The following is a 141,897-nucleotide window of genomic DNA, read 5'->3' as shown; positions in this document are numbered from 1 at the left end:
TGGCCCCTCCACGCCCTAGAATCGTTCTTCCGCTCTCCTTTCTAATCTAACCTCGTCCCCCACTCGCAGCCCTTTCCTCCCACCCGCCTCTTTTATCCTTTCCCCACTCTCTCCAGCCCGACGCTCCCCTCCTTCCGTTCACCTGCCCCCCTTACCTGTTCCTGTCTGGATACCACAGGTCCCCTTTATTCTTCCTTCTGCTCTCCGCTCGTCGACGGCGCGGCTTGGGGGAGCTCCCCTCTCTGCTCGGCCCCTCGCCTCCACTCCTCACTCCGCCCCACTCTCACTCCCGCCTCCCTCGCCGCCTCTGCCTTTTCTCCCTCCCTCCAGCCCCCACCCCCAACCCGGGCGGACCCACGTGGGGCGTCTCGGATGACAGGTGGGCGACTCCGCCCCGCAGCCCCTTGCTGGGGGAGGACGCGGGGCCGGGGTGGGGAGATTCCTGCCGTTTCCAGGCCCCGGAGGAGGCGGCGGCCGCGGCGGATCCGCGGCAGCGGCGGATGCCCAGGATGAGCACGCCCGGCCGCGCATCCTGTGCCTGGCCTGCACCGCGCGGGCCTCCGGGCACGGGCCCGCCATCCGGTCCAGGAAATCCGAGCCCTGCCGAGCGTCCGCTTGGCTGATCGGGCCGCTCTCCCCTCCGGGGGTGCTGTCGTCCGTGGAGGCCAAGCCGGTCTGTGGGCCCGAGACACTGAAAAGGACTTGTCAGGGTGCATCTAGACCCTGAAACGCACACCCCCCTCCCCTCCATCATGACGCCTGACCCGGCATGGGGAGAAGTTACAAAGGGTGCAGACAGGCGCAAACCCTCTGTGACCACACGAGAAATCTCAACTGCCTGCAAAACCACCCATCAAGGATGATTCGGATTCGAGGGGGAGACAAGGCGGCTCCTTTACTGCTTCGGCCATTTTTCTTTTCCCCATCAGAGCGTCTGTCGGTAGAAGGAAGAAAGGGGGAGCGGGAGACAGTTTTAGACTTCTAAAGTCGCTACATGAATAAAGAAGGCCTTTGGAGGACACGTATCCTTGGGTCTGATACGTGTTGTAATCACACGGTATATATAGCCCTAGGGCTGTGGGTGCCAAACGCATACGTGGATTTAACACAAAGAAAATAGATAGAAATATCTCATTAAGAATTTTTATATTGATTCCAGGTGGACATGGGTAATATTTTGGAGACCTCAGGTTAAATATTATTACAATTAAGTTCATCTTTGTCTTTTTACTTGTGAAACGTAGCTATTAGGAAAATTTTCCTGACATATACGGCTTACATTACATTTCTGTTGGACAGCACTGCCCCCGGAGGCCATCTGCTCCCCTAAATCGGCCAGGTTATGATAAGGGTCCTGCTCGTCAGGATATTTCTGTTATTTAGTTATGGTTACTTTTGCTTTTGGAAAACCAGAGGCAGCAGAGGCACCATCAGAAGGGCAGATTAGGCCCACAGGAGGGAAAAATAGAAAGAAAGTTTCTCCTCCCGCCCACTCCCTGGCTTGTTGACCGCCAGGGATGGGTGAAATGGGGGATTAAAGACAGAGCTTGAGTCGTATAGGATTTCACCCCTGTAGGTACAAAGAAGGGCTAATACACTGAACCCGAAGCTGGCAAGCAGAAGAGGGAATTCGATAGCATCAAGCAGGCCCAGTCATGTTATGAGAAGAAAACACGGCAGTCAGATAAATCTGAGTTTGGTTTCAGGCTCTGCCATCTCCGGTAATTGACTTAATCTCCATGAGCCTCGGTTTCCTAGATCATAAAAGGATAAGCAGGGCTGTGTTAAAATGAACTAATAAAGCTAATAATGGCACACATGTTCCTGGCACGAAGAGCTTCACGCACAATAATTAACTTAACCCTCATAGTAACCCAGTGGTGTAGGTCTGGTTGCCAGTGTTACCAAAGGAAAATGAGGCAAAGCGTCCAGTGATGTGCCCAAGACCACACAGCTAGTGTGGCCCACACCCAGGCAGCGATCGAAAACCACTCACTCTCCTTTGCAGAATGTATACAAACAAAGTGCCCAGCACAGCGTGGGATACAGTGAGTTAAGTGCCAGTTGACTTCGTACCTCTTCCTCTTCCTGAAGAGCCACCCAAACTACAAGGTTAAGACTGGGTTATAGGGGCACCTGGGTGGCTCAGTGGGTTGGATGTCTGACTTTGGCTCGGGTCACGATCTCACATTCGGTGGGTTCGAGCCCCGCATCGGGCTCTGTGCTGACAGCTCAGAGTCTGGAGCCTGCTTCGGATTCTGTGTCTCCCCCCCCCTTTACCCCCCCCCCCCCCCCCCCGCACCGCTCATCTCTGTCTCTCTCTCAAAAATAAACATTTTTTTTTTAAACTGAAAAAAAGACTGAGTTGTACTGTGTCCCACCACTACCTTCCTAACACAGTCAAGACACTTAGAACAGGGAGCCGAGCAAGCCAGTGCCATGGAGCTCAGCGCTTTGAGTGACAACTGCTACTCTGCTCAGGGCCGGGTGTGTGTGTCCCCATTCAGCTACATTCAGGCGCCAGTCCAGCCGTGGACCATTTCCTGTGTCAGTGGTGCTCAACTTTGTTCTAGCTGCCAAATCCTCATATGCTGGGGCTTTAAAAGACAAAAAGGGAAGCGGGCAGTGGAGAGTTGAGCCCGGGGAGAGGTCACTGAGACAGCTGTTCTGAAAAACCAAACAGCATCCGCGGGTTCCAAATGGTGCAAATGCTCTTTCAGTGCCTCCGCGCCGCTGTGAGAGTAACAACTTGTAAATTGCATTTCGGAAGTGACACTTGTTCCGCTGTAGTTTCTGTGTGGCTGTCCCTTCTCCAGAGGCCTTCTGCCCTTGATTCCAAGGTCTGCCAGCCTTGCCTTTGGCCCGTGTCCCTGAAAAACTCAAAATCAGTTTCTAGGGCAGTGAAGGTATAGGTAAATTTTTCTCTTTTTTTATTTTTATTTTTGTTTTTAATTTTTCTTCATCTTTATTTATTTTTGAGAGAGAGAGAGAGAGACATTGTGCGAGCAGGGGAGGAACAGAGAGAGGGGGAGACACAGAATCCAAAGCAGGCTCCAGGCTCCGAGCCATCAGCACAGTGCCCGACGCGGGGCTTGAACTCACGAACCGTGAGATCGTGACCTGAGCCCAAGTCGGATGCTCCACCGACTGAGCAAACCAGGTGCCCCTTTGTTTTTTTATTTTAGTGAGAGACAGAGAGAGACAGAGAGAGAGCACACATGAGGGGAGAGGGGCAGAGGAAGAGAATCTTAAGCAGGCTCCACACTCAATGCAGAGCCCAATGCAGGGCTCAATCCCACAACCCTGGGGTCATGACCCGAACTGCCATCAAGAATTAGATGCTCAACCAACTGAGCCACCCAGGCACCTAGAATTTTTCTCTTAAAAAAAAAAAATCCCTTAATTGCTATCACAGTGTTTCTGAAATGATAGCAAACGACTTAAAAGCAAAATAAATAACAGTGGGCAGGGGCGCCTGGGTGGCTCAGTTGGTTAAGCGTCTGACTTTGGCTCAGGTCATGATCTCACGGTTCGTGAGTCTGAGCCCCAGGTTGGGCTCTGTGCTGGCAGCTCGGAGCCTGGGGCCTGCTTTAGATTCTGTGTCTCCCTCTCTCTCTGCCCCTCCCCACTGCTCACGCTCTGTCTCTCTCTCTCTCTCAAAAATAAATAAAACATAAAAAAAAAAACATAACAGTAGTGCATTTACTAAGCAGAAGTAGGATAAAGAGAGCCCATACATGAAAGGAAGAAATGTTTTGGTGGCCCATTTCTTCCTGTTTCTTATGCTTACATAAGCGTAAGGGTGTGTGTGTCCCCATTCAGTTTCCCTTGGCTAAGGATGGATCCACATAGTCCAGATTTCCAAGAACTTTCCAGACTATCACCACCCATTTGTAGGGCACAAGAGTGCTGAGTATTTATGCTTCCTGTGGAACCCCAGGTTGTGATTTCAAACATAACCCAGATCCACCAAGCATTCAAATGCTAAAACCCTTCCTACTTTTCTCACCAGCAAATGCTTATCTAAACCGAGAAGGGGTGTTTATCTTGAGCGTTAATTGAAAATATTAACCACAAAACCAGAAATCCTGGGTCTAATCCTCAAGAGCTTTCCAAGTGAAAACTTCTTCATCAAAAACATGTCTTCATCCAAAAGAGTATATTTCAACCCACAACGTTCGACAGGAGAGATGGAGAATTGTCTCAGGTATAGAGAGAGATTTATGTTAAGGATTTGGCTCAGGTAATTGTGGGGGACTGGCAAATCCAATGTGTCCAGGGTATGCCAGCAGGATAGAAACCCAGGGAAAGGTTGATGTTTCAGCCTTGAGCGGGAAGGCAGCCTGGAGGCTGAACTCCTTCCTCAGGGACCTCAATCTTTTCATGTAATGCCTTCAACTGAAGGCATTATAGAAGGTAATCTGATTTCCTCAAAGTCTGCTGATTTAAAGGTTAATCACATCTAAAAATGACCTCCTCCACAGAATCCAGACTTGCATGTGACCAAAAGCTGGGTACTGGGGACTAACCAAGTTAACATGCAAAATTAATCATCATAAGCATGAATCAAATCAAGAGCAGATATCTGTATGAATCTTTTCTAAATATTCCTCCTCTGGACATCGATCTCCTATGCCTATGCTATTTTTTTTTTAACTAATGCTAACTTTATATCAATAGGTCATGGACATGAGGCTTTAAAAAAATAGCAGTGATGGGGCGCCTGGGTGGCTCAGTCGGTTGAGCGCCCGACTTCGGCTCAGGTCATGATCTCACAGCTCGTGAGTTCGAGCCCCGCATCGGGCTCTGTGCTGACAGCTCAGAGCCTGCAGCCTGCTCAGATTCTGTGTCTCCCTCTCTCTGCCCCTAACCCACTTGCATTCTGTCTCTGTCTCTCTCAAAAATAAACATTAAAAAAAAATTTTTTTTAAATAGCAGTGATGGGGCACTTCATGGCTCAGTCAGTTGAACATCCAATTCCTGGTTTCGGCTCAGGTCATGATCTCGTGGCTCAAGAGATCGAGCCCACTATGGCCTCTGTGCGGACAGTGCAGCCCCTGCTTGGGATTCTCTCTCTCCCTCTTTCTCTGCCTCTCTCTCACTTTCTTTCTCAAAATAAATAAAGAAACTTAAAAACAAAAACAATACTGCAGTAGGCCTGTCACCCACAAAGACCTTCTGACTGTGTTAAGAAAAATCAGGAAGCTTCTTTGACTCTGTCCAACTAACAAAGTCAACAAATCTTGTTAATGTATCCCTATTGGTATTTTACTGACCATGTATCTATACCTCTTCCAGGAAATCTTTTTTTTCTTTTTTTAATTTTTTTTTAACGTTTTATTTATTTTTGAGACAGAGAGAGACAGAGCATGAACGGGGGAGGGGCAGAGAGAGAGGGAGACGCAGAATCGGAGGAAATCTTTTTTTTCTTAAGCTTACTTATTTATTTTGAGAGAGAGAGAGAGAGAGAGGGAGGGAGAGACAGAATCTCAAGGAGGCTCCTTGCTGTCAGCACAGACCCCGATGCAGGGCTTGAACCTACAAACTGTGAGATCAAGACCTGAGCCAAAATCAAGAGTTGGACATTCAACCAACTGAGCCACCTAGGCTCCCTGTGGAAATCCTAATTTTTCTAACTAAAAAAAAAAATTTGTTTTTGGTCATGGCCCCTTTTGAGAAGCTTATGAAGACAATGGACTTTCTGCCCAGAAAATATGCCTAAACAGGCACGCAGATGACATTTACCATCTGATTTCACAGATTCTGAAGCCCAGACATGCATGATTGCCAAGTTCAGAATTCTTTAAAAATGTTCCCTGGGCATCCACAGAGCAGGCACTGGGCGGCAGGGATGCAGAGAAGAATGAGCCACGGCCCCACCCTCCAAAACTCAGTCTCAGGGGATCAGTAAGAACATGACGCTCTACATAGAAAGGCTCAACTGTGGGAAAGAGGGGGTGAGGAGTACCAAAGGGACCCCTAATTTAGGCTTGCGAGGTCCGAAAAGGCTGCCTCCCAAAGAGGTGCTGGGACACGTGGAATTCTGCCTGAGTCCTGCCTGGTGTTTCCGGCAGAGGGAAATGACGGGCAAAAGAGAGTGTGGATTGTTAGAGAAAATACTTTTCCGGATTGCTGATGGACAAGATGGGAGGTAGCAGGGTGAGGCTGGGGATTAAAGAACAGGTGGTGCCCTGATGCAGAAGGGCGTAAACCAGGGGTCGGCACGTTCTTTCCTGGTTAGGGTGCGACAGTAACTGTTTTAGGCTTTTCCGGGTCCTCTGGTCACCACGGTAACTTCTCACCGTGGCCTTTGTAGCACAAAGACAGCCATAGATAGATAACATGCAAATGAATGGTGTGAATGTGTTCCAATGAAACTTGAGACACGCTGAAATTGATTTAATTTTTAAATCCACGGTCTTCATTTATTTATTTGTTTTTCGCAGTTTTAGGTCCACACAAAAATTGAGCAGAAAATCCAGAGAATTCCCAGACACCGCCTCACCCCCACCCACCGGACGGTTTCCCCTATTCACATTTTGCATTAATGTGGGACGTGGGCTACAACCGATGAGTCACTGTTGATGCCCTGTTGTTACTGCAGGCCATGGTTTACATCAAGGTTCACTCTTGGTGTTGTATATTCTATGGGTTTTGACAAATGTATAATGCGAGGTACCTGCTATTACAGTATCCTATAGAATATTTTCATATAGAATAGTCTCACTGCCCTAAAAGCCCACGTATTCTATTTATCCCTCCCTTCCTTCCCTGAGCTGCTGGCAAGCCCTGATTTTTTACCATCTCCAAAGCTTTGCCTTTTCCGCAATGTCATACGGTTGGAACCCTACAGCAGGTGTCCTTTTCAGACGGGCTTCTTTCACTTGATGTTATGCATTTAAGGTTCCTCAAGATCTTTTCACGACTTCCTAACTCACTTATTTTCAGCACCGAATAATATCCCATTGTCCGAATGGACCACAGTTTACTTATCCGTTCCCCTATCGAGGGACCTCTTGGTTGCTTCTAAGTTTTGGCAATGAGGACTAAAGCCGCCATAAACATTCATGGGCAGCTTTTTAGGCGGACATGTTTCAACTCATCTGGGGAGACACCAAGGAGCACGACTGCTGAATCAGATGGGAAGAGTACGTTTAGTTTTGTAAGAACCCATCGAACTGTCTTCCAAAATGGATGGACCATTGTGCACTCCCACCAGTGATGAACGAGAGTTCCTCGTTGCTCTACACCCTCACGAACATTTGGTGTTGTCAGTGTTTGGATGGTAGGCATTCTATTGGGTGTGTAGTGGTGCCTCATTGCTGGTTTTTGGTTTTGGTTTTGTTTTTTTTAATTTTTTTTTAACGTTTATTTATTTTTGGGACTGAGAGAGACAGAGCATGAACGGGGGAGGGGCAGAGAGAGAGGGAGACACAGAATCAGAAGCAGGCTCCAGGCTCTGAGCCATCAGCCCAGAGTCTGACGCGGGGCTCGAACTCACGAACCGTGAGATCGTGACCTGAGCTGAAGTCGGATGCTCAACCGACTGAGCCACCCAGGCGCCCCTTTGTTTTTGTTTTTAAGTTTATTTATGTTGAAAGAGAGGGGAGTGAGAGAGGGAGCGCAAACATGGGGGAGGGACGGAGAGAAAGACAGAGGATCCCAAGCAGGCTCTGCACTGTCAGTGCAGAGCCCAATGGGGGGGCTCAAACTCACAAACCGAGAGGTCATGATCTGAGCCACAATCAGGAGTCAGACGCTTCACTGACTGAGCCACCCCAGCGCCCCTCATTGCTGTTTTAATCTATAATTCTCTTACAGCATATGATGCTGAAAATCTTTTTATATGTTTATTTGCTATCTGTATATCTTTTTTGGTGAGGTACATCTGTTAAGATCTTTTACCTATTTTTAAATTCAATTGTTTGCTTCCTCATTGTTGAGTTTTAGGAGGGTTTTCTTGTCTATTTTGGATATGATGCACATCATTTTCACATGTCGCATTCTTCTGATTTTTCCCCAACAATTTAAAAATGTAAAAATTATTGTCAGCTTGTGAGCTGTGACCACATATGACCATGAAAGCACGTGGTGAGACTGATTCAACCCACAGGCCGTCATTTGCCCACCTCTGCCTTAGAAGTTTGGACTTTCTTCTCAGAGCCACAGGGGATTCATTGAATGTCACATGCAGTAAAGAGGTATGGCCAAGTATACACTTTATCACTCGGCCTATAATGAAGCAAGGGCAGGAGTAGGGGGTGCGAGGGAGCCTGCAGCAAGGACACCTATTAGGAGTCTGTTGCAATGATCCAGGTGACGGATGGTGATGGCTTAAATTTAAAAAGTCTTGACGCAGGTGAGGAGCGCTGGGCAGATGCCAGAGATGTTAAGGAAATAAGAGGGTTTGAAGTGGAGGGTATTGAAGAGAGGGGACCCGGGAATGATGCCTAGGTTTCTGACTCAGACAATGAAATGTTACTGCTGCCATTCAGATTCAGAGAACACTGGAGAAGCGGTGAGGTTGGGTGGGAATATCTCAAGCGTGAGGGGCCTCGGGACATCCGTGAGAGGCTAGCCAGTTGCCTGCTGGTTGGAAATCCAGGAGAGACCCCAAGGGCTTTCAAATCACCAGCTGATTCATTACAAAGCCACGGGAGTGGACGTTGGGAGAAGAAAAGGGAAGAAGGAAGGTGGCAGGAGGAAGACCAAGACTGACAAGATAAAGGGGAGAAGGGGATCTGGAAGGAACATTTAGAAAGCGGGCAGGAAACCAGAGGAGAGAGAATGGGGTCACGGAAGCCGAGGGAAGCAGGTGCTTCCGGAAGGAGACAGACGCCACAAAGGGATGGCGTGAGGAGGGAAAAGTCGGGGCAATTCACATCACAGGTGGGGTACCGGAAACCAAAAAGCCACCTCCCACCCACCATCAGGGAAGAAATATGCTTCGAGCTGTTTCTCCATGTGAATTCATTTGCGTTGACCAGCCAGCAAGAAAACGGAGGCTAAATAATCACAAAGCTGTCAGGTTGCTTAGTGTTCATTTGACACTGGAATCAAAAGGCACAGGGAAACTGTACAGAATGTCAAGGCTGCGTTGTCTTCATTAACTGCTTTTCCACTCACGTCCTGTGGAGCGAACCCTCAATTGTGTCCTTACCCGCCCACTTCTGCAGTGTGATTTTCAGTGTTATCCCCACCTGGCACATTCCCCAAACCCGGCCGTCATGCCTTTCCAGAAGTCCTGTGTTACCCAGTATCCACTCAATAAATTCCTTTCCTACTAGGTCATCCAGGGTTTGTTTCTTTGCCCAGTGGCCATGGTATGAACATATAAGAACACTGACTGATAAGAGTTTCTGGAAAACAGCCGTATAAAAAAATCTCTAGACTTCTATTGGGATAATTACAAAGCAACCTTCTAGTTCATGCGCAGTCTGTGTGTCATCCAAGAAGGGAAGACCGTGAGGGAGTGACCGGGGTCACCCGGCCAAAAGTTACAGACCGGCTGGAGAGCCCAGGGCTGGCTGGCCACACTGTGACCAACCCTGATGCAGCCACGCCTGATGCTCGGGTCAGTGGCTATCACTTATAACTCATCATTGTACAGTGCAGTGGTCATCTCCACTGTAGAGGACCAACACCAAAAGTTCTCCTCTGTAAGCTGGAGAAAAGCACAGAAGAATTTCTAGCACCTGCACTGAGAAAACCTACGTGCCTTTTCCGCTTTGAAATGCACATCCTCTACGAACTACTCTTAACGATGGGTATTGGTGAGCCTTAATAAGCAGCTCCTATGGCTGGTCCTTCTGGACTGAAACTTGGCTTGCTGTCCAAGCCCCGCCTGCATCTAGACTTGGGATTCCAGGATAGAATTCAGTGCCCCATTTCTGAGTGTTTTCTCATCAATTCTTGTCGAATGGGTCTCATCTACTTTATACCATACTTCTCCTTTTCCTCTCTCCTGCCTCCATGACATCCCGGCCCTCTGAACTGAGTCTGGCATTCTGGATTTGCAGCTGGCCTCCTGGTCATGAGCCCAGGTTCTCAGAGACCCTTCTCTTCCCATCCCCTGATGGAGTCGAACCTCCTGACTCAGTATTCCTTTGCTCTCCCCCATTTTCCTACCACCCCTCAAGGTAGACACTTGCTGTTTAGCCTCGATCTGGAGTACAAGGTGTTAGCATTCTGCGCAAAGGACAAATTCCTGAGGCACTCATTGTTGAAGACTGATCCTGAGGAAGGCTGTAGGTATTCAGGGCCACCAGCTAAAGTGGCGCCACCAAGTGGCCACGGTGTGAACAAGGGTTAGGATTCATGCCAACTTTGAAATTCTGTGGCTGGCAATTTACGTCATCCTATTTCCAACTTGCACACACTTTGGTCTATACTGTGTCTTGATTTGACCGGGGGGAGTCATCCATGCATTCCAAAACAGCTTCCTGTGTACCTACTCTGCCAGGAACTGTGATTGTCCCTCCAAGGGGGGGAGCCAAACACAGTTTTAGGCGGGGAGAGACAGAAAAATACAAGTGGGGAAAGGGGGCATCCTGGTGGTTCAGTCAGTGGACTCTTGATTTCAGCTCAGTTCATGATCTTGAGGTTTCTTGAGATCGAGCCCCACATCTGGCTCCATGCTGACAGTGCATGGAGATTCCTCCGATTCCGTCTCTCTCTCTCTCTCTCTGCCTTTCCCCTACTCATGCTTGCTCTCCTTCAAAAGAAATAAATAAATAAACTTTAAAAAAAATTAAAAAAAAAATACAAGTGGGGAGGGCGGGTGGAGAATAGGCAGGGAGGCCTTCCCGAAGGAAGTGGCATCTAAGCTAACACAAGAAGAATGAGGAAGAGTTGGCTAAGATGGGGAAAGGGACGCTTTTCAGACAGGGAAAACATGGACAAAACATCCAGAGGTACAAGGGAACATTCTGGATGGCATTTAGAAAACCACAAGTAGTGCGAGTCACAGGAACCAGAAACTGTGCGAGGGGAACTGGCAAGAGGCATCTGAAGAGCTCATGGCAACGAGGCCAGCGCGCACACACACACACACACACACACACACACACACAGTGTTTACTTGTGCCTAGAATGGTTGCCATGTTTTACACCTGCCAACTCAGCCCATCATCAGCACAAGGCAGTGCTGGTGCCATTGTCATTTCCCATCTACAGACGAGCAATCTGAGGCCCGGAGAAGCTAAGGAGCTTGCCCACATCATACGGGCAGGAAGAGGCAGAGCTGAGGTGTGAACCAGAACCCTGAGCCCCGCCAGTGCCCTTGAGATTTCGCCTGAGAGCCACTGAGGATCCGGAAAGAGGAGCCGGATCAGGCGTGCTTTATGGAGAGCACAGGATGCGTGTTCTCTGATGCCAACGGCAAGGCTGAAAGCAAGGATGTCTGGGAGTTAACACTCGAAGAAGATGCCAATGCACATTGGCCAGTCCAGGAAGCAAGGGGACAACAGCATGGGACGGGATTAAGGTCAATTGCCAGGTTTCCAAGAACGGAGGGAGGTGCTGACAGGACACCAGCCAAGGCTGTAGGAGGAAAGGGCATGGGGATTGCACTTGGCTGTGACTGCCCAGGGCCTGACACCAACTTGTCTTTTCAGACTGTCCTCTCATCTTTTCAGACTTACCTGCCTGCACTTACCCTAGATGCCCACCTGACTAGAACCTTTCTTTTTTCTTTTTCTTTTTAATTTATTTATGTTTCAGAGACAGAGAGAGACAGAAGCAGGCCCCGTGCTGTCAGCACAGAACCTGATGCGGGGCTTGAACTCACAAACCATGAGATCATGACCCGAGCCCCAGTCAGATGCTTAACAGACTGGGCCGCCCAGGCAGCCCTAGAACCTCCTTTCTTATGTAAACCCAGACACGTTCTCAAAAGGACTAAAGGAGCATTATAATAAATATATGCTTGTATAATAAAATTAGGTTAAAACATATATAAGAATAAAGAGCAAAATCAGAAATAAAAACATAAACAAGCAGAAATCAAGCTGGGGGGGGGGGCAGGAAAACGAAACACAAATATTCAAGCTGTAAGGTTTTGCTACTGTGGCTTTAGTTGAGTTCAAGTTTGATGCTAAGCTTCCCAACAAGGCGAAAAGAGAGACAAGGTCATTCACACGGTTGGTATTGATAGAAAAGAGGAAATACACCCATCTGTCAAGAAGGCTTTTGGGGCCCTGGGCTAGTGAAGCTCTGACAAGGGTTTTCAAACTGGAAGGCTCTCTGGTTCCTTACCGGCCCCTCCCCTCTCCCCCCGCCACACCTGTGTTTAGGTCATCGGCCCCTCTGGCTTCCAGGCACAGAGCTAACAGTCAAAATCTCACCCAAAGGTCAAAGCCCAACTTCGATAGTTTGTCGCCCACGGAGATGTCTCTTTCCTCCCTGGTTAGAGGTTCTTCCCTCATTCGTTTCCCTGCCTCGTTTTCACGAATTCCGTAGCACCCATCACCTTCTACCATATGCTAGAATTCAGCACGTACACGACTTCTCTCATCGAGGCGGTATTGCCTCTCGGTTGGAGGGACAAGTCTGGAGTCCACCTCCCTGGGTTCCACCTTTGCCACTCACCAGCTGCGTGACCTTCGGCAAGTCACTTAATCTCCCTGTGCCCCAGTTTTCTCATCTGTAAAATGGGAATGAGAAGGGCACTGTCCTCGTTCTCTTAGCACGGTTCTCGGCACATGGTGAAACCATTAGCATTTTCGTAATGGTCTCTCCTAGGGCTGAGTCGTCCGGTGCAATAGCCACTAGCCACAGGGGCTCTTTAAACCAGTATCAGTTATAATTAGAGGGTAAAAAAATCAGTCCTCATTTCAAGTGCCACATGTGGCTGGTGGCCCCCATTTGGGACAGCACAGATAGAGAACATTTCCCTTATCACCAAAGTTCTCCTGGACGGTGCCGGTCTACAGCAGGGATTGGCGTGTTTTTTCTGAAGAGGGCCGGACAGTAATTATTTTAGGCTTTGCAGACATATGGCCTCTGTCGCAACTACTCAACCCCATCGACATAGCACGAAAGCAGCTATAAACCGTGCATAAATGCATAAATGCATGGGCATGGCTGTGTTCCATAAAACTTTATAGGCACTTAAAATTGAATCTCAGTGATTTTCACAGTTCACAAGATACTGTTTTTTCAATCACTTAAATATGTAAAAAAAAAAAAAAGTCATTCTTAGCTTATAAACTCTACAAAAACAATAGGTGGACCATAGTTTGCCAACCCCTGCTCTTAAGTATCAGCTCCTTCTAGACAAAACCCCCATCTTATTCACAGCTCCGTATCCTGAAATACCCATTATCGAGAGCCCGTTCTGTGCAGGCTCCTGGTATACATTGGGAGAGTCACGCATAGGTCACAGTGTATTGTTAAGAGGGCACAGACTAGAGTCAGTGGAACAATGGCCCCCAAAGATGTCCCTCATGCCACTCCCCATCACCTATGATTTGTTATATTACATGGCAAAGGGTAATTAACATTGAAGATGGAATTAGGTTGCTAATCAGACGACCTTCGGAGAGGGAGATTATCCTAGATTATCTGGGTGGCCCCAATGTTATCACGAGGGGCCTTAAACCTGGAAAAGGGAAGCAGTAGAGCCAGTGTCCAAGGAATGTGATATGAGAAAAGACCTAACCAGCCACTGCTGACCGGGAAAGGGGACAGCGGCCATAAGTCAAGGAATGGGTAGCCTCGAGACAACAAAAAACGAAGGAAAGCAAATTCTTCCCTGGAGCCTCCAGAAAGGAACCCAGTCCTACCAACACCTTGATTTCAACCTAGTGAGACCCACTTGAGACTTCTGATCTCCGGAGCTCCTGTTAATGAATTTTTGTTGCTTTAAGACGCTAAGTGTGTGGGGCGCCTGGGTGGCTCAGTCGGCTAAGCGTCCGACTTCAGCTCAGGTCATGATCTCGCGGTTTGTGAGTTCGAGCCCCGCTTCGGGCTCGGTGCTGACAGCTCAGAGCCTGGAGCCTGTTTCAGATTCTGTATCTCCCTCTCTCTCTGACCCACCCTGTTCATGCTCTATCTCTCTCTGTCTCGAAAATAAATAAACGTTAAAAAATAAAAATAAAAAAAAAGACACTAAGTTTGTGGCAATTTGTTACAGGTGCAATACGAAACTAACATACACACTAACAGAACAGAGAGCGAACAAACGTGCTGGGTAGATGAACGCAAGAGAACCAGGTACAATGTACAACATTAGCACCAGCAGCCCCAGTAAACGGAATAAATGGGAAACGAGGCCCAGCGGGTAACTGGCATCATACGGTCTCTGTCCTTCTGAAATAGGCTTATTTCACTTAGCTTGTAAAAGTCCACTTAGGTGAGCTATCTAAAACGGTTAAACTCCTAGAAGCAGAGAATAGAGTGGTGGCTGCCCCAGGGCTGGAGGAGGGGGACATGAGGAGATATTGCTTGATGAGTATAAAGTTTCTATCCTGCAAAAGGGATAAGTTCTAGAGATCTGGTGTACAAACAACATCGTGCCTGGAGTCAACATGGTACTGTGCCCTTTAAGATGTATTCAGAGGGTAGATAGAGAGTTAAGCATGCTTACCACCCACGCACATCCACGAGGACGCTTTGGCAGGTGATGGATATGTTGACTGCCTCGATTGTGGTGGTAACATCACAGGTATATGTGGATGTCCGAATCCATCAGATTGTATATATAAAGCATGTGTAGTTTTGTGGGGATTTTTGGTAGCAACTGTACTTTAATAAAACTCTTTTTTAAAAAAGGGAAAAGGAGCTCAGGCAGGGACAAAGGCGCAGAGGGTGAAGACCATGGTGGGTTGAGGAACCTACAAGAAATCTGAGATATGGGGCACCTGGGGGGGGCTCAGTCAGCTAAGCATCTGATTTGGATTCTGTGTCTCCCTCTCTCTCTGCCCCTTCCCCCCTCGAGAACAAATAAACATTAAAAGAAAAAAGAAATCTGAGATCACAGGAGAGCACAGTAGGAGGGGAAGGGTAAGAAGTGAAAGGAAAGGTAGGCGGGGCCAGATCAGGGAGGACCTTAGTCCTGCTAAGAAGCCTTTCCTTGTCTGCTACAATCCCAGGTATTACCACCTAACAAATTAACCCAACATTTAAAGCAACCATCACTGTATTTTATCTCGTGACTTTGTGGATCAGGAATTTTCAGCAGACCTCAGTTGGGTGGTTCTTCCGCTCCACGCGGTATCGACTGGGATGGTTCGGCCAGAGAATGGGCTGGTCTCAAGGGTTCATATGGTTTCCCCCACATGTCTGCTGCCATGGTGGGAAGGACTAAATGAATGGACCCCGCTGGGGCTGTTGGCTGGGGTACTTACGTCATGGAGGTCTCGAGATGCTGGGTTTCATCCGTGATGGCCCAGAGCTCCCAGAGGGTGAACTGAGACCACCACACAAAAGCTGACCAGCTTCTTGTGACCTAACCCTGAAGGCCCAAACATTATTCCTGCCACATTGTCTTGGTCAAACAAATGACTTCAACCCATCCAGATAGATACAAAGGGAAGGGCATTGAACCTGACTTCTCAGTGAAGGAGCACCAAAGTTCTTTGGCCACCTTGAATCCACCACACTAGAAACAGGGGAGCCAGTAAAGGGCTTTTGGTGGGAGGGAACTATGTGGATTTTTTTTTCCAAGAGAGAGAACAGAGCGAGCACAGGTGGAAGAGGAGCAGAAAGAAAAATCTCAAGCAGAGCCCGACGTGGGACTCGATCCCACAAACTGAGAGATCATCACCTGAGCTGAAACCATGAGTCAGACGCTTAACCTGAGCCACCCAGGTGTCCCAATAGTAAGAATACTTTAAAAATCCACATAGTTTGGGGCACCTGAGTGGCTTAGTCAGTTAAGCATCTGCCTCTTGATTTTGCCTCAGACCATGATCTCTTGGTTTGTGGAATCGAGCCCCGCATCAGGTGCTCTCTTCTCTCTCTCTCTCTCTCTCTCTCTGCCCCTCCCCGGCTCACAGGCACATGCACTCTCACTCTCTCTCAAAATAAATAAACATTTAAAAAATATTTTTAAAAAATTCTCATATGGAAAAATGCAAAACAAATTTAAAATCATCCACAACCCTACCACCAAGAAAATATCGCACAACGTTATGAAGAATTCCCCGTCGATATTTTTGATGTTCGGTCTCTTCAAACTCGCCATATATTTTTGTACTTTTCCACTGAACGACATTAAATAGGAAATGGACATCATGAATTTGCAGGTTGAAACACCACTTTGGCATCAGTGCAGAAAGTAGCCTGGCCGGGAGACCCGTGGGACAGCTAATGACATAATGGAGGCAGTGACCCCCCTCAAGGCTACTGCAAGGGTTTCTCCCCACTTAGTTTTTCTGATATGGACAATTGTGACTTTAAAAAATATTACGTAAAGTGCTTCTTCACAACTACTAGTTCAAGACCGAAACAGGCTGGAGAAGCAGCCTTGTGAACATTTCTCTCTCGCTCCCACCACACATCTCCACCAGATGGCCTGAAATTTGGTCGCCTGCTGTCTTCACACAGGGTTTTAAAAGACTCGGGTTTTAAAACGTGACCTCTTTGTAGAAGACTGTGGCAGAAGGAAATAGATGTTGGGGAAGCACATGCTGGCTCTCTAAGATTCTGCCGAGGAGGGACACCTGCCAGTCCTTCTTGCAATTCGGTCAAAGCCGATCACAGGCCAACGAGGTTACACATGGGGCCAAGAAGGGTTGCCAGGACCCACAGCCCCTGGGAGCTGGCTGCTGTCAGCCTCTGATCTGAGCCCTTCTGCCATCCTGCTTGTGCATTTCCACAGCCACACTGACGTCCTCGACTGGTGCTCCAGTAAGCCCAGTTCACCTCTGCCTCAGGGTGGTTCTTCCCTCCACTGAACAGAGTGACTTCCCAGACAGCCTAGGGGTTTGCTGTCCCACCTCCTTCAGACGTGTGCTCAAATGCCTCCTGACCCCTCATATTCTCGCTTAGTCCGTATTTATCACTATATGACATATTATATATATCTTACTAGTTTGTTTATTCTGTCTCCCTCTCTCTCTCTCTCCTCTAATACACACACATACACACACACACACACACACACACACACACACACACAGAAACGTAAGCTTCAGGGACGCCTGGCTGGTGCATTCAGTAGAGCATGCAACTCTTGATCTTGGGGTTGTGAGTTCGAGCCCCACGTGTGGTGTGGAGTTTACTTAAAAAAACAAAAAATTAAAACAAACAAACAAAAAAGGAATGTAAGCTTCATGAGCCCAGGTTTTCATTCTGATCACTGTAATGCCTCCAATACCCAGAACAGTATCTCACATATGAAAGGTGCTAAAAAATATATATTTGAATGCTTCAATGATGAATGGATGAATATTAGATTACTAGCACAAGAGAAAGTCAGAAAATGTTGACTTAAATTATAACTACATGCCTCTTACTGCATAGCATAGTGTTGGTCTAAATAAATATCGATGAACTAATTTGGTGACCTTCATGGGAAAACTCCAGAACATAGAATTGTACCTGGAGGTACAGTTTATCTCCCTGCAGTGGCATTACTGACAGTTTTTAGTTAGTTATGTTTTTGTGACTTTTATTAATAAAGCCATGTTGTGAGGTCTCACCACGTGCCTGGCACGTACTGTGTGCATGATCGTCTTATGAAAGCCACACATCAGCTCTGGAGGGTAACCAGTATTAGCATACCCGTTAACCCTTAGGTAGCTAAGGTGTATTAGATGAGTGACTTCTGCAAGGTCACAGGCAGTCAGCAGCAGAGGCAGATTTCAAACTCCAGTTGGATTCTGGAGAAAAAGTACAGCCACATTATGTTCTTACTTTCTACGGTGAGCTTAATATATTCTTCTACTAGGAAGAGAGAGGGGAAGAGCTTATTTAAAAGGAAAAGGGGAGGAGGAGGAGGGGGAGGAGAAGGAGGAGGAGGGGAAGAAAAAAGGAAGAGGAAGAAGAAGAAGAATTTCCTAATCGAGAGCTCGTGTATCCTGGCACTATAGCAGACTTCAGCCTGATGATTTTCATAGAACAGTCCCCCGGAAAGCCATTAGCTTTCAAGACTTCATAATCAGGCAGACATTTAAAAAGTCTCATGGGGTTTCTCTGCCTAGCCCAGACATCAGTCTGACTAATGCGAAATTGATTGCAAAGTGGGCTGTTTCCTGAAAGAATCTTTTCTTTCATTTTGATCAATCCAGGGTTCACTGAATCACTAAATATGTTATGGACCGAAGGGCTCGATTGTTGAGCTCAAAGTGTATATCTTTAGAATCAGTGACACGAACACAATGTTTTAAGCGATGAAAACGTAGCGCTTTTAGGCTTTGCAAGAATAATCGGAACGTTTCCTCCTTTATTCACGCAGTGTCCAAAAGCTGTGGATGCAAAATGAAGTCATTGCCTCTGTGGTACAGGCATCACCGCCATTTTTACAAACGGAGAGAGAGAAAGAGAGAGAAGTAGGGAGGTTTAGAAGGTCCCGCCTCCAGAATAAAAGATCAAAGTGTCAAAATAACAAGCGGTCGCTTTAAGGGAAATATTTCTAGAGGGCTTAACTCAGGGGAAGTAACAGGTGTCTTCTTTTAACTTTGCCTTCTCTCTTTTACAAAGCAAACCTCCTGCTGTACGAATCCAACATAATCCAAGCAGACGGAGTCACTCTGAGGTCTAAGGATAATATCCTGTTCCGTCAGGGCTGGTTCGGGAGGTCACTTGGCATGGGTTACTCTCTGTGGCAGTGGGATCAGTCATGGTCTCTGACTCTCCGACTGTGTGGAGCTTGACCTGTCTTCCTAGACATTGAAAAACTGCACACACTTCAGGTGTCCGATGTGATGTTTTAATATAAGTATACCTTATGTAATGATTGCCACAATCAAGCTAGTTTATATATCCATCACCCCACAGTGTGTGCGCATGTGTGTGTGTGTATTTTTAATAACTTCATTTTAATGTTAAAAACATTTTTTAATGTTTTATTTATTTTTGAGAGAGAGAGAGAGAGAGAAAGAATGTGAGTGGGGGAGAGGCAGAGAGAGAGGGAGACACAGAATCCGAAGCAGGCTCCAGGCTCCAAGCTGTCAGCACAGAGCCCGACGCGGGGCTCGAACCCACGAACCGTGAGATCGTGACCTGAGCCGGAGTCGGACACTTAACCAACCGAGCCACCCTGACTCTCCAAATGTTCTCTTTTTCTGCATTTAACATGCTGTCTGTACAACCAGTCTACGGGTTTGTCATTTCAATGATCCTATTTTTCATTTTTGGAAGTTAGTTGATTCTTTTAAAAATATATCAGTCTTTTAAAATTCTAGGGTCTTGGTTATTTACCCTTAGTTTTGATTTTCTCTTTAATGTCTTCCCTTATGTAAACGTATGTAAATGAAAGTCCTTTTCATACTGCTATGTCATCCAAAGTTCTTGCGTGCTAATATTCTATTGTGAGCTCATCTTCTGCGTAGAGCTATCTGTGGGAATCCTCTGTGGCCTGAGTTATAGAGTGTCCCTGCAGGGAGCTTCTCATTTCTTCTGCTGGGTACCCCGGAGATATCATTATCCTGGGACTTTTTAAAATGTCAATGTATTGGGGCACCTGGTTGGCTCAGTCAGTAGAGCATGCAACTCTTGATCTTGGGATTGTGAGTTTGAGCCCCACGTTGGGTGTAGAGATTACTTAAAAATAAACTTGTTAAAAAAATGTTAATGCATCAGTTCAAGGTTCCCAGACAACTCAGCTAATGTACATTTGAGGTCCAAACCCACTTGCAGTACAGGCTTGAAATCTCAGGGTCTCAGAGGAGATTTTCAATTTCATCCAGGACTCAAAGACAAGCTTCTCTGTTTCCCTAAGTTATTGGATGGTTCTCCATGAGATGACATAAAGATCATAATTGAATAATAATAGGAAATGTAGTCGTACAGTAGGTCTTGGTTCTTTTTATTTTTTTAAGTTTATTTATTTTTGAGAGAGAGAGAGAGAGAGAGAGAGCAGGGGAGGGGCAGAGAGAGAGGAAGAGAGAAGCCCAAGGAGGCTCCACGGCTGTCAGCACAAGAGCCTGACTCGGGGCTTAAACCCATGAACCGTGAGATCACGACCTGAGCCAAAGTCAAGAGCCGGATGCTAAGCAGCTAAGCCACCCAGGCACCCCAAGTCTCGGTCCTGATGAGAACAAAATTTACATGATCATTATGAAGCAACGTCAGAAAACACCAAAGTAAAGATGCAGCAGACAAAGGAAGAGAATTAAATGAGCAGGAAGTGGTGAATAGAAGGGTATCTAATATCCCCTGATGGTCTGTGAGATTTTATGCATGACAGGAAAAGAAATAAAGGCTTATGGTATGACCACTGGTGTCACATACAAAGCTGACTAGGGAGGATTTTAATATTCCTATATTATGGAGGAAGAGGGGATTTAAGATTCCACTCTCACCCCAAGACAAGTAAAAGCAATGTCTAAAATTTGCCAATGAATAAACAACACAGGGCATGTTACTTAGATATACTGAAGAATCCGGAATTCAGGAGCACCCAAAAGAAAAGAGACTGGAAGTAAATACACATGGTGTGTGAGCTTAAGATGAGGAGATGTGAGGTATGGGTCTGTTCCTTCTCATTATAAGTTATTTTGTAGCCTTTGATTGTTTCATCTGGATTAAAATTTTAAAAATAAGCTTAGGGGCGCTGGGGTGGCTCAGTCAGTTAAGCGTCGGACTTCGGCTCAGGTCATGATCTCATGGTCTGTGGGTTCGAGCCCCACGTTGTGCTGAAAGCTCAGAGCCTGGAGCCTGCTTCGGATTCTGGGTCTCCCTCTCTTTCTCTGCCCCTCCCCCACTTGCACTCTGTCTCTTTCTCAAAAATAAACAAACATTAAAAACATTTTAAATACATACAAAATAAGCTTTACAAAAAACACACTATAATGTCTAAAAGCATAGTTAAGAGATATAACTTCCAAATCAAAATAGGTTAAAAGGGGGTGAAGTAGGCAGTCATGAATATTAATCAATGAGAGAAACAGACGGGTAGGCAAACAAGGCAGATAAAAAGTACAAAATCAAATGACAAAAATAATCCAAAATTGGCCCAAACCATTATCAAGAAGATCCAAGATTTAAACAATGTCACTGAAAAGTTTGATTTAATCGATATTGGAGAGAGAGCTCTGCGCCCAACAATTATTACACTGACATTATTTTTAAACACTATAGAACATTTGCCAGAATTGACCAAGAGACACACACACACGCGCGCACACACACACACACACACGCACACACACACACACATGCACTAGGCGGCAAAGGTAGGGCGTCAACAAAATCAAGGGACCCAAAAATTCCACATCACATCACCATGTTCTCTGCAAAACTTGAAATCAACTTGAAGGATAGTAACAACAGCTTGACATGTTTAGAAATTTTGAAATATTCCTTAAATATAAATAAAAATACAAATATAAATATAAATATACATCACCATAGTGGAAATTAGAAAATATTTAGTCTGGGGCACCTGGGTGGTTCATCACTTAAATACCTGACTTCAGCTCAGGTCATGATCTCACGGTTCATGGGTTCAAGTCCCCTGTCAGGCTTTTCGCAGACAGCCTGCTTTAGATTCTCTGTTCTCCCTCTCTCTCTGCCTCTCTCAAAAATAAATGAACATTAGAAAAAAAAGAAATACATCTAATTTAGATGTAGGAATTTTTTGAGACCTTTTTTTAAATGTTTTGTTTACTTCTTTAAGCACAGAGGAAAACTCGGGTGTTTTGATTTTGAAGGTTGGTGTCCTTTGGTTCTTATTTGATAAGCTGGCTGAGAGGCTGGATGGGGGGCTGCAGGAGGTTGAACATTCTGCTGAACCACCTGACATCCTGCTCGGCTGAACATTCATCATGCGACCGGAGACAGCCCTGCCCGCCCGCTGGCCGTCAGCCTTCTCACTATGCGTGACATCAGGCAGCCAGGGATCAAGCAGGCCCCTGGGACCCCGCTGTCCAAGTCACCCAGCCCTCACCTCCTCCTGTACATGCACGGATGTCCAATGCAGGAAGTAACCTCTTCAATCCTGAGGAAGCACACCTCATCATTTTAAAAACAGCACCAAATGACAGCGGACTCTACCTTTCCAAAAACATAGCTGAGGAAAAAAAAGCAGCGTTCATCTGACCCAATGCTCTAAATCTAGAAATTTTCCAGGCTTTACATTTTTTCAGCTGAATTGAAGAATGCTAAACCATACCTAACTATGTATACTGTAAAATGAATATAACAGGGTGCCTGGGTGGCTCAGTCGGTTGAGCATCCGACTTCAGCTCGGGTCATGATCTCACCGTCTGTGAGTTCGAGCCCCGTGTCGGGCTCTGTGCTGAAAGCTCAGAGCCCAATGTGGATCCTCTGTCTGCCTGTCTCTCTCTCTCTCTCTCTCTCTCTCTCTGCCCCTTCTGCGTGCACACTCTCTCTCTCTCAAAAATAAACATTAAAAAATTATAAAAAAAATAAAAATAAAAAGACAAATAGTGGCAAACCATACAAATAAAGAGTAAGCTCCCCCCTACCACATTCCTCCAATTTCAAAGGCTTTGGGAGTGGGAAATCAACACTTCCAGTTCTCTCCATCTTTCCAGAAACCGACAATGCATTTCCAAGAAAGATCAGTTGATTGGTATATTGGCAGATCAGTAGCTAAATCAAGGGTTCTAGCTCTCGGTACTAATTAATTCTGTGTAAGTCTGAATTTAAATTTATTTTTTTAAGTTTATTTTTTTTTAGTAATCTCTACCCCAACATGGGGCTTGAACTCACAACCTGGAGATCAGGAGTCACCTGCTCTTACAACTGAGCCAGCCAGGCGCCCCTGAATTTAAGTTCAAATGTAAGTCTGCACCTGACATTTTGAATGTTTCCCCTGACATCTCCTGTAACTCATGGAGGTCGTACAAGAACATGAAACTTGCATCCGCAGAATAATCCTCAAAATGAAAAATCATTTACAACCTGGCATTTGCCCTGAGTGACTGACATCGCTTTCAATTTCACAATTAAAAATGAAATTGCTAACAGTATAAATTTCGGTGACCTAATAAATGAATTTGTATAAAAACGAGCCAGAAATACTGAATGATCACTCAAGACATCACATAAACAGCTTATCATTTATTGCGTTACGTAAAATTTTGGCATCGAAATGTTATTTTTTTTGCCATTTGTAAGTTTATGTTGACACGCAAGTACCTTTCTTACCCCTGTTATATTTTATAAGTAATAATATTTTTAGGACAAAGCCTTATATTTTAGTGATTTTATCAGCGTCCTTTCCCACTTTTTCGAACAAGGGACCTTGAGTCTCCATTTTGCACCGGGTCCTGCAAATCATGTAGCTGGCCCCGGTTGGAAGGTTTGTTGCCCTGTAAAGGCTCAGGCCCACCCTAGAGTTGCCTGAGCAGGGACAGCAGGAAAGTCCCTGGGAGTTTGGCTTGTGGCCCCTAGAATGAGGGAGGGAAAGATGTGAACACAGAGCCTACTGCCTGCCTCCCACAGGCAGGATTAGGGGAGAGAGGGTAGCAGTGGGGAAGTCCCTACCCCAGCTGTGGGTTACCCGAGTAACAGAAGCCGGAGGGATTATCAAGGCTGGAGCCACCTTGAAGGGCCCCACCTGCCACCTGCCAGTGTGACAGAAGAACGAGGCTGTGGATGGGCTGAGAAGAGCCACAGAGGTCTGCCAAAGAGCGCATCACCCAAGTCAGGAGCCAGGCAACGTAGAGGGTCCCACGAGAGCCCCTCATGAGGTCCCACACATGGGACCCATGAGAGAGACAGGCTTTTGGAGACATCTGAGGAGCTGCTCTGGAGCGCCTGGGGGGCTCAGTCGGTGAAGCGTCCGACTTCGGCTCAGGTCATGATCTCGCAGTTTGTGAGTTCAAGCCCCGCATTGGGCTCTGTGCTGACAGCTCAGAGCCTGGGGCCTGCTTCAGAATTTGTGTCTCCTTCTCTCTCTCTCTCTGCCCCTCCCCTGCTCACGCTCTGTCTCTCTCTCAAGAAAACAATGAATAAACATTAAAAAAAAATTTTTTTTAAGGTGCCCTAATGGGAAAGTGTTAGGCAAGAAAGAAGTCCTGGGATGTCACCGATGAAGACTTCACCCTTCTCTCACTAATCCCCTCTCCTGGCCCCCAACTCGGGAGAAAACAGGGGTGAGGCGGGGAGGAGAAGGCAGGGAAGAGGAAAAGAGAAGCTTGACGGTTTTGAACTGGCTATGAGAGGGACATCTACTCTCCGGAAGGACTTGAAAAGTCAGGGGATCTACCCATGCCACATCTGAAGGGGGTTTGATTACAGAAAAGTAAACTATCTCCTGTTCATCCCTCCATCAGGTTCACGGAAGAAACCAGCTACACGTGCACAAGACTGCACACATTTTAAAAACAGAAATAGACCAGCGCTTCCCTTATGTTTTCACGTAACAACATATCATACACTTGGAAAGGGCTGCCTCACTCTGTTTAATGACTTCATAGTATTCCGTCTATAATGTACCACAATTGATGTAACCTGTCCTCTGTTGAGGCATATTTCATTGCTCTCCAATCTTTTGCTGTAAATGTACTCCTTTCAAATCACAAAAAGGTGCATTAACTTCTTCAGCTGTACATCACTGAAAGAAAAAAACCGCAGGGGCACCCGGGTGCCTCAGTCAGTTAAGCGTCCAACTTCGGCTCAGGTCACGATCTCACTGTTCATGGGTTCGAGCCCCATGTCAGGCTCTGTGCTGTCAGCTTGGAACCTGGAACCTGTTTCAGATTCTGTTTCTGTGTCTCTCTGCCCCTCCCCCACTTGTACGCTCACTCTCTCTCTCTCTCTCTCTCAAAAATAAATAAACCTTAAAAAAATTTTTTTTAAAAACTGCATTGTTTGATTCCTTGATTCTTTTGTACAAACCTGCAAGGTGAATTTTCACCGTGAACTCCTCACTGTTGCTGGGTTTTTGCCGCCCTACTGTGTTCACCTACATTTGATGGTAAAAGAGGCTTGAATATGTCCATCTCTTCTCTGTCACTCATTAGCTTGGTGACCTTGGACAGATTGTTTAAGTTTTCTGAGCTTCCATTTCTTTATCTTTGAAATGAGGTTAATAATTCCTACCTGCAAATGTTATTATAAAAAATAGAGATAATCTTTGGAAGATAGGGAGCACAGAGTCTGTGCTCAGTAAAGGTATATGTTTTTATTATTGTTGTTCTTGTTTGCGTGTGGATGTGTCTTGAGTGTAACAAAGTATTAACTTTTGGTTTGCTTTTCCGTCACTCATCGCCCACTATGCATCTTGGCCGCCACGGCGATGATACAGTTTTGGGAAATATAAACGTTTTATTTTTTTTAAATTTTTTTAATGTTTATTGTTTTGAGAGAGAGAGAGAGAGTGTGTGTGTGTGTGTGTGTGTGTGTGAGCAGGGGAGGGGCAGAGAGAGAGGGAGACACAGAATCCGCAGCAGGTCCAGGCTCCAAGCTGTCAGCACAGATCCTGACGCGGGACTCGAACTCACCAACCGTAAGTCATGACCTGAGCCGAAGTTGGGCACTCAACCGACTGAGCCACCCAGATGTCCCGGAATATAAACATTTTCTTTTTTTTGGGGGGGGGGGGAAGCGGGGCTTTATTTCCTTTAGGCACATGTTTTTTCTTTCTTTTTTTTTTTTTTTTTTTTTTTCCGGAATATAAACATTTTAATAGTAAGCTAAGCAAAGGGAGATAACAGGGCGAATACAATGTTTAAAGGTGATGTGGTTCAAAGGTAAAGAAAAGTATTCCTCTCTGTTAATGTCAGTCATTCATTCTCAAAGGGTGCTTCGAAGACCTCTGGGGCCACCCAAGAGTCTCTTGGGGCATCTGCAAAGTCAAAACTATTTTTAAAAGAACACTAAGATACTGTTTGCCTTTTTCACTCCTATTCTCTTACAAGTGCACGTGATGTGTGATATCATCACCGATTGAATGAGGACGCAGATGTGAGAATCCAGCTGTCTTCTACTAAGCCAGACATTAAAAAGATTTTTTTTAATGTAAAACAATACTTGGGGCGCCTGGGTGGCTCAGTCGGTTAAGTGTCCGACTTCAGCTCAGTCATGATCTCGAGGTTTGTGAGTTCGAGTCCCGCGTCGGGCTCTGTGCTGACAGCCCGGAGGCTGGAGACTGCTTCGGATTCTGGGTGTCCCTCTCTCTCTGCCCCTCCCCAATGCATGCTCTGTCTCTCTCTCTCAGAAATAAAATAAACATTAAAAACTTTTTTTCTTAAGTAAAACAATGCCTCTCATGTCCCTGTTATTTTGTTTATTTGAGAAACAAAAAAAAAATATGGTATGAATGTTAACATATAATGGGTTTATTATTTTTAATGAATTAGTAGATAAATATTTTGAACTCTTCTCAGTTTTCATTTCTATCACACTAAATGATGACAGATATGACTCACATGAACACTAGCTCTTTGGGTCTTCAACAACTTTTAAGGGTGTAAAGGGGGTCCCAAATCTCAAAAGCCACTAACATAGTTAATTGGTATTTGGTCACAATGCTAGCTCCATTTGGACAATATCATTGTTCAAGAGAGACAAGAAAATGACACTTAGAAGGAGTTAATGGAAAGCTAATTTTCATATGATGTTTTAACGACTGATTCTGTAAGTCAGTCAGTTGGCAAATATTCCATGAGCACCTATTATGTGGACAAGCATTGCTCTGGATGCTGGGAGAAGACACATAAGGCCCTGCTCTCACGGCGCCTGAGTGGCTCAGTCGGTTGAGTGTCTGACTCTTGCTTTTGGCTCAGGTCAGGATCCCGGGGTCATGGGATGGAGACCTGAGAGTTGGTCTCCACACTGAGTGTGGAGCCTGCTTTAAATTCTCCTTCTCTCCCTTGCTCATGTGCACTCTCTCTCTCTCTCTCTCTCTAAAAATAAAGAAATAATTTAAAAAAGACTTTTCTTTAAAAAAAAAAAAAAGACCCTGCTCTCATGGAGTTTACTTTCCAGATAGAGGAGATAGACAGTGAATATGTAAGCAAATAAACAAGGTAATTTTAGGTTGTGATAACCGTTTTAAAGAAAATACACAGGCTAACGTAATTAGATTCTCTGAGAACAGAAGGACTTGGCCTATGTAGGCATGGGAAACTGCATTCCTGGGTCAAGGGGACCTAAGAATCTATACTATGTTCATGGATTGGGAGAAAAGAAGAGTCAATGCACACAGTGGTGCAAAATAAGTGATTCCTGTCCTTGGTATGGGATAAATCTGTTTTTAAAGACCGACTCTCCCACCATTCTCTAGAGTTGCTGAAGCAGGATTCTTTCAAGAGCTCGGGAGAAAGAGATCCTATCAGGAATGCCAGCAGAAGGTAGTGTTGATGTGCTCTGGCATGAAAGACAGAGGCAGGCAGAGCATTCCAGAGAGTGAGGTCAGACAAGGGTCATCTGTAGATAGAGGCTGACTTAAACCTCCACATATGGGAACAGATGCCTACGGAGAAAGAGGAGAAGGAGGGCCTAGGAAATCGCCACTTTAAATATTTTCAGACATGTCTCGTCCACTTGGTATCTTTCCTAAAGGCTCTGAAACAGTCTCGGGAGCCAAACTTCTATTAAAAAAAAAAAAAAAAATTAGAAGCCCACCAAAGGCTGTTTCTGACCTCAGAGAAATGATGAAAAGTCGAAGCCATACCCGGTTGAGACACGCAGCAGCGAAAACGCTCCGTCTCGTTTTTGGAATACACGCCAGCTTCCTATTCCTCGCGCATATTTGCAATCCATACGCAAAATCGCAGATCACGTACATAATAGGTAGCAAAATAAGCTGGTGGGTTCAGCGTTAGCCGGTGGGCACTTGCCAGTTCACGTTTCCATTTATAACAGAGGCTCTCACTCATCAGCAATGGGGGACGTGGAGCTGCTGAAGGTGGCTCAGCACAAGCACCAGCCTCCTTTCTGGTAGTGTTCCTAAAATTAAAGGAATACCAGGACATTCAGTCCAGTTCTTCACCAACTGACACGTTTTTCGTTACATCTTACCTCCTCTCGTGGCCTCAACTATTACCTCGCCACCAATGATCCTGGATCTCTCTCTCTCTCTCTCTCTCTCTCTCTCTCTCTCTCGATCCCTTATAACGTACCCTATGCCCAGATATCAGCTGCCCCTGAAACACCCACAGGATCTTCCCAGTTTAAAGAAGCAAAGGGCTCCGGTTCCCAAAGGACCTTATCCTTTGCGTCTTTAGTTACGTGGTTAGCACTGTTCTCACTCTAACAAGAAACCTGCAGAATGGAGATGCCCCAGCTGAACAGAAGGTGGGGTGTAATCATGTCCTGGGGTATCTGAAGACCATGTCCCAACATCAAGGGGTCTTAGCTAGGAGAATAAACGATAAGAATGGAAAGAACAGGGGCACCTTGGGTGGCTCAGTCGGTTAAGCGTCCGACTTCGGCTCGGGTCATGATCTCACGGTTTGTGGGTTCGAGCCCCGTGTCGGGCTCTGTGCTGACAGCTCGGAGCCTGGAGCCTGCTTCGGATTCAGTGTCTCCCCCTCTTTCTGCCCCTCCCCTGCTCACGCTCTGTCTGTCTCTGTCTCAAAAGTAAATAAAAACATTTAAAAAAAATTAAAAAAAGAAAGAATGGAAAGAACAAGCCAGAAAGGGCAGCCCAGGGTCTGCCTCAGATTGTTCCCCTGACTTGGCCCCACCCTGGACTCACATTTCAGCTGTATGTGTTGAAGCTGAACAAGTTTCCATACGATACAAAGCTTTGTTGCCCACCTGCCAGAGCGTGACCCGGAATGGGTGTGGGAGCCTTGAAAATACAGCACGGCCTTGGTTCATTGCGAGCACTGGGGGACCCAACACTACTCGGATGTCCCAAGAGCTTGCAACTTTGCAGACATGGCATAAAATCTCAGTGTTTTTCACACCCACGGGGATGGCTATGGTGATCGTGAAAAATAAAAACAGCAAGTAACAAATGGTGAATCGGAGCCCTCGTTCATTGCTATGGGAATGTGAAATGGCTCAGCCTCTGTGGAAAACAGTCTTGCCAGTTCTTCAAAAGTTAAATATATAGAAAAAAATATACAGGGCACCTGGGTGGCTCAGTCGGTTCAGTGTCTGACTTCAGCTCAGGTCGTGGTCTCATGGTTCGTGGGTTCGAGCCCTGCATCGGGCTCTGTGTTGATGGTGCAGAGCCTGCTTGGGATTCTCTCTCTCTCTCCCCCTCTCTCTGCCCTCTCCTGCATGCGCGCGCTCTCTCTCTCAATAACAAGTAAACTTAAAAATATATATATAATCCGGAATTCCATTCCAAGATATATTGAACACAGGTACAACGGAAAGACGATCGAAAACAGGTCCTCAAATAATCGCGCACACGCACGTGTTCATAGTAGCACTGTTCACAACAGCCAAGAGGTGGACACAACTCAAATGTCCACCCGCTGACAAATGGACAAATTAGTTGTGGTAATACATATAACGGAATATTATTCAGCCGTAAAAAGAAATGAAATACTGATACAGGCTACACCCTGGATGAGCCTTGGAAGCGTTATGCTAAGTAAAAGAAGCCAGACACCAAAGGTCACATACCGTAGAACCTCATTGCTATGAAGCATCCAGCATATTTTCAAAAAACATTTGGCAATATAGTCTCTCACCACTTTCATGGACCAGACATTGTGTTCCACTTGGTAACGCAAGACGTTTTAGCGGGGCACGGTATCTCTGCCTTAGACTCAAAGAATATGATGGTAGGAAGTCGTTATTTTGTCCGGCTCTTCTTAAACTTTGATCTACAAAATCCTAGGGGCAGATAGATAAAGCTGTAGGTCAAGATCGCCAGGTTCACCCAGTCGATGTTCATTTTCTTCACTTGGTGCAGCAAGGGAAAACGTACACCGAATGAACCACGGTGTCTGTAGGAAGGGGTTTTTTTGGTGGGGTTTTGGGTTTGTGCTAAGTGACTCTAAGGTGGGAAGGGTAGGGGATACAGGAATCGCGCCCGGATTGCCAGTGGCCGTGAAGTGCCGTGGTTTCGTAACGGAGGAATGGAGCGAATCTGCGGAAGGTACTGATAAGAAAGAATTAGTCACTCAACGGTAGCTCCTTTGCAGTTGTGGTGTGGCCTTGGGAAAATCACTGCTTTCTGTTGGCTTTGGGCTCGCGTCATTTATGACTGTCGGGAACATCACAGTCTGCTTATCAGCGCTGACTTTTGTCTCTCGGGTCCCGCAAGAAGGTAGTGGGTGTTGCGGGAAGAAAGAGATCTGTGTAAGCCTGGAAAGTCCTCGTTAAACAACGTTAAATAAATAATAAACTGGGGTTTGTGGAGTTTTTAAATGTGCTAAAGGGAACTGTGAATCTCCCAGGGCACCTTTTTGTTTAATGTTTTGTTTATTTTTGAGAGAAAGAGAGTGAACAGGGAAGGTGCAGAGAGAGGGGCGGGGACAGAGGATCTGAAACGGGCTCCGCGCTGTCAGCACAGAACCCGACGCAGGGCTCGAACTCACAAACTGTGAGATCATGATCTGAGCTGAACTCGGACGCTCAAGCGATTGAGCCGCCCAGGCGCCCCTCCCAAGACACCTTTAATTTGTTTTCAGCACAGCTGCCTAAGTGATTCTGTTCAAATATAAGTCAAATATCCAGTGGCTTCTCGTCCCTCCCCCACATGCCCAAGCATGACCATTCCGACCTCTTTTCCTATGTATCTGCCCCTCTTCTCTCTCCTCCATCCACCCTTGCCTCCTCCATGTTCCTCCTGCCAGGAATGCTTTTCCCCCTCATGTTCCCTTCTCTCCTTCAGGTCTTTGTTCAAATGGAACCTTCCAGCGACACCTTCCCTTCCTACTCTTTATCAAGCCCTCCTCTCCCCAACACCTCCCACATCCCTTCCAACTGCTTTATTTTTCTCCTTGGCACTCATGGCCATCTGAGATACTCTCCATTCTGTTTTTTCTTGTCTCTGGTCTCTGTGCCCATACAAGCAGGGATTTTTATTTAATTTTCCCCATGGCGCATCCCCAGGACCCGCAACCATGGCAGGCGCATAACAGGCACTGAATAAAAATGTGTCAAGTGAATGCATGGGCAACCCCCTTCTAAACTTCTTCTGCAAGAGAGTGGTGAGTGAGGTGTCTGTATCTTCCATGTATAGACAGGAAAGAAGTTCTGGAAGAACACAGGAGAGCCTGGAACTCCTCTTCCACGGTTTTGTCATTAGCTCTCCGTGTCTCGTGAAGCCAGTCTTTCCTACAAGGTTGCCCTACCGGGCTGGAACTAAATACAGCAGGTCGCTAGATGGCACTGTTCACCAAGAATCGTGGGATTCTTACCGATGGCCTTTGAAATCCCCTTTTCCCTAGAAGTGAAGAATTCCAAGGAATGGTTACCATTCTTCACACTCTCTCTCTAGCCAGGAGGAAACTCAGAGTCCCACAGCACCGCTTACGAACTAGCCACCCTCGCCCATGAGCACAGGTTAACTAACCCTTTACCTTGGAGCAAAAGAGGTTCTTAGATACTTCTAGTAGTACCCATGGCAAGCATAAGCAAAGCTTTGCCCCCTTGAAAAGGTGCCCTGCCTCTTACACTTGGCCCGTGGCCCTCTTGGCATAAGCCTGTCTCTTTCCCTCCACCCTTGCCTCTCTGTCTCCTTAGAGAATGGAGTTCAGGTTACACTGCCAGTTCTGTTCCCAGCTTTGAGCAGTCTGAGAGGAAGCATGGAACACGGGGTGACCTGGAAATACAGTAGAAGGGACCGAGGGCAAACTATATCTCCATCGCAAACAGCCCTAGGACCTTGAGCAACTTATCCAACATCTCTCAACCTTGGTTTACGCAGTTGTGCCATGGGGATAAAAATCCCTGGGACAGGACAGGAAATAAACATTAAATGAGAAGAGGTATGAGGTTTCAAGCCAAGCTTTCTATAAAGCTTTGCTTTCCATTTCCAGATATCACCTATATTTATACTCTAAAACTTAAGTCGGGGCAGTTGGTTGACCTGATGAACACTTCTCTGCAATCCTGGCTGGTCTTAAGATGTCCCAGTGAACAAAAACTCCATTATGAACCTCCTCTCTGCATCGTCTTGACTAATAGATGGTTAGCTCAAGTTATGTCTGCAAATGCACACACAGAAAGCTACTGTCTTCGTGAACGTCAGCCGATCAGCAAGTATTTATGGAGAACTTGTGTTTTAAGAAGATTATTCTGGAAGCAGAAATAAGAGAGCTGGGAAAGAGAATGCAGTCAAAGACACTGCAGTTCACTCTTTAATGAAGTACCCTTGTTTCTTGCTCTTGAGAGGAAATATGGAAGTCAAGGACTATTAGAATGGCTGTTGGCTTTTCAACTGATAAAACCAGAAATAATGGTTCCATTTGGGGAGCAAAAGCACATAATAGAAACTGTTCACTCATGGCAGCCGTGCTTTACCACACAGATTGTGCCTATGATTAGTAACAAAAAAGCCCAACTGTGCCTGCTGTTTAGCCATACCTCTGGCCGGACACTTCCTGTTTGCGAATCTGACGGGATCACCTGCTCTCCCAGAAATTACCCTACATTTCAACCCCTTACCTTCTACCCCAGATCGGTAGGGCTGACTCCCTGAGCCTGCGACACATCACCCTTCCCTCTCTCTACCCCCCCAAGTCTTACCTATTCTACACTGTCCCCAGAATCTCCCTCCTTTATTCTTTTCTCAAAGTACTACCATACGCTTGTCTATTCCGGTTCTACTCTTTCTCAGCTCACATTCTGAGCGCTGAGACGCATCAGAAAAGGAAAAGGAGCTATTCCCTGTGGTTTGATCTTATAAAAACAGAATGGATTTTATGAAAAGAAGAAGTGGACAGGAGTGGTATTTGCTCACCTCGTACTCACTCTAATTATAGCCAGTTGGGTGTTATGGGCAACCATATTGGGTGACATGAGGGTTGCATCAGACAGGATGTCCCATTTCCAACTTCCCCTGTTCATGCCCTATGCATTCCCTAATCAGCATTTTAAAATTACAACCTGATTGCTGAACAAATAGGAAGTCTCCCCATTAGCTGAATTGTGGCCTGCAATTTTGTATATTACCAAGAACACTTGATTCCCAAGCTCAGCTTTATTCTTCCGGATTTTGCTGACTTACTGTTTCCCCAGAAGTAATGGACATTTTGTTTGAGAAAAGATAGACATTTCGGAAATTTCAATTGGAAGAAAGGCAAAAAGCTGAAATCTTGTTTTTCCTGCGGTAAAGTGTCATATTCCCCTCTTCCTCCAGATAGCCTCGGCTCCTGTTATGTAGTGTTGAAATTTCTGTTCCAAGAATGTGGAAGGATTAGGATGCCATAAACCCAGGGTTTAAATCAGGAGTGTCCTCAGGGCGCCGGGGTGGCTCAGTCGGTTAAGCGTCCGACTCTTTTTCTGCTCTGGTCATGATCTCACGGTCTGTGAGATCGAGCCCCGAGCCCAGCTCTGTGCCGACAGTGTGCCCAGCCTGCTTAGGATTCTCTCTCCCTCTCTCTCTGTCCCTCCCTCTCTCTCTGCCCCTCTCTGGCTCACGTGCACACGTGCATGCTCTCTCTCCCCCACAAAATAAATAAACTTAAAAAAAATAAATAAATCAGGAGTTTCCTCTCCCACGGAACCTAGAACTAGGACTCAGAAAAAGAAAAATCAGCCTGATATTAAAGGAATCCAACACCTTCAAATCTATTTGCAGCCTTTTCTTTAGATGTTTATGCCAGTAAATTTCTGGGAATTATGCCTCACACAGAGGTCACACACTGGACCTCCACAAACCACATCCAGCCAGCTCGTATATTTAATTTGGCCTTCACAGTGTTTTTTTAAAAATAAGAATCGGTCATCAACCTTTTAAATTTTTACATAAAATATAGGTTTATATAAAATAAATAGTTATGTTAAATTTATTTATATAAAAATACAGATTTCTGTATCGTCTTGGGAAAAAATAAAACCAGATGAGGCAGCCCTGGAATGTTATTTCCACATGGGTAGTGGTGGATGGTGGACCATTAACTCAGTAGGAAACATACAAGGGGGATCATCACGAAGGGTGGGGCTGGAAAGATGATCAGTTTTTTCCCGGACGTACATCTCTAGGCTTGAACTGGAATTCCAATGAGCATTCAGTTCACCTCGCTCCCTAAATACCTGCCCAAATATCTGGTTTCTGAAAGCAGCACCATGAGCTTCCACTTTCCCAATGGCGATCCTAACTACGGAATCAGCGTGGACGTTTCCCTCTTCTCTGCTATACCACCCCTCCCCCATCAGCTACGATCTGTGGTTTATTCTCCCCAAACTTTACTGGGCAATAAGATAGCTACCAGCCGCATGAGCGCTTAAAAGGTGGCTAGGTTAAATTGAGATATGCTCTAAGTGAAAAAGATACATTGGATTTTAAATACCTACACTAAAAAAATAGGACTTTAAACTAGCTGATTAAAATTAATTAATTAAAACAATAAATAAACTAGCTCATTAATAGTTTCACATGGGCGACCCATTAAAATGAGATTTTTGACATCTTGTGTTAAAGATATTATTAAAATTAATTTACTTATCTCTTTTTATCTTTTTAAATGTGGCTTCTAGAAAATGTTAAATTACATATGGGGTTCACATCTGTGGTTGACATTACCTACCTTTCTTTCTTTCTTTCTTTCTTTCTTTCTTTGGTTTGTTACCTTTCTAGGGGACAGCATTGCCTCAAAATAGCTCTTCATGTGACATGTTAGTGGTGCTAATTATAGCCACAATGGCAATCATATTACAATACATGAATGTCAAATCAACATGCTATACACCTTCAGTTTACACAATGTTATATGTCAAATATATTTCAACAGAAAAAAAATTTCACTTGGGTTTGTCTTTAACTTTCTATACTTGCTGCCATGCAATAGTTCGCATCTCATATCCCTTTACTCCTAGAATTTCACATTGGCCGAGGCTTTTTCCCCTTCTAATCTGTTCTGCACACCCTGGCCAAGTTTATCTGCCTAAAACACGGCTTTTATCATGAAACGCTCCTACTCAAACACTAACACCAGCTCCCAACTCTAGCCTATAAAGTCCGAACTGTTGAGAATAACAACTTCCACTTTACAAACCGAATTTATTCTGTCCTTTATTGAATTTTCCAAACAACGGAGCACCTAGCCTACCAGATTCCTGGTTTTCTAAATGCCTGAGCTGGGGGTGGTGAGAAGCACTTCTGATCTTAGAGGTTACAAAGATGATGCACTTAAAGCATCCAAACAGAAGCTCTTTTCGCTTACGATAGTTTCTACAACACCTCACAATCGACTGAAGAGCACCCGCCGATCTATCAGCTAAACTATTTTACCATCAGTTGAGAGAAAGAATAATAGCGTGAACTGAACAAACTGTTACATTTGCATTTTGGAAAACCCAAACTGGATATGCAACTAGAAAAGCTTAAATGAAATAATGTGCTTCACTCATCCATTATAGGTCCAAGCTCCCAAAGTGTGTGTGTGTGTGTGCACGCACGCACATACACACACACGTATACATAGCTTTGTCACAAAATACATTTTAATAATGCCAATTTGAAATACTGCGGTATAACAATTAAAATGCCATCTCAACTTGAAAAGCACGAATTAAAAATTCATCAAGAATTATATAAATCCAAAGCCAGCAGAGCTACTGATTTATAAAGTGTGTTGGGTATTCTACACGGCAACGTGAATTTAGCTTGGGAAGAGAGACTTGTCAGGATTTATCTCAAATATGTGAGTTTTGAATTGTGCCATCTTCAAGACCTCATCCCTTTCATCAAACACGCCACCTTATAGACATTTTCTTCCTTTTTTTTTTTTTTTTCCAATTATAGATCAGATAGGTTTTGCCAAATTCCCTAGGAGAATTTCTTGGTGCACGAAGCTTGAGTTGAGACAAATCCACATTCTACCATTTATTCTGTTACTTCAGACAGATTACTTAATTGTTCAGTTGCTCCTTATTAAAATTGGGCAGAAAGTATATATTCTTGTTTTATAGGAATTCTAAGAGATAACATACACGGTTAGCACAGCGCTGGGCATGTAGAAAGAGTTCTCAACAGCAGGGCACCCGGGAAGGTAACGTGCGATCTGTCTGGCTTTTCTCAAAGCAGTTTGAAGTCTCTGTAAAAGGGTGGGGCTTTGGCGTCTCACGCTACTAACCTCCGTAAGTTTAATAGACGGAGAGCTACACGCGACAGGGGTTTGGGTGGGGTGGGACGGAGCGCGTCCGCCCGCCCCCTCAGCCGCAGCTCCACGGCAGATGCCAGAAGGTGGCCACCAGGTCGGGCCTCAGTTGCACTGGTTCTTCCGGACTTCCGCTTCGCAGCCTCTGGCAATGAAAACACTACCACGTGGCCTGCAGCCTTGCGTCACCCTCCTTCGCCCAATGGAGAGCCGCGTCGCTGAGCTGGGGGCGGGTCGCTACCAGGGCGGTCCAGCCCACAGCTGTCGTCAATTGGCCAAGGGGGCGCGGCGGCGTTGAGTCATAGCCAATGGCGGCCGAGGGTGGGGACCCCACCCCCTCAGCTGCCGGGTTTGGCTCGGACGCGCCGGAGGATCTGGGCCGGGCGTGGGGGCGGAGCGAAGCGGGGACGGGGCGGAGCGAAGAAGGGCCGGGCGGGGCCAGGAGCGGAGGGGGGGGGCCGCGACCCGGCCCGCGGAGCCGGCGCCAGCGGGCTGCTGAGGTGGCTGTCGCCGGCTCGGAGCTGCGGCTTCCCCGGGTCGAGCCCCCGATGGAGGCCGAGGCCGCGGATGGCCCCCCGGGCGGGGTCGAGGCGGCGCTCAGCTGCTTCTCTTTCAACCAGGACTGCACGTAAGCCGCGGCGCCTGCTCTGCGGGGAGCTGGGGGGCAGAAGTCGCGAGCAGGGGTCTTGTCCTGTCGGCCACTTGTAGCGGGAGTGGCGCGGGCCTGCGCCTCCAGAGGGCCGCGGCAGCGCGGCAGGGGCGGCTCCCGGCCCGCACGGTCTGGGTGGGCTCCCTCTCCCCCTGCGGGGGTTCGAGCGCCCCCACCCCCGCTGTGGGCTGAGGGCCAGGAGCGGCCGGCCGAGCACGAAGGGAGGGAGTTCGCGGGCGCAGTGGGGCTGAAGAAGGCTACGGATCCAGTGGGGCAGAGGCTAGTGCCCCGAGTGGGGGTCTCGGAAGGAGGGGCAGAGGCCAAAACAAAGGAGATGGGCGAGGAGGGGGAAGTTGCAAGTTGACCCTAGGCGAGGTTGTTGGGGCCCAGGAAGATGAGAGTACAGGAAAAACTTTCCCATTTGTCCTTGAGCATCTCAACGTGGCATCTGGGCAGGGCCTGGGACAAAGAGGCAGCCTATCCGTGCGGCCAGGCCAGCCCTCGTCCCAGCCCAGCTCGGGGCATCTCGCCTTTCCACCCCCTCTCACTGTGTTCACACAGCCCCCTGGGCGAGGCAGAATCCTCTTCTCCGAGTCCCCGAGCCCTTTCCCGGGCCCGGCTGCCTTCTCTGAGAAGCGCGAGCTCCACCCTGTTGCTTTTTGAGTGCACTTGTAATGTTTCACTTCGATGTGCACTTTTGGACTTTGGCCAGAGAGTTAGAGGCTGAACCGTATTTCAGACCTCTCAAAGATTCAGTCCTTTACAAGTGAACGCCTGCTTCCTTACCTCTTTGCGTGGAATTGTTAGACGCCAGTCCTGGGGACCATATGGAATAATCTCTTGGGAATGTGCACCCCGAGCATCAAGCAGGGATGACTACTTTTCCAGGTTCCTACTTCCTGCTGTACCAGTTTCTGTCGTGTTCCTTGTTTGGAATGGGCTTCAGGCTTGTGCTTTGGCCGCCTGTGACTGGGCTGTGCTAATATTGAACATTCACTGGTGTAATTAAGGCCATCCTGTACCATAAGTAACTCTGGCTTCCATTCCCTTTGTGTTTCTGTTTAAAAACACCCTATGCCAAACAATATGCCTTTGTTCGGAAAAAAAAAAAAAGTATGTGTAATAGGGTAATTGGGTAGCTGGACGGCTTGGTTAGATGGGTGACTTTTAAGCCTTTTTTGACCACAGTCCACAATAAGAAATGCATGTTACAACACCCCCCGATACCCACATACATAGACTGTCTCCCAAAGGTGATTCATTAAATAGTGTTTACTCTTTCTATATAGTGTGATACCTTCTTTTAAAGCTGTTTGTGACTCATGAGCTGTTTTTAAGATCTCCTCATGGGTTGAGACCCGCAGTTTACAGAAATGATGGTGTAGATAAAATTCTGACATTTTGTAAGAAGCATTTTGCAAGAGAGGATGGCTGTTGAAATGCCAGAGTGTTTTCCTTCCCAACCGAACACAGGACAAGGAAAGGAGTCAGTTTGCTAGTTCACAGTAAATGTTCGAAGTTCTGCTTTATAAACATCGTGTATCAGATTTTTTTTTTTTTAAGTGGGGTTAGTTTTTACTCTGGGTGAGTCCCAGCTTTCTATGGCACTTGGGTAAGAATATTATTTTCAAAGCTGTTGGGTGCTTGGAAAGTTAATTTCCTTCGTCTCTATGGTCAGTTCTGTTTTCTTGGATGAAGGCTTTGCTGGACAGCTCTGTCTCACCTATAAATAAAAGTTTTTGTCAGAGTCAGTTGCTTTGAGCCACAGAGGATATGACATTGGATTTTAAAATAAGTCAAGCCCCTTACGTATGCATTTAGGAGTATCAGTGTGTCTTTCTTTGTAAGTGCAGGCTGAGTTTGCAATCCAGTAGTGCAACTAACCTTTACGAGTCTTCTTTGATCATACTTCATGCTTGGCACTGTGCTAGGCACTGTGGGTACATTTTTTCATTTGACTGGTGGCACATATTTGTCCCAAGCTCTATTCCTGTGAGAGGTGATGAGAATTTATTTATTTTTTTTCCTGCAGGAAGCCCTTATGGATAAAATAGGATTTTAGTCTGGATTCCTTGATTCAGCCTCCTTTGTGGCCATTGCTCAACATTTAAAACATAATAGTAACCACACTGCTATTTTTTCATGTATAAAATTCTTCTGGGAGCAGGCCTTATGTTTGAATTTTTTTTAATTTTTATTTTTTAAAGACTTTATTTTTAAGCAATCTCTACACCCAACGTGGGGCTAGCAGTCACGATCCCGAGATCAAGGGTCACACGCTCTACCGACTGAGCCAGCCAGGCATCCCTGAAAATTATTTTAAATTACCAAATCTTTCGGTTAATATCACAAGACTCTCATTACATTTTTCCCTTACTTACAAGCTTTAGAAACCTCAGTTGCCGCTAAACTTGTCTATAGTTATGTGAAAAAGTCCATGTGAAGAACGTTTAAAGACAGTAATCACTACAGGGCATATCAAAAAAGTTTTTTGAATCATAGAATAAAAAGGAGGTTTTTAAAGTGCAGGTGCAGTTGACACATGCAGCATTATATTTGTTTCAAGTGTACAACCTATTGTGATTCAACATTTGTATCAAACTGTATCATTGGGAAATGATCTCCACGAGAAGCCTACTAACCCATCTGTCAACCTACACAGTTAATGCAATATTACTTACTGTATTTCCTGTGCTCCACGTTCGTCCCCATGATGTATTTATTTTATAACTGGAAGTTTGTATTTCCTGATCTCCTTCACCAATTTCATATCCCCCCCCCCCCCCCCCCCCAAAAAAAAAAACCCTGTCATCTGGCAACCACCAGTCTATTCTCTGTAACTATGAGTCTGGGTTTTGTTTTGTTTTGTCTTTCTTAGACTCCACGTATAAGTGAAATCATGTGATTTTTGTCTTTCTCTGTCTGACTCATTTCACTTAGCACAGTGCTCTCATCCACGTTGTCGCGAATGGCAAGATTTTGTTCTTTTTTATGGCTGAGAAGCGGAGTGTGTGTGCGTGTGCACACGCCCGTGTGCACGTGTGCACGCATGCCGTGTCTTCTTTATCCGTTCATCCACTGCTGGGCACTTGGGTCGCTTCCATATCTTGGCTGTTGTAAATAACGCGGCAATGAACATACGGGTGCATACATCTTTTCGAGTTAGTGTTTTCAGTTTTTCTTCTGAAAGATACCCACAAGTGGAATTGCTGGATCATAGGGTAGTTCTCTTTTTAATTTTTTGAGGAATCTTCACGCTGCTTTCTGGCGTGGCTGCCCCAGTTTGCATTCATACCCATAGTGCACGAAGATCACCTTTCCAACACATCCTCGCCGACACTTGCTACTTCTTGTCTTTTTGATAACAGCCATTCTTACAGGTGTAAGGTGGTATCTCATTGTGAATTGGATTTGCATCTCCCTGATGATTGGTGATACCGAATGTCTTTTGATGAATCTGTTGGTTATCTGCACGGCTGCTTTAGAAAACTGTCAATTCAGATTCTTTTCCATTTTTAACCAGGTTGTTTTTTTTTTGTTATTGAGTTACGTGAATTATATATTTTCTTTATACCTACAAAGTTAATGCAGTATTATCTACTGTATTATATATTTATATATTTTTATAAATAAAAATATATTTATAAAAATATATTAAAAATATTTTATATGCACTTCATATATATTTACATATTTATTTTATATATTTATATATTTGTTTTATATTTTACTTACATAAAATATATTTATATGTATTTATATTATGTATATTTATATATATTTAGTTTATATATATTTATTGTATATATATTTTACATATTTATTACATATACTTATATATATTTGTTTTACATATACTCAAAGATAATATGTATTTTCTTATTTTATATTATACCATATACAGTATATATTTTGGATACTAACCCCTTAAGGGATATATAATTTGCAAATATTTTCTCGCATTCAGTGGGTTTTTTTCATTTTGTTGATGGTTTCCTTTGCTGTGCAGAATCTTTTTAGTTTGATGTACTTCTACCTTTTTGTTTTTGCTTTTGTTTCCCTTGCCTCTGGAGTCAGAGCCAAAAAACATTGCTAAGACTCCTGTCAAGGAGCTTGCTGCCTATGTTTTCTTCTAGGAGTTTTATGGCTTCGGGTTTTCCGTTCAAGTCTTTAATCCATTTTGAGTTCATACTTGTATGCGGTATAAGACAGTAGCCCAGTTTCACTCTCTTGCTGCACGTGGCGGCCGTGTTGTGAACTTGTAAGATGCCGGGGGCGTGCCTCTCGCCTCTCCAGGTGCCGTTGGTCATCATTGACGCTGCTCCGGAACCTGTCCTGCCCCTCAGGTCAGCCCCCCAGCAGGTGGAGGACTGCGGGACCCAAGCAACTACCTCACTGATTGAGAGTTGACCGCAGCCTCCTCTCCCTGTGTCCCGGGGAACAACAAACGTTTGGGTAGAAAAAAAACAATTCCAGGGAAAACCACATGACCTCCTCTTTTTTATTTTTAGGCTGATGAAACAAGAGCCTTGGCCATCAGGCTCGCCCCAGTCAACTGCTTATATTAGTATATGCTTCCCTGTGCAGAATGGATCTCACCTTTTCAAAGACCTGCTTCAAATGAGGAAGCTGGGCTAATTTTTAGTCCACTTAGGACTATTTTAAGGTCTCTTTCGGCTCTGACATCCCATTTTCCCAGGGTGAAGGTGCTCCAGGTCGGAGCGCTTTTTCTAAGTGTGCCCTGTGTGAGATTTTGCTCATCGCTGAGGTGTTGAGGGCAAAGCGGGAGGGATCTGGAAGGGGGTCCCAGCTGCGAACAAAATGGACTCGTTTGCTTTCATCCTGTGGCCAAAGAAACTGGCCAAGGAAACGGTCTTTCTGTATCTATTGGTCGAAAGTGAAAAATTAAGAAAACAAGATTTATTTAGCCCATACCGTTCCAGATGTGTTTAGTTTTTGTTTTGTTGGTTGGTTGTGATACTAGCTTTGTGGAACGTGGTATACAACAGAGTTTTCAACCCTGGCTGCACATTAGAGTACTTGAACTAAAAAAAGAAAAAGAGAGAGAGACAAAGAGAAGGAAGGGAGGGAGGGAGGGAGGGAGGGAGGAAGGAGGGAAGGAAGGAAGGAAGGAAGGAAGGAAGGAAGGAAGGAAGGAAGGAAAAGAGAGAAGAAAAGGAAAAAAGAAAAGAATCCAATTAAATAAAAAGCTCAGTGTTGGAGGAGCCGCGATAGACAATCATCAGTATTTTTTAAAAACTTCCCAAGTGAATTTAATGTACATTTAAGGATGAGAGCTACTGGTAAAAAGCATCTGCGGTGTTTTCATGGAAAATGATGAAAGGAAGCATCCACTAAATTGTACCTACTAATGACTGTGCCTACTATGACCGTGTGTTTATTTTTTAAGCAAAAATAAATAAAAAAATTGACCTCTTGGCAAAGTACCTCTCAGACAACCAGAAGACCCCTGATCGTGTTGGGAGTAGTGCAGGATGAGTATTCTTACGTATTCCGTCTTTCCTGTTTCCTCGCTGGGAAAGCACCGTCCCTGGGAGGTTTGACTTTCCTTCGATGAGTTTCAGCTCTCTGAACCTCATTCCCACGTGGTATTATCTTCCACAGATCCCTAGCAATTGGAACCAAAGCCGGTTATAAGCTGTTTTCTTTGAGTTCTGTGGAGCAACTGGACCAAGTCCATGGAAGCAGTAAGTGTGTGTGTGAAATCCCGGGGACACCGAATCCTTCCTCTAGACTTTAATCTGCGGTGCTCCTGAGCCGTCTGCATTTTTCTCCCGTAACTGTCAAACTGAAGGAGTCAGTCATTTTCAGACTTAAATATAAATCATTGCCTCCACTTGGCTTAAAAAGTAAAACCACAAGTAAGCACTTAGATTTGGCAATAGCTTAGGTAACCTTTTCTTTTTATATTAAGAAATCCTTTGTTTGAAACCTCGTCGTTAAACTTTTTCATAGACTTTTATGCACAGTCATCAGTTTTGATCATTGTGCTATCAGCAGGTCACTTATGGGTTTGTCTTTTTTCTTTTTTTTGCTGTCATACTGGCACTGTAGAATGTTGGTAACATTCATTCGGTCATGGAAGTGTTTTCTTTGTTTTAACCAAGCAGCGCTATCCCCTTTGCATAGATCATATTGAAGATGTTGGAGTACTCTTAGTGATTATTACAACAAAAATTAGTTCTCTTAATATCTCAGGGTAAGTAATAATTTGTGTCATCATAATGGAGAAGAATATGCAGTCTTTGGATTTCCTGGAAAGAAGGTGGTTTGGTAAATGAACACGTTGGGTCGCTAATGTATTTGTAAGATGTTATTTTTATTATGCCATTTTCATGAATACTTTGCTCTGTATCTGTCCTATGTTATTCCCTGTGGGTCCTGCCTAAGCACAAGGAAGGCACGCATCCGAGAAAGAATGTTCTCAGAAAACCACTGAGGTCTCTACCTGTGGGAGCTCAGGAGGCTTACTGACTGACCTTCTTCCTGAGCACAGACCCCCTTCCCTGGTCATCACACAGATTGTCTTCAACAGGAAAGGGATTCCAGACAGGACCAGGGAGGGGAGCAAGACAGGGAGGGGCACAGATGTAATTCTGTGACTGCCCCCACCCCACCATGGCTGTCCCCATGGCACCTGCTGGCCACAAAGACCAGAATTCCAGAAGCAGGGATTCCCCAGAGTAGTCAACCCTTGGAAACCTCTCGTGGAGAAAGGGTGGGCCGAGACTGTCCACACCTCCCAATATAGTTTCCAGAGCACACACTGGTGCCCTAGAGACGATTCTGCCCCACGGAAGGCACCCGGGGAAATCTCTGGAAGACCCGACTCTGCCTTCTGGTCACTAACGTTTTCTTCGGGTCTTGGAAAGGGCTGCAGAACCGCTCCCTTGGGAAACAGGCAAAGCTTCACTGTAGGGGAAAAAACCAGTCACTGCGAATGTGTGCTAATCTACGTGCGAGACGTAGAGGCCGCTGGCTGACTGGTGTGAGCTGGGCTCGGTGCCCGGAGGCCGAAATCTGTGTCACCTCAGCCTCCTTTCCCTCCCAGACGAAATCCCGGATGTCTACATCGTGGAGCGCCTCTTCTCCAGCAGCCTGGTCGTGGTGGTCAGTCACACAAAGCCGCGGCAGATGAACGTCTATCACTTCAAGAAAGGCACGGAGATCTGTAATTACAACTATTCCAGCAACATCTTGTCCATAAGGCTGAACCGGCAGGTGAGTGGGGAGAACCGCCCGGGGCTCCGAGGCTTCTGCTAATTGGCACCAAAGGAGAAGATGAGTGTCTTTAAAGATGAGTCTTTCTAAAAACAAACATCAGATGCCCAAAGGGATTTTAATACTCAGGCCTAGTATTATGGGGACATCTCGAGCCCACTCCAGGCACCTGTTTCAGGGATGTGTCCTCCCTGGTCCTTCTGCCTCGTGTTCTTTCTCCAACGTTGGCCACTGGCAGAGCGAACCCTCTTCCGCTGGATGCGGGCTGGGCGGAAGTCCGGCTCTGACGCTGTCCCGTGAGCTAGTGCAGGGGCACTGAACCCGGAAGAACATCTCTCCCTGGTTTGGTTGGGCCCTGGACGGCCCTGGACGGTGGCATCTGTTGCAGACCGGCAGTAATGCCTCTCAGAATGAAACCCCTGAGGATGAGTGTGGCCCCCCCCCCCCCGGGCTAGCTCTGAAGGCAGTTGGAAAACTGACCCTTCTCTTTGTCTCTCCTTGGGTTTTCCCAGCTCACCCTTACAGATCATCCTTGTAGTTTTTTCTTTGTCAAAGGAAGGGTTATTCTTATCTCAGATATACCATATATTCTCTTTAAAAATCGGAGTTCTTGTTAAATAAGTATTTGGGGGTATTAGCAGAGTTTCTCTTAAGTTATTAGATTTTATGGGCGCCTGAGTGGCTCAGTCGGTTATGTGTCTGATTCTTGGTTCCGGCTCGGGTCATGATCTCACAGTTCGTGGGGCTGACAATACAGAGCCTGTTTGGGATTTGTCTCTCTCTCCCTCTCTCTCCTCTGCCCCTCCCCTGTTGACGATCTCTCTCTCTCTCTCTCTCTCTCTCTCTCTCTCTCAAAATAAATAAACTTTATTTAAAAAATTATTAGATTTTTAAATCCTATAAGGGACAGGACTGTATCCATTTTGTTCACTTCTATAGACCTGGTAGAAAAGACAGTGCCTGGTAGAAAAAAATTGCTCAACAAATACCTGTTTCCCGAGTACCTATTAATTAAATAAATAAACAGATAGATTCTTTATGTGACCGTGCAGATCTTTCTACTCAGTTCAATATCCCCAGGATGGTGGAGGCCATTGCATTCATCAAGAACACGGTTTTCTTCCTTTTACCTAAAGTATTAAAAGCTAACAGATGAAAACAAAGTGCTTTCTTCTGTTTATGAGAAGGAAGAGATTATTTCTTTGAGCGCGGGCTCTTGGCCAGGGAGGGAAAGGCAGTTGGAGAGTTTTCGACTTGAAGGCTTTTAGCCCAGCGCTTGGCCCAGGGGCTCTCCCTGGAATTGGTAGCACATGAATACAGTAATAGCCAGTATATGAAAATTAAATCTCCTTTTTTGGCCCCTGATTGTCTTTTTAAGGTTGCTTAAGCAAAAGTCCTATAGAGATCACAACCCTCCCATAGTACGTACGGTATTTATTTCTATGATTTCTCCCTTACTTGCGCCCTGACGTTGTCATTAGCAAATGAGACAAAGGATTACTCAAGTGTCCGAGTCTGCTAGCCTTTCGATGCCACCCTGTCCTCAGTAGAATGCCATGGCTAGTGAGGGCCTCCTCCCTCAGCTTCTTTGGAATGCCAGTGAACCTAGCATCACTCCACCACCAATGGCCAAGTTCCCTGGAACCTGCTTACACCTCTCTCTTCTTTAGCATTTCTTTTCCTAAGAAGATGGTTTGAAACAGGTCTGGCGGAACATGTTTGGGCTTTGCTTTTCTTAAAACAAACAGGCTTGGGCCTTAGCAACTTTTGGGTGGGCACCTGCTGCAGCACCCCACCCCACCCCCACCCCGTGCCCCGCGGGGCCATGGTTTTGTGATGCCCAGGCTCTGCCGCCCCCTGCCGGAAACGAACAGGGCGAGAGTCGCACATCCTGCCCGCCGTGGCCCTCCTTCCATCGGGTCTTCGGGGTGGTGCAGTTCCTTTCTTAAAAACAACAGGAAACCATCCTTTTTTGTGGAGGGAGTTACGGGGAGAGAAAAATCCCTATTTTCTTCTAAATATATAGAGAGGAAGAATATTTAGTAATTGTGGTATTTTCCATTGTCGGTTGGTGTTATTCCCCTTGTCCTTAATTGAGGAAATGTGTCTTGTGGAATAAAGACGACACCCCCGAGATATTTCCATCTGTAAACTGTGACAGTGCTCGGACCATCTGTTCCGAGAGGCCCTGGTTGTCCAGATGAAGATTCCCTGGATTGGAGCCTCTGAGGCTGCATCTAAATCTGTGGTGCTCAAGGGCAGACACTATAAATATATGTTTTTTAATATTTATTTATGTTGGGGAGAGCGCAAGCTGGGGAGGGGCAGAGAGAGGGGGACAGAGGATCTGAAGCGGGCTGAGCGCTGACAGCAGTGACCCCGATGGGGGCTCGAACTCACCAACTGTGAGATCGTGACCTGAGCTGGTCAGACGCTCAACTGACTAAGCCACCCAGGCGCCCCTAGAAATATTTTTGTAATCACTAAAAGGAACTGTTACTTCTAAAACCTGAAAGAGTCGATGAGAGCGAAAGTGACCAGGAAGGAGCAGGACTGAAGTCCCACCCAGGGTCCTCCTGGGACTGAACACTGGTTGCTAAAGAAAGCAGTTTCTAGGGCCACGTTCACCCCGGAAGCATGCTGGCACATGAACTTGGGATATGGTGCCTCCTTTTTCCGCCTCGCTGTTATCTCTCTGTTTCCCTCCCGTTTAATTCTTATCTGTGGCTGGCAGGGGTCACCTGAAGTTGGCCAAGTGGACCACAGAGCATCTGGTGCCGTGAGAGTTGGTGGGAAAGATGTGGACGGGTGGGATGAACTGGATGTAGAGGCTGTTCTACGTGAGGCATACGTCGCGGACCCGCTATCCTGGGCCCTGGGTGTGGGGATACAGGAGGATATCGGAAACCTAAGAACATACGCATAGAGTACTGTAGTCCAAGCCAGAGTAAGTGCTGGCAAAAGGCGAAGTGATAGGGTGAATCAGGGAATGTATATTTCACAGAGAAACGCTAATGTCTGCCAACAATTCTGAGGCCCTATTAGAATTATTTTTTTACCCCTAGGCACCCAGACCTCTGTGCGGCCACAAAGCCTTAATGAAAATCGAGGAAGGTGTTTACATTTTATTTTTCTGCCCGGTAAAGGTGACGGTCCCCATTTTTCTGAGCTGTGAGAAGTCCTACTGGGAAAACAGGGCAGGCTTTTCCCTGGAGGAGAGCCTGTCAGGGTTTATTGGGGGGGGGGGGGGGTTGTAGTATTTTTAGGTGCCTTTGTCTCCAAGTGTTGTCTTTTAGGATAAAAGGATCTGGCCTGAGAACAGTGGTTCTCAGACTTAGGTGTGCATCAGAATCACCCGGGGTACTTGCTTGAAACCTCCCAAACCAGAATTTCCAGGGATAGGCCAGGCCTTGCCCCTCAGGTGCTCGGATGCCTCCTCAGAGCCTGAGAACCACTAGCTTAGAGGAAGGCGAGTCAGATGTGTGTAGGGGTCGTGGGCAGCTGCTCAGAGTGAGGAAAGAGCTACCCCACCAAAACTTCCTTCCCAACAGCCCCTCACCGGCACCCAACGTCTGTACTGGTGCTGAGCTACGGGTTCCGTCCCTTTACGCACCCAACGTCCACCCCGTGGCCTGTTTCCACTCGGTCGAGAGCATGGCCATCGGGAGGAAACCCTACGCCTGGAAAGCCTCATTTGAAAAGAGAAGGGTCTCCCTGCACTGGAAAGGGGGGCCCAGCGGAAGGAGCCGGGCACGGGGCGGGGGGGCACCTGGGACAGGAGGTACACACGAGGGCGGAAGGGCTTTCCAATTCCCTTTACGAGGGCTGGAGAGAGTACGCAGAAGTGGGTCTGGAGGAGACTTGAGCCGAACGAAGGTAGAGCTGGCGATTCTTCGGAGGGGATGATACCTACAATCGGCAATACAGAGGGAGCAAAGAAACCCACGTCTGTACAAGAGGGAGGCTTCGTTATGAGCGCCGAAAGGGAGCCTGTTTGGTGGGAACGGGGACCAAAAAGATTACCCCCAAATTGTCCTAAATGGCAAAGGGAGTCTGATCAGGAAGTGTCCGGGAATCCCTGTGCTAAAGAGAGGGACAAGTACCCCTCCCCCAAAAGAACCTCAATCTCTAAATGAGAAATTTTAAGATCTTGTATTTTATGCTTCTGTTCAGGTGCACGCGCACGTGTGTGTGTGTGTGTGTGTGTGTGTGCGGGTGTGTGCGTGCGCGCACGTGTGTAGACGGGAACATAATCTTCACATGGATCCTCAAGATCCTGCCTCCCTTACTGGGGCTCCCGGGTGGCTTGGTTGGTTAAGTGCCCGACTCTTTGATTCAGGCTCGGGTCACGATCTCACGGTCCATGAGTTCGAGCCCCGCCATCTGTACCGGTCAGCACAGAGCCTGCTCAGGATTCTCTGTCTCCGTCTCTCTCTGCCCCTCCTCTGCTCTCTCTCTCCCGTGCACGCCAAACAATAAGTAAACAAACATTAGAAACAAATTCTGCCTCCTTTAGGAGGCTTGGCATCAAGTCAGGGCTCGCACGAAAGATGAGCGATTTCGGCTTGGTCGGCTTCTTTCCGAGGAACCGGCCCTGTGGACTGATGGGTCTGTGTGCTTACAGAGGCTGCTGGTGTGCCTGGAGGAGGCCATCTACATCCACAACATCAAAGACATGAAGCTCTTGAAGACCATCCTGGATATTCCTGCCAACCCAGCAGGTGAGTCCCAGAATCGGGGAGGGGCCCCCCCACAAATCCCATGTCCAGCGGCTCCTTTCACGGGCTGGATTCCCTCCTCAGTTGAAAACCCGAAGCAGCATTTGTGGGGTCTGAGTCCTGGTGGTGTTCACCTCGGCGCTTTGCGTTCGTGGGGCCAGGTTCCAACCATATCGGGCCCCACGTCCTCCAGCACAGTGGCGTGGCCACCACGGCAGCCTGCGAGAAACCCCTTCCGTCTGGGACCCACTCTCAGTGAACGTGTCAAGGCATTTAAAGCAGACGGGTAGGAGGCTTCATGCATCTGATGCTAAAAGGTGTTTACCCCTAATTATTTTCTGTGGTTGTTCAGGGCAGAGCAGGTGTAATGCTCAGAAGCAGGTCTTGACTTGGCGTGTCTGCACGAGTAGGAGAGAGGCTGTGAGGAATGCGTTTTATGAGGTTACGGTGAAATCTCTCTACTCGGGCGATGCGCTAGGATACTGGTTTTGAACTAAACTCTTCAGATATAATACCGTTTGGTAAGTTCCTCGTGTTAAGAATGGGAACTGATTGGTCTTGGTAGATTGAAAGAGCAGATGACTTCCCCAAGCTAGAAGTCAACAAGAGGGGCACCCGGGTGGCTCCGTCTGTCAAGCGTGCACCTTGGGCTCAGATAATAATCTCGCGGTTTGTGAGTTCGAGCCCCACGTCGGGCTCTGTGCTGTCAGTGCAGAGCCTGCTTCGGATCCTCTGTCTCCCTCTCTCTCTGCCCCTCCCCTATTCATGCTCTCTCTCTCTCTCTGTCTCAAACATAAATAAACATTAAAAAAAAAAAAAAAAAGCAAACGAGAAGGAAGTCCTTCGTTGTGCAGGAGGGTGGAGAGTCGTCACACTAGAATAATTTGTGCGCCCCGTGATTCAGGTTAACATTTGTAAATTATATTCTAGTTTCTCAGTAAGTGACCGCTTCAGTTTACAGCAGTTTCCTAATTCTTTGACTTTCTCTGAATTTCAAGATCGGTATGGCCCAACCCAAGTCACTAGGCTCTTTGGGCCTCAGTTTGTTTGTTTGTTTGTTTTTATCTGTAACATGGGATATAGTACTGCCCATCTCGCAGGATCAGCTGAGAATTACAAGAGGTTGTGTTTGTGAAAGCCACCCGCCCACAGGCTGCCATGCGGTAAAATCTCCTATGCCTCCTCTCCGTCCCCCCTTCTCAATCATACAGATGGCCCTTTGCTGCCAACTTCAGTGCTTTAAAATCTCAGCTGTGAAAAAAGAGATTTTAAAAGATCAAAGCAGGGCGCCTGGGCGGCTCAGCTGGTTGAGCATCGACTCTTGACTGGCTCAGGTCATGATTTCAGGGTTCATGAGATCGAGCCCCACATCGGGCTCTGTGCTGTCAGCACAGAGCCCCCTTGGGAATTCTGTCTCCCTTTCTCTCTGCCCCTCCCCCACTTGCTCTCTATCTCTCAAAATACATAAAAATGAACCTTAAAAAAAATAAGTGATCAGGGGCGCCTGGGTGGCTCAGTCGGTTGAGCGTCCGACTTCGGCTCAGGTCGTGATCTCGCAGCACATGAGTTCGAGCCCTGCGTTGGGCTTTGTAATGACAGCTCAGATGGAGCCTGGAGCCTGGTTTGGATTCTATCTCCCTCTCCCCACTGCCCTCTCCCCCCCCCACCGCCCCGCCCCGCTCACACTCTGTTCTGTCTCTCAAAACTGAATAAGCATTAAAAATTTTTTTTAATTTTTTATTTATTTACTTTTTTTTTACATTTATTGATTTTTGAGAGACAGAGTGAGACAAAGTGAGAGTGGGGGAGGGGCAGAGAGCGAGGGAGACACAGGATCGGAAGCAGGCTCCAGGCTTCTGAGCTGTCAGCACAGAGCCCGACGCGGGCCTCGAACCCACACACCGTGAGATCATGACCTGAGCTGAAGCTGGATGCTCAACCGACTGAGCCCCCCAGGTGCCCCAGAAAAAAAAAATTTTTTTAAATAAATAAGTGATCAAAGCCATTTTGGCCGCTCTAAATTTCTGTGAGATGATGACTTTAAGTGAAGGAGCTACGGGCCATCAGTGTTTTGTTCTAGGAACGTGAGGCTGAGCTGCTCTGGAAAACGTACGTGTTGCAGAGGCACCGTGCACCTGCTGCCACAGTAGGTGCCGCCAGGCACAGATGCACACACCCAGCAGGGACCCCAGATCTAGCCCACCGGTCCCTGGAGACCGTGTGCTGGGTGACACAGCCCAAGACGGGCTCTGGCACCTTGCGGGGCGAGGACCCAGCACGGGACCCTGCAGTGCGGACAGTTCAAAGGAGGATGTGCTCTTCCCATAGGGCAGGGGAGGTGCTGCGGAATCTGAGCAGAACACATGGCGGGGGTGGGGGGGGGGTGGGGTGGACCTGAACTTGACCTTGACAGATTGGGGGCAGAGACCACCCAGGCGGCCTGGGTTCTCCATTTCTCTGGAAAGGCCGGGGGTTCGCACAGCCAGCACCCTCGCCAGTGGAGGGGCCTGTGTGTTAGCATCGGCCAGTTTCACGTGTTTCTGCGGGGACACGCTCGGCCTGCCTGCAGGACTGGCCCCACTCCTCCCAGGAAAAGCACTTTCTCCCGATCTACTCTTAATGTTTAGCAAATGTAGCTGTTTTCCTCAGCTCAGAAAAGCCCTTGGTTGCCTCACTTTTTGCAGTTTAAACGGGGAGGAAAGAAGGTTGGAAAGGGTGGGCATTTTGTGTTTTCTGTTAGAGAGAACGGGTGTTATTTGTAAAGGAATAATTTTATCTCGAGAAAAGTTAGAAACAGTGGGAGGTGTTTTTTCTGTCCCAGATAAACGTTATGAATGGATTCAAGGGCAGAGTTAGCATTTCCTTCTGAAAGACCACGCACAGGGTGGGTCGAAAGACCAAAATATGCCTTATGACACTTTTGATGTTCTTTGGAGAGATAGCCCAAGACTTTTTTTCAAATGCTGAAATTTATAATTAGCATCTTAACTTCCACCGAGCCCCCTTTGTGCTCCAGTAAAACGGGGATGATAACATTTACTCCGCAGAGTCATTCTGGGGAAGATTAACTGAGGGCAGGGAGCGAGCGAGCGAGAGCAAAGGCACGGAGGGCTCTCCGGGTCAGGCGGGCTCACTCACTACTCCAGCCCCTGCCCGGAGGGCAGCCTGACACGGTCAAAGTTGCACTCGCAGTGACGTGCCCGGTTTCTTGCTCAAGAACAGTCAGCAGACTCTGAGCTGTCCAACCCAGGAATATAAAGTATTCAGTGACCAGGAGTCTCCTTGCTTCTCATTCCCTCATTTATTTATTCTCTAAATGAAAATATAAGACAGGAACTCCGGCTCTTGGTTTGATAACTCCTTATTGGGTACACAAAGGAGACAGAGTCCCCCGTCCAATTGGCCAGAGCGCACGGATTCTGAGTGTATTGAAAACTAGTGAGCGCCAAATAAATGACATACACAGAACTCTACCCTTGCTTCTACTCAGTATCCAGTGCAGCTGTAAATTTCCTTCCTTTTGTCTGTGTTCGTGTTGTGGCCATTCCTGTTGTGTCAAAGATTGCAGGCTGTTTCCTTTAAAGAGTTTGGCCAGTCGGGGCTCAGAGTTAATTTCCTGCTAGCACAGCAGTCTGTGTGCTGAGCAGTGAGGGTGGAGATCTCCATCCAGATTCTGCCAACTGCAGATCTTAACGACCTTCCACGAGTACTGAGGGAGCAGTCTATACCACACAGCAGTGCGTATAACAGAACAAAGTAGCGGTTTATACCCCAGCGAGTGCTCTTTCTGAGAAGGGTCACACAGATGGGGTAGATGGCTCTCCGTTTGCAGTCACCCAGAACATTTGCAAACACAGAGATTTCTGTCTATTTTTGAGAACTGGAAAACATATGCTGAGACAGTCATCAACCCAGAGGGAACCGCACTGTATAAATCACTGTTAACTTGCACTATAAATACCCAGGTGAGGATGATTTAGAATCCTAGGACTTCCTTCCAATTCCAGCCGAGGACCCTGTTGGTCCTTGCACTGATAACAGGCACTTCTTTTCCAGCCGCAGAAGAATCACAGCCCAACAATTTCAGGGAAGTTACAGCTGCCAGTGATTTATGAGAATGTGTATCCATTCTAAAATAAATACAAAAGCCACACCAACACCTAATTCCTATATAGAAAAAAGACTAGGAGAAAATATGCTCAAATATGGAGAATGGTGCAAAGCCTCTGAGTTTTAGAATAATGAGTGATTTTTTTTTTCTCGCTTTCTATTTTCTGGACTTTGCAAATATTTTTACACTATGACTTTTCTGTTATAAAATGTTATCAGAGACAAAGCTTATTTCCTTCCTCAAGAGGGCTTTATGTGACATCTGTGATGGAAACAGAAGACGGGTAGGAAGGTAATATCTAAGCCTGAAGCAAACTCTTAATGCTCTCCCTGGGGGGCTTCAGAAGAAATAAAAATGCATTCTTATAGCTGATTGGATTTGGCTGAGAACTGGACCATAGGAAACTGAAGGAACTCACAGTAAGCATTTCTGGGGACCTTCATTAAGTCCGCAAAGGTTGGTGTGCAGGGTCCCTTGGCTAAATTGAAGTGCACTGGCAGAGATGTGAGACCAGAGGCGAAGCTCTCAGATGAGTGGTTATGTGTCAGAGTATGCCCGTCCGTGGCATCATCCTTTCCCTGTTAGAATCTAGGGTCACTTCACTCTCTATTAGTACAGAAAGTTCGATGTCGGCTGAAGAAGTTGAAGCCTTTCCTCCTTTCTGGGATGTTTGCATTTTAATAACAACAACAACAACAAAAAACTCTGAAGTTCACCTCACACTGTCAGAATGGCTTTTATCAAAAAGACAGAGATACAAAGTGCTGGCAGGGTGTGGAGAAAAGAGAACCCTCGTGCACCGTTGGGGGGAATGCAAACTGGTGCAGCCACCACGGAAAGTAGTACAGAGGCTCCTCAAAAAATTGAAAATAGAACTACCTTATGACCAAGAAATTCCACTTCTGGATATTTATGCAAGAAAGAAAAGAAAAGAAAAGAAAAGAAAAGAAAAGAAAAAGGAAAAGAAAGAAAACATTAACCCAAAAAAGATCACCTATACACCCGTGTTCATTGCAGCATTATTTACAATAGCCAAGACATGGAAACAACCATGTCCATTGGGTAAATGGATAGAGAAAATGTGTGTGTGTGTGTGTGTGTGTGTGACAGAGAGAGAGAATATTTGCACATATATATGTATATATACATACCTATATATATGCATATGCATATATATATATATATGCGCAATGGAATGTTATTCAGGCATTTAAAAAAAGGAACTGTTGCCATTTGGGACAAAATGGATGGGCCGTGAGGGCATTATGGGGAGTGAGAGCTGGAGGCGGGTGAAATGGACAGAGGGGTGAAAAGGTACGAAGTCGCAGCTGTCAAGTAAGTAAGTCACGGGGATGTCACGTACAGCATGGTGGCCGCATCGCTGAAAGTTGGTAAAAGATCTTCAAAGCTGTCATCGCGAGAAAAACACTTTCATAACTGTGTGCAGTAGCAGCTGTTAACAAGACTGAGCACGGTGATCCTTTCACGATGCAGGACAAATAACAGACCATTATGTGGTGCATGTAAAACTAACATAACCTCATCTATGTCAATTACACGTCAATTAAATTAACAAAAAACAAGACACCAAAACACGAAATGGCAACTGAAAGTATCTGTCCAAGCTCTCTGCCCAAATACCTCCCGTTCTCCCCGCCACAAAGATGGGCCTTGATATCTTCAGGGAGAGGGTGTCAGTAAATGCAGACTTCGCGTCTTAGAATGTCAAAGCTGGGAAGATCGCTGTAGCCCCCTCAGGTCGCGAAACATGAGCAGGTGGCCTCCAAAGCCCTCCGATGACTCAGCCGGGGCCACACAGTAGATGGCAGGCCTGAGTCTTGACTGCCCGTCCTCAGCCTAGCCCTGCCAAACGGATATTCTCAAAACACTGGGCTTTTTTTTTTTTTTTCTTAGCAGCGAGGTTGAGCCCTAATTCACAGGCCGTGTGATCCACCCACTTTAAATGGTGCACCATTCGATAGCTTTTAGTATAACCACTACCACAATTTGAGAACATTTTTCCTCACCCCAGAAAGAAACCCCATACCTTTTAAGCCATCACCCCCTGGATCCCCAGCCCAGATAACCCTAATCTACTTCATGTCTGTCTAGATTTATCTATTCTGGCTGTTACACGTAAGTGGAATCGTAATACAATATGTGGTCTTTTGTGACCCACTTCTTTCACTTACATATTAGAGCATGTATTCAGGGGCGCCTGGGTGGCTCAGTCGGTTAGGCATCCGGCTTCGGCTCAGGTCATGATCTCACGGTCCGTGAGTTCAAGCCCCGCGTCGGGCTCTGTGCTGATGGCTCAGAGCCTGGAGCCTGTTTCAGATTCTGTGTCTCCCTCTCTCTCTGCCCCTCCCCTGTTCATGCTCTGTCTCTCTCTGTCTCAAAAATAAATAAACGTTAAAAAAAATTAAAAAAAAAAAAGAGCATGTATTCATTCTATTGTCTAATAGTATTCCATCATAAGGGTACTATTTACCGCTATTCATTAGCTGATAGACATTTACATTGTTTCCTTTTTTTTTTTTTTTTTTTTTTTTTTTTTGAGGGGGGAGAGAGAGAGAGAGAGCAGGAGCAGGGGAGGGGCTGAGGAAGAGGGAGACAATCTTAAGCAGGCTCTGTGCTCAGCACAGAGCCCCACACGGGGCTCGATCTCACAACTGTGAGATCATGACCTGAGCCCAAATCGAGTCAGATGCTTAACTGACTGAGCCACCCAGGCGCCCCCGTTTCCACTCTTGGACTCTTACGATATTGCTACGAACCTTTGTATACAGGTTTTTATGTGGCTGTACGTTTTCGTTTCTCCTGGGTACATACCTAGGAGTAGAATTGGGGGCTTATAGGATACCTCTATGTTTAACTTTTTTAAGGACTGCCAGACTGTTTTCCAAAGCCATGCCTATCTTACCTTCCCAGCAGCAGTGTAGGCGGGTTCCAATTATCTGCCTTTTTGATTATAGCCATCCTAGTGGGTGTGAGGTGATATCTCATCATGGTTTTGATTAACACTGCCTTTATATATATATATATATACACATATATATATATACATATATATATATATATATATATATATATATATAAAATTTATTGTCAAGTTAGCTAACATACTGTGTCTACAGTGTGCTCTTGGTTTTGGGGGTAGATTCCCATGATTCTTCGCTTACATACAACACCCAGTGCTCATCCCAACAAGTGCCCTCCTCAGTGCCCATCACCCATGTCCCCCTCCCCCCTCCACCCCTCAACACTGCTTTTTTTTTTTTTTTAAACATCGTGCTCAGAAACGTCCAGCACGTACCCACCACACTTGTAAGATCTTAACTCTTTGGTGGGGTCCTCAAGCCCTTCCCCTGTTGCCACATCCAGTCTCTCAACCATCCCTTCTGCTGAGCAGCCCTGTGGGAACCCACCGCGCAGGCCGCCCCAACCTCCCAATGCGCTTCCCTCCCTTTCCACGAGTTTCACAAGATCACAGTGCCTTCTGCCTGCCAGCTGCTCTCGGAATTGTGCTTGCGTGGCAAAGAGCCCGGAGGAGATGGGGCATTGTCGCCCGGGCAGAACTGGGGAGACATGAGAGTCCCTTCCTAAGGGTGGGGCTGAGAGTGATCGTGTACAGGCAGGGGTTGCAGGGTGCCGGGGCACACAGGTAAGGGCTCTGGGCCCCGTCACTTTCCTCCCACGGTTCTGTATGTCGAGGGCCAAGGGCACAGCCCTGGCTATGTCCTCAACAAAGCCAGAGAGCAGGAGGGAGGACCTGGGTTTCGCTTCTCAACGATGGATTTTTTTTTCCTCTGCTCTTCCCCCCAGCAGATTAGGTTGGGTACATTTTAGCCTAAAGTTTTTATAATGTAATTAACCCATTTCATATGCTGACTTGTCACAAAGATGTTGCAGTTTGTATTTAAAAAGATGTCTCTCTTGCCTAATCGCGAAGAGCTTATGCTGCTAATGCTTTTGGTTCTAACAATTCTTTGAATTCACTTCTGTCAACATACACTTCTACTATTAATCCAGACCATTGTTGTGAAAATCCTTTACTTAAACGCTTTTCGGACTTACCCCCCCGCCTTGAGTCTCCTCATAAACAAAAATAACTTAGGTCGGCTCAATGGTGTCATTGGCTGTTTACCCTTCCAGAATATTGTCCGGGCATCTTCAATCCAAAATGTCCTCTTTCAGGGCACTTGGGTGACTCGGTCAGCCGGTTGGGTGTCTGGTTCTTGATTTCAGCTCAGGTCATGGTCTTGTGGTTCGTGGGGTCGAGCCCCAAGTTAGGCTCCCCATGGACAAGGCTGAGCCTGCTTGGAATTCTCTCTCTCCCTCTCTCTTTGCCCCTCCCCCACTCGCACTCTTGCCCTCTCTCTCTTTCAAAATAAACATTTAAAAGAAAGGCCCTCCTCCCTCAGATGAGCTTCCACCTCTGGGGGCCCCCATCTCTCTTCTCAAGGCAGGACGTTTGGCTTAGATAGGGGGCAGTTTCTAAATGGGTCCTTCCCCCCAACCTCCGCCTCCTGTTCTCCATCTTGACATGACTGGCCAGCTGCAGGTTAATCGCCTGCAGGAAGGCTACGACATGCTGCCTTTTCATAGCAGGAAGATTTATTTCCGTGAAGAGTAACTTCTCTTACAGCCTTGGAGGGTAACGCAAGAGAAGTGGATGTGGTTTCAGAGCCTGGGGGGGTGAAATGGCAAGAAGAGCATTTTCAGTGTTCTGAGTTCGTATTGCTTCTCTGGGGAGAAGACACGGCTGGTCATGAGGTCATGAGGTCTTCCCCTGTGAACTTCAAGGGCGTAAATTAGAAGGTTTAGAAGAACCTCCTCAAAAGTCAACATCGGCTAGGCTATTCCTCCCCTCGCCAGTAGGTGGCACTGGAGTCGCGCGGTTTTCAGATGCCCTTTCCAGGCAGGGTTTCATCCGAGGTTCATTCTTTGCAGGTCTCTGTGCCCTCTCTATCAACCATTCCAATTCTTACGTGGCCTATCCTGGAAGCCTGACCACAGGCGAGATTGTGCTTTACGACGGACACTCCCTGGTGAGCTGGCAGGGGCGAGGTGTGGAGGGAGAAGCCATCCTTGGGGCGGGGGGGGGGGGGGGGTCTGTCCTGGCCACGGAGGTGGGGTGTGGAGGACAAGGCAGTAATATTGCCCTCGCTGCCATCAGTCAATGTGACCGTGAGGCAGCACGCCTGGCCCGGCGAGACATCCACAGTGTGGCAGAAACTGCTCGCCAGCTGGCGGCCCACTGTCAGACTGAAAGTGTCACGCTGTGCCATGTCACAGCCGGTGACAGTGTGCAGATGTTTCACATGCCCTGTCCCCTGCTCTCTGAGGCTTCACGGAGACGATGGCTGCAGGAAGTCACCCACAGCTGCGTGCGAGGACAGCCACGGCCGCATCGCCCGCGTGGGGCATGTGGCTGGCTGTCCGTCATCCCGAGGGCGGGACAAGGGGTAGCGACAGAAGGGCTCTGGAGGCAGAATCTAGATACACTCGGAAAGGATGAACGGCTTCTCTGGAAATGGCCAGTGGGAAGGGAGAGACAGGGCACCCAGCAAATGAGGGAGGGTGTTTGGGAAGAAAAGAGAGAGGAGAGGGATCTTCCCCAGCATCGATATCCATTTTCCCTTGTTACCAACAGAAAACTGTCTGCACGATTGCTGCCCACGAGGGGACGCTGGCCGCCATCACCTTCAATGCCTCGGGCTCCAAACTAGCGAGCGCATCTGAAAAAGTGAGTTCACTCCCTGCACCTCGTGTTCAGGGGGCTCTCAGGTCAGGGCTCCACTGGATGGCTCCCTCAGGACCAAAGATCTGAAGAGATGAGACTGGGGACAAGGACTGACTGGTCTCTGGACCCACTCGGAGTCCATATCCGAGGGGAGTCTCTGACCCACGCACGCTGCATAGACTGATACGTTTATTAATTCAACAGACCAAAGACCTGTGCTAGGCAGGATATGAGATATGTGGCACAGAAACTGGTGGTCTTATTGAGAAACGTGTGTGCGCGTTCGTTATCCCCAGATGCAGACAGATTCTGCATTTCATAAGCAGTGTCAACAAAATGTTGTGCTTTCAGAAGAAATTGATCTCTTCTGACTGGAATGGTCAGGGAAGGTGATCAAGTTGAATTTCAAATGCCACGAAGCACAAGTGGTTTTTGACAGGGACAGGCAATATTCTAGGAAGCCTGAGCATTTCGAGCAAACACACACAGAGCCTTGGGGTGCAGGGTGGGGAGGGAAAAGGGACCCAAACGTGCCAAGAATTGCTTCTCTGGCAACGTACAAACAAAACCCCCCTATGCTCAACACTTTGTGCCTCCCCCTTAGAGACAGGTGTTCCACACCAATAAAACAAGCTCCCCTCTGAAGGGACGTCTCTGTCCGAGGCCATCAATGGTACAAAATGTCCACCTGCTTGCTTTCTCAGGGCACCGTCATCCGGGTGTTCTCTGTACCTGACGGGCGAAAGCTCTACGAGTTTCGGAGAGGAATGAAAAGGTCTGTGTTCACCGTGAAGCCCGTGTTACGGGACCCACCGGAGTCCCGCCCGCAGCGCAGGGCTGGCGGCCCGCTGGGGCAAGTGCGGAGGGTGGCTCTGTGCCCCCCTCTCCCCCGGAGGAGATATAACTGTACTTCCCCGGGTAACTGCCTTCGATGCCGTGCTGGGTGCTTCGTGCACCCGACAGCATGGCTGCTGGGTTTGCTCGCTTGTTTGTTTGTTTATTCTGAGATGTGGGAGGGGCAGAGAAAGAGGGAGAGAGAGAATCCCAAGCAGGCTCCACGCTCTCAGCACAGGGCCCGACACAGGGCTCCACCCTGTGATCCCTGAGATCATGACCTGAGCCGAAATCAAGAGTCAGACGCTTAATCGACAGAGCCACCCAGGTGCCCCCTCGGCTGCCGCTTTCACACAGGATTTCGGCCGTCAGAGCCCTTTTCCCAGGTGTGCGGGGGCAGCCTGCAAAGGAGAAATGAGAGGGCGAGCAAATCACCATCCAGAAGCAGCTTGTAAAGTGAATGGGCCGGGATCCTAGCGGCTGCAGCGTTTGCAGCCCGATCGGTGCCCGAACAGCCGGAAAACTAACGAGATGCCAGAAAGGGGCGGTGCCTTGTTTCTTCCCGAGACGGGGACCCTTTACCAGTCCTCCCAATGCTAATTTCTAAGTGTGCGTGATGCAATGTCAAGGAGACGTTAGAACACCCAGACTCTCCAGGACACATTCAGTTCTCTTACCAAGCTGGTTTTTGAGCTATAAAGCGATCACCCTCATGCTCCTGGCTCAGTAGTCTGTCTATACGTCGCTGTGTTCCTAGGTACGTGACAATCAGCTCCCTAGTTTTTAGTATGGACTCGCAGTTCCTCTGCGCCTCGAGCAACACCGAGACCGTGCACATCTTCAAGCTGGAGCACCTCACCAACAGGTGAGTAACTGCCAGACGCACAACACTCGTCAGGCTGGAGAGGCCAGGCCCTGGCTCGCCTGTGCCACCGCTGTCCGCACGAGCGACTCCTTATGAGTGCCATGCGCTCGGCTTTACTTGGCCTCACGGGAGTGGTGAGTGTCTGCCGGGAGAACCTCGGTGGTGGAACGCACGGGAGCGCAGACCCCGGGGCCGCCCTCCCGAGGTCACACCCCGCCTCTGCCCCTTCACGCGCTCCGAGACCCCGGCAGGTGATTTCCGCTTTCTGTGCTTTCGTACAAAGTACTCAGCGGTGCGTCTCGGGCTTGTTGCGAGCGTTCGGCGGGTTCCTCGACCTGAAGCGTGTGGTGTAGCGCCTGGCACACAACGGGCACCAATAAGTATTCGGCAGCAGCTATCCAAACAGTAACAGACGAACCACTGCCATCGCGCCCACTTTCAGTGCCCGTGACTGTCCCCAGCCGGGTGGTAACAGAGTGAGAAATAAACCCCCGTGCTTCTGAGCTCCAGCCCGCGCTCCCGACCAAGCTCCGGGCCTGTAGACAAGGGGCCTCTCGGCAGGTGCTCCCAGGAGCACGCGGCCAGCCCGGTCCCTGAGGCGCTGCCCGGTGCGCCGAGCACGGAGGCGGGTGTGTGCCCCCACCCATTGTCACCTCCCGGCGACCGGTGCCCGCCCCCTCCGTCTGGCGGCCGCGTTGGGATGGCGTTGGAGGACCGCAGGGGGTGCACCGGGTCCCCTCGAGTTCTCCCTACCGCCGCGGCTCACCGGGGATCAGGGTGGCTACAGGGCTGTAATCACACAGCGCCCGGGGCCTCCTGCCCGGAGGTTTGCTTCCCACTCAGTCTGGCCGGGGCGGCCCTGCCGCTGAGATTGCGGCGTCCTTCCGTGGGCCCGAGCCAGGCTGGAGCTTAGTTTTCCGAGTCCACACGGCGATCTCATCTCGTGCCCTCGCCTGGCCCCCTTCTTAGGAGTCCGGAGACCAGACGAACCATCACCTGCAACTTTTTTAATGTAGGGAAGCGGTCGCGTTGGGAAGCTCTTAACAGCTTCGCAGTGGTCCTTCCGAAGGACAAACGAGCACTCGATGCCCTTTCAGAATTGCCAGAATAGCATGTCCCGAGCCGTTCCAGGTGGGCAGAACATTATGCTAAGGGCACAGTGCCTTCCCGCTGCGGTGAGCGCCGCTCACAGCACGGGGCTGTGCCGAGCCTTGGCCCGGTGCCCACCTCCCTCCTCCTGTGCCTTGTCCCCGCAGCCGACCCGAGGAGCCCTCCACCTGGACTGGCTACATGGGAAAGATGTTCATGGCCGCTTCCAACTACCTCCCCGCCCAGGTGTCCGACATGATGAACCAGGACAGGGCCTTTGCCACCGGGCGCTTGCACTTCTCTGGGCAGAGGAACATCTGCACCCTCTCCACGTACGTATGGCGCCACCCGCTGTCGCAGGCACCACCTTCTACGGCTCGGTTTGCCCAAAGCGCACAGGTCCCCGAACACGCGCCAGGAGAAAAAGAAGGAAGGAGGCCCCGAAGAAGGGCCGTGGCCGTCAGCCGCCGCCCTCTCTGGTTGTCACGTGTGTTCTGGGGGGTGGGGGGGGGGGGGGGGGGGCGTGAGCTGGCGTGGGAACTTGAACCTTGTGGTTCTGCCGACGCTGTCTCGAAAACAGTTCCCGTTCTTCTAAGTAACTCTGTAAAAAGACTCCGGCTCCGTAGGTTCCGACGCCTGTGGGGTCGACAGATGTTTCATCCAAGGAGCTTGAAGGAGTTTGTTAAGGAAGGCGAACGTTTTTTAAAACTTCTAAAACGAGCCAGCCGATTTTGTCCTTTGTCCTTTCCGTCACGGTTAAAGGCAGAAACACGCATAAGCCAGAGGCCATGTCCCACTCAGGTCCGCTGATTTCCTCGGTGGCACCTTTTCAGAGTAATAGCAGACGCACACGTCGTTTGTCTCGTCCACACAGTTGTCTTCCAAGATGAGAAATAATCCTCGAGGTGGATCACTAGGTCATAATGCCAAGAAATAGCCAGAAACCCAGGACCTGGGGCCAGTGGGCCGGGTAAAGGGTTCCTGAAGGCAGGAGAAGGAGCCTGGGGTCATGGGGTGGGGGAGGCTGTGTCATTTGAAGCCAACCCGGTTACCTGCCTCTGTTGAGGTCACAGCACGTATTTTACTTGGCTCTTAGGATCCAGAAACTGCCAAGACTCCTGGTCGCGTCTTCCGATGGACACCTTTACATCTACAATTTGGACCCTCAGGACGGAGGAGAATGTGTCTTAATCAAGACCCACAGGTGAAGAGACTAGTTTTCAGAAAGCCTCTTTAAGAGCTGGTTGTGTAAAGCCGTCACGTGGCCAAGAACGACAAGCTTCGGTGCCCTGCTTGTCTGTCGTCCTGGCTGGTGTTCTCGGTGGCCCGCTTCGAGTGGGCACCCGCTCCTCGCTGGGCTCCACGTCAGGCACCCTTGCCACGCTGTAGGCTTCTGGAAGAGTTGCTGAGATGCGTAATGTGCACTTGAAGAAGCAGAATGATTTCATACGGCCCTTTCCTCCTCACACGTTCCCTCGTACATACTGGGAGCTCCAAAATGTGGGCCAAAGGGAATTGAAAAGTTCTCCTGACATCTGTGGCCTCTTGACAAGGCGACCTCTTCCTGCTGTGACAGGACCCCACGAGCTGCCACCGCCCCCTCCCCTTGGCCCGCGGAGCCCCCCTTTGTGAGCGAGTCTTAGCGTCCTGGCCAGAGTGTACCAGAAAGAGCAAAGGGCCAATCTTCATTCAGTCAGTACAAGAGAAAGGGGTCGTTGTGAAGTTGCATGATTGACCCCAGCAGTTCGAGGTCGCTGTTTAGGTCATGTGACCCAGCAGTGTACTCATCAGTCCTTTTTCTTTTTTTTAAAGTTTATTTATTTTGAGAGAGAGAGGGCGAGTACACGAGCCGGGGAGGAGCAGAGAAAAAGGGACAGAGAAGCCCAAGCGGGCTCCACGCTGTCAGCACAGAGCCCGATGTGGGGCTCAGACCCACGAACCGTGAGATCATGCGAAACCAAGAGTCAGACGCCTACCCGACTGAGCCCCCCAGGCACCCCCAATAGGTCCATACTTTAAACTCAAGTGGGCAAGCCTGAGCTTCCTAGTACTTTTCCTTCTGGAAGTTTCCTGCACATGTGATGAGCTCTTTTTTCTTTTCTCCCCCTCCCCTTAATTGCTGCCATTAGCTTGCTTAGCTCAGGAACAACAGAAGAAAACAAAGAAAATGACCTCAGACCTCCATTACCTCAGTCTTATGCAGCGACCGTGGCCAGACCAAGCACGTCTTCTGCCTCTACCGTGCCAGGTGAGTGGCCGTGGGGGCCTGGCTGGGGGGCCCGTTTCTGACGGCAGCTCTTCTGTCTTCATGGTCACCTGTGAACAGAGCACTCTTCCCGAACCACTTCTTTCCCCCCAGGTGCGGCCCTGAGAATAGCCTTTAAACCCAGGTCCCTAAACCTGACAGGCACGGCCCAAAATGGCTGTCTCCCTCACACGTAGAGTCGAGGCTTCGCCTCTTTGAGAATTGCAAACAGGTGGAAAGTTGGAGGGGCCCGGGGTGGAAGGGTGGGCGAGGTCAGCCCATCCGGGGGCTTCGAGACCCTAAGTGGTGGGGATTCTGACTCACCGGAAGCAGTCTCTCCATTTGAAAGGCAAAGGTGGCCTCCATGGTTTCCCTGGAGGCCCTGTCCCGGGGTTAGAGCATCACAACAGGCCGGGGGGCTTCCCTCATGTCTCATTCTCGCTTTCCAGGTTATTCTGAGGACGGCGGGGCCCTCCGAGGAGAGGTTATTCCTGAACACGAGTTTGCGACGGGACCAGTATGCCTTGACGACGAGAATGAATTTCCCCCTGTGAGCAGTAGGAATCCCTAAAAGAGCGGCCCAGTCTGTGTGCTGGGAGGGAAACCTTCCCCTCGCGCACGAGGCGAGGTCACTTTCCCGGTGGTCTAGTCCTGTAACAGCTAACCTCCTCGCTCCCGTTCAGAAAGCCACAGACGGCGTGCCGTGCCGTGTGCTTCAGACCCTGTAGACTGGCCACCAGGTGTCGGGCTGAACACGGCAGCATTAGAATAACACCGGATACTAATCGGGGGGGGGGGGGGGGGGGTCTCGGCGGCCTCACTACGTCCGGAGGCCTGGAACCCTTAACTTGGCTTCGTTAGCACTATCTCTGCTGCTCGCGAGGCAGGAATTCACGCCTGCATCAACTCCTGTTTTCCTGAGGCTCCTAAGGATGTGTCTGTGGAATCCTGCCACCTTTTTGCTAACGACGATGCTCTAACGGGGCTGGGCCACTGCTCTCTGCAAGCCAGCCAGACCCTCACCCTCCTCCGGCTCGGGTGAGGCGGACCCCAGGCTCCCAGCAGCCGTGTGGAGGGTGGGAGCCCCCGGGGGAGAGCTCCCCTGCATTTCCCTGCACCCTGCTTCAGCTGTTCCGGTAGCGAGAGCCCTCAGGGCTGCCTGGGTGCAGAGCTTGGCTTTTTCTAGCGTCCCTGTCCGGAGCGAGAGGATTCTCTCCCTGGGTGGCCGCCAGGGTCTTAGCTTCTGAGGCCTCAAGCTTCCATTGAGAGCAACGCACGGAGAGCGCACTTGTGAGCTGCGGTTAGCGAATGGCACAGAGGGCGAACCTGAACTCCTTTAGAGATGGGAGCGGTGCGCGGGCCAGGACTTAAGAGAGTCAACTGAGTGACCCCCGCTGGGGCCAGAGAGCAGCAGCCACTTGGGCTTTGCCTCAGAGCCCGTTAGGTCTTAGTGTAGAATGTTTGCTCCTGATCCTTTCATGTCCGTGGAAGTTCCATCTGCAAAAGGATGGGGTGCAAGTCTAGCTTCTTTCTTATATAAACCTTGGGACAATCTGATAAGCCCAGTCAGCTTAAAAAAAAAAAAAAAAAGACTGTTTTGGGTCCCTCTTTGCATCATTAGAGGGCTGGCTTTGTGCTTTCCCATAAAGGCTTTACAGATTGCAGCTTGAAATCTACGTTCCGGGCTTTGAATCGGCAGATTGCCAAACACAATGCCAACAAGTAGTTTATATGTTAAGCGTGGAGAGCGGTGGTTCTTAAAAATACCAATTCTAAGGATAAAAACAACTGTTGGCTTCCTGCCTCCTGATAAACCAGTGGTTTTGCCTTTGGGTTCTCATGCCCGAACTAGCCATAAAGGGAGTTCTTCTGCCCCCCCTCCCCCGCCTCCCCAAAGGCTGGTGGTCATTTCCCTGCAGCTGTATCTTCTAGGAACCAGAATAGATCAGATGCCGTAGGAATAGATGTGTCCCACTGTGTCCAGGTTTGGAGCACTCCCTCATTAGGTTCCATTTCAGTGGTTTTGGTGAAAGTCTGTGACTGCTCGAAAAGATTATTAGATTATTAATTAGTAATCAAAGTGAACCCTACAAGCTCTTGTACTTACAGAATTGGGGTACTGCAGATCTTGGCATGGAGGAGATGGGCCCCTGCCAAAGAAAGCCTGCATGAAATAATAGGTACACTGTGCAGATCATTTGCCTCGAGCTTTAAAAAAAAAAGAGAGATGCTTAAAAACGAGTGCTTAGAACCTATCAAGAGGCCTGTTCACCTAAACACTGCCAGGAAGCTGGCTATGAGCCGGCTGTCCCGTCTCCCTCTTAAGGATCCGATGAGTGAAACCTGGTTTAAATTGCATCCGGGATTTTTATTTATACTCGAGGAAGGCTTCCTGCCAGGGAGACCACTGATCACTGAATGAGGCCCCTGTTAGACCCTAGAGCTGGTGGTAGGGGTCAAGAAGCCTACCAGACCCCAGGCCTGCCCTCCAGCCTAGAGGCAGACGGGGAGGAGAGGGCCATGCTTCCGAGAGCTCCTGACATCGTAGCAGACGGCCTTCTCCACCTCACTGCACCGCACGGAGACCAGGGGCGTGAGTGCCACTGGGATGTCCTCTTGACACGGACCACCTCACGCCCTCATTGGCAACGATGTCCCACTGGAGAGGAGATCCTGGGCGACTCCCCTCTCTGCCTTTATTCTGTATCTTGTCCAGATTTCGCATCTCTACCCACGTCCCTTAAAAACTTCCAGGATTGTGAAAGGATCTTGGAGTCTCCGTTTGGTTAAAATCACTTCTCTTTCAGTTAACTAAGAACATGGGCTTGCCCAGATAATCTCGTGCGGCCCTCCCTGGGCCTTTGCCTTCGGAACACAGGTCATCTCGAGTGGGTCTTTTTTGTTTGCTAAGTATACTCGCACTTCCCTGGATATGATCGCTCTTATCTCCTTGGGACTTACTTCGCTCCATAAACAATGAAAGGAAAGAGAATTGATCGTTTCTGGTACCTTAGAAAGACGCTGTATTCAGGAAGATAAGCAGCTTTTGTCTCAGCAATACACCAACCTTTACAAGTCTGCATATTTTCCGACACTAGTCTGCTCTTGTAAGAGTAAGCAAATTGGGACCAAGGGTATTTACTGACTTTAGTAGTGACTTAACAGTCTGTGTTTACAAGTAAGATGAGCCTTTTAAAAAAACATGCAATACCCATATAAACATACACACACGTATTTTAGACGTAGTCAGTTTTTTTTGAAACCGTGCCATACTCGTCTATACCGAAGTAAGATGGGTGGACTTTCTGTGGCCGTGAGTGAGGGTCAGTCCGTGGATCCGCAGCGCCCAGCCCCCCCCCTGCTGACCCCGCGTGGGCACAGATCTGTTGATAACCCAGCCTGCCTACCAGTCTCTTCCCGGAAAGAGTTAAGGCCGTTCTGTTTTGATTTTGGTAGATAATCTTGTGCCGTGGAAGTCAGAAGGGCAAAACGAAGCAGTCATGATGAGAAGCGCACCTCAGAAAGCAGGACACCCCCTGTCAGGTGGTTGTGGAGAAAACAAGGAAGGTGGAAGAATGGAGTACAGTTGTGTGCGCAGAAAGGGGGGCAGGAATCCCAGGTGCCGCCTGCTTAAGCCACGGGACGCGGTCCACTGCTCACCAAACTCTCCTCCGCCCCGGTTGCCAGCAGGCACGGGAGAGACTATATGAAATCTGTTACAGCCATCGCGTCGATGCCCACTAACCACGTTGGTCTATAGCCGGAACTTTATATGAACGAGGGCATCCTTTTTAAACATATGCCATGTAAAAATGTACGTAGAGGAAAACCTCTTTGAATTGTATTTCTTGTATATGACATATAGAGAGACTGCTTTTAGCCGGGCAAAGTATTTTTGCAGTGATTGGAATGAATCATTTATTACCTTGGAGTCCCATTTAGGACACTTATAATAAAATCATGGCAATGTGTTTTTGAGGTTTTAGACGTTCATTTCTTCCTGGTTTTAGGAGGCAGAAGGAATGCTTACAATCTTTAAAATACCATCATTTGATCTTTAAGGGGGAACGAGAGGAGACAGGGAGTGCCACGGATTTCTCCGTGGGCTCGCCTGCCCTGAGACCCGGAAACGTCTAGCTTTGTCTAGTCTGCACCTGTGCTACTCGGGGCATTTCCCCCAGGAGCTGCCCGGAAATGGAGCGTCTCGGGCAACTACTGAGCCAGAATCTGCACTCTCGAGGGATCCCAGGTGACACGTATGCGTATTAAAGATGGAAAAGTGCTGCCCTAGATCCCAGCTGGCATGAATCTATGCTAAAACGACCGGCAAAACTGGGTGCATGGAAAGGAAAGGAAACTAAAGTGCATCCAGTGCCTGTTCCGCGTCACATGATGTGGCAGTCATTTGCATATAGTGCCTCCTTGGTCCTCAGAATGAGCTCGAAAGCTGTGGGTTCAGTGACGGGGCCTGAACCCGGCCTGACTCCAAAGCCTGTGTGCCTTTCCCTACGGCTCGGCACAGCCGTCCCCACCCCCCTCCCAAGGCGGCATGCAGGGAGGACAGTGGGGGGGAAGTGGGTCAGGAGGTGTGACAGCGGCAGGCCTTTCGGTGGGGATCACAGCAGGGGGTCACCGAAGGATCCCGCGTGTAATCCGCCCTGGACGTCTTGTCACCAGCAATGTCCACAAGCACGTCCGCCAGGACCTGTCTGACCTCGGGCAGGACGCGCTCGTACTCAGCACCACCTTCTTCTAGAGGCTCGGCTTCCGCAACATCCTCTTCCAGGTTAAAAATGAGGGGAGGCTCGTGAAGCCGCGGGGGCCCGACCTTCCCGTCACAGGCTTTGGCTCCGCCTAGAGAGGGGGTGACAGCAAACACCCCCATCAAACCCAGCTTTGGCCCCGTGCTGGAAAGAGGAGAAGGTGATGGATTATAAATCCAGGCAAACAGAGCGGGACTCGTATGTTCGAATGACTGTTCTCCCCGTCAAAGAAAGCGCCTTGGGGTTCCGGCTGCTCATCCCAGGGATGCTCCTGCCTTCCAGAATGATCCGGAACTTCTCCCGGACTTGCCTTCAGGGCCCGCACAGCAGCCAATCGAGTATCTCCCGTCTCCACCCTTGGCGAGTAAATTCGATTTTTTCTTTTTTTTTTTTTTTTTTTTCCTCGAAAATTCATTTCTGGAATACCAGAGATACTCAGTTTGGTGGACTGGGCGGGAAGGCAAGGTGAGTAATTTCACTTTGGGTTGTAGTTGAGGTTCTTGTTGAAATCAGAATCTGGCTGTCGAGGCAGCCTCAGGAGAGCAGGAACAAAAATGGAGAGCGGCATCCTTAGCTGTCACGACTCAGGCTCTTTTCCTTATCCATACAAAAAGTAGTTCAGGCATCTGATAGAAATCAATGTAATGCAACTGAGTCAACAAAAGGAGTCAAGGCAAAGGACGGCCATCAGAAATACAGGAAACCCCGGGGTGCCGGGGTTGGTCAGTCGGTTAAGCGTCTGACTTCGCTCAGGTCATGATCTCGCAGTTCATGAGTTCGAGCCCGGTGTCGGGCTCTGTGCTCACAGCTCAGAGCCTGGAACCTGCTTCACATTCTGTGTCACCCCGTCTCTTGGCCCCTCCCCTGCTCATACTCTCTCTCTCTCATACACAAAAATAAATAGTTAAAAATATCTTTTTTAAGAAATATAGGAATTCCTGAACACCTACTTTGCCCCCGAGCTTCTTAGCAGCCAAACCAGAAGGTGGAAGCTTATCAACTGCTCCTTCTCACTGAGGTGTGAGAGAAATTTCTCCAGTGGTTCCTCTTACAGGGAGAGAAGAATGGGCAAGTCGCACAGCCCTTCATTAATGGTTTTCCTCTCGTGGTTGACATTTGGGTTGGCCAGCGGAAAGTTGAGAGTCACTGTCTTTGCCTAGAATTTGGCTTTTCTTCATTGCCAGTCAAAGGCACGGGACATGAGGTTTGCAGTCAGTCGAGCAAGGGTTTGGATGGACTCCTTATAAAAATTAAAGATTTCCACTTCACAGAATAATGAAATAGCTTGCATAGGACCCCACGTGGGTCACAATTACAAATTCTAGGCAACAAATTTAGGGGAAAAAAACCCCAACAATTGAAGGCACCAGAAAATCACGGAGGCAGGCAGAAACAAAATAATTTGATCATTGAAAGGCAGAGGTCACCATGGGTTGGGTCTGTGTTCAAGAGTTTCATTCCCCTGGGGACACCGCCCAGTCTGTGCAGCTGGGGCCCAAGAACACTATCCTCTCTTTGGCTTGGGGCATCGGGGGAATATCAAGGTATTAGAGCTCAGGACTCCCACAACGGAAGAAAATCGATGGGTGAAATCTGGGAAGGAGGGAGCCAGAAGGGGGGGACGCCTCAAAATCTGTGAAGAAACCTCCTCCAAATCTTTCTCTAATCTAATGTAGTAGGTAGAGGTCAATACAGCTCATTTATCCAAAAGCAGCTTTAAGTAACCAGGATGCAGACTTTCCAAAGAGGAAGGGAAGGGAGGGATCAGAACATGTCACACTCTCCACCCCCGGCCCCCAGCTGTTGACATGTCTGTCGTCCTCATCCTCGTGCTAACTCTGCCGGGACTCTGGTGACTCCTCAGAAGAGGCCTCCCCTGGGCATCCTAATTCTTGTCTGATTGTGATGGTTTTAAACGGTCCGATTACTTCATAGTAACATTTAGGATTCCAGCACTGTGGTCCCAAGGGCTTTTTTGGCAGGGTCTTGACTTCTGAAATTAACTCAGCCTGGAGAAGCCATACCTCTGAGATAATGTAATGTAAGGACTGTAATCTAGAAATTTTCCATCCGAAAGCATAACAAATATCTGACTGGTTTGCATTTTAGGTTTTGGAGAATCAAAAGAGTCTTGTGGCATTTTTAATATCCCTCAAGTTCTGAACTCGAACTTGTGTTTTTATGGCACATTTTCTTCAGGATCACGTATTTATACTCGGGGAAAATAATTTCTGTTCTTTATTATATAATGCTTTGGAACACTCTCACATTAAATAACTGAATCAAATTGAAATCCACACCAGGTCTCGGGTCTGGTTTTGTTTTGTTTATGTTTTTGTTTGTTCGTTTTTCATTCACTCGGAGAAAAATTTTAGGGTTCCTGCGGGACACGAGAAACTGTGCTCAGCACTTAAAGACAACAAAAATAAAAGATCTTACAAAGCTCTGGGTTCAGAGAGCTCAAAACTAGTAAGGGAGGGGCGCCTGGGTGGCTCAGTCAGTTAAGTGGCCGACTTCGGCTCAGGTTATGATCTCACGGTTCTTGAGTTCGAGCCCCGAGTCGGGCTCTGCGCTGACAGCTCGGAGCCCGGAGCCTGCTTCGGATTCTGTGTCTCCCTCTCTCTCTGCCCCTGCCCCACTCGTGCTCTGTCTCTCTCTCTCTCAAAACTGAATAAACGTTCAAAAAAAATTAAAAAGAAAAAAACTAGTAGGGAAAATAAAACATGTACCCCAATGGCTGGCATATAGGGCAGAACGTGATCATTACCAGAGTTTCTCCAGATCGTACCCAGCTGAGAAGATGAGAGGGAGTTTTATGACCGAGATACTAGGATTTGATGTGAGGCCCTAAACGCTGAAAGAGATCTTGAGAGAAGGCCAAGGAAGAAGGTGGTTGCTCCTGGAGAACCGACACCAGAAAAGTCGAGCGACCCGGTATGGAAGGAGCCTGAATTCTGTTCGCAGCCAGAAGCCCCTGGGAAGATTTTGAGAACCATCCTGACCCAGCATCACATTTCTAAAATATACATTTAAGACAGTCACCGAGCGAATCAAGAAGCAGAGAGACTTCTGTCGGTTTGCTAACTAGACCTCTAGAGTCTATTCTCTGAAACAGTCTATTGTCTAGTAAATTACACCTTAAAATATCTCCAAGCTTCCATTTAACATTCTGCCAAACTGGCATTTAAAGCCTAACAGTGGAGTGAGAGTCCTTCTTGTGAGTGTGCGGACTAGCTCTGAGCTTGCTAGAAATTCGGGCGCAGAGTACAAAGACCTCGTTTTCGTATTTGTGGGTGCAGAGGGCCTGTCCTGGGGTGGTGGGGGGGGGGGGGCGGAGGGGGGTGCTGAGGGCTCCCTGAGGGAGGGCAGCCCACACTCATCCCTGGAGGCCTGAGGGTGGATCCAGGTGGGTGCCCCCGACTCACCGGTGACATAGAAGGCCTTGTGTTGTTCCAGGCGGACGGTCTGAAGGGCTCCATACTCTCCAGCCGCCCCACTGTTGGGGTGAAACAGCACCTGAGAGAGAGCAGCAGAGAGAGCTTCCTAACCCGTCAGCCATGCCCCCCATGCTTCCTGGAAGGCATTCCTTTCTCTGTCACGGTGGCCGGTCCATCCCACCCACCACGGCCCCAAACACTGACAGACACAGGCCTGTAGTCCACACCGGCCAATGCTGGGGGGGGGGGGGGGGGGGGGGGGAGGGAGGGCAGGAAATAGCTCCTTGGCAAGTTAATTAATCAGAATGGGCTGCAACTCTGGTCAGACTCCTAGGCCCCCGGTACCAGCTGCAGAATTCGCAGGGTCCGGTGCAAAATGAAAGAGAGAAACCTCGTTCGAAATCGAACAATTTCAAGGCAGCACAGTACGTGTTCTCTAAACCAGGCGCAGGACCATCCTGAGGGCGGGGCCGCAGGTGGCTGTGTCCCACCCTTCAGGTTCAAGATGGGGCCTGGGAATCTGCACGGCTTACAGACAGTCCCAGGGATTCTGACGCGGGCGCTCCTTGGAAACACGGCTTCTTGGCATCCAGTTAATGTTCTAACTCTCCCTCAAGCAAGGCTGGCATGTCCTTGAGAGGACAGCTCGGCGCGATTTCTGCAGAACTGGGCACAGCCTAACCTCCGAACACAGATGTCCTCACTCCCTGACTCAATCCTGCCCTCCTCGGACTGAGGAAATCCCCCGTCATCGGGCCATCGATGAAAGAATCGCCCTACAGAATGGAAACACCGAATTCAGGCGTGCCAAGGGCAGGATTCGGTAGAAAATAAACAACCAGTGTCCTTGGTGGGTTGGTGGGTTGGTGCTGGATGCGTGAGACCGCCCTGGTATGAATCATGACCAATATATATCACTGCAAAGACGCTTATGTGATTCAAAGTTTCCATGGGGCTATTAAAAAAAAAGAGCGAGAAACATCTGTTGGAGCAGTAAACAGCTGTCCCCCCAAGTTTTTCCGGGCTCTCAGAGGATGCCACCGAGGGCGGGGTCCCTCCCGCACCTGCAGCTTCCGTGCTGGGCTCTCGTGACAGTCCCTGCAAGGTCCCCAGCCAGCATGATGACAGCAGGCTCCTTCCAAACAGGAAAAGAAGTCGTAACTCAAAACTCACTCCTCTGCCCGCCCAGCAGGAAGCCAAGCCTCTCACTGCGGGAGGCCACTGGGTTTCCTTCTGGCGGAGGCGGAAAGTGGGGGGACTTGGAAAACCTACTGTCCGCCCATCAAGGAGGTCCTCAGACCTCCGGAAGATGGGAGTCGCGGTCCGCTGGTTCAAATCGTTGACAGTATTTGGGTCTCGGTGACAGACACTCCAGAAGGGTGGGCTGCTACGTCCAGGATATTTGTGCAGCGTTACCAGAGGCAACTTCCAAAATCCAAGAGGAAGAGGAAGCAAAACTTCCGGATGGCTCCCTCTCAGAAACAGGAGGGCGTGGGTTTTGTTGTGCAGACTGGCCACGGCGTTGTTTACACCCACATAGGAAGAAGGTTGGCAAACTGATACATGAATCACAGCCTAAGACAGGTCCTCTCCAGGGTGGGTCCCCACTTCAAAGATAACTTTTATCTTCTGCAGACATGTTGCACCTTCTTGGTTGCCTTTCTTACCTGTTTGCTTTGTTTCATTCTGTTTTGTTGTTTGAAGCAGGTGAGCGGCTCCCTTAGGCCCCAGAGGCTGGTGCTTATGTGGTAACGCTCCCCCCCCCCCGACACACCCACAAAAGGAAGGCTCCCCAATCCCATCAGGTGGGGCTGCAAAGCCAGCTCCAAAAGGGGGCAGCCACTCCGGATGGGGATGGCGTCTTTCACCACTAGGGGCCTCCCTAAGAGAAGTATCGGATGGAGCTCCAGAGACAAGCCCCGGCTCAGGTCTCCCCGGTGTATGGCCTCCAGGGAGGTGCCACGCATTTTCTGACCCACAGCAGCCCCAGACCAGTCTGGACTGGCAGGTGAAGAGCCATTAAAGACGCCTTCTTCTTTGTGGGCAATTTTTGGCCTCGGCGGTTGGCAACCGGGGCGGAGGTACGACTTGACCGGTGGAAACGTGACGAACTCCAGCTTCCACCAGGGAGTCAGGCAAGCACGAAGCAGGATCTCTGAGGCGCCCTCCCCCGCCTTGCGGTTGCCCTCGGTGCCCAGACCCGGGCCCATCAAGATGAGAAGCAGAAGGCTCAGCAGGATGCAAGAGCGGGCAGCCTGGCGGCCTCTGTTGCACATTTTCAACACCACCCCACGTCCCACCCGTCCTCGAAGCGGGTAGTGAAAAGACCGCACAGTAGGAAAACTGCAGACCCATTACTTGCCCTTAAACCTGTCCGCGCGGGGCCCGGGGGCGTGCGAGGTGGGGGGGTGCCAAGGAGCTACGCCTTAGCCTTAGGTGGCTTCAGCTCTTTACCCCGGCGGTTACTTCATTTGCAAAATAGGGAAGGACCGAATGGCTGAGCTGTATTTGCATATTGTTTTGAGATGAGCATCTGAGGAGTTACTCTGAGCTTCTTGAAACTGGAATGGTTTTCTAAACTAAGCCGTTAGAATCCTTGCACGCCCAGAACACACCTGAGTGTGAACACAACCAAATTGTGTTTAGTAAAAACTACACGCGGTGGCGCCTGGGTGGCTCCGTCAGTTAAGCCTCTGACTCCGGCTCAGGTCGTGATCTCACGGGTCCGTGGGTTCGAGCCCCGCGTCGGGCTCTGTGCTGACAGCTCGGAGCCTGGAGCCTGCTTCCGATTCTGTGTCCCCCCTCTCTCTCTGCCCCTCCCTGACTTGTGCCGTCTCTCTCTTTCTCTCTCTCAATGATAAATAAACATTAAGAAAACATTGTTTTAATAGAAAATAATAAAAATTAAAAAAAAAAATCACACGCGGAGACCTGTATGTGTGCTCACTCTACCTCCCGGCCTCCGACCTCCCCTCTGTTCAGCAAATTCTGGACGCTTTACTCTAGTCTTTTCAGCAGGTGAGCAGAAAAGACCAACAATTCAGGGCCAACAATTACCTGGGTTGCCCTCAAACTCCAAACAATCTTATCTACAGCATCTTCACGCCCTCTGCAGGGAATCCAGAGCTCTGGGAGGCTGGGTGTAGCCTGCAGGTGCCAGCACCCCAGGGCCTTTGCTCTAGAAGATACTATCAGCAGCTTCCTGCAAGCAGTAAGTGGTGGCTGTTTCCTTCTGGGCCCTGCGGTGTGGTCAGGGAGCAAGCCAGCCCCCACTCCAGCCGCCTTACCACACATCATCTGTCCCCACGAAAACCCCAACCAGTGTTAGGGCCTGCCTCTACTCCCCCTGCCAGGACCAACCCTGTCGGACACTAGGCCAGTAACTGTTAGGCCCTGAGCATGACTCTGCAGAAGAAAGGGCTGCAACTAGAGAGAGGGACCGCTCTCCCCTCTGACAGCGGAAGTGAGCGCGAAGGTTCTGGCTTCCACAGGCAGGAGCGGCCGCGTCAAGGAGCCCGGAGTCCTTGAAGCACTTCCTGGTGACCCCAATGATTCTATTAGTAGCCGTGGTGATAAACACTCAGGAGCACCTCTCCACTGACGTCTTCGATAACCCCCCGGGGTCACACACTGCGAACGTCCAGTCCGGAGGCGGAAACCATCTTCCTGCTCTTTGCAGCTCCCCAGCGGTGGGGCTCAGCCTGGAAGCCTGCGCAGCTCTAGAAGGTTGGGTGTCCCGGGAGAAGCAGTACTTGCTCAGAGGGCATTTCAGGCAGCGTCAGACAACCCCCAGAAACTGCAGGAACGCTCTCGGAAGCACGGATGGCCCCCTCGGGGCTCCGTGGCGGGGGCCGCGTCACAAACCACCGGGCCACATCCGAGCAGCGCGTTTGAGTCACTTCCATGTGAACCTCGGGTGAAGACACAAATAGACCCTTTGATGTGTGGGTCCCTAACTCAGAAGCCATGTGCTCACCGGGCCTCACAGAGGGGCTTGGGGTTCCCTCCTCCCACTTCCTCTTCCTTTTGGTGAAAGGAAAACACACGGAAATGACATGGAAAGGCCGTCGGGGCCGGCACTTCCTGGCTGTCACCGCCGACGAATGCCTCAGTGCACATGAAGAGGGAACCCTGGGGTGCTGGGGAGCAGAACCCCAAAGCTGGAGCAGGGGCTGTAGGGCCACAGGCCGGGCCTTCCAGGAGCCAGGGGGAACGTTCATTCATTCCTTCGTCAAATGCACATTTACTGCCGGCTGGGTGCTGGCCCAGTTAGGTGCACTGAGAATTCTGGGGGAGATCCCTGCCTTCGGGAAGTTCCATTCTAGTAGGGGAGTCCCACAATACCCAAGTCACTCTGCTAGTCAGCCACCCCGTCCAACAAAAATGTGCCAGGGGCCTACGATGTGTCAGACAAATCATTGCGGAAAAAAATCGTATGTTACGGGCAAGAAGCACCTCTATACACACCCACTCTAAGCCAGACTGTCCAATGTAAGTCTGGATTGACAAGCTGGATTGATCACAGGGGAAGAGGGGGAGAGGGGTGGAAAGAGAGCTTTGTCTCAAAGGATTAATCCGTCGGGGGTTCTTAAGCTAGATCGGGAGGGGCCGCTGGCATGCACGTTCCCAGGATGGTTCTCTTCGCACAAAGGTGGCCCCGGATGAGAAGCAGCAGCCCAAGCCCCTGTAGAGCCGGTGGGGGGCGCACACCTCCTCCACTTACCCGGTGCCCAGTCTGCGACCAGCCAAAAAGCACGGAAGAGGCATCCAAGCCGTCAAAGTGCCGGTCTTGGGGTAGGCTGGCCCCCGCCAGGGCCACCACAGTGGGGAAGATGTCCAGCACACTGCAGGAAGAACAAGACGGCGTTGGCCCCAGCTACTCCCGGACTCTCTCCCTGGCCCATGCTGTGGTCAAGGCCCACCCAAACCAGCCCAGACTGAGCACCGACATCCTCCCATATGGTCCGCCTCCTCTGCCTGCCGGTCCTTCCTTCGGGTCCCACCTGGATTTCTGCTCCTCCAAAAGGCAGAATGGCACTGTGGTTTAGCACCCAGGCTCTGTGGCCAAGTGTTACCGGGTCTCAAAATCCCAGAGTTATACCTACCTGTCTTCTCAATGCCTCCATTTTCCATTCTCTAAAATGGGCATGATCATTATAGTGCCCACCTCACAGGGTATCACGTGGATGAAACACATAGATGAGACGTGTAGAAGAAGATGGTATTTGTGTCATCGTTATTCACAAGGGCTACCCTACGGATCTAAGAACCAAGAGGCACTACCTGTCACCAGCTAGGCCACAGCCACTGGCTGAGAGGGAACCATGTGTAACAGGTATCTGCTAGAGAAATGTTCACGGCATTATTCCTGCTCTGGGTCTCTGTGTCACAAATATTCAGTCTTTGTTTAAAATGCCATGGTGGGGCACCTGGGTGGCTCAGCCGGTTGATCATCCGACTTTGGTTCAGGTCATGATCTCACGGCTTGTGAGTTCGAGCCCCGCGTCGGGCTCTGTGCTGACAGCTCAGAGCCTGGAGCCTGCGTCGGATTCTGTGTCTCCCGCTCTCTCTGCCCCTCCCCCACTCATGCTCTGTCTCTCAAAAATAAATATTAGAAAAAAAAATTAGCATGCCATGGTGGGGCACCTGGGTGACTCAGTCAGTTGAGCGTCCGACTTCGGCTCAGGTCATGATCTCGTGGTTTGTGGGTTCGAGCCCCGCGTCGGGTTCTGTGCTGACAGCCCAGAGCCTGGAGCCTGAGTCGGATTCTGTGTCTCCCGCTCTCTCTGCCCCTCCTATGCTCACGTTCTGTCTCTCTCTCTCTCTCAAGAATAACTAAATGTTTAGGGGCACCTGAGTGGCTCAGTCGGTTAAGCGGCCGACTTCGGCTCAGGTCATGATCTCACAGTCCGTGAGTTTGAGCCCCGCGTCAGGCTCTGTGCTGACAGCTCAGAGCCTGGAGCCTGCTTCGGATTCTGTGTCTCCCTCTCTCTGACCCTCCCCTGTTCATGCTCTGTCTCTCTCTGTCTCAAAAATAAATAAACGTTAAAAAAAAAAAAATTAAAAAAAAAATAACTAAACGTTAAAAAAAAAAATTAAGGGGCGCTTAGGTAGCTCAGTCGGTTGACGGTCCGACTTCGGTTCGGGTCATGATCTCACAGTTTATAGGTTCAAGCCCCTCAAGGCGCTCTGTGCTGACAGCTCACAGCCTGAGGCTGTTTCTCCCTCTCTCTGCCCCTTCCCTGCTCACACTCTGTCTCTCTCTTTCTCAAAAATAAATATAAAAAACAATTTTTTTTTAATTAAAATGCCATGGTATGTGAAACGTTCCACCCCCTTTATTTCAGTGATTTCTTTCCCATTACAAAATAGTAATAAATGTTTACGGTGGGGGAAAAAAATAGAACACCCAGAAATATAAAAGAGAGAACAACGCAGAAATCGTCCATCACCCAAAGGCAGCCACTGTTACCATTTTGGTGGGTTTTGTTAATGTGAGTTTTTAAGTCACGTGGTGCAACTTGACTCTATTATGGGGCACATCGCCCACCAGCCTGCTGTGTTTCATCAGAAAAAAACTCTCCAGCATAAACAAATGGACCGTCCTTTCAACAAAGCTGTTTATCTGAGGGCCAGGCCAACTGAGTCAGCGGGATGTGATGCAGTCAGGCGGGCAGGCCAAGGTGAGGAGTACTCCCCCAGATAGAGGCCCTGGTTCGCCTGAGGCTGGGCACAGCACCAAACTTCAGGCACGCTCTGAGGGAGGCCTCAGGGGCCACCTGCCCCACTGCCACCACCCTGAGGTCCGGGAACAAGCCTCTCTGCCCGCCCAAGAGGGGCTGCAGAAGGGGCTCGCCATGAGGCTCCGCCTAGAATCCCAGACAGAATCTCTCCCCGGACGATGGCACGGACTGTTTCTGGTTTGCCTTCTGTGTTCACGATCCACACAGCTAGTGGCTTATCTCTCGAGATACGTGTCCCAGGGGCTGGGCATCCCACACAGGCAAAGCCAAGGAGTGCACAGTAAGCATGGCCAGAGTACGGCACAGTCCAGAAACCTGTCCGGAGTCCAAGGATCCTGCTACAGACCGGGCAGTGCAGAGCAACGCAGTCCGAAAAGGGGGCGGCGGCTGGGGCCGTTTGTTTGAGCTTTCTCGAAGCTGCACCCCTAAAGGACACCGGCATCGCAGATGGGTCACCAGCGAGCAGGAAACACAGGATCTGTGTCAGGCTGGAATGGACGGCATGCTTTCTCTTTCCATCTTCGGTTTTCTCCCCTGTATCATGAGGCTTCACATTCTAATGAAATAAAGCACTAATGTCTCATGTTCAGGGAACCCTAACGTCTCAGAATTCATTCGTCAGGATCCTCAGAGGGACTTCATCTGCCCAGAGCACAGAGAAAACCTTTGGCCCACGAGAAAATCTCCAACATCTCCGATGACTGGCCAATCCAGAATTACTGCCAAGCTCAGGCCGTTCCAAAGTCTTTCCTTCTGTAATGGAGGAAGCCGAGCCCCCGAGGTCAGGCCCAGAGGAGGGCACACACAGTCCCCATACCATCCCGGGGCTGGGCCCGCAGACTCAGCTTGAGCTTAGAGACAACATTGGTCCTAGGGAGGCCACCAAAGGGACCCCAGCTGCTCCAAACCTCAAACCCCACCTAAGAAACTGGTCCTGACAGTCTTTGAAACCTTCAAGAAAGAGACCAAAAAAAAAAAAAAAAAAAAAAAAAATCTACATTTCCAAGTTTCTGTGGCTGGTGATACTTGGGATGGGGGCTTTGGGCAGGACCACGTTTTGACTTTTGTGGGATATATGGGAACTTGGGCCTTCGTGGGCCCCTGCTTCCGTACGAAATACTAAAAATTATATTTCACATCTGTATTGACAGAAAGATGCATATATAAATAATATATATTAAACCATTGTCTTCAACTGAAAAGTTCTTTTTTTCCCTCCTTCCGATTTTAGAAGAAATTAAAAATCTCACGTGTCCCGGGGCGCCTGGGTGGCTCAGCTGGTTGAGCTGGTTGAGCCTGGGTGGCTCAGCTGGTCTTACTCTGGCTCAGGTCATGATCTCATGGTTCGTGAGTTCAAGCCCCGCGTGGGGCTCTGTGCTGACAGCATGGAGCCCGCTTTGGAACATCTGTCTCCCTCTTTCTCTGCCCCTCCTCAGCTTGTGCTCTCTTTCTCTCTCTCTCAAAATAAATAAATATTAAAAAAAAAAAAAAATCTCCTGGGCCCGGCCCTCCACCTCCCTGGCCTAAGAGACAGTCGGCCTTGGCTTCTGGAGGGAGGAAAACCCCACTTCACTGGGGTTATGAGAAGTGACACAAAAGGCTGCCATCAGAGTGGGCCAGGGGACACCTTTGCCGGTTGCCCATGTGAAAATAGTTTCTTCTTTTCTTAACATGGCTTCAGCCAGCCCACGGCACCGAAGGTTGTTCAGAGGAAGTGTGCGTATTTGTGTCCCCATGCAAGGTGTCACCCCAGGGACCCGGGCGTGGAGAGCAGGCCGTGGGGAGGAGGGTGCAGGAGAGCCCGGCTGGAGCAGAAGGGCTGCTGGGAGCTTGCTTGGGCCCAACAGCCCAGGCTCGGGACGCCTGCGGATGGGAACCCAGGCGCTGTGCTGGGCTGTCCTGGGGGGAGAGCATCCCGGGGCAGAGGGAAGGGCTGGGAAGGGAGGTGTTTCCTGGAAGCTGGGGACATTATAGCTGGGAAAAGGCGGTGTGATCTGAGGGCGGGAAGCGGGAAGTGGCAAGGAGGTTGCCAAGGAAAGGATTGGGGGTGCGTGGGCCCGGACACAGAGGGAGGGGAGAACAGAACTTCCTCCGGATCAAGAGCAAAGGCGGGGGAGGGGCAGTGCCTTTTTAGCGCTTAGTTGTAAGTTTCTTCCTGTTGTAATTCCCTCTTGTGACCCCAGGGAAAACTCAGTACCCACCCCTTCCTGGCCTAAGCCCCTCTGCGAAGCGTTGAGGGGCTGCAGCTTCCCCCAGACCCCCGACTCCGGTCCTTCTCAGAGGCCAGTATAAGAACCCAAGAGCACTGTTTTCAGGGGACACAGGGGTCCCGGAGCATCAGAAGAGCCCGACACAAAGCACGCATATCCTTTCCATAGCAGAGCATAGCTGGGAGCGGGAGGGGAGAGGGGTCCACACAAGACCCCTCCCTCTCTCCCCCTACACTGCCCACCGCTGGATGCAGGAAAGAGTGGGAGACTTGGAAAGGAGATGCGTGGCTAGATCTTGCTCTCGCGGTGACACCGAACCACAGGGCACTGATGTGAACATGGCCTTCTTGTAACTTCCACTTCCGAGACGTGTGCCTCAAGACGGTACAGAGGCAGGTGAATCAGCCCTCCACACAACCGGCTGCGTTTCAGGCATCTGAAGAGAGCCGCCCGGCCCCCCCACCCCCCGGGGACCCTCCGGTCTCCAGGCTAAACGGAACCTTTAGCTGTTTTCCCAAATGAGATGTGGCCATCTCGTGTTGCCTCAGTGATCGCAGGAGAGGTTCTCTGCTCTGAATAGAGACGGTGGCCTCCCAGCTCAGAGATGCAGAGCATAACCTTCACGTCTTTGTATACGGCTATGAGACATCACATCAAAGCTGTGGCTCTCAGGGGTGCTGGGCTGGCTCAGTCGGTAAAGCATCCGACTTCGGCTCAGGTCACAATCTCGCGGTCTGTGAGTCCCAGCCCCGCGTCGGGCTCTACTCTGACAGCCTCAGAGCCTGGAGCCTGCTTTGGATTCGGTGTCTCCCCCTCTCTCTGCCCCTCCCCCACTTGCACTCTGTCTCGCAAAAATAAATAAATGTTAAAAAAAAAAATTAAAAAACAAAAAAAAGCCACGGCCGTCAAGCAGCATGAGTGTGTCTTCCCAGGGCACATCTGGTCCCACCTGGAACCATTTCGGTTGCCACAGGTCAGGGTGAAGGTGCCACTGGCATTCAGTGAGTAGGGGCCAGGGATGCCATTCAATATCCTACAATGTACAGGACGGGCCCCCACAACAGAGAATGATCCTGCCCAGAACGTCAACAGTGCCAATGTGGAGCTAACCTGCATTAGAGGCTGAGGTTCAAACCACCAGGCCCTTGCGACACATGTCGCCAAAGCCCCGGCCTCCTAAGTTAGCTCCTAACCATCAGGAACTTTCTGTCTGATTTGCTCGCTACTCCATCCCCAGTCCCTAGGGCAATGCTTGACCCACAGCTGGACACAACAATAAATATTTGTGGAATAAATGAATTTCCCTCACTCTGTAATTGTGTCACTGGGCTTCGGGGTCAGGACATGTACGAGACCATTCCTTGACCTCGCTACGTTACGCGGGTGCACGCTGGAATATTAACAGTGATTATCTCTAAAAGGGAACCAAATGGAAAATGGAATTCGTGTGGACCCCTCCTCCCTCGCCACTGCCTCCCCCCCCCAACGCATTTGTCACTTTTCTGCATTCATGTGAGTACTTGTATCAACCTGTCCACTCTCTTCCCATAATTCCTCGGGGCCACCAGAATTGAGGTGTAACGTATTCTGGCCTTAGCTCTATGGCTCAGGGGACTTACCTCTGATCTGAAAGGAGATCTATGTCCCTCTGAGGAATAAAGTACTAGAATAGGGGTAAGTACTCTGGGGGAGGAGGGAGTGCCTGGTGGGGTTTCCAAGGACATGAAGTACCATTGGTTTCTTGAAAATGGATCTGAAGGCTGTTCTCCTCAGAGCCGACCCTGAAGGAGTCATGGAAAACAACAGTAGACGCCTGGTGGCCTGGCCTGACAGTAAGGACGCCCCACCCAAGTTTGCTTTAGGTGGATTTATGTGAGCAAACAGCCAGAGGGTGAATTCTATGGAGATGAACTTTCCTGCTTCAACTGAGACTACTTTAACGCCAAAAAATATCCTCCGAAGGGGCCGATGTAACGGATCAGCGCTGTCCTGGTAGAATTCCAGGAGCTCTCAAGCAAACGCGGTCTTGTACCAAGACTCACTTTCTTGGGTCACCAAATGGTTCCCTCAGTCCGTTGTCTCCTCCGGGGCCTTAGGCCACGAACGCCACGGTGCCGTGGTATCATGGCGCTGTGGTTGACCACAGGTGCAAACGCCCTTCTCGCGTGAGGAGCGTGTGCTCGGCGTGCAGGGACGGAACTTGAGAGTTTGCCGAGTTATTTGTGCGTGCGCAGCCAGCCCAGCCTGTGAACACTTGGCCTGACTGCACCAAGTCAGCCCCATAAAAAGCAGTCCATCTGGCCCTCTTCCCGGCCGGCCTGACATCACAGACTCCAGCGCTCGCTGTTGTCACACCTGCCCGCACCCCCTGATGGCACAGGGCTGACGTGGGGTCGTGGGGGCCCGCAGGCTGCCAGGGACGGTGCCTACCCACCCGCCCTGGCCGTCAGAGCTGTTAACCCCTCCTTTCCCCTGGCCTTCACGGCTGTCCCGGCTCCCCACCGGGTCTGGGGATGCGGGAAGGAGCCCAGGGAGCTTGTCTTCCTCTGAGAGGCCGTGTTCTTGAGGCCACGGCCCACTGGGCTACAGAACTGGTTCGTAAATTAGTCTCTGACCAGACCAACAGCTCTGAGCCCCTGAGCATCGCCCGGCCACGCCCCCTTGCCAGTGACTACAGAACCACAGAGAGGAAGTCCCCATCTGGATGAGCGACACGTTCCCATCACGGGTCTTGGTTACCCAGCTGCATGGATCGCTCTCGGAAGGGCCACCACAGCCTCGTGCTGTGCCCAGGAAGGGGCCTCGTGGATCTGCCTCAACAGGGAGCTAAGAGCGAGGGTGGGATCTTCGAATAGAGGGAGCAAGCTCACTGCAGAAGCTTCCTTGCCACGGGTAGGAATGTCCTCACCTAAAGGTGCATTCTTTCCTCGCCAGCCCAGTGGGGCCGCCTCCTTCTCCCTCCCCTGCAGGGTAGGCGGACACCTAGGTGCCTTTCTTGGGCCCGTGTGATTGCTGGCGATATGCTGGCTTCCCGCGGTCACCCTGAGGACACCTGCCCTACCCCCAAGGATGGAACAATTGTGGCTTACGCGGTCTATTCCCTCCCGTCTGCCGGGCCCAAGCCAAAAAAGGGACACGCTACCGCTAACCTCTCTGCTAGTAGAGCACTGATGCCAGGAGCCACCGCCATGACTCCGCATCAAAGGCCACAGAGCCCGCCCAGTCCCCTCTTGTCACCAAGATCATCCCCAGAGGATGGCTTGCAAAGAGCCACTGTGGGCCCTAACTCAGCACGTGGGATTGCCTACGGGGAGATCCGTGTGGCTACGATCAGACCTGTAGGAGGCATCTGGGAACGCCCGGCCAAGGCAGGTGGCCGATGAGGCCTCTCTTCTCCAGGTTTCTAGCCGCTGGAGCCTCGGTCCGTGGTTTTCTAGCCCCGAATCCCAACATTTCAAGGTAGTTCGGGTCTCATACCTTAACAAGGCAGTGCTGGTGACGTTGATGGGAACGGTGCCAGGCCAGTAGGCCAGAGCCGGGACCCGGTGCCCACCTTCCCACGTGGTCTGCTTGGCTGCACTTCCCCCTGTGAGACAAGGCAGGTAGTTGGTTTTCCAACTGTTCAAAAAGCACTGAGAGTTTCTGATCACTCCAGCAAAGGACTCGCTTCTTTTTTTGTTTTGTAATTTACTGTTTCAAGTTTATTTTGAGGGAGACAGCGAGCAGGGGAGGGGCAGAGAGGGAGGGAGAGAGAGAATCCCAAGCAGGCTCCACGCCGACGGCACAGAGCCTGATGCAGGGCTTGATCCCGCGAACTGCGAGATCGTGACCTGAGCCGAAACCAAGGGTCGGACGCTCAGCCTACTGAGCCACCCAGGCTCCCAGGAATGACTTCGTTTATAACCAGCTATTTTTATTCCTCTAGCCAACACCTTGCATTCCCTGATTTTATTTCACCGGATTCAACATAAGTAAATGGTTGCTTCTGTCATTCTCTGGGGAACCACGTTGCTTCATTTTCTTCATGACCCTTTTATTTTAATGTTTATTTATTTTTGAGAGAGAGAGAGCGCCCGCACGTGTGCATGAAGAGACAGAGGGAGGGGGACAGAGGATCCAAAGCAGGCTCCCCGCTGACAGCAGAGAGCCCGATGTGGGGCTCAAACCCACGAACCGTGAGATCATGACCTGAGCAAAGGCGGAAGCTTAACCGACTGAGCCACCCAGGCGCCCCCTTCACGACTTGTAATACTTCAGGCTGTCTGGTTTGTTCATGGACTTTCTGAGGGTGTATCTCCACTCCATGAGACCTTATCGGCCTTATGCACTGAAGACATAGCAGGTGTTCAACAAACAGGTCGAATAAAAATGGCTTTGTCTTCTTGCTGACCATAACGTGACCGTTTAGGATTTCAAAACACAATTATTTGGGGCACCCGGGTGACTCTTGGTCTCGGCTCAGGTCACGATCTCACAGTTCATGGGATTGAGCCCCACATGAATCACGCGAGTGTGGAGCCTGCTTGGGATTCTCTCTCTCTCCCTCTGCCCCTCTACCCTGCTCATTCTCTCTCAAAATAAATAAACATTTAAAAATATATACAATTATTTGAAAAGAGAGAAAGGCAGAAACTCCCCCAGCTGTGTGATCTGCTCAACGCCCAACAACTGATCTGGCAAAGGATTTTATTGTTGTCTTTTGGTTTGCTTTGCTGTGTTTTTCCTTGAGTGAATGAGTCGTTCCCTTGTTGTGGAGACAGCATTAGTAATAGCTCTGACCTCTTGCCTCTTGGGGGGGGATGGGTGGGGTAAGGACCATCTACGTGCAATCTATGAATTTCCACTTTGGTGATTCAAGGAATGATTTTTGTTACCACTGAGTCAAAAGTGACCACCAGTATCATGATGACCGGCGGGCTGGAGGAGATGAGGTCATGCTTTATGGAAACATCCTGAATGCATGGAGCACTGAATTATCCATGACCATCCCCACCACTCCCACACACACCCCACCCTCATCCCAGCTGAGCCAAGGATTCCACAAAGTTAGCGTGTAGAAAGCCCTTCCAAGGCAAACGCGGTATGCGGCTCACACGTACTGTGGTCATGCAACCTCCCCATGCTCGGCTGGCGTGAATATGAGAGCAGTGATGATGGGCGGGAGGGGGCTGCGAGACCCAAGTCTCTGCACTCGCGCAGCAGCGAACAGAACCTTTGATGTCCCTGGCCCAGCACCCCACACCGGAAATGCTCTGCATTCTTGGGATTTTCTCATAACCAGCTTTGGAGTCCCCCAAGTGTTGAAGTAAGAAACCAAACACGAAACAACTCACGTCTACGGGCTGTTTATGCTTAGGGGTGTGGGGCTCTCAAGACCAAGTGGGGGTCGGCAGGCTGAAGGGGAAGCTCTTCGGCCCGCCCCAAGATGTCTCGAACGCATTCTCCGCATCGGGCGCCACCTCTCCCATAAATACGGACAGAGCCCGCTCTCAATTTTTCACACACACGGAACAGAGAATCCAGAACTGCGACAAGCCTGAAACGCACTCCCACGTGGCTCTGGAATGCATAACTCATGCTGCAGTTCAAGGCCAAAGAGCAGGGAGGAAGCATCCCCGACCGACCGCACGTGCTAAGGACTCTGCAGATAATTCCACCCCCGGGAGGGGCATTTGCACGGAAGTTTGGGGGATCGGTGGGTGGAACTGTGGAGCCTGCTTATGTGCATATCCACGCCGCACGAAATTCCAACAGACTTGCTTAGCCTTTGAGGCCAGATGCTAAGGAAGAGTGAAGTGTCCAGTTCTAAGAAATAAGCCCAGAGTCCTGCGGGGCAACCAGAAAGCAGGAGCTGAGCACCTGTCCTGCGGCGGCCGCGGGCACCAGGGTTTGGTCTCCGCCTCCAGCACGTTTCCAGAAGAATACACCAGCTCCTAATTAATACATTTGCTAATTGGTCTTCACCACCAGGGGTTCTGCTTGTTGGCCACAGCCTCTTCTGTCGCTCTTTTTCAGGCTACTGGTTTTCCTGATTCGTTTTTCAGAGAAACAAATATTTCAATACGTTTGCCTTATTTCAGCAGGGGGTTCAAAGCCGGAGAAGCAGGAGAAATCCAGCCAGTCATAACAAGTGTGCCTGTCAACCGAGTGGACGGTCCCCACGTAAAGATTCAGGGGGTAAGAGAAAGAGGTTGGCTTAGAGAAGGCCCTCTGTGTGGCCACTTGAGAAGCGATCCCCCCTTCTGCGTCATCAAGAGCGGCCAGCCACTGCTGGCTGTCCCATGGCTGCTGGCTCTACGGGAAAGACACAATTACATATTCCAGCCAGGCCCGCAGACCTCCTACTCTAGCGGAATTTATCTTAAAGAAAGGAGTCCAGAGTGTGGGTAAGCAATTATAAAACATACATCCCCGCCTTGTGGAATCGTTATATTGTACACATGAAACTAATAGGACACCGTACGTTCATTATACTTCAATTAAAACTTTTTTTTTTTTTCTTAATGGGGCGCCTGGATGGCTCAGTCGGGTAAGCATCCAACTTCGGCTCAGGTCATGATCTCACGGTTCGTGGGTTCGAGCCCCGCGTCGGGCTCTGGGCTGATGGCTCAGAGCCTGGAGCCTGCTTCCGATTCTGTGTCTCCCTCTCTCTCTGCCCCTCCCCCACTCACACTCTCTCCTTCTCTCTCAAAAATAAATAAACATTAAAACATTTCTTTTCCTTAAATCCCCCTCAGCGTAGAATTGTCTTGCCCCAAATGCCAGTATCTCGTTGGCACCGCTAAGGGAACAAAGTTCAAAAGATCCCACTAGCATCCCCCATGGGTGCCCAGAGTTGTGGAGTCTGATTATGAGAAACATCTAATACCATTAGAGCTAAGGCTGAGCCCCAGGACGGCTGCCCCTGGTCCCCTAGTTCTCATCAGTGATACGTGCTCCCACTAATGGAAACCCATTTGAGTTAAACACAATAATTACAGTAATAATAATATCTCCTATTTACTGAGCACCCCCCCCCCCAAGCACCACATTAAAGTACTCCCAAGCATAAGGCTAACTGCTTCCCTGAATTATCTCATTTAATCCTAATGACAACCTTGCAAGCCAGGCACTATTATCCCCGTTTTTCAAATGAAGAAAACCAAAGCTCAGAGAGGGTAAGTAATTTGCCAAAGGTCACACAGCCAGCAAATGCCAGATCCAGGATTTGAACCCAGGTCTAACTACACAGCCAGCCCCTGGCCCATTAAACCTTCTAGGACAGTGGCCCCCTCTCATCCCTGAATGCATATTAGGATCACTAGGGGAGCTTTTAAAATATACCCAGGCCAAGGTTCCTTTCCCAGAAATTATGACTTAATTTGCCCGGGATGGGGCCTGGACATCAGTATCTTCTAAAGCTCTCCTGGTGACTTAATGGGGAGAGCACCCATCTAGGACAAGGGCAAGGAGGGCAAGGGGCGAAATCAGGAAGTGGACACAACGCGCTTCAAAATTAAATGCGGCTTCTACGCTTTTTAAGCCTCAGTTTTATATTGCCCACACCTTTTTACCTTTATGCCAGAGGATCCTAAGTGCGCACCTGTTACTTACAGTAAGCAAGAACAATAGGTAGGTCCATAAATTGAACTTCTATGCGCTATTTTTTGTTTCGAAAGCTATTTGTCGGTTTAGATAAACCTTCAAACTTTGATCAGCAGCACCGGCACCTTAAAAGTGTTGGTTACATTTGGCTTTCTGTCGATAAATGCATGTCTTATGGTCATAAGAACACACTTTAGTGCACTTGTGGTTAGTTATGACTCTAATTAAGGCAGAACCTCTTACTTAAAGCAATAAATATTTAGCCTCAGCAACCAAAATATAAACAGAACCATGATTCATGAATTTGCTTGCTCGTTCTTCCCCAGCTGCGGAAGTGAAGCGGCATATTCCATGATGCACGGAGACCGGGCAGGCCGCGCTGAGGAACAGAGGTCTTTCCCAGAAAGGACCCGCGGCCGTGCTTCCCTGAGTCCAAAGGGCAGCCTCGCAAATGACGAGTTTCGCAAGCTTGTCAGCACAACCGAACCACCAGAAGAACCCCCAGAGATTCCTAATAAGTCTAGGGTGGGCCTCTGACTCTAGGTGATTCTGATGCCAACGGTGTGAGGACCAGAGTTGGAGAAGTATTAGCAAGGTAAGTAGGAGGATGTCTTTGGAGTCAGGCAGGTGTTGTCCTACATCCGGTGCGTTCCCTTCTCCACGTGTGGCCTTGGGCAGAATTCTTTTTTTTTTAATTCTTTTTTTAACGTTTATTTATTTGTGAAGGAGAGAGAGAGAGAGAGGGACAGAGCGTGAGCGGGGGAGGGGCAGAAGAGAGGGAGAGAATCGGAAGCAGGCTCCAGGCTCCCAGCTGTCAGCACAGAGCCCGACGCGGGGCTCGAACCTACAAGCTGTGAGATCACGACCCGACCCGAAGTCGGCTGCTTAACTGACTGAGCCACCCAGGCACCCCTTCCTTTTTTTTAATGTTTATTTTTGAGAGAGAGCAGGGGAGGGGCAGAGAGAGAGGGAGAGAGAATCCCAAGCAGGTTCCACGCTGTCCGTGCAGAGCCCGATGCAGGGCTCGAACCCATGAATCATGACATTGTGACCTGAGCAGAAATCAAGAGCCGGACACTCAATCGACTGAGCCACCCAGGCGCCCCTTGGGCAGAATTCTTAGCCTCCCTCAGACTCCGTCTCCTCAGCCATAAAGGGGAAAAATGATTGTAATTATCTGATGCAGTTGTGGGAAAAGTTACGTAAGATAACGTATATAAAGTTCTGAGCAAGGTCCTTTGGCACAGCGCCCGCCGGAAGTGCCCAACCAAAGCCATCCGAAAAGGCTCAAAAAACCAAAAACAAACAACCCGAAACTACCCACGGACAGAAAACAGCAGAAGTTGCAGGCTGGCGACTCACACACTGGGTTCAGCCCTCTGACAGTGAGGTTTGGCACGAACGGTATTTTCTGAACTAATTTTGAATGTCATTAGACAGGGTCCTCTCTCCAGTTTGTGGACTCCCTAACACTGCCCGTGACTTAACAAAAACAATCGTTTCTTCTCTTAGATTACCTGCCTGGCATCTGTATTTGTGACCCGGGTAGAAGACCATGCCTGTCCTGAGGAGTGTGCATTCTATAACCTTCTAAAGAAGCAGGCTTCGTTTCTAAATATAAATACTCGTCCTTGCCAAGGAAACCCGTAGCATACTAGTTTTCTAGAAACACAGGGCAGACGGGCCTCTGTTTGGACCGAGGACTCTGGCTGGCCTGGGGTGGCCTTGAGCGTGGTGATGGGGACATTCCAAGCCGGGTGGCCAATGTCCCAGAAGGAGACACAATTTGACTTCCACTGCGCCCCCACCAGCTGGCCCTGCCCCCCCCCCCCCCCCCCGCCCCAGGGCCCACAGCCAACATCCCTTGTCCCTCTCTCCCTCACCCAGCCCCACCTCTGACCTTTCTCCACCCCACCCCCTGCCCCAAACTGCACAGAAGGCCCAGGACGCAGAGCCTGCTTCCCAGTGGGAAAGCTTACGCAACAACCTGATAGCATTAAATTACAAACAACCAAGGTCTCTTAGAAGGCTGAGGATGCCAAATTCAACAGAATGTTTCCTCATCACCAAGGGGGAGGAAGGAACAGTTCTGCTCTTCAAATAAAACAAGAAAAGATTTTCCAGACAGAGAGGAGCAGTCAGTTAGGGGACAAACAAGGTGTGAGTTCTGCCCCGGGTAGGAAAGAGGTCTGCAGTGGGGAAGGGAGGGTCAGGGGCTCTGAACCAGGACAGCACTGGGGGCCGGGCCGGCGGGGGAGGGGGGTCCGCATCAGCCAGGGGGCACGCCCCGCAGGCCCTCTTTGTTTGGGAGAAAGTAGGGGCGCTCTGCTTTGCCCCCAGCTTCCCCCAAGCCCCGGTTCAGTTTCTCCTCGCCCCTGCAGGGCGCAGGCCAAGCCCAGAGGAGCATCCTCACTCCTGCACGGGGCGAAGAGATGGCTCCAGGAGACGCTGCCTCATCCCATCAGCTGAGCAAGGCGGCTCAGCCAGGAAAGGAAAGGGAAGACAAGGAGGGGGGCCTGGGGCCCCGGGAACAGGGGAAGGCAGCGCGTGGCCTGACGTAGCGGGCTGGCTGCGGGGAGAAAGAAGTCGGGCTCTGGGTACTGTTTGTCCTACTCCGTTGCGAAAACATTGACCGCCTTCTCTCCTTCATCTGCTCTCAAGGCTGGCCCCCTTACAGTGGGGTGTGCAGGCATCCCACTGAAGAGGAACCCGGATGAGGAGGAGCAGGTGGCCCAGAGGGACCCCCAGCCTCCCTGCCGCCACCCGAGCCCCCTGGCCTCGCCCCTTGCACGCAGGGCTCTGCCTGACTTCCCAGAGTGCCCAGCAGCGTGCTGGGCAGAGAGGAGGAGGAAGGTTCTGGAATAGCTGACAGGAAGTCGGTTTGGAGAATGAGGAAGAGGAAAGGTTTACCCCTATGCAAAGTCCACCTTCAGGCTTTCCTGAGAAAAGAGGAGGATGGCATCCGGCCCTCACCCCACCACCAAGTCAAGGGCTGTGCCCCACGGGTACCACAGTAAGCTGCACTTGTATGCCTCGCCCCCCCAAAAAAGAGTGTCCTCTCAAAGACTGAAATCCAGCTTCCGAGCAAAGTTTCCCAAGACTGAGTCTCAGAACACTTGGAAAGTTATCCATATGTTACTTAAATTGCCCAAAGTGTTTGGTAGGAAAACCTTGTTCAGGGCCATTTTCCCATCCCCTTCCTGTTCTCTTTGCGGGGGACCCCCTGCCCCAGGTCTGTTTCAGCTGGGAACAAAGAACTGAAGAATCATGGGGGTTAGGAGGAGACATTCATGAGGCTGGGTGCCTCGTGGGCAGTACCCCAGCTGACCCTGCCAGCCATCTAGCGAGCTGGGTCTACAGTCCCCCCCTTACAGGGGAGGAAACTGGGTTGTCCAGGGGAGCGGCCCGGTGGGCACCGATTCGTAAGTTGCGTGGAGATTCGAGCCCCGTCAGGGCTCCCAAAGCCATTAGCTCTCTCCACCTCTCCACTCTGCCTCCTGCGGATTTAGAAAGATTCACACTGTTACAGAGGCTGAAGACATTTTCCTTGACAACCATGGGGTCCAAAGAAGCAGCCTAGGATTTTCCAGACGGCTGAGCAGTTAGCCGGGTATAACACAGCGTGAGTAACAACCATCATGCGGGTTGAGTAATGAGCTGGTGGAGGTCAAGTGACATGGCCCCCTTGACCAATGGCCAGCCTCGGAAAGCCCTCCGCCCTGCTCCGCCTCAGTTTCCTCCTTTGGCCAACGGGGTGGTTGGAATGAAGATTGCTGAGATGTGCTCCTATCCTGGCATTCTTTGAATGCCGGAATATTCCTGGGGATTCTGTCACTTGCTTTTCTCACTTATCACCTGGGGCTCAGCAGAAATGAGTGTAGTCTTGTCCCCCTTCTCTGCCCTCAGCCCCACTGACATAAGAGGGGGTCTTTTAAAATTGAACGAGGTACTGGAAAGAGTAGGAGATGGCGGGGGGGCGGGGGGGGCAAGCGTTACAAGGGTATGGGGTTTTCTCTGGGGCTTTCTCTGGGGGGAGGAAAGTGTCTGGGGTCCCCGCAGAGGTGATGACGGCATATCGCTGCGAATTTGCTCACTGCCACTGAATTGTACACATCAGAAACACATCAAAATGGTTAATTTTATGTTACAGACTCTCACTTCAATTTATTTAAGTTTATACATTTATTTTGAAAGAGAGAGAGAGAGAGCTGAAGGGACAGAAAGAGGGGAAGAGAGAGGGCATCCCAAGCAGGCCCCACACTGTCAGCACACAGCCAGACACGGGCCTCGATCCCATGAGCCCAGAGGTCATGGCCTGAGCTGAAAGCTAGGGTGGGACGCCCCACTGACTGAGCCACCCAGGCGCCCCTCACTTCAGTTGAAAAAGTTGAGTAATGTCGCCTTCACTCGTGAAAACTTCCCACAATTCCGCATTTCTTTAGAATGAAGGCCAAAATGGTTCTCAAACAAAAGACCCTTGACCGCTGGCCCAGGCTCTCCCTTCAGCCTTGCCGCCCCCAACTTCATCTGCTTCCACAAGCCCCAGACACACACACACAGGCTCCTACTCTGTGGTCCTCCCGCCCCTGCCCGGGCTGCTCCCAGCTCCCTGCCCTGCAAATCCCTAGCTGTGGCCTACTCATTCTTCAAAACCGAAACCACTCGGGGAAGCCTTCGTGGAAGGAGGGAAGGAGGGAGGGAAGCCACCCTCCTGTGTGGGTGCGACGTCCTTGCACTCCCCTTGATCATGGAGTTCTCACCCAGAATTATAATCTCCTGCGTAAGTGCAGGCTCCCGGCACTGTCTCCCGGAACTGCCTGCGGTGACGGAGAAGGTCTCTTTTCACACTGCCCGATATGGTGGCCACCAGCCACATGTGCCTTCTGAGCCCTTGAAGTGTGGCTCGTGTGTCTGGTGTGCGAGACAGGGGAGCCCCCAATAGGTGGGGCTCAAATTTTAACCTGCATCAAAGAAAAATCGCCCGCAGGACACGGTAAAGCACGGACTGCCGGGAAAACGCGGATCGCCAGGCTCTACCCCCAGAGTTTCTGGGTCAGTAGTCTGAGGGGTGGTGAGGTCCTAGAATTTGCGCTGTTAAGTTCCACTGATCTAACCTGGAAGTTCTAGACTCCTACAGTCTCCACGTGGACATTCTAGCTCGGTGGTTCTCAGAGTGTGATCTCTGGACCAGCCTCATCAGCATCGCCCAGGAGCCTGTTAGAAACGCAACCTCTCCGCGGCCATCCCAGACTTACTGCGTCGGACCTGCGGGACCCCCAGGGGACTCTGCACATTAAAATCTTAGAAACACTGTTCTAGACTGTCACTCCTTAAAGCCAGGGGCTTTGTTGAATCTTTGCATCTCCAGCACTGAGCACACTTCCTGGCACGTAATAGGTGCTCAACAAATGCCCGTAGGAGCAAGGACGGAAAGGAAAAGTGGAACTTGCCCAGCTGGTAACTGTGTTTCTCACAGGGCAAAGTACTTCCCTCAAAGAGCAGGGCCCCCTTCCCCACAGCTAACCCTAATTCACTCTTTCAAAACGGTCTCGTAAAGGGGAGAGAGACAAGAGAAGGCAGGTCTTCAGATAAGAGCTCGGAGGCCATCTTCTTAGGGAACAGAGAGCTATCTATGCAGGGGCCACTTAGTGACACAGCTTATCCACCCCACCCGAGGTCTCCATCCTTCTGGACTTGGACCCTGGAGAGTTCGGATTCCAGGCTCTTCCACGCTTTCCAGGTGAGCGTTGAAGCTGGTCACCTGGTCTGAGGGTCTCCCAGGTACGGAGAGGAGGAGACACAATCAGCTGACGCAGCAACCACTCCCAGCTTCCACCGCTTCTCTCTAGGGCTATTGTTTACCAAGTACCAAGCACATTTACATCCTCCTCCAGTCCTGGTACCTTTCTCTGTCCGTTTCTCCAGACAGCTTTCCTAAACCAGACCAGCCAAAGACATCACTACGCAGGCAGAGAAACAACATCCTGAGAGATGAAGCAGACCAGCCACTGACAGGTAACGGGGAGATGGCACCCAGGTCTCCTCGTACCATAGCTCCAATCCTCAGGGCACGAGACCCGGCTGCCATCCCGGCAGCTACTCGCTGGTGAAGTTCTCGAGGGATCTGATCGGACAGATACCAGGTTAAAGGTGACAAACAAAAATGAAGGATCAGCACTCCCTTCTCGCCACTGGCCACGAGATGCACGAATGTTCTAGTTTCTAGGTAACTACAAATATTCTGCCGGACTAATAAGAAAAGCAGTTTGTGTCCTCTGACCTGGAGACACCGGAGGCCGTAGCTCAGGAGCTGGACAGCAGGGAACTCTCGCCTAGGGGGCAATCTCCCCAAGCCCACCCCCGACCCCCTCGGATGCAAGCACTTTTCTTAAAACTTATTTTAATCTTTTAGGACACACACACACACACTTAAACCCTCTCTCCCCTACCTAGAGATAATTACTCCTAATCTTTTGTTACTTTTGGTACCTCGAGGTTTTTCTGAGAACTGGGGAGCCTGGGTGGCTCAGTTGGTTAAGCGTCTGACTCTTGACTTCAGCTGAGGTCATAATCTCCCAGTTCGTGAGTTCAAGCCCCGCATTGGGCTCTGCGCTGACAGTACAGGGCCTGCTTGGGATTCTCTCTCTTCCTCTCTCTCTGCCCCTCCCCTGCTCACACACACTCTCTCTCTCTCTCTCTCTCTCAAAATAAATAAATAAACATTTTTTAAAAAGATTTTTGAGAATTGCTATGCTTATTTTGAGATAATAAAATCATACGTGGCATACTCCTTCGTAACCTGTTTCACTCCCTGAAAAGTATTTAAGGTAAATGTTTCCAGGTCAATAATATGCATCATTTCAGTGGTTCCTTAGTATTTCTTTAAATGTGCCTATCTTCCTTAAGCACCCCTCTCTTGCTGGACACTCAGGTAAAGCCCAACTCTTTAAAAAAAAAAAAAAAACCTATGTGGGGCACCCGGGTGGCTCAGTCGGTTGAGCGTCCAACTTTAGCTCAGGTCATGATCTCGCGGTCTGTGAGCTCGAGCCCCACGTGGGGCTCTCTGCTGTCAGCACAGAGTCTTCTTTGGACCCTCTGTCCCCTTCTCTTTCTGCCCCTCCCCCACTCTCGCACGCACTCTCTGTCTCTCTCAATAATAAATAAACTTAAAAAAAAAACAACCTATGCAACGAGCACCCCCTCACATACATCATTGTGCATTGGCTAATTATTCCTTTAAGAGGAGGAACTGATGGGTCGACAGGCATATTTTCCAAGCCTGGGGTCCTCACTGCCGAATTGTCCCCGGCACTGCAGCTGTCTTAGGAAGTGAGGTCCCCGGGGAGGAGGGGGAGACCTTCCCAGAGCACATGGGCACCCAGCTGGGGGCTGAGGGAGGCAGCCGTTTTGCGTTATGCGTTATGCGTTATGCGTTATGCGTTATGCGGTGGGGAGACCACCAACTTCGACTTGGGTGGCTGGCTCCACCCTCACAGCCCAAGCTGTGACCTTGGGCAAGTTATTCGGCCTCCCTGAGCCCCTCTCCCTCTTCATCTGTAAATAGAGGTGTTACTCCCTACCTTTCAACAATGTAAGGTTTAGCGAACGCATTTGTGCCCTGAATGTTTCCTGAATGAATGAAATGAATTCATGGGTGGAGGGAGGGAGGGATGACGGAAAGAAAAGAAAGGAAGGAGAAGGCCAAAGTTTGCAAGGGCAATGGGATGAAAGTCAAGATGAAGTATGCTTGCTGGAAGGTCCGTGGACTGAGGGCAGGTCTCCTGAGGGAGTCCAGGGGTGAGGGGTGGGGGTGGGGAGGAGAGAAAGGGGTGGTCGAGCCTGAACAAAAACGCTCTTATTTCCCAGTTTATTTCTTCCCTGGGAGCTGGTGGCTGGCGAGCGACCTGTCTGCGGCCAGCACATTCTAACGATGGCCAGAAGGCCTGCACGTGAGCTGGTCCTCCCAGAGACAGAACCACACAGCTCGGCCTCGGCCCGGCACCCACGGTGGGACGCACCAAGCCCAGCAGAGCCCCTACCTTGATGAGTCTGCCACGATCCAGTGAAGGGACCCACGCTCCCGGCCAGCTCACACTTCTGAGCCCACGGGCCGTTGTCTCCTGGAAACCAAAAGAAGCAACACGTAGAGATCAACGGGCTTCTGGACTCTCTTGCCAATTCTCCCTCCCTCGTCCCATACCCCTGTGCAGCATAGGGGACTGGGCAGGAGAAGGACCCGTAAAAACAATTATGATCCCTGCCCTCAAAGAACCATCCAGTTATGTGAGGCCTTCAGAGAGGTGGGCTTTCCCTGCCCCAAGCTAAGCCCCAGGGTGAGGTTCTTGGCTCAGATGCTTTTGCCTTTTCATAAAGTTTTACGATGGTCCTCAGACCCACAGCTATGTCATTGGGTGCCTCTGATGCACCCAGCACCTCACAACACGCTTTGCAGTAGATGCCATTGGAGGCTCACTTAGAAAACACGCTTAGAGATGTTAAAGTGCCTTTTCCAGATTCAAACCGGGTCTCTGCCTGACCTGAGAGCAGTGTTTTCAACCGCTGCCCCCATCAACCTGGGACCCGATGCGCCTGAGCTGCAGGAGGACTGCACGCACCAGCAACGCCAAAGTCACTCATTAAAAGTTGAGAGCGCCACCCAGAGGGCCCTCAATCAATACGGAAGAGGCCGGCAGGGCACCTGCTCTCCGCACAAACTTTTCCAGGGGCTCAGCTTTGGAGGCCCCAGTGGACAGGTGCTCAGCACTCGGGCCAACAAACACTAGCAGGAGGCCGAGTTCAAAGCAAGCCTCCTGCCCTGTGAGAGAGGATCACTTAGCCCAGACTGCTCTTGAGGAGGGTGCGGGTAGGGTTATCGAGTAGATCTCAGCGAGCTGGCTGTGTCGTTACTACTTCACCTGTAAACCAGAGGAATGTGTTTTCCCTTGCCGTGCGGTCGACTTTGTCCTTGATCTGGCCCACCAGGCGGTCCATCTCCCGGAGAGCTGCACCATATGGCCTCCGGCCCCGTCGGTCTGCAGAGAGCCGTGTCCCGGATAAGGGTACATGCATATGAGCCAGGGCCACGTACAGCAAGAAGGGCCTTCCGCTGGCACTGAAACGGGAAAGCCAAGAGAGAGTTCTCCAGAAGGCTCTGCTGGCCTGTTGAGGGTCTCCGTGGCTCTCCCTCGCCTCAGAGAAAAGCCCCAGAACTCCTTCCACCCCAGGTGCTCAGGAAGTACCCATCGCTCCACAGTGTTCCAAGGGAATGTGGAGATAATCCGGTTAGCCGATCAACGACTGGGAGTCATTGTAATAATCGTTATTGCCCTTTAACACTTATTGAGATTGCCCTTTAACACTTATTGAGAGCCTGTGAAATGTGACTCGTGCTGACTAAATTCGCCCTCATACTAACCCTCAGGTTCCCTTTCCCAGATGAAGCATCAGAGGCTTAGGGGGACAGGGCTTGTCCAAGGTTCCCTAAGTCCTAAGTGGTAGAGTCTGGATTCAAACTCGCACCTGGCTGACAGCAAAGCGTTTGGTCTCAACTGTTGCACGTTAAAACCCAGTGCAAACATATTTTAAAATTGTATCTGCTCTTTTGCAGGATCCCGGCCGTCACATCCATTCCCAGCCTTGGCCCTTCCCTAAGAGATGAATGGATGACTCAGGTTGACCACAGGCCATTCCAAGGACGCACATGACCGCCGCGGAACATCTAGATCAAGGATCCGTTACAGGCCCAGGCGCTGGCTGCCCCTATTCTCACCCTGAAGATTCCCCCTCCTGGGCGTGGAGGGACCTGGGTGGCCTCTGCTTCCTGTCTGTCTCCCACCCCCATTCCCAGGCTAGGATCAGGATCCAGGCGGCTGCACAACCGCAGCCTCACCCCTGCCTGAAGCAGCAGGGACCTTCCCGGAGCCCCCTCCCACAGACCTTGCCTACGGGGGAGGGCGTCTCCCAGGGGACACAGTAAGGGCGAGGAGAGAGCTCAGTCAAGTTCATACAGAGCCGTGATAGAAGCATGGCTCTTTTTACCCCAGCTCCCTCCCCCAGGGATTTTTTTTTATAACGTTTATTTTTGAGACAGAAAGAGACAGAGCATGAACGGGGGAGGGTCGGAGAGAGAGGGAGACACAGAATCTGAAACAGGCTCCAGGCTCCGAGCTGTCAGCACAGAGCCCGACGCGGGGCTCGAACTCACGGACTGTGAGATCATGACCTGAGCCAAAGTCGGACACTTAACTGAGCCACCCAGGCGCCCCTCCCTCCCCCAGAGATTTGATTTTCAAGTTGCTCCTTGCTTTTTTTTTACTGATCCTGACTTACAACGCCCCTCATCAAGTCCTCTCAATGCCCGCAGCTCTGCCTCAAACTGCACCCTGCGGAGCCCCCTACATCCCGGACCCCTGGGGGGGAGGGGAGCAGACCCCTGGCAGGGGACAGGGGACGCCCCGCTTTGCCTGTACTCTGCTCTCTGTTGGGCATAAAACTCAGGACACATGTCCCACGACAGGGGCCTCTCCTTCTTCATTTCAACCAACAGTTTCTCTGCAACATTCCTAGGGTGGCACTGTCCAACGCGGCAGTCACGGGAGTCACATGTGGCTGTTTAGGATTCAGTTAATGAAAGTTAAATAAAATTAAGCATTCGCTGGGCGGGGGATGGGCTAGATGGGTGACGGGTCCTAAGGAGGGCACTTGTTGCGATGAGTACTGGATGTTGTCAGTGAAGAATCACTGAGTTCTACTCCTGAAACCGATATTGCACTGGGTGTTAACTCACTAGAATTTAAATGAAAAAGAACAAAAAATTGTAAGAATTCCATGTCTCACCTGCTACAACAGAATGAGCCTTGAAGACAGTGCGAAGTGAAATAAGCCAATCGCCAAAGGGCAAAATACTGTATGATTCCATCTATAGATGCTAGCTAGAGTGGTGAACTTCATAGAGACAGAGAGTAAATGGTGGGTCCCAGGGACATGGAGGGATGGGGGAAACAGGGAGTTGGTGTTTAGTGAGCACAGAGTTTCAGTTTGGGATGCTGAAGAAAATTCTGGACATGCGCCGTGGTGACAGGTGCACGACAGTGTAAATGTACATAAAGCCACCGAACTGTATACTTAGAAAGGTAAATTCTATGATATGCATATTTCCCACTACATATATATATATATATATATATATATATATATATATATATTTAATTCAGTGTTTCCGTTGCCCTAGCCAATTATCTCAAATGCATAGTAGTCAAAAGTGGCTGGTTGGCTACCATCTTGAAATGCACAGATAGAGAACGTTTTTTATCCTTGGGGAGGGTTCCATTGGATAGTGCCGACTGACGTCTGTTGACTGCTCTCCCACAGACAATAAGGTACAGTTGCATAGGTTTGTCCTGCACCAGGACTTCCTGCTGAGAAAATGAATCGATACCTAATTCCAGCCCACAATCCACCGGCCAAGCTGTGTGCCCTGGCAGAGATCTGCACCCACCCAGAGGGGGTGCCTTTTTCTAACAGGTAGCCACCATATTGCAATGGCACGCTGGACGGAGCTGGCTCCAATTTCAGGAATTTTGAAGCCAGTTGTTAAACATGGCCATCGTTAAAAATTAAATGATACAAACTTACGATCAAATAAATTATATGAAAAACGAAGGCAATACATTCTTATGACTTATCACATCCCGATCATTCTACTACATTCCACGTCGAGATGATCTGTTGTATCCGTGTGACAGAAATACCATCTGGCAGTGTCCTCCTGCACATCTCTTACCAACTCCACATTCAGTGACATCTTCTGGTGGCCTGAAATTAGTCACGGTGAGAGTATTCATACTACAGAAATGGGCAAATGTTCCAAATCAGGGCTTCCCCCCCCCCCCCGCCCCCAGAGTGCTGGCTGTTACACGTTTACCAGCTCACCACACGTATGGGCTGGTGTGGAGGGCAGGGTCCCGCTGCCCACCCTGTCCCATTCCCGTCATCATGTCCCAGACTCCTGCCCATGATCCAAGTCCTGTCAGCGCCCCGGGCCAGTGGCTGAGAGACATGTGCAATTCAGAGACAAGGCAGCCTAGACAGATGGGAGGCACAGGCTCTGAGACCTACACCCAAATCCCTGGAATTTTTATTTCATGGCTGTGGGACCCTGGGCAGTTAACTTAACCTCTGTTGTCTGTATAATAGGGACGATTATGCCTCCCTGATAAAGCTGTGATTAACTGCCTGTAGTAAGCATTTAATAAACGGTAGTCTTTTTATTGATAATTCCGAATAACACATGATGCATGGTGTCCAGGGATATACCTCCTTCCCTGCACCCTGACGCCGTGCTGGAATTCAGAAAGTTAGCATTTGGAGGAAACAAAACCACACAAAACTGGCTCCCTGGGGGTGTCTATCCCCCAAGCCACCCCTTCCACAGGCTCTGTGCTGCATTAAAAATAAAAAGTGGAGAAGGTCAGTTGCTTTCCAGTAAAGAAATAGGTTGATTATAAAACAGTATGATTCCATTTTTGTTTAAAAATATGTATGTGTGTGTGTGTGTGTGTGTGTGTGTGTGTGTGTCTATGCCTCAGCACAGAATGAGGCTAGAAAAACTTGCTCAAATCTACCGAAAGGGATTATGTCTGGGAGGTGGCATTTAGGGTGATTTTTCTGTTCCCTATCTGTTGGTCTCTGTTTTCAGAGATTTCTAAAGGGAACACATATTATTTGTGTGGCAGAATGAGTGGAGTGGTGAGCAGAGAAGAAAAAAAGAAAAAAAGTAAGATGCCAGACAGGACATTCCAGGAGAGAGAGGACAGGGCACGGCGTGGAGATGTGCTGAAGATTAAAACCCAGGACAGCCAGGGGCGCCTGGGTGGCTCAGTCGGTTAACCGTCCAGCTCGATTTCGGTTCAGGTTGTGATCTCAAGGTTGTGGGACTGAGCCCCACGTGGGGCTTTGTGCTGACCTTGGAGCCTCTCTCTGTCTCTGTCTCTCTCTCTCTCTCTCTCTGCCCCTCCCCTGCTCGCACTCACTCTCTCTCAAAATAAATAAATAAATAAATAAACTTGGAAAAAAACAAAAACAAAAAAAAACAACCCAGGACAGCCGAATCCAGAGAAAACCATCTGATCTGAAATAGAAAGTGGCAGGTGAGGGGCCCCCACGTCCCATGAAAGGTGCCCAGTGGGCACCCGGCCGGAGGGCCAGAAGGAGCAGGCACCTGCCTGGTTGGTTTCCAGCCTCGGACAAGAGGTCTCCCTTGGCTTGGACTTGCTCCCACACTTCTCCGCCTTTCTCTGACCTTCAGCGTCACAGACAGCATTCTCACACCCACGCTTGAACCCAGTTCCCTACTTCAGAAGAGCACAGGGGCTTGATTTTAAACAGCAAGCAAAGCTCTTTACTGGCAAAAAAGGAGAGAGCAGATGTCATGGGCTCCTGGGTCACGGAGTTGCCTGTCCCCTGCGCCTCCCGGGCTCTGGGACTCCACGCGGGACCTCAATAGGGAATACAGACTCCGTCCCAACCTGGGTCCCTTCCAGCCTTCCCCTCCTTCCTGCTTCGAGACTCTTTCTCTATATGCCAGCTTCTCGCACACTTCACCTTCTGCCCTCCCGCGCCTTGGTCATGCTATTCCTCTCCTGGCAGTAACCTCCCCGGTATTTTGCCTAAAAACAGTCAATTCTTAAGATCCAGCTCAAATGCCACCAACACGCCTCCTCTGCTCCCAGGTCCTGGATGGCTTCCCGCTCCCGGCCCCTCTCTTCCCCCCTCCTTCACCATACTCATCGGCACTGATGACACAACCTGTGTTAAAGCCAGCTTTCCACAATTCTGTCTCCCCACTCGCCTGGGAGCTACTCAAAAGCAAGGACAGATCTAATTCCTGTCTGTATCCCTAGCACAACACCGGGCACATCTTTAGGGCAAGATAAAGTCCCTCACTCATTATTCACTCATTCGATGAATATTTATGAAGCTCCAACTAGACGCCAGGCACTGAGATAGAGCAAGGAACATGATAGATATGATTTCCACCTCCTTGGAGCTTAACATCTGATTGGAAACAGGAGAGGAAAATGCAACTGAAAAATTAATCAGGTAATTATTTACAGATTAGCAGGAGCGACGGAGGAGGACTATACGCAGGGCGCTGTAAGACGGTGTAACTGGGGAGAACCAAGCCGCCTTTGGGGTGAGGCAGGAGATCCCCGGGATGGTGAGGCCTGCAGGACGGGGTCTACAGGCGGGCGGTGCAGGTGGCCGCTGGAGGCAGGCGGAACGGCACTGGGGAGACCCTGCAGGCGGGGAAGACACCAGGCCCCACTGCCCAGCTATCGGCTAGCTCATCTTGCCCTCGCTCTGTATTCATCGGAGCATTCGCACACGAGAGAGGGGCTCGAAGGGGCGGGGGGACGGGCACGAGCTTGGAGCCCTGAGGTCGGTGACAGGTTGGTGTAGGTGGCTGCTGGGTGAGGGGCAGGTGAGGGGCAGACCAGTAGGGTGAGAGAGGTGTGGGGTGGGCTCGAGACAAGTACAGGAGGGGATCGAGACCTTGACAGGGGTCCTGGATTCCAGTCCAGGCAGGTGGGGTTGGGGTGGGGGAGGTGCTTATTTGTCACCTGTGTATCTCTGGGACTAGTTCTGAGTGATGAAGGCCCCGCCACGTTGGCCACGTGTCCTGATTTCAAATATCCTAAGCTTTGGTTCACGCCGAGGCCCAGCACCGCCCCCCTTGCTGGGCCCTGTATTCTCAGTCCCAGAGGCTGGGAGGTGTGGGAGACTGGCAACTCCGTGACCCAGGAGCCCATGACATCTGCTCTCTCTTTTTTTTTTGGCTAATGAGGAGCTTTGCTTGCTCTCTAAAGCATCTAAATCAAGGGTTAGCTTTGGGCATGCTGCCAGGTCAAGGGAATAAACTCAACTGAAGATCTGGGAAGCCGGTTAAGCGTCTGCCTCTTGATTTCGGCTCAGGGCGTGATCTCGCGGTTCAGTAGTTTGAGCCCCACGTCGCGCTCTCTGCTGACAGTGTGGAGCCTGCTTGGGACCCCCTCTCTCCCTCTCTCTCTCTCTCTCTGCCCCTCCCCTGCTCTCGCTCACTCTCTCTCTCTCAAAATAAATAAATAAACAAATTTAAATTCAACTAAAGATCTAAGTAAAAACTTTCAAAGAAGTCTAGGTGGGCTTCCTGCCGAGAAGAAGCGGGAAATCCCACCCTAGGGACTCCTGGCGGTTTTGACAAACAGGTCCGGGTGGGGAGAGTGGGGCCCAGCCCCCGGGGGCAGGGGTCACACAGGAGGAGTACAGATCTAGGGACCTTTCTTGCTGATGCTCCAAAAGTCATGGATGAATTGGCAAGTCGGATCCTAAAGAAATCAGCACGCCTCAGGATTGTTTCCCGTAAAGTTAAAAGACAACGGGATTCATGTGACTTTTCACTTAATAACTGATTAATAAATCAGCAAAACTCTTCACCTCCTTCGTACGACAAGGAGACTGTTCGTGGAACTTTCTGTTCTGGAGCTGACTGGTGGAGGAACAGCCCGTGCCCCCTGGAGAGCATTCATCCCCAACCGGCCGCTACCCCTCCTCGGACACCTGTGCTGTCCAAAGCACAGCAAAAGCAGGACTGAACTGTCCCCTCCAGCCGTGAAGCATCCACCTGTCACAGGGCACGGGGAGCTGAACCATCTCGCAGCCCCAGGGAGCACAGACGTGTTCAACCCTCCAGGTGGGCGAAGGAGCTTTGCCCGTTTACATTAGCCATCTGAAAAAAAGCCAGTGTTTCTCAGGAAGGTCTGAATAACTTATAAGATGCAATCCCTGAAGCCCCAATAGGCTGCCCTCCAGATTTAGGCCGTAAGTAGGTTTTATTATCAAGAATAAATTGCTGCCTCTGCTCCGCCTGTAGCCCTGCTCTCCAGAAAAATCTGTGGTTGAGCAAGGGCTTGGGGGCATCCTTGCACGTTCAAGGACTGATGTGATCTGTTTTCCACAGGTGGAGTCTGTTTTTTATTCTGCCCAGGCAAACAGGCACCCGGCATGTTATTTCTTGCCCTCTGAGGTTAAGGCTGTGGGGCATACGAGAGAAACTGCTGGAAGCTGTTCCACTGCCCTGGAGGAGTCTGCAGTCTTGGGAGAAAGTTGAGCCGCCCACACAGGGGCTCATGAGAGGCCAGAGAAAAGGCAGCTGTGAAGGGTCAGGGCAGGGCTGAAGTGATGGGGTGGGGGCGACCGTGTGGGCACGTGCCTGCCCCCCACCGTCTGTGTATCTGCACCGGGCCGGGGCGCACGCCGTGGCACGGTTTCTGCTCTTTGTTATTTTTAACGAGTCATTTCTAACACTGAAGGATCAGGGGATTTCACGCAAGGGCCAGGTGTCTTGTGTGTCGCCTGTGCTTTCAAGGGCTCACCGCTCCCTGAAGCCTTACACTCAGTCTGCTTCCCTCTGTCCGGTTAGCGAGCAGGGCCCCCTAGATGCTGGAATTTGCAACCCGTGTGCATTATATTGAATAACGGCCCCCGAACGTATCTAGGGTCTCATCGCTGGAAACTGTGAGTGGCGATGCCACTGAATTAAGGATCTTGAGATAGGGAGATTCTTATACATAATCACAATAATTATGGAAGACCTTAAATATAATCACAAGTGTCCTTAAAAGAGGGAGACAGAGGGAGATTTGACTACAGAAGACAAGAAGGCAAAGGGACAACAGAAGGGGAGAGTAGAATCACGTGGCCGTAAGCCAAGGGATGCCAGCAGCCACCAGAAGACAGAAGAGGCGGGGTGCCTGGGTGGCTCGGTGGGTTAAGCCTCCGACTCTTGATTTCGGCTCGGGTCACAGTCTCACGGTTTGTGAGATCAAGCCCCACACTGGGCTCTGTGCTGTAAGCGCTTGGGATTCTCTCTTTCCCGCTCTCTCTGCCCCTCCCCCATGTGCGCATGCTCTTTTTCTCTCTCTCAAAATAAATAAGTAAACTTAAAAAAAAAAGGGGGGGGGGGAGACAGAAGAGACAAGAAACATTTCTCCCCTGGAATCTCCAGAAGGAAACAGCCGTGTTGATACCTTTGATTTTAGCCCCATGAGACTCATTTTGGGTGTCCAGCCTCCAGGTCTACAGGAGAACAAACTGCTGTTGTTTTAGCCAATAAGGTGGTGGAACGTTTGTTACAGCAGCAACAAGAAGCTAATACACCCTGTCAATTAACGAATCAACAAATGCCTTGAGCGCCCAGAATACAGAGGCAGACCCTCCCGTCCAGAGCTTATAGGAGAGGACAGCAGAGCGTGATCTGAGCAGGGAGATGGGAGGGTTCCTAGGAACTCTGGGAACACCCCTGCGGAATTTCTACCCCAGGCCTGGAGACTCCAGGGGAGGCTCTTCTCCAGCTTCGTGTCCAGGGGACAAGCATGTATCCATCTTTGTGGGGCAGGGGGATGCCACCATGGCTGGGAGGAATGCTGAGGCCAGGGGACAGCACGTGGGGACCAGGGGACTCCTTACCTCGCGTGTTGGATGAACTGGGTAGCTTTCTCCGCATATTTCTGCGCAAGACCGCTCAGGTTCACCGGCTGCTCCACGATGTTGAGGTTTTCGTACAGAGGAAGGGCCACGTCCGTGTAACAGTCCCTCTCGTGGGTCCTGTGCGGGAACCACAGACAGCATTCATTTCCGCGACTGAAACAGCCGTGGTGTAGAACAAAATGCTTTTATGCAGCAACACATGTAAAGGCAAAACACTTAATAACCCGGCCCCAGATGATTTGTCCAGTCTGCCATTTCCTCCAAGGGTAAAACCAATAAAACACCTTCTCTTCTCCGCCAACAACGTTTATGCTCCTCAGACAGGCCTGGCCACTCCGCAAAGCTCACAAAGGCTTCCGTGAGCTACAGAAATCGTTCCTCCCATCTTGTCGGGAGAGAAACTGAGGTCCAAACAAACTAAATTACTCAAGCAGAGTCCCATAGCCAATGAATAGCCCCCATCCCTGGCTCTCTCCACTGACCTCCCTAAATGATGCCTTCCATCTATGGGGTGCTAATGCTTGGTGCTTTCCTAGGTCGGCCATCGGGACTCTGTGTGACATGACATCTAACAAAAACACAGATGGCCAGGGACAACTTAAAAGTTTCAAACCATGTTAGGAGAATTGGGAGAAGCTTTAGCCATTGGAAAAAGTGGGGGTCAAACCAGTTTTATCTCCTGAAAAAAAAAAAACAAAACCCTCAGCCCTTGGTCTTATAGATGGAGATGAACCTCGCATGTGAATGTCCCAACACATGTGGCTGAATTAGGACCCTGGCCGTGACCGTGGCAAATCACCTAAGCTTTTTTTTATTTTTAAAGCAAGATTCTTTTTTTCTTTTAATGTTTATTTATTTTTGAGAGAGATAGAGAGACACAGGTGCAAGCAGGGGAGGGGCAGAGAGAGAGGGAGACGCAGAATCCGAAGCAGGCTCCCGGCTCTGAGCCGTCAGCACGGAGCTCGACGCGGGGCTCGAACTCACGGACCGCGAGATCACGACCTGAGCCGAAGTCAGATGCTGAACTAACTGAGCCACCCAGGCGCCTGTCGATTCTTTTTTATTTTTTTTAAGTTGATTTATTTATTTATTATTTTTTTTTTTTTTTTGAGAAAGAGACAGAGAGGGAGCAGGGGAGGGGCAGAGAGAGAGGGAGAGACAGAAAATCCCAAGCAGGCTCCGCCCTGTCAGTGCAGAGCCAGACGAGGGGCTCAAACTCATGAACTGGGAGATCATGACCTGAGCCGAAATCAAGAGTCGGGAGCTTAGTTGACTAAGCCCCAGGCGCCCCCACCTAAGCTCTCAGACCCCAACTCCTCATCTGCAGCGCGCCCCTGCCCTCTGAAAGGGCCAAACAAGACAACAAATGGTTAGCACTTTGCACGTTGTGCGGCATACTAGCAACTCCATAAACACCGAGGCCCTCTGCCCTGGCCGCCACGGGACCAGGAGAGAAGCCGAGAAACATGGAGAGAGAAAGGGTACCGAGAGCCATCTCCGGGAGGAACTCTGTCCCCATGGTGCAGATAAGCATCGGAAAGAGACGAAAATCCCTCATCACACTTTGATGCAACCCCCCCCCCCTTACAAAAGCTTGGGGGACAAGGTGAGACTGGGGTCAATAGTCGTCAAGGGCCACAGTCTGTGAAAAAGAGGAAAAGGTTATGACTCTACTGGGCATCCTCATGCTAACGCCCATCGTTGGTGTCACGTGTTTTAGGTTTTTATGACCTTGTGGCAACTCCACCATCAGCTAAAATATCTCCCTTCCCCCCTCTCCCACTAAGCCACCCCCCCCTTTTCTTTTCTATTCGATTTAACATGGATTTAAAGGGGCCCGGCTGACATGTCATACCAAGTGTGACCACAGATGTGCCCCCCGAGCCCCAGCTGGTAAGGAGGGCAGCGACGAGACGTATCGCACTTCACTTCTCCCCCTGCGACGTGCACACGAAGCCACCTGGCATCTTGTGAAAAGGGAGGCCTGGGATGGAGGGGTGGGCGTCTGAAATTCTGCTTTTCTAACAAGCACCCGGATGACTGCCACGCTGCTGGGCCAGCGACCACCCTTCGTGCAGCAAGTAGGCTCTAGACTCAGAGGGACCCAGACGGGGAACCAGTGTCTCTGCCTCTTACGGCTCCAGGGTGACCTGGGCAAGTGGGCCCTTCCCTGTACCTTCACTGGTTTCCTTACTTGCAAGGTCAGGATAAATACCCACCGCACGCAGTGGTCCCACGGCCGGAGACAATTTCTCAATAAACGGCCATTATTATGTTAACTATTGTGTTATTCATGAGCCAGCTAAGGCTTCCGTTCCCCGCCCCCTCCTGAGGGACTACACCCTTAGGACTTCACCTTGCTCTGGAGCCCACTCTCTATTCCTTGGATCGGATTACCTCGACGGTCCGTCCCCGTCCCCCCGTGGACACGCTGGACAAGGAGGGTGGTTGTAGCCCGGGGTGTCGGTGCAGCCCATGTCGTGGCTGTATGGGATTCCAAAGTAGTAATCAAAACCTGGAAGAGAAGCAATCGGTGAGCACCCCCACTTGGCTTCTGTGCTGTGAGCCTGCATTCTTACACCCAGGACAAAAATTTAATTTTCCATGATTTAATACTGCAGTGCTGTGGAGTATGTAATTAAAAGAGGATTTGATTAATATCCCTTTGTAGTATGCAAAGAAAACTCTTTGCTGGGTTCTGGCTGTAAGACTAGATTTGCAAAACATCTTGGGATTAGAGTTAACCCAGAGTGGGAGGAAGTGGAGAGAATTATTGAACACCTACCGTCCCAGTGCAGTTATGAACACACTCAGTAAGCATTTGATGAAAATCAAGTACATGCATGGTACTTCAAGGAATAAAAGAGACTGCCCTCAAGAGACTGAAGGGGAAGCAAGATATATAGATTAAACTGTAAGAGGTTGGGATGCGGGGAACGGAGAACGAGGACAGGGTACCAGGGAAGAGATACAAGAAGCAGGAGGCGATATGAGTAAACCTGGAGATAGGAAACAAGGCACCTCAGCATGCCCAAGTCGGCAGGCCTTTCCAGACTATCTGGTCCAGGGACACAAGTATATGGCAGGTGCTCTCGCTTCTCAGTCCCAATGGCAGACTCCACGAATCCAAGATGGCACCACTTCCTGCTGAGCAAGATCCACTCTCAGTATCCCTCAACACAGGAACTCCAGAAATACGCACTCAAGGTGTCGACACCCTGATCTGGTTCAACCTCCTCACTTGTCAAGGAGGAAGAAAGACCAAGTGGGAAAAGTAAGTTCTGCACTAATTTTTAGTCAGTGGAAAAGCCAGGTCCACACTTCCTTCACCTGCCGTTCTTAAAAAGCACATGTAGGAGATGCCATGGCAGCCCAACTGGAAAATGGGGCACAAGGGAAGAGAAGGGGAGGACGGAGCACCGGAGAGGCGGAGGGAGTTGGAGAGGGTGCTCTCCCAGCGGGAGCCCGAGGCTGAAGGCTGGTTGCAGGCTGGTTCTCTGAAAGCCATTCTCCAAACGCAAAGATCTTCAGACACACATGTTCCCCCGTGTCTAGGAGAGAACATCGCATGGAAATAGAGGGAGACATTGGGGCGGAGGAGGGGAGAAGTCTACAAAATAGAGAACCGTGTTCAAGGAGAAAGCCATCCATTTGTTTCTCCAATAGCAGGGTAGCAGAGAAGCGCATGCCAAGTAGCGACAGGGGAGAAGCCACGGAAGTTGACGTAATGATCAGCCGCCTTGAAGAGAAAGTCCGAGGAGGACTCTCCTATGAAATGGAAGAGGCAGGTCAGGGGGAGAGCAGAGGCAAAAACCACAACTTTGGAAAGCCATCGAAAATTCGGTGAATTGGACATTCAGAGAGCTTATCCGTCAGCACACTGACTTTAGGATCGTTGGCTCAGGCAGCTCGATCTTGGCCTATTCTCCAAGGCCCCGAGCGTCGGAAATCTGAGGCGGTGAACGGCTGCAGGAAGAAGGCAAGAGAGAGCATCTCCCGTTTGGATTGATGATCTGCTTCTGTGAACCCTCGGGACAATTTGCACTTGCTACGACACTGGACATGTCTGGACCTCACGGGGCCAAATGTTCCCTGAGACGTGGCCACAGATGGGCTCACGATGGGAAGGCCAGAAAGGGCAAGCAGACACCAAAGAGGGGGGTGTCCAGGAAAGATGCCACGCGAGAAGGGCATGACACCAAGGGGAGCCCTGGGTCCCCCAAATGCACCTAAGTGACCCTGTGAATAAAGATGTCCTAACTCGGGAGAGGTGTACCCCAGGCGCAGGATGGCTTAAATGTTAATGGAATCCTTTTACACCAAGATCTTTACTTCCTGTTTCCCAGGTAACAAATTCCCCAAAGAATTCTTACCGCGGAAGTTGGGGTGGTAAGATCCATGGTGCCCGAGATGCCATTTGCCTGTAGGAAAGCAAGAGAGAGACTTTCAGACGAATCCCCATGGGGGCTCCCAGCGCCTTTGGGGAGCTGATCACATACTCAGTTCCCCATCAGTGCTGTCCTTTCCTGAGGACGAGCAAAGAGAGGCTGTCAATGCTGTGTGAAAGCCAAGCCTCGCTCTCTGGGACTGAGAGGGAGCCAGGATGAGTCAGGTTCTACCCAGGAAAGCACAGAGTGAAAAGGAAGACAAGCCTTTCCCAAGGGCCCAGAGAAGCCAGCAGGCTGAGCTTCTGCTCCTCTAAGAGCATTCAGTGCCCACAGCGACCCCATGTAGCCCACTGGACCTGCTCTACCCTCCTGCGCTGGGGCCCCTGCCGAAGCTTGGAGGACAGGTGCGCGCTCCAGATAGACTTGGAGATGCCTGGTTCCCTCCTGGTTTCATCATGCTCTCTGACCAACATCAGCAGCCCGCGGAGCCTGCACAGGGACCACCTCCCCACCCCCCACCCCGGCCTGCTGCTGCCCCAGTGAAGAGACCCTCACCTGGACAGCAAAGGAGGAAAATTCACGGCTGCGCCTCGCTCTGTAAACGCGTTTCTTTGCGGAGAATGACTGGGTGATGTGTGGCAAAAACTCTGACCACGTTTGAGCTTTCTGACCTGCTAATTCCGCTTTGAGAAGCAGGGATCGCAGGGAAACCAGCCACGGGGCAAGGGGCAGAGAACGCGGTACACAGATCTTAACAGCGGCGGCACCGAATGATGCACAAGGGAAAGAAAGAAACAGGCAACCGCAGGACTGTGGCTGAAGCAAGTTACTTTGCAAGGCCTCGATGAAATACTACCAAACTCTCTTTTAGAGACAAATGCATGTAGCAAAAGGTAATAACCAGGGAATCTAGGTAAAGGGTACAGGGGTGTCTATTATTCCCTTTTTGCAACTGCTCTGTAGGTTTGAAAAAAAAAAATGTAACATAAGATAGAGGGGAAGTGGGTTAAGCACTCATGTGGAAGTCTTGGATGAAGCATCACGTGGAAATGCAAAATTATATTAAAATGTTTAAGCTGTTTCTAAGATTATTAAAATTCTAATAAATAGATAAAATGTATTACACAGAACTATAAAATAAGGGGCACCTTATAAAATAAGGTGGCTCAGTCGGTTAAGCATCCGACTTCGGCCCAGGTCATGATCTCGCAGTCCGTGAGTTCGAGCCCCGCGTCGGGCTCTGTGCTGAGAGCTCGGAGCCTGGAGCCTGTTTCAGATTCTGTGTCTCCCTCTCTCTCTCTGCCCCTCCCCCGCTCATGCTCTGTCTCTCTCTGTCTCAAAAATAAATAAACGTTAAAAAAAAAAATTTAAAAAAACGTTAAAAGAAGAAATATAAGATATGAGGAAGGGGTTAAAAGGAGGACCTAGTGATATCTGTACAAGACCCTAAACCAAGGTTAGAAGCAAAGCGTGGGTGGTGCCCACGGTGTTGAGATCGCTTCGGTGGGTTTTTTGTTTTTCCCACAAGCATGCTTACAGGGAACTCATAATCACAACACAATGTGGCCGAATATCCAGTCTCTAAGACGCCAAAGGTAGATCGGAGGGGGAAGGGAGAGTTCATGTGCGATCAGTGGCTCACTGGGAGTTCAAAGGCATGAAGAGGGAAGGGCAAGCCACAGCAAACTCAGCTCAGGTACAGCCCAGCCGAGTCCCAGGGGCCAAACCCTTCCAGGCTGTGACCACGACAGGGATGCGTGTGATGGGGCCAATAAGGATACTCAGCCCCTCATGGGAGCTTCAGGGTAATTATACCTCCGGCGTACGGGCAGGAAGGGATGGAAAAGGAGAGATCTTATAGCTCCTCCCCCTGGGGCTCGCCCGCCTGGGACAATGAATGAATGCCACGCTCCAGTCTGACCTTCTGTAAAAGTATGTGGGGCTCCTCGATCCAGAGGAGAAGGTGGGGCCGACACCAGAAACCGGAGCCTCCTACAGGTTAACACAGGCGCTCCAGGCATCAAGAACACCCCCACAGGGACCCTCGCGGCCATCCTGTTTGTTGGAAACCCTCCCTTGCCACGTCGTGTAAGAAGGCAGGCAGGAATCCCAGTGGACTCGGCTCTTGGAAAGTCAGAACAACAAGAACAGGCAGCCTAAGGGTGCTGTTGGGACTGCTGCGTTGTCTTGGCCTCTGGAGGGAAGGCCAGAGGTGGAGCAAAGCATCGGAGCGAGGCTGGGCAGACACACCTGTCTAGATCCTCCCGCCACTGGGTGGGCGACACTGAACAGGTCTCTCCACCCGTCTGAAAGTCAATCTTCTAACGTGCATCCTGGGGGAAATTATCATCTCACAAGGGATCTCCCTACCCTGATGCAAAGAAAAACTTAGCTCACTACCTGGCTACGTGTAGCTCATGTTGAGTAAGAGGTGCCTACAGAAATTTAAGAAGAAAGGAAGCCACTGGATGGCGTGGCAGATGCCGCCGTTTGCCTACCTTACACCCATGCCCCCACTTGTCCTGCTAACAGAACTTCGGTTTTGTTCAGGGGATCGGAGACCCGTGCCCAAATCCAAGTCGATCATTGTAATCCTAACCCCAGTTTTCCCAGCCTTCCCTGCGGCAAGGTGTGGCCATAGAAATCCACCGAGAAGATTTAAGTGCTTTTCTGCCCGGAGGGAGGGGGAGTGTCTGAGAACAGATTTGCTCTCTCAGAAGAAGTGAATACAGGAGGCCACGGGAGGCTGGCACCTCCTCCCGTCTGTTTCTCCTTCCTTGAGGCCAAATTATGGTGAATGGTACTGAGCAGCTCTGTTGCAACCAAGAGGCAACAAGCGGCAGGACAAAAAGAGCAGAAAAAACAGAAATGGTTTCCTTGAGCCGCCCAGCCAATGAAAGCAATCACTCACCTCTAAGCTTGTTACCATGGGAGGAAAACAACTCCATTGATGGTTTTAGTTCCCTGTTAGGTCTCTTCAGTTACTTATAGCTGAGAGCCTTCCTAACATTGACAGCAGGAAATCAACAAAAAGCAGACATGAACAGAAGAAGGTAATGGCACGTTGGGGCTACCCAAACACAAAGCGGGCACCCCATAAGTGCTATGGGAGGTGGGGGTCCCGGCTGCGGAGCTCCAGGGTTACCTATCATCCCAGTGACATAGCCAGCTTGCCGCAGCACCTCAGCCAAGGTGGTCTCATTGAGCGGAAGACCCCCCACGGAAGTGACCGCAAAGTTGTGCGTGACTCCATTGCGAAGGCCGAGCCGTCCGGTGAGCAGGGAGGCCCTGGAGGGGGAGCAGGTGGAGGCAGCTGCATGGAAATCCACAAACCTGCACAGAAAGAAAGGGCATGGGGTCCCTCCATCCCCAGAAAGCCAAACCGAGAGAAACTCGATTCCCGCCCAGTTCCCAGGATCCCAGGGCTGGGAAGAGCTCCAAGACCACCCAGTGAAGGGACAGGTTAGGAAAATGAAGGTCAGAAGGGTCGTGCAACTAATTCAAGGTCACACAGCTAATTCAAATTGTCTTCATCCAGAATATTTAGTGGATCCTGTTGATCCTGTTGATCCCACATTTTGCATTCATCCAGTCACTAAAATTTGTATCTCTAAAATCAATACCCGTGGACATTCCCAGGTGCTCCAAAACTTTGTGTCTTGCAACACGCACATCCCTAGCTGAGGTTGAAGAAGGCGGCCTCCTTGGTTTGGCTCTCGTACTTCGAGCAAGTGCCTTCCTTTCCACCGTCCATTGAGTGCTACAGTTTTTGCATTTCTGTGCTTTCTGTTGGTGATTTTGCTGTGTAACATGGTCCCCAAGAGTAAGACTGAAGGGCTGCCTACCGCTTCCAAGTGCCAAAAGGCTGTGATGTGCCTCATGGAGAAAACACAAGTGTTAGACAAGCTTCATTCAGGAACGAGTTACCGTGCGGTCTGCCCTGAGCTCCGTGTTAACGAATCAAAAACCACAGTACACAAGACGTCTTTAAACAGAAACACACAAGGACAAAACAAGGTTCTGTAGTGATCTGTTGGCAAAAATGTAACCAGAGGCTCACGGGAGTCTAACTCTGCAGATCCCCTAGAAGCAATGGTTCGGTATTCCCCGATCCAGCGTTCACGGCGACTTTATAGAGTAACTATTGCCAATGACAAGAATCTGCTGTATCTACTACACATTACTGGATGCCCAGCCTTTTTTTTTAGACATTGTGGAGAAATATAAAAGAAGTCTAGCCATTTTCTTGCCCTCAAGGAACGTGATTAAACTTAATGTCGCAACTAGCCACGTGGGTCTCCCGACGGGATTATGTGAAGTTGATATCATCAAGGATTCTTATCAAGAGCATTGAACCTGAACCTCATCATGCCTCTGGACCTAATTTCCAGGTTACAGGAAATACAGCTGACAGAACAGATTAACTGACACCACAAGGAAATCATCTTAACAAACCATCTGACAACATTCTACGACATTCCACCACAACTGGTGTAGTTCTTCAAAAAGTCAATATCCGAGCAAAAAGTGGCATAGTGGGGGATATTCTACACTAAAGGACACTAAAGAGACAACCCAAATGTAATACGTGACCCTTGGCTGGATTCCAGTTCAAACGTGCCAAGAGCACATTTGGGGGCTAATTAGGGAAACTCGATAGGAGCTGCCTGTAAGATGCCATGGGGGGAATCGTTGTCCATTTTCTGGATTACAGCCACGTAGAGGAATGTTTTTGTTCTTTTTTTTCTTCCGGTTATACTGGCATATAACATTGTATTCACTGAAGGCGTACAACATAACGATTTGACACATGTATTTACTGGGAAACGATACCCACAATAAGTCTGGTGAACAGACCGCACTTCACACATAGCTACCCTTTGTGTGTGTGCGTGATGAGAATTTTTAAGATCTGCTCTCTTATCAACTTTCAGACGCACAAGACAGTGTTGTTAATTATAGTCACCGTGCTGTGAGTTCCGTGCCTTAGAGCTTACTTATCTCATGACTGGAAGTTTGCACCTTTGGACCCCTTCACCCATTTCCCCCACCCCTACCCCTGGCAACCACCACTCTGTTCTCTGCATTTTTTTTTTTTTTTTTTTTTTTTTTTTAGATTCCACATATAAGTGAGATCATATAATATTTGTCTTTGTCTCACTCCTTTTACCTAGCATAATGTCTACAAGGTCCACCCACGTTGTCAAAATGGCAGATTTCCTTCTTTTACAGCTAAATAATCTTCCATTGTCTATTACATAATACAAAAATAGACATTTTTATTACATTTAGAATATATTTTTACTACGTTCAGAAAGATTTTAGGGGCCCACTTGGTTAAGCTCAGTTGGTTAAGCATCAGACTCTTGATTTTGGCTCCCGTCATAATCTCACAATTCATGAGATCAAACCCCACGTTGGGGCTCTGGGCTGACAGGGAGAGGGAGGAGCCTGCTTGGTATTCTTTGTCTCTCCCTATGTCTCTGTCCCTCCCTGACTCATGCATGCACGTGTGTACATTCTTTCTCAAAATAAATAAACTTAAAAAAAAAAAAGAAAGTTTTTATTACATTAAGAATGCTGGTATTCTTGGGGCGCCTGGGTGGCTCAGTCGGTTAAGCAGCTGACTTCGGCTCAGGTCATGATCTCGCAGTCCGTGAGTTCGAGCCCCGTGTCGGGCTCTGTGCTGACATCTCAGAGCCTGGAGCCTGTTTCGGATTCTGTGTCTCCCTCTCTCTGACCCTCCCCCGGTCATGCTCTGTCTCTCTCTGTCTCAAAAATAAATAAACGTTAAAAAAAATTAAAAAAAAAAAAAAAAGAATGCTGGTATTCTTTTTTTTGAGAGAGAGACACAGACAGACACACAGAGCGTGAGTGGGGGAGGGGCAGAGAGAGAGGCAGACACAGAATCCGAAGCAGGCTCTGGGCTCTGAGCTGTCAGCACAGAGCCCAGTATGGGGCTCCAACTCACGAACCGTGAGATCATGACTTGAGCCGAAGTCAGATGCTTAACTGAGGCACCCCAAGAATGTTTTTATTCTTGAGAGATGTATGCTATAGTGTTTATAATAAAAGAGCATAATATCTACACCCTTCGAATGACTCAAAAAAAAACCCACCTTCTTTATAGGGAGAGCGAGTACAAATAAAAATGGCAAAATGCTAATAACAATTGAGTATACTGTCCTTTTCATTTTCCTTTATATTGAAGATTTTTAATATTAAGACTTAATCTTTAATATTTAATATTAAGAGTTTCAAAAGGATGACAATCTGGAGTCTAGAATGAGCAGAGCTATGACAGGATGGGTGGCCAGGCTGGCCGGGAGGGCAGGGAGGACAGGTGGCTTAAAGGTCAGGTAAGCACCTCAGAACTATGTGCATCCAGGCTGCTGGGAGCCTGGCGGGTGAGCTCAGCCATGCTGGGCAGAGCGAAGCCCAAGGTCCTGGGGTGGATAAGGGACTGGCCTACAGGCGCCAGGTCAGCAGAGCAAAGCCAGGCTCAGTGCCTCTCTCCTCCTCTCCACATATGACCCATCCGCACCTAGGGGCCGGGAGGAGGGGGGTGGGGGGCCTTTAAAAGTGCTCCTCTGACCACTGCTTAATACTCTAAAAATGATTGCCTGGTGTGCCCTGAAAGCCCGCTCCCTCGAAGTCCACCTTTCGGGCCTCTCCCTCCCTGCCTCCCTCGGGCGCCAGCACAGGGGGCTTCTGGGTCTTTTTTAGGATCTGCAGATTGCCAGCTCCTTCCCAAGGTCGGCCTGCACCTGGCACCCTCACCCAGACCTTTGCGTGGCCCATCCTCCCCGTTCAGTTTTCCCGCAAGGGGGCCTCCGCTGCCCTCTCATCAGGCACCCTGAGTGCATAGTTGGTAACACTGATCCCAACCCGAATTACCTGGTTTATTTTTATGTCCTTTCTTTCTGGGCCAACTTCCCTCCATGCAAGCTCCCTGGGAGGAAGGCTTTGCCTGTCGCTCACTGCTTATCTCGGGCTCCTAAAACTGGGCTCTACAAATACAGGGTGGAGGGCCTTTTGGGATGAGCACTGGGTGTTGTATGGAAACCAATTTGACAATAAATTTCATATATTGAAAAAAAAAACACAAATACAGGGTGGAGGGGAGGAGGGAGAACGGGGAGGGGGGAGGAGAGGGGAAGAGAAGGGTCTTTCCTTCCCAACAACTTCATTGAAAATGTAACCCAACCTCGGGGCGCCTGGGTGGCTCAGCCGGTTGAGCACCGACTTCGGCTCAGGTCATGATCTCACGGCCCGTGAGTTCGAGCCCTGCGTCGGGCTCTGTGCTGACAGCTTGACAGCTCAGGGCCTGGAGCCTGCTTCGGATTCTTTGTCTCCTTCTCTCTCTGCCTCTCTCCCACTTGGATCTTCTGTCCCCCTCTCTCTCTGCCCCTCCCTGCTTGCGTGCCCTGTCTCTTAAAAATAAATAAAACATTTAAAAATAAATAAATAAAGGGACTCCACCTGCAGCCTCTCTCCCCCCTACGAGGACCAACTCTACTAAAGAGAAAGCCCTTACGAGTCTATAATGTTTTCACGTCCCTCGTCCCTCAGAGACGCCCTCCGGAGCGACCCCCCAGCCTGGGTACAGCCAGCAGGGCCCTGAACACCCTGCCCTTCGCCATGACCTTGGCATTTGCAGAGGTGCTGGCCCTAAAGAGCAGTGAGGTCTGCAACCCCGCCAGCAACACGGTGGTTTCCCCTTTTCTTGTTTCTTTCCTTTTTTCTCCGTCTTTTAAAAAAATATTACACTCAAGCCTAGGGGCGTCTGGTGGTTCCCTAGGTTAAGCATCCGACTCTTAGTTTGGGCTCAGGTCAGGATCTCACAGTTCATGGGATCGAGCCCTGAGTCAGCCTCTCTGCTGTCGGCGTGGAGTCTGCTTTGGATCCTCTAGTCTCCCTCCTCTGTCCCTCCTCTGCCTGTTCTCTCTCTTTCTCAAAAATAAATAAACATCGGGGTGCCTGGCTGGCTCGGTAGGTTAAGCGTCCAACTTCAGCTCAGGTCATGACCTTGTGGTCTGTGAGTTCGAGCCCCACGTCGGGCTCTGTGCTGACAGCTCAGGGCCTGGAGCCTGCTTCCAATTCTGTGTCTCCCTCTCTCTCTGCCCCTCCCCTGCTCATGCTCTGTCTCTCTCTGTCTCAAAAATAAATAAAACATTAAAAAAAAAATTTTAAACGTACTAATTGTCACTGAATTGTTCGCTTTAAAATGGTTCATTTTAGGTCATGTGAATTTCACTTCAATTAAAAAAAAAAAACAAAACCCAAATCTTACAGACTAAGAGGAAAACGCCTGAAGAGAATGTCTCAGGTAGGAGAAAAGGCCCCTTAAGCTGGCTGTCAGATCTGTAGTTCTTCGGATGAGAAAATACTCATTTAACGTTTTATTTATTTTTGAGAGAGAGAAAAAGAGAGAGAGAGAGAGAAAGTGGGGGAGGGGCAGAGAGAGAGGCAGACACAGAATCTGAAACAGGCTCCAGGCTCTGAGCTGTCAGCCCAGAGCCCGATGGGGGCTCGAACCCACGAACCGCGAGATCATGACCTGAGCTGAAGTTGGACGCTTAACCAACTGGGCCACCCAGGCTCCCGGAGAAAACACTCATTCAAAACCAAGGTGGTGATCTATCATTTCTTTCCTTTTATTCCCAAGATACCGGCAAGCAGCAAGCCGGGGCAGCTCTGTTAGGTGCTAAGGAAGCAAAGGTACAGTCTCCGTCCTCGATGACCTTACAGTTTACTTTCTGAACAAAAGCATTATGAGGTCATTTCTACTTCACTAGGGACGGTCATAAGCACATACTTAGCGCTAACTGTGGACATGGCCCTTTACGTGTGTTAACTTGTCTAACACAGCAGCCTGTAGGATGTGTATTGTAAGGACTCCCGTTACAGATGGGGAAACTGAGGCAGTGGGACACGGGAGAGACACAGCGTGTCCCCAGGCACTCTGCTCCACCCCTGCCCTCAGCCTTACACCACGAAGCCAGGTATCCAAGGGCGGTCTTCCAACTCACGCCCGTCCAACTCCAAACCCCATGCGTGTGCCGTTTACCCGCACTGTCCCCGCTAGGACCTCCAGGGCTTGCCTGCAAAGCCAAAGGGAAGGGGCCGGGAGACACCCCCTCCACAGTGGGCGGAGGAGACGGAGTGAGCTTCTTACGCAGAAAGGAAACGTGCCCGGCCCCCCCCCCCCCAGACCCAGGGTGAGGGAGGCGGCACAGGGTGTTGGCACAAGACGAGGCTTTGAGGCTTCATCATCCGAAGACTGGCATGGCTCACGCAGGCATGTGCGCACAGGCACACCCGTGTCAAAATGCAGCTGACAGAATTGCTAACGGGGCCTCAGAGGAGCTTCTGGAGAAAAGATGACAAAACCCTGACGTGATCGATCGATTCGGGTTTGGCCCGGGAGTTTCCAGTCCTGATAACCTTCCAGAGAAACACCAGGCACCTGAACGTCTGGTCTCACCCGAGTCCTGCCTGGAAACGGGAGGCCGCGTGCGACAGCCATGGTTCCGGGAACTGGCGCTTCTGGAAAGAACAGTTCTCCACCGGGTTTCCCCCGCTCCAGGCACCCTTGGCCCACACCAGCTGGTTCCCACAGCCTCCGCCCCACAGAGTTCACCCAGGAGATGGGGTAATTCCCTAACGCCGTGTTTCAAGGCAACGAGTGGCACAGAAGGGACGTCACGAGGGAGCCGTGAGAGCCCGAAGAGGTGCAGGCCCGGCCCTGCAGCTGCTCTGGGGAGCAGGTTGCGGGCTGCCTTCATCCGACAGAACGAGGGCACGGAAGGTCTGTGCCCCAACACGCACGGCCAGCTCCACGGCGAGGCGGCTGTCTGTCTCGGGGAGCCCAGGAGGAAGCATGTGCAACTCCCCTGTGTGCGCATCTCCGGGACTCCTCCAAAGCATCCCCGCCTGCCAGACATCCTGGGGCCACAAAGGTCCTGGGTGTTGGGGGGGCAGCCGGTAGCCCCCACTCTTAGAATCCCAAACCAGGTTGCACCTCGCAGATCACGCTTTTGCTCCCAAGACAAACGATCATCTCTACCCAGCCTATCCTGCCCTCCTCCCCGAGATGGAAGGTGCAGGACGCTCCCCGCTCACCATCCTCACCGCCCCTTGTGATAATCCGTACCTCTCGCGGCAAACGCTTCCAAAGCACTCACTACACCCCAGGCACTCGACGCGCTTTGGGTCCAGAGCGTCTGCTGCCCCGGGACTCATTCTGGGTTGAATGTACGGGCTGGCCCAAGCCTGTGGGTGTCAGCTCTTTCCCACAACAGAACCAGCTGCACAGTTTGCAGGGCCCTGTGCAAAAGAAGACGAGGGAGCCCTTGTTGGAAATGGACCAGGCATTTCAAGACGGCAAGGAGAGAGCTTTCAACCAAGCGAGGGGCCCTCCGAAAGCACGGAGCCCCCCGTGTGGCTGCACGGGTCACCCGCCCACACGGCTGGCCCCGCCCAGCAGCGTCGGTTGCGTCTCGAACCCCCGTCCCCTCTCGGGCCACTGGGCTTCCCAGAGCAAGAAGAGAAAGGCCCACTGGCCTCGGGCCCCAGACGTCGCTCCCATGTACCACGCGGTGGTTTGTCTGCCAGTCTCTGCAAGTTTATCCGGTTCTGCTCGAGATTCATGCCTGCACACCCACTCTCCCCTTCCAGTGTCCCCTATCTCAGTGAACAGCACCGCCTCCCACTCAGTCACTTGGTCCAAACGCCTCACCCCGATTCCTCTCTTCCCCTCCCCCTCCACAGCCAAAGTACTAGCACATTCTTGAAAAGACCCTTCTTCCAACCGTACCCAGAATCTACCCATTTCTCTCCACCTACCTGCTAACATCCTAGTCCAGGCTTCTATCATCCTTCACCCAGACCACTACCATGGTCTGTATTGTCTTCCCCAGGGCCACCGTGGTGTATAACCCCAGGGGGTGCCATTCACACCGCTGTCCGGAGTTGAGCAGTGCACAATCTGTCCAGCTGTATGTGGGAACCCTGTTCCCCGCTTCCATTCCCGCCTTCAATTCTCCCTCCCCCACTCTCCCCCAAGGGGCAGCTGAAGTAATCTCAAAACCTGTTTATCGACTAACATTAATTCCTGGCTGGAAACCCTCTCGCGGGCTCTCATCGCAGTCTAAGTAGATCCAAAGTCATTTTCGTGGTCTGCAGGCCCTCCGTCGGAGCTGGCCAGCCTGGAGCTGGAGCACACAGAAAGGGCCAACCGGGCCCCAGTTTTCCAAGATCGGGTTCCTCTCGGCCCCAGGGGCAGCCCGGTGGGGCCCCGGGGCAACTGGAGGCCCCAGGGCAGTCTTACCCCAGCTGTGTGCACCATTCCAGGGAAAGCACTCCCCCGAGAGCACATGGAGACAGTCCTTGGGGTAGGGTGCCAGGATTGTCACCTCTAACTGCCCAGGAGCCTCGCTGGAGTTCCGCTAACCACAGCAGAGCTTGCTGGGGGAGCTCAGGGAGGAACCCATAGCCCTTTCCAGCAAGTAGCTCACACTTCAGAGTGTCAAGACATGTGGGTAAGGAGACAAAATAAGACGGGCCCCATCTGAGAAGTACAAAGAAAAGTGCTGTGGGAGGCAGAGGGAGAGTGATAGGAAGGGTTTGTTTGGACAAACGAAGCTGGGTTCAATCCCAGCCCCCCCCCCCCCCCCCCACCGCTCTGGTGTGAGACTAGACAGGTAACGGCATCTAGGCCTCAGTATCTTCCTCTGCAAAACGGGCCTAACACACCTACTTCCCCAGCTCATTTGAGGGATTCAGTGGGACGATGTGCACAAACCACCTAGCAGAGCTCCAGGTGGAGAGTAGGCTTTTGCAAACTTGTGGTAGTCAAGGTAATTCGTGTCCTCATTCGCTACATGGGGAGGCAGAGGGCGCCCCAGGCAGGTAGGATAGCACGGAAGCTGGGAACCAATGGGCGGGATTCCAGGCCGCTTGGCTGCTGTTGCCACCATGCAGGCATCAGGCTCACTGCCACAGGTTATGGCACACGTCACCTCGGCCTCGATGGGCACAGAACCAAGCTCAGAGTCCTTTCTCCCAGACCTCATGTCTGCCTCCCTCCCAGTAAACCCTGCTGGAAACTGAGGCATCACCTTCCAGTCTGTCTCCCACCTCCCCCTCTTTCAGCAGCTCCCATTCCAAACGATGCCACCCAAGATCAATATGGCTGTTGTCCCTCGTCCGAACCACTTCAGTGACCTTCCAAGACGCCAGGCTCGCTCTCTCCAGCCCATGCTAATATGCCAGTGGGTCATGCCGTCCCCGGACCCCAAGTCTTCAGTGACTTCCTTCTGTGTGGCCACCATAACCCCCCATGCTCTGGCTCAACCCACTTCTTCAGGCTTCTGACTCATCGCTGCCCGATGTGGGTTGAATCGTGTCCCCCAAAAAGGCACGTTGAAGTTCTAACCCCCGAGCCCCAGAACGTGACCTCATTGGATGGTTACTCTGAAGATGTAGTTAGTTAAGGTGAGATCATGCTGGATTAGGGTGAATCCTTAACCTCACGTAACTGGTATCCTTATAAGAGGGGGAGAGAGGGGTGCCTGGGTGGCTCAGTCGGTTGAGCGTCCGACTTCGGCTCAGGTCATGATCTCGCGGTCCATGAGTTCGAGCCCCGCGTCGGGCTCTGTGCTGACAGCTCGGAGCCTGGAGCCTGTTTCAGATTCTGTGTCTCCTTCTCTCTCTGACCCTCCCCCATTCATGCTCTGTCTCTCTCTGTCCCAAAAATAAATAAACTTAAAAAAAATTAAAAATAAATAAATAAATAAAGCCGTCCGGTTTGTCGCACTTGGTTATGGCCGCGCGAGGACGTGAACACATCACCCCACGAAGCCCCGGGACGTCTGGCATCCCTCCCCGCCTCAAGTCCCACACGCACCTCTCCAACCCGGCACCTCGACTTCCTGCGCCTCGGCCCAGAGAGCCTGCCCCGTCCTCTTGCCCGTCCACATGCCCACCTATCCTCCGAGAGCCAGCACTGGCACCATTTTGCCTCCCCCACCCCACCCCCGGGAGGATGAGCCTGGACTTTGACTTCCGGAGCCCGTGAAACTTCCTTGCGGCCTTTTCGTGTCTGAACGTAGACGTTCGTCTAACAGCGTCTGTGCCCCCCACCCCACCCACCCCACCATGGGCACAAGACCCTGCCGTGGGCTAAGCAGAGTAACACCACCTCTCGTCCCTCATCCTCGAGGACCATGACCCAGGCAGGGCTAGTCAGAATCCAACCTGGAACTTTCTGAACCAGACAGTAAGGAATAGCTCTCTCGTTCCCTTTGAACCTCAAACCATGAGAACGGAGGCAAGAGCCACATCTCCCATCATATGGAGGAGCCTGGAAGAATCTACCCGTTGGCTCAGAAGCCCAGCACGAGACAGAATCTCTGCAGAGGTTAAGTTGATGAGCGAAAGCTATGCCCCTTATGTGCGTGGGCCGGCTGAGCAGTGTTGTTGCCTCTTATGACCAGAGAGTCCTGGCTATCACAGTGTGGGTGTAATAGGATAGGAGCCCAGAATATTCCAGTGAGCAACATGAAGCCCTGCCCTCCAGTTGCCCAAAGTTCAGGAAGGGAGGTGGATAATCCCAGCGTGCGAGAGAGCTCTGTGAACACTAGGCACAGGGTGTTCCGAAAGCACACAAGGAGGGCGTACATGTGTGCCGGTGAAGCGAGTGCGTCTCAAAAGAAGCCACGTGTGTGCTGAGGCTTAAAGTATAAATAGGCGTTAACTTTGTTTACGTGTGTCTTATCGTAATAAAAATAGCTGCCGTTTATCAAGCGACTGCCACCCTAGTCATATTACGTATATTAGTTCAAATCACTAGGATTCCCCGTTTTACAGATAAGGGAGGTGAGGCAGAGAGAGTTTAAGTCGCTTCCCAAGACCATACGGCTGGCATTGAGCGGGGATGCACCGTGCCCTGTCCAATCACCGTGCTGTACGGAAGACTGTAGACCCCTATATTTGGGAAATGACAGAGCTAGAACTTCAACCGGGCCTGCCCACCCAAAATCCCATGCTCTTTGAAGTCCCTTTCCATCTGAGAGAAGGCTGGCTAGAGCTGGGCCAATCCAGAGGTTGGTAAGGTAAACGCAGAGGGAATTACCTTTAGCTAGGTGACTAGTCTTGGGCTAGGGACGTCCCGAGACTCACCCCTGGTGGTGCCGGCCCCAGGAGCCTGACTCACACCCATGCAAACCACGTGAGCCTAAGAGAGACATCAGAACGCCTGTCTCCCAAATGACTGCCAGGGGTCAGCTCAGGAACCAAAGCGTCAGCGTGGTCAACAAGCTTTCTTCTTGGGCATGAATTACAGGGGAAATCAGAATGCAAAGCTTGTCTTGATGAGTGTGGAGTTAATTAATGCTAAGAGAATTCCAATGGACCATGGAAAAGATCCTTCAGACTGAGCTTTGTCAGTGGGTCTGGGAGGCAAGGGGGCTTTGTTGCCCACCATCGTCTTCTTCCCTGGCGCTATGGACTGAACGTTTGTGCTGAGGCTCCAACCTCTAATAGGGTGGTATTTGCAAGTCAGGGCTTTGGGAGGTAACTGGGTTTAGATGAGGTCTGGAGGGTAGAGCTTCTATGATAGGATCAGTGTCTTCATAAAGACGAGGAAGACCCCAGAGGGCTCCCTCCCCTCCATGTGAGACACAGTGAGAAGGTGGCCATCTGCCAGCCAGGAAGAGGGTCCTCGGCAGAACCCGACCACGCTGGCTACCTGATCTCGGAATTCACGGCCTCCAGGACTGTGAAAAATAATTCCTACTGTTTAAGCCACCCAGTCCATTATATTTGTTACACAGCCTCACTGACCAGTACACGTGGGCAGAGCCAGAAACACATCGTCTAAACGCTGTCCCTGCCCGCCTGTCCTTAACAGCTGTCCTGGGGATGGTGTCTCCTCGAGCACGCAACACCACCCTCGTGGGAACGGCTGTCGCGCGTTTCTACGGCAAACAGAACTTCGAGGCCACCCCTCCCCCAGACCGTAGGTTCCGTGAGGACAGGGTTAGAGCTGCAAGACCGGCCCCAAGCGGGGTGCCTTGGAGGCGTGGAGCCGCTCCAGCAACATCTGGTGAGTGAGTAGACAAAACTGGAAGAGGTCACCTGGCTGGAAAAAAATACATTCATCCAGTTTTCACAAAAATCCCTTAAGCTGCTGCTTGTTAGGGTTCAATTCTCTCCTCGCAGCTCAACTCTCAGAAACAATCTTATCTCCTCTCTTTCCAAGTCTTTAGAGCCCTGACCGTACCCTCGCCTCCTGAAAGAGCCAACAACGTCCCTGGCGGCCCAGTGAACTGACCTGCACGTCACTTTCCCCTCTGCCAGCCTCTGTCTCCACGTGGCAGAGACCAATTAATAAGCGATAAAATGGTCTTGCTATTTGGAAAGCCTCTTTTGTTTTTCCCCAAATCTATCTGGGCAGGCTCAGGCCAGTTCACCAACAGGGGTCCTAATTAAAGTCTGAAAATACATTGTAAAGGAAAGCTGGAAATACAGAGCCAGACATTACAGCAGCCTGTTAACGGGAAAATCAACGCAAATTAAGACACAGCCAGACAGAAGCCAAAGCAACTTGCCATTGCATAAATTACGCGTATTAGAATCAGAAAACGTTAGGGCTGGAAACACGGCCACGAAAGCCCTGGAGAGACAGAACATGGCGAAGTTAAGCGTGTCCAGCCTTCATCTGTGAGGAATTTAAGAGAGACGATGAGGCCTTCTGCGCTCTCTAAATGGCTTTGTACCTGGAATAAAGGCTATCTTTGCTCCATTCATAACTTAAAGTCTTGGAGGCAGAAATAGGTTTTAAAAATTATTTGTACGTAGAGGGATGGGGCGGGAGGTGGAACCCAGAAAAACACCAGCGCAGCTCGGCCTCCATGTGACCTTCTGTTAAATGGGAAGAGCGACCAGTCAGCGCTCAGAAAGTCATCAGGTGGGGTCACTGGGGTAATGGATATGCAGGCCCTTTGTAAACTATGAGCAAATGTGGCAGCAAAGAGTAAACTTGGTGTGTTTTGTTTACTTTTCCATCCCTCCATCCTTCCTTCCGTCCTACCTTCTATCCTTCCTTCCTTCCTTCCATCCATCCACTCATATTCTTGTTCTTTCCAAAAACAGGTTCCCAGCAGCCGAGCATGGTATGATCCTTGGCAATTTCCCCCTTTCCTTTTCACATTCTTGTTGTGCATATGCCCGCACGCGTGCTCAAGGAAGGACACACACAAGGCACGAGACAAGATGCACACACAAGCCAGCATCTCGCGCCTCCTGGATCGGACACTTCTCCCCATACTCATGACCCTGGGCCGTGCCATTCTGGAGGTTCCTGCAATCTGCCCCCTGCCTCCCCAGCTGCCAGGGTGGGCCACTCCCCAGCAGGCTGGAGCAATCCAGCTCAAATGCAGGCTGAGGACTTCAGTCCTCAGGGCCCCCACTGCCTCCGGGACCAAGTCTGAACACTAGAACGCGCGTATGAGGCCTTTCGCTGGTGGGCACGTCCGTTGGTCCAGCCTCACGCTCCCAGCCACATTCAGCCACTGGAATGGCAGCCCCAGAAGAGCGAGGGCTTCTGGTTGTCTGGATCATAGATGCATTCCCAGCACCGAGGACAGGGCCTGAGGGAGCCTCTAGGAATATTTGTCCAGTGAAAGGGCACTTTTCAGTTCTGAGCCTTTGCTCACGTTTTCCCCTCTGCCTACAACACGCTTTCCTCTCCCTTCATCCGGCTAATTCCTGCTCGTCTTTAAGGTCTCAACAGTGAGATCCTTTCTCCAGTGCCTCGTGGCTTCCCTCTGGAGAAATGGCCTCTCTCTTCCTGCAGCCCCGCAGGACTATCTTTAACATGCTTCTGGCTCTGGGCTCTACCGTCCAAAAGGCAAGAAGCCCCAGTATGGACCTTTTTCATTCCTGATTGTCACCAAGGGATAAGTAAGGTGCTAATTCCATCCCAGAAGAGTCCAATTCGGTTCCATCCAATCCAGGTTATTAAAGCCCCGGGACAAGGGGTGGGAGGTGCGGGGTTCCTGCTCACAGTACATTTCCTTTCTGTATTCTAATACTTTTTAAAAATAATTTTTTAAGTTTATTTATTTATTTTGTGAGGTGGCGGGGGGGGGGGGGGCAGGGGCGGGTAGAGAGACGGAGAGGGAGAGAGAAAATCCTAAGCAGGCTCTGCACTGTCAGCACAGAGCCCCATGCAGGGCTCGAACTCACGAACCTGGAGACCATGACCTGAGCCAAAACCTAGTGTTGGACACTTAACTGACTGAGCCACCCAGGTGCCCCTTCTCCCCTCACCCCCCGGTCACCTTCTGCATTCTAAAGGCTGCTTTTCTTGTCTTACCCCCGCTCCCCGGCTGGAAGACTCTTAGGGCGCAGCATTTGTCCTATGACCTGCTCTGACCAGAGAGTCCTTGTCAAACGAAGTAGGTGGGAGACTTAAAAGGTAACAGCCGCTGGACAGGCAATTTTGAACTCGCAGTTGGCACCAGGGCCACACTGGTTAATATTTCAGTTGGTTTTCTCTAAGATTGAGTGCTACCTAGATGATGGTGCTCCTACGTGTCCCCATCTATTAAAGCCACGGGGCCCAACGCTGCAGGACCTTTCCTGTAGGCTTCACCGTGGCCCAGTTGGTAGGTGGGCATTGCCCGACTTTACGTCCACTGGACCTACTTACCCAAGGGCAAAGATATAAAATTGTCTGTCTCGTGTCGCTGAGCAAATTTCTCGAAGTTCGTGACGAAGGTCATAGGACAAGAGGTTTTCTTCCTCAACCCAGGGTCTGAATGACTGTTTTGGGGGTGGAGATAAAGCTGGAAGGGATTACACAGTGGGGTTGGAATCTTTCTCTTATTAATAGAAGTCTCACTCAGAATGTTCTTTCTACCCTAGCTCTCATGAAGACCTCATTACCATCCCCTGCAGCTGTGAGTGCCAGCCTGGCTCTCGGCTTCCCTGGGATTGCTGCAAAACCCCAAAGGCAGCAAGATAGTTGGCGGGGAGGAGTGGGGGGGGGGGGGGGGGGGGAAAGACCCAAAACATAACAGCGTGGATGATGAATGTCTGCAAAAAGCCAGTGTGAGAACAGAAATGACACGAGGCCTTTGACTGAATTGACACATCAATTCATCCCTCACCCAGGCCCTTTCTAGAAACAGACCGAAGCCCCTGGGAGACCCTGACCTTCCAGTGGTGAATATTGATCTTTGACTCCTAGCTAAGCCACTGTCTTTACTCAGCAGCAGCAATGACTCGACTCAGGTGAGACAGGGGGCAGAGATGGACTGAAGCGGGGGGGGGGGGGGGAGATCAAGGCGCAAAAGTAACGGACCGCAGGTCGATTTGCATAAGTGTATGTATGAGCTCTGTCAACCCCGCTTCTGAGCCAGCCCAGGAGACCGGCCAAGTGAGCGGCCACTATCTGGGCTCTGCTGGCTGGGCCCACTTCCCCCAAGAGACGCACGGGTCACGACCGCGCAGGTGCTCATACCCGGGTCTGGACACCCGAAGGCAGGGCTGGAATCAAGTCACCAGCCAGGAGACGGAGGCGAGTTACCGCTCACTCTCAGGATTATCAAGAAATAGTTGCTGGCTCATCACAAGGTGAAGCCAGCGCTGGCCTTCCCCGGGCCTGCGGTGAGGCGAGAACCATGCTAGTGTTGCATGGTCAAGGTTATTCACTGGGTTCTCATACTGATTTAAACGCTTCAGCTTATTTTCAGAGTTAACTCTCTGCCAGAAAAGCTGGAGGAGAGGCCGATGAAATACGTTTTTTTTATCTCCTTTTTAAAGTGTGAGTGATTCCTTCCTCTAGCCCACAAGGCAATGCAAGTTGCCTCGGGCTCCCTTTGTCTAGCTGTTTGCAAGGTTTACATTTTAGCTGGTTACTAAGTCCCTGGCCTTTTCATTTGAATTCCAACATTTCCTTGAATTCCAACATTTTCCTTGGGTTATCTTATCCTCATTAGACTTTCAAACGTTCAACAGTACTGCTCGGCTCAGATTTGCACGGGTGACGAAATGCCCAGCCCACCAGGTCAAGGGCAAAAGGTATTGTCTGCTGAACCTACTGACAGGTGCAGGGGGCCCAGCTGCCTCACAGGGCACACATGGGCCGTCACTCAACACTAGTCGGCAATGTCCTCTGATAAAGAGACGTTTGCTGCTTTCGTTGCAAACGACTTTCGTTTTTTGTTTTTTGGGTCTTTTTCTTTTTCTTTCCCACAAATAAATTATTTATCATTGTTTTTAACATGGTGGGTCTGCAAACTAGCAAATCCACCACCCACATGTTAGAAAGCGGCTAAAATAGTAAAACACGCGTCACTTCTCTCCGGGCCTCAGTTTCCCCCTATGCGATAACGCGGCGAGGATGCTCTTTGACCTGAGCTGCCATAAACGAGATGGTTCCTCTATAAACCTTACGACGGTGGGTTTCAGGCCACAGTCCCTCATCTTCCTCTACGTAAATGGAAGTTAGGAAATCTGCAAAGGAAGCAAAGTTGAGGCACTACCAGTTCTGCCTTTCTGCCCCCAGGGAACCCTGCCATTCTGTAGCAATGATGACATCATAGTTATGTTGTGAATGGTGCCCCATCTGTCCACAAATTTGGCAAATCGCATCTACCATAACCGAGTGGGAAGAAAAAAAAAAAAAAAAACACAACAACCCACTACTGGCGTGTGCTGGAAGGGAAATGTTACGGAGACATTGAAGTGTTGCCTGGGGGACGTGGTCTAGGAATGAACAGAATCAAGCAGATCCCCAGAGGACAGCCAAGTGGGGGCAAGTGGCTTGACCTTGACTTCTTCACCTGTGAAAGAAGAGAAACATCAGGTGGTGGCCAGAATTAGATGGGGTGAAGCGCAGAGCCTGGCGCCTTGCATTGGCTGTTACTACAGCTGCTGTGTTTGAGTCAAATACAGACGTCGGCTCAGTGTATACGGTTCCACACCGAGATGAACAGGGACTTATTTGTCTCTGGAACCCACTCCTCCTTCCACGATTTATCATTTAGACCGTTCACTAGGCAGGGTAGCCAATTCACATCGACAATTCAAATGCATATTATTTCTAATCCCAATACCAAAAATAACCATAGTTAACATCTATCTATGTCTATTGCGTGCCAAGCTCAGTGCTAATTGCCTACCTGGATGACTTAATTTAATCCCTACACCTTCCTAAGAGGTGGGTGTGGCCACCCCATTAACAGAAGAGGAAAGCAAAGCTCTGAGGGTCCAGAGTCATGCAGACAGAAAGCAGTAGAGTTGGGCTTTGAACCCAAGCCATCTGGCTCCAGAGGCTAACCCCTTCCCTTCCCTTCCCCTCCCCTCTCCTCTCCTTTCCTTTTTTTTTTTTTTTTTTTTTTTTGAGAGAGAGAGAGCACAAGCAGGGGAGAGAGGCAGAGAGAGTCAGAGAATCCCAAGCAGTCTCCACACCCAGTGCAGAGCCCAACACGGGGTTCCATCCTGATCCTATAACAGCGAGATCATGACTGCAGCCAAAATCAAGAGTTGGACGCCCACTCAGCTGAGCCACCCAGGCGCCCCCAGAGCCCGACTTCTTAAGCAGGATGTCCAATCTTCAAAGCAACAATCTTTTATCGAAAACCTGCTACATTACAGGCTATGTTAGGAGCAGAGATAAAAATATACGCAGTTGAGCTCACTGCTCTGGGTGGAAAAGCATCCCCCCCCCACACACACAAATTTCATGTCAATCTAGAACTTGGGAATATGACCTTATGTGGAAAGAGGGCCTTTGCCGATGTCATCAAGTTGAGATGAGGTCATACTGGATTAGGATGGGCCTGAGAGCCAGTGGCTGGTGGCCTCATGAGAGGAGGGGGATATAGACAGGCACGTGGGGAGAGTGCCGCGGAACAGTGGAGGCAGGGAAAGGAGTGACGCAACCACAAACCGAGGTGGCCAAGGATCGCCTGCGGCCACCAGAAGCGAGAAGGGAGGCATGGAACCCATGCTCCCCCAGAGCTTCCAGAAGGAACCAGCCCTGCCGTCACCTTGATTCAGGACTTCTAGCCTTCTGAACTGTGAGAGAGTAGATGTGAGTGGCTTTAAGCCACACAGTTGATAGTGATTTGTTGTGGGAGTCCTAGGAAACAATACCCCAAGGAAAAAAGAGACTTTCTCTAGTCACCCATAGACGCTGTTTGGCAATAGGGCTTCTTGTCTGAAAGTCATGGTTCCCCACTGGCCGTGAGTAGGCAGGGGGAGAAGCCAGTGATGAATCAATCCGCGGCCTCACAGGAAGCCTGCTTTCCTGTCAACAAGGCACAGAGAGAAAAGCTGCCCACGTCGGGCCAGAGGGCCGTCCGCTCGGCCCCTGTCACAAGGCTCAAATGGGGAGGGTATTTTCATAAAGGGAGGAAAAAGATAGAAGAGCCCGCCGAGCTGTGTTTGCATCTGGTTTCTGCTCAGGAGGACAGCACGCCTGTAGTGACAGCTCATAAGGAGAATGCCGAGGCCTCAGAAATCTCGATGTAAATAAGGGGCCAGATATTTCCCCACAAACCCACTAAAAGCAGAAGCTCTTAAGGATTTGGCAATCTGGTTCCCTTTGAAATCTGGTAAATGCTATGGATTAAATCTCTCCAGGAAAAAAAAAAAATTCCAACACGCAAAATTTGGGGTGACGTTTCAAGATATCTTGAACTTCTTTTTTTTGTTAATTTTATAAATGTTTACTTACTTTTTGAGAGAGAGATTGAACACAAGTGGGGGAGGGGCAGAGGGAGGGAGACACAGAATCGGAAGCAGGCTCCAGGCTCCGAGATGTCAGCACAGAGCCTGATGAGGGGCTCGAACCCACGAACCGCAAGATCATGACCTGAGCCAAAGTCGGATCCTTGACTGACTGAGCCACCCAGGTGCCCTGAACTTTTTTTTTTAATTTTTTTTTTTTTTTGGAGAGAGACAGAGACAGAGAGCAAGCAGGGGAGGGGCAGAGAGAGAGAGGGAAACAGAATCCAAAGCAGGCTCCAGGCTCTGAGCTGTCAGCCCAGAGCCCAACACAGGGCTCGAACCCACGAACCCTGAGATCATGACCTGAGCCGAAGTCAGATGCTTAACCAATTGAGCCACCCAGGTGCCCTGGTAGCTTGAACTTCTAAAGCCCATTCATTGATGAACAATTATTTCTAAACTGTCTACGGTGATGTACCAGGCACTGTGCTCTGTGCTAGGAATACCAGAGAGGAGGAAGAGAAAAGGCATTTTTCTTCCCAAAGGCCAGAGCTAGAAGTGGGGGGCGGGAGGGGGGGGGGGCGTGTTTGAATTTCCTGTGGCCGCCACAAATTACCAGAAACCGGAGGCTGAAAATGACGGGAATGTGTTCTGTGACGGTTCAAGAGGCTGGAAGTCTGAAACCAAGATGGAGGCTCACAAAGAGAAGCTGTCCTGAGCCCCCGCCTGGCTTCTCGTGGTGGCCGGTGGCCCCGGGAGTTCTCGGCTTGCAGACCCAACGCTGTTCCCTGCCCGTGTCTTCCCATCACCTCTTCTGGGTGTCTCTCTGCGTCCTCTCCTCTTCTTGTAAGGACACAAGTCATTGGATTTGGGACCCACCCTCAGTGGAGGGTGGTGTCATTAAGGCCCACAATAAATTACATTTGCCAAGTCCCTGTTTCCAAATGAGGTCCTGTGCTGAGGTTCCAGGTAAACATGAATTGGGGGAGCATGTTATTCAACCCAACACAGGGGGTGAGACAGGTAGGCGATCACCGCGAGAGCAGCAAGGGAGCTGGCGGAGGACCCATGCAGCCTCCAAGAAAGCTTTCTCCAGGACCTCATGAGGCACTGGGGATCCAGATGGTGAGCCGAAACTAACTAAGCAGAGGAAGCGGAAAGTAAACCAGGAAGATGGAATCACACAGGTAAGGTCCAGACAGAAGGAGGCAACAGGTGCACAGAGGGGCCGCGCAGAAAGCCAGTGTGGAAGACGGGCTGGTCTTAGAAGCTGCTGTCCAGAGCTTGGATTGTATCCCAAGGGCCACAAAATGCCTACCAAGGACTGGAAACAGAGGAGTGTTTCTAGAAATTTCCCTTTGGCTGAGGTGAGGTGGATGGACTGCAGTGGGTGAGACCAGGTGCAGGGACCCCAAGGGTCCGTGTCTCTGGGGAAGCTCCAGGCCCGAGGATACAAGTGGCTCAAATTCTGTGCAGATGCCCCACACATTGTCCTAACCAGTCAGCTGGAATGATTCCCACTGAACTGAACAGAGGGGTTTAACGTAGCACAAGCGGGATCTGAGCTGGACGGTCGGATGGTTGTCAGCCCAAGATGAACACGCAAAGTCGGAATGCCCTGGGCACCTGGTTGGCTCAGTCTGTCGAGATCCGACTTTGGGCTCAGGTCATGATCTCGAGGTCTGTGGGTTCAGACCCACATCAGGCTCTGTGCTGACAGCTCAGAGCCTGGAGCCTGCTTTGGCTTCTGTGTCTCCCTCTCTCTCTGCCCCTCCCCTGCTCACACTCTGTCTCTCTCTTGCTCTCTCTCTCTTTCTCTCTCAAAAATAAACATTAAAAATTTTTTAATAAAATAAAACTCTGAACGCTCAAATACATGTTCTCTTTCCAAGCAGGCAAGGAGCGTATGAACATCCCAACCCACTAAGATGCACATGCCCGTCTCTTTTATGGTCCCTTGGAGTTAAGTTCCTCTAAGACGTGTACCAGTAAGTCCCATCTGCTCACAGATAAGTCCTCTTAACTTCGTGTGCTGGACTCCTCGCTCTTCAAAGGTCACCTTCTCTCTGGAGCCCCCAGGCTAGGTTCCACACCCTCCCTGAACACTCCAAAACTGCCTGAAGCAGGCTCAGGTTCTAGACCGCAATGCCTACTCTCCTTTTAACTTGTCTCCTCCCCCAGATACAGGCTCCAGAGGTATCTTGTTTACCTCTGTACTCCCAGCCCCCTGCCCCTCCCCCCCACACACCCTGAGTGTTATCAGAGAGATGAATGGATGGATTTCTTCCAGATGCCGTACTGGCTTCAAACCAAATGAATCAATCAATTCGCTAAGTCCACACGGAGCCATCGATTGCTCAAGTGCTTTATGCTGCCCCCTCCCGCGGCAAGAGCCAGCCATCCTCAAGACTCACCTCATTCCTTCTGCGGCCATCTCATCAAGGTTGGCAGTGTCCTTCGTTTCTGCCCAGTTTGCTCCCAGGTCACCCCACCCCATGTCATCTGCCAAAATGATCACAAAATTCGGCTTCTGGCCTCTTGTGTCCCCGCTGCAGCAAAAATCCACGAGAGGATAAAGACATCCCAGGAAAGTCACCCCCACGAAGAGAACCTTTAGAAAAAGCCAGCCCATGGTGGGCAGGGGAGGGCAATGACTGTCTGTGGGCCACAGCTAAGGATTTTTCCAAGAGCTTCCTTCTGCTCACTTTAAGTGCAGGGAGTCTCTGGAGAAGCAGTGGTGGAGTCTGCAAGGAGATACTGGTTGTGGGGGTCGTGTTGGTGGGGTGCCTAGAAGGACGCTGGGGCTGAGGAAGTGAGGCCCCCACCGGGCATCCTAATCCAAGACAGTCAGGAAATTTGCAACCTCGAATTTGGTTTGCCCCCTGCAGCTCCGAGAGACGACCAGCCGACCAGCCGCGTGCGGCAATCAGATACCCGTGTCGGTGATGGCTCTTTGGCCACTTAAAAAACGACCCCTCTGTGCTCAGGGGCGTGAGGGCCACAGCACAAGCTTTGCATCTGTTCGGGACTCCAGCTGGTGAGAGCAGGATGAATTCTCACATCTGCAGAACACCTGGACGTTCTAGAAGCCGCAGTCAGCCTTGAATGGGTTTCTCAGTTCCAGATGGTGGAGGGCTTCATGTTTCTGTCAGGTTTCCTGAAAGAACAAAAATTGACAAGAAAACAGCGTTAAAACTGCCAGTGCAGCTGTGTTTTACTCAGTAGCTTAGGAAATAATCTCTTTTCCATGCCAACAGATGTTTTCCTTCTGATTCGAATATGCGACTGGTTCATCAGTTTCTCCACCCGAGAAATCATGATGATAATAATATTTGCGATGGCCCTATAATCACAAGGTTGGTGTCACTCAACCCATTCATCGTATGGATGGGAACACTGAGGTCCACTGCCCTGGGACGGGCAAAGACTAGCACCCAACTCTGCCAAAGCCCAGTTTCTCCCCCACTCTCACCCCACCATGCTTCTCTGATTCCCAAGAAATTCCCAAACTAATTATGACCTTATCAAACCCACTGAAAATTCTAGAAGAGTGAAACCTTCGTTTCCAAGACATGATTCTTTCTAAGAGTCATGCTGTCAACGAATATAGCTCTATAAAATTCTTTTTTTTTATTTTTTTTTAATGTTTATTTATTTTTGAGAGAGAGAGAGAGAGAGAGCACTCGTGCATGAGCGGGGGAGGGGCAGAGACAGAGAGGGAGACACAGAATCTGAAACAGGCTCCAGGCTCTGTGCTGACAGCTCAGAGCCTGATGCGGGGCTCGAACTCAGGAACGGGGAGATCCTGACCTGAGCCAAAGTCAGACACTTAACCAACTGAGCCACCCAGGCGCCCCTGAATTTTATAATTCTTGATGAAAATTAATTTGAGAAAAAAAGAAACATAAAGATATTAATGGTGTTATCTAGGTGGAGAATATATGGGTACTTAACAATAGAACTTTCGATTTTGCTAGTGGAAATCTTTCACCATAAAATGTCAGGAAAACATTTGAAACAAGTTTAATGGAAATTGTCCCTTTATATCTCGACAATGTAATTTTTAATAAGAAACTCTAAAGACATGCTCAATCAGGGTTTCTCACACTTAGATGTACACACAAATCAGCTATAGAACTTATCAAATACAGCTCCCAGGGGACGCCTGTGTTCCGAGCCCTTAAATCACACCTTGAGTAACAAGATGCTCAGAAATAAAAACATCCTGGGGTGCCTGGGTGGCTCAGTCAGTTAAGCATCCAACTCTTGATCTTGGCTCAGGTCATGATTTCATGGTTCACGAGTTCGAGCCCCACATCGGGCTCTGCCCTGCTTGGGATTCTGTCTGTCCTTCTCTCTGCCCCTCTTCTGTTTGTGCTTTCTCTCTCTCAAAATAAATAAGTAAAGTTAAAAAACTAAAACAAAACAAAACAAAACAAAAACCATCATGATTCTTGTGCAAGAAGAAAACTAACCTCACTGGAGATGCTTAACCTACTGGAGAGAATTCGGCTTCAGCGGACAAGCACAAAAGCAAAATATCAGGTTGAACTTTGAAAAAACAGGAACTGAAGGTTATATTTTCAACTGCCACTTGCAAATGGGAACCATAGAATAAAAACCGTATCACCCCTCTTTCACTTGAAAGCCCTAAATTTATGAGGCTACTAAGGAGGCACAGACTTGAAATTCTGGACCGAATGAAAGCATGTTGGACACCCAAGCCACTGGGAGTGTTAGAGCTAGAGAACCAACTTGTAATAACATAAAGATGCTACCGGGGCTGGGGTTATGGTGGATGTGATCCGCACTTATGTGTCCCTGCCCTTGCGGAAAGAATGTACAGAGCCAGCCAGCCACCCCAACTGCCAACCCAAGTGGATCGGGGAGGGGCGGGGTGGGAGATATGTAAGTTCTGGAAGACCCAGATAAACTCAAAAGGCTGGGAAGATACATACTTAACCAAAATAAAAGGGAAAGTGTAAGTAAACAGTCATGGTCATCTGGAGGCCAATGAATTAATTGTTCAGAAATGCGAATTCTTCTGTTTTCCAAAAGGAGAGTTATTCTTTCAAACTCAATTAGATTCAACCAATATTTGTTGATCTTGAGGCCCCAAAGACTTCTCTCTTTCTAGAAGAAGAAAGAGCTCTTGCACAAGGAGGGTGCCCAACAAACACTTATTGACCTGCTGCTTGATTCCCAGCCTCATTCTACTGGCTTCTGACCATGAGCAACAATCATAGAAGGCTTTTCTTCTTAAAGCTACTTAGCTTGGAACTCTAGAGTGGCCTCATTCTTCGTCAGTAATCCATTTTGGAATGACCCAACACGAAGGACTTCAGGGGAAAAAAATTCACTTAAGAAAAAAGCTAAAATTAAGGTGGGAACATAAATAAACAGGTTGTTTTTCTTAACAGTTCCATGATAAAACATTCCTTTGAGGATTTCCAAAGAGAATCATTCGTACTTAAAAATTTCACTGAATGGAAATAAGCTAATTTAGCCAGTACACCATTGCATTATCCTTCACACCCATACCTCCAGGGAGATATTTAATCTTTTCCCCATTTATTTATTTATTTATTTAAACTATAGTGAAAAGGCAAACCAGAGATTCAAAGAATGGACCTGAGGCCATGGACTTTGATTAAGACCCAAGCCGACAGGGGCGCCTGGGTGGCTCAGTCGGTTAAGCGTCCAACTTCGGCTCAGGTCATGATTTCACAGTTCGTGAGTTCGAGCCCACGACGGGCTCTGTGCTGACAGCTCAGAGCCTGGAGCCTGCTTCGGATTCTGTGTCTCCCTCTCTCTCTCTGCGCCTCCCCTGCTCATGCTCTGTCTCTGTCTCAAAAATAAATAAAAACATTACAAAAAAAAAAAAAAAGACCCAAGCTTCCATTATGGAAAACAGGATGGCATTTCCTCAAAAAATTAAAAATAGAATGACCATATGACCCAGCAATCCCACTTCTGGGGTATATATCCAGAGAAATGAAATCACTATCATGAAGGGAGAGCGGCACCCTGTGTTTACTGCAACGTTATTCACAGCAGCCGAGATAAGGAAACAATCTTAAGTGTCTGTGGGTGGATGACAAAAGAAAATGTACTGCATATGTAATATACACGCAATGGAATATTATTCAGCCTTTAAAAAGAAGGCTTGTGGAAAAGAAGCAACAACTTCTAAACCTGGGAGACATTATGCGGAGTGAGATAAGCCAGGCAGCAGCGAGACAAACACTGCGAAAGAAACACCGCGTGGTCTCGCTTCTATTCGAAATGTAGAAAAGTCAAACACATAGAAGCAAAGGGTAGAATGGTGGTTGCCAGGGGCTGGGGTGGGGGTAGAGGGATAAATAAGACGATACTGGTCAAAGAGGACAAACTTTCAGTGACGCAAGGTGAACAGCTTTGGGGGATCCAGTGCATAGCATAGCGATGACGATTAATGATACTCTGTTGCATACTTGAAATTCGCTAAGAGGGTCGATCTTAAATGTCTCACCACAAGAAATTTAAAACGTACGTAACCGCGTGAGGTGAGGCATGTGTTTATTAGATCTTGGAAATCGTTTCAGACTGTATCCGCACATCAAAACATCACACTGTATACGGTAAACCCGAACAAGGTTTATTTGTCTGTTATACCTCGATGAACTTGGGGGAAAGCATCCTTGGGCTCCGAGCTGATCTGAGGTTGTTTCCCCAGCTTGCTTTATGCATCACCCTCCCCCCTCTCCGAAGGGAGAGTGGACACAGGCAAGGAGCATGTCTATGGGCTAAGGAAGCAAAGGGGAGTCTTCGGCAAATAGAGCATCCCGTCCTTCTTCCACTGGGCTGGAAGGAACTTGACCACCTTCCTCAACAGACCCCACAGGGAAGGCCCCCCTGCTCCATCCAAGCAGAACAAACTGGGATAGACCCCTGCTGAGCACAAGCATGAGTACTGCCCGCGCCTCAATGTTCCTCAGGCAGCGACAGAGTGAACTTGAGTTGCCAATGGGCTTTGCAGGGACTTGTGTTTTCCTCCACGACCCCCACCGTAAAGCAAGGCTTCTGGGGCTGCAAAGTCTGGCCTCCCTTCAAGTTCCGGGCTCGCTTGTGGGAAAGCGAGCAGGGCTCGTGAGCAGTGAAATGACCACAGGCAAGCTGCCGGCCAGAAGGGCTGAGAATGGAACGGAATGAGGCAACCTGAAGATGGGCTTTGCGGTGTAGCGGTGTCTGAATATCAGGGCTGGAAGTCCGTCACCTGATCTGGCTCCCTGAGGGCCTCCCTGTGGCCAAGCAGCCTGCTGGAGGGCCTTGAAAACAGCTGAAATAACAAGAAGGTCGGGCAGACCTTTCTGGCAGAGGGCTCTGTTGGTTTTCCAGAGACAAAGCTTCTGATGAGCTGAGGCCAAAAAAGACAAAGGCGCCGGGGGTGGGGGGTGGGGGGGCGGGGGTGGGGGCAGTGTGGTCTCTGGCGGTAGAGCACTGTTATTTTACCTGCCAAATCAGAGCATGGTCATGCGCTGGCTGGGGCCGAGAGTCCCAGGGGGATGGCCAGGAGGGGCCTGGGGCACCAGCTGCCCCCATGGAGTCTGAAATGATTCCCCCATGCCTCGCCATCCATCCAGCAAACCTGGACCGAGTGACGGGTCTCAGTCTCGGCACTGTGCGTACAGCAGAGAAAGGATCACACACGAAAACAAACCCTGCCCTCATGCCACTTACTGTCTTGTAGGGGGAAGAAATGAAACGAGTAAAATGTAAGTGCCGGCGAGAGCATCGAGGCGGGACGCAGCTCCTGAGTGTGGCGAGAGCAGGCGCAAAGCTAAAGAGGTCAGGGGCAACCTCGTGGAGAAGGTGACCCTTCTGTGAGGCTCTCTCTGCAGGAGGTAGAGGAGGAAGCCGTCCGGCTCTGGGAAGTTGTGCCGGAAAGGAATGCCAGGCAGAGAAACCAGGAAGGCCAAGGACCGCCACGTGTGAGCAGCAGCCAAGAAGTCACGGCAAAAACAGTAGCGGGGGGAAGCGTTAAGTTCTGACTTACGGACACCAGAACTCCTCCCCTGCTCTGCTGAGAAGAAGCCACCGTGCTGCAGGGTGGCAGGTAAGAAAAGAAGCTGAGAAGTCAGGAGTCCGCTGGACCAGGGGAGCCCAGGTAAGAGACAGTGCTCAGGCAAGGCAGGCTCGGAGCCTGGGGAGCAACATCTCGGGGCCCACCTGTGCCCATGGGACTCTAACACTGAGCACCTCCTTAAATTCTGCCTCCCCCAAAACCAGGCCCAAGTGGACAGGAAAATCCAGTTACCTCGGTAACAGTCATTCAGGTTATTTAATGTTTGTGTGTAATAAACATCCTCATGGAGGGGCACCTAAGCAGCTCGGTCGGTTAAGCGTCTGACTTCAGCTCAGGTCGTGATCTCATGGTTCCATGAGTTTGAGCCCTAAGTAGGGCTCTGTGCTGACAGCTCAGGGCCTGGAGCCTGCTTCGGATTCTGTGTCTCCCTCTCTCTCTCTGCCCTTCTCCTGCTCACGCTCTGTCTCACTCTCAAAAATAAATAAACATTAAAAAAAGAAATTGGTTTTAAACACCCTCGTGGGGCCCTTCCTTTGTCCTGAGGCCCTAACATGTCAGTTCGGGGCTGCCCCACATCAGAAAGATTGCTTTCTTAGAGTGTATCTGGGGGTCTCTGTCTTAGCTCAACAGAAGAAGCAAAGGGAATTTTTTTCTGTTTCTTTTTCTTTCAGTTCTATCGACATGTAATTGACATACAGCACTGCATAAGTTTCAGGTAGGCACACGATGATGTGGCTTCTAAATTATGAAATGATTGCCACAGCAAGTTTAGTTAACACCCATCATTTCATACGGATACAGGAAAAGAGAGAGAGAGAGAAATGTTTTTTTCCTCATGATAAGAATCTTCAGGATCTATTTTCTCAGCAACTTTCAAATATACCAGACAGCAGGGTTAACTGTAGTCCTCGAGCTGTACATTATATCCCCAATACTTATTTAATCTTATAACTGGAGTAAGTCAGACCCTACCGTTGGGAGTATTACTTCTGCAGACCCAACAACGCCAGGACACTCATCCACACGGGGCATATGACATCCTGCCTAGCGTTAGCTAGAACCACCTGTTGGAAGTGTCACAGAGGGAAGCCATGTGGCAGGAGCCAATTTGGGAGAGCAGAGGTGGCCTCATGCCATGCCTCTAAAAGCTCAGTAGCCCTGCAGAAATTATATCTGGGTCCTTGAACACATGTCAGAAGAACGGAGAAAGTAGATGGGCCTCTGAATAACATCCTTTCTCTAAAATTCTATCCTCCACTTGGTATCACAAGAAATGCGGTCAGACAGAAAGGATCCAAGGTCGAGTACCTGAAATCCACTCCCTCAATGCACTCCCTGTTTGCTAAACGTTTAAGGGCTTTCCACAAAGCAGCGTTTACTTATTATTTATTAAACGTTTCCTTACGGAAGTTGTCAAACATACAAAAGTTGAGAAACTCGTGCACACCTACCCAGCATCTAGATTTGACAGTTATCAGCACTCGGCCAGCTTGTTCTCATCTGTTCCCCCCACCCCACCCCTACTATTTCCCTTTCTCTCGTTCTTCACATACACTAGACTATTTTGAAACAAACGTCAGATATCATGTAACTCCATCCAACATGGTTTCTTTTTTTGAAG

General features: G+C 49.8%; 3 protein-coding genes and 1 long non-coding RNA gene across 6 annotated transcripts in view; 2 read left to right on the top strand and 2 right to left on the bottom strand.

Moving 5' to 3' along the window:
- The window catches only part of PRKAR1A (protein kinase cAMP-dependent type I regulatory subunit alpha), a 19,650-nt gene extending 19,368 nt beyond the window's left edge, over positions 1-282 (bottom strand). The window contains exon 1 of the mRNA XM_049636406.1: positions 156-282. The gene's annotated coding sequence lies outside the window, so the exon portion shown is untranslated. The remainder of the gene's footprint in view (positions 1-155) is intronic.
- A 36,472-nt stretch (positions 283-36,754) lies between these two features.
- WIPI1 (WD repeat domain, phosphoinositide interacting 1) lies at positions 36,755-67,357 on the top strand. The gene is made up of 13 exons (XM_049636402.1): positions 36,755-36,942; positions 42,589-42,671; positions 44,036-44,205; positions 48,830-48,926; positions 57,988-58,085; positions 58,691-58,783; positions 59,485-59,555; positions 60,372-60,479; positions 61,736-61,900; positions 62,665-62,772; positions 63,698-63,816; positions 64,263-64,363; positions 67,270-67,357. The coding sequence occupies exons 1-13, from the start codon at positions 36,863-36,865 to the stop codon at positions 67,315-67,317; spliced, it is 1,341 nt and encodes a 446-aa protein (XP_049492359.1). The 5' UTR covers positions 36,755-36,862; the 3' UTR covers positions 67,318-67,357.
- Positions 66,196-135,156, bottom strand: ARSG (arylsulfatase G). Of its 3 annotated transcripts, none has more exons than XM_049636397.1 (12): positions 134,626-135,156; positions 113,610-113,797; positions 110,450-110,497; positions 108,474-108,591; positions 107,932-108,060; positions 106,056-106,193; positions 97,466-97,662; positions 96,590-96,670; positions 84,444-84,552; positions 76,737-76,857; positions 72,002-72,092; positions 66,196-68,667 (listed from the first exon to the last, which is right to left on the bottom strand). In XM_049636397.1, exons 1-12 carry the CDS (start codon positions 134,841-134,843, stop codon positions 68,393-68,395), a joined length of 1,713 nt encoding a protein of 570 aa, XP_049492354.1. In that variant the 5' UTR covers positions 134,844-135,156; the 3' UTR covers positions 66,196-68,392. The 3 variants fall into 3 exon arrangements, with proteins under 3 accessions (XP_049492354.1, XP_049492355.1, XP_049492356.1); XM_049636399.1 differs by lacking the exon at positions 66,196-68,667 and adding an exon at positions 68,674-69,816; XM_049636398.1 differs by lacking the exon at positions 107,932-108,060.
- Positions 125,501-135,182, top strand: LOC125926697 (uncharacterized). Its single transcript, XR_007459135.1, has 8 exons — positions 125,501-125,573; positions 126,623-127,485; positions 127,868-127,949; positions 128,399-128,433; positions 128,648-128,767; positions 134,107-134,199; positions 134,502-134,654; positions 135,100-135,182. It is a non-coding gene; the product is annotated as an uncharacterized LOC125926697 (long non-coding RNA).
- Positions 135,183-141,897: the final 6,715 nt, after the last annotated feature.

The sequence above is a fragment of the Panthera uncia genome, chromosome E1 (assembly GCF_023721935.1).
Source record: "Panthera uncia isolate 11264 chromosome E1, Puncia_PCG_1.0, whole genome shotgun sequence".
Classification (NCBI taxonomy): Eukaryota; Metazoa; Chordata; class Mammalia; order Carnivora; family Felidae; genus Panthera; species Panthera uncia.
The sequence above is the reverse complement of the archived record's forward strand: the minus strand, read 5'-3'. Positions and strand labels throughout refer to the sequence as shown.

Coding starts and splice junctions, on each gene's coding strand:
- WIPI1 (XM_049636402.1), top strand. CDS start 36,863: ATGGAGGCCGAGGCCGCGGATGGCCCCCCGGGCGGGGTCGAGGCGGCG. Junction 59,556..60,371: donor TTTCGGAGAGGAATGAAAAG/GTCTGTGTTCAC, acceptor CTGTGTTCCTAG/GTACGTGACAATCAGCTCCC. Junction 64,364..67,269: donor ACGAGAATGAATTTCCCCCT/GTGAGCAGTAGG, acceptor TGATTTTGGTAG/ATAATCTTGTGCCGTGGAAG.
- ARSG (XM_049636397.1), bottom strand. CDS start 134,843: ATGGGCTGGCTTTTTCTAAAGGTTCTCTTCGTGGGGGTGACTTTCCTG. Junction 113,798..134,625: donor ATGGCCGCAGAAGGAATGAG/GTGAGTCTTGAG, acceptor CTTTCTGTGCAG/GTTTGTGGATTTCCATGCAG. Junction 110,498..113,609: donor CTATGTCACTGGGATGATAG/GTAACCCTGGAG, acceptor GCTTTCCTACAG/GCAAATGGCATCTCGGGCAC.